The sequence below is a fragment of the Heterocephalus glaber genome, unplaced genomic scaffold, assembly GCF_053883595.1.
Source record: "Heterocephalus glaber isolate CG9 unplaced genomic scaffold, H.glaber_assembly_v1.0 deba00001509, whole genome shotgun sequence".
In the NCBI taxonomy this organism is placed as follows: Eukaryota; Metazoa; Chordata; class Mammalia; order Rodentia; family Bathyergidae; genus Heterocephalus; species Heterocephalus glaber.
In genome coordinates, this window is record NW_028258325.1 from 53909620 (window position 1) to 54053798 (window position 144179).

At 32.7% G+C, this 144179-nt stretch overlaps 1 protein-coding gene and 2 pseudogenes across 2 annotated transcripts; 1 reads left to right on the top strand and 2 right to left on the bottom strand.

The window, feature by feature from the left end:
- Window positions 1-13199: 13199 nt before the first annotated feature.
- Tecrl (trans-2,3-enoyl-CoA reductase like) lies at window positions 13200-119836 on the bottom strand. 2 transcript variants are annotated; one of them, XM_004849666.3, is made up of 12 exons: window positions 119502-119834; window positions 84640-84691; window positions 56540-56584; window positions 51658-51761; window positions 48942-49057; window positions 44411-44516; window positions 43149-43221; window positions 33441-33484; window positions 22134-22191; window positions 16374-16459; window positions 15832-15877; window positions 13223-14985 (listed from the first exon to the last, which is right to left on the bottom strand). In XM_004849666.3, exons 1-12 carry the CDS (start codon window positions 119733-119735, stop codon window positions 14858-14860), a joined length of 1092 nt encoding a protein of 363 aa, XP_004849723.1. In that variant the 5' UTR covers window positions 119736-119834; the 3' UTR covers window positions 13223-14857. The 2 variants fall into 2 exon arrangements, with proteins under 2 accessions (XP_004849724.1, XP_004849723.1); XM_004849667.4 differs by lacking the exon at window positions 22134-22191 and having other exon boundaries at window positions 13200-14985; window positions 119502-119836.
- LOC147825177 (large ribosomal subunit protein uL14 pseudogene) lies at window positions 22133-29972 on the bottom strand (annotated as a pseudogene).
- LOC106009794 (adenylate kinase isoenzyme 6 pseudogene) lies at window positions 85170-85760 on the top strand (annotated as a pseudogene).
- Window positions 119837-144179: the final 24343 nt, after the last annotated feature.

The window sequence follows — 144179 nt, forward strand, 5'->3', positions numbered from 1 at the left end:
TTACATTTATCATTGGGAGCTTGTACTTTTATATGATGTATTTTGGTTCTTATTTTTTCCCCATTCCCAGCCCTCACTTCACCCCCTCCACCCTTCCCTATTTACACAGACTTTATTTCCTTTTTTCCATTTATCATAATTTTTCCTTTCCCTTCTTTCCTTTCCCCTACCCCTCCCAAATCCCCTACCCCTTTGGACCTTTTCTTCCCATTATACACTATCAATTATTCATTTTAATCATTGGTACATTTTAGGTATACAATAAAATGACATTCATCATTGGAAATTTGCACCTTTACATAATCTCTCGGTTCTTATTTATCCCCCTTCCCTTGCCCTCCCTTCAACTCCTCCATCCCTCCCTATTTACAAAGACTTTGCTTCCATTTTTCCATTTTCTCATATTAATTCCATTCCCTTCTTTCTTTTCCCCTACCCTTCGACTTCCCCTTCCCCTTTGCACCTTTTCTTCCTATTTCACATTATCTATTATAACTTTTACTCCTTATTTACACTTTTAATTTCTCACATTAGAGAAACTATTCAGTATTTACACATGTGTGTCCTATTTATTTCCCTTAAGAGTATTGCCTAAATGTGCATCCATTTAGCTATAAATGTCTCTAATTTCTCATTTTTTATGGCTGAGTAGTACTCCATTTTATTAAAAAAAAACACATTTTCTTTATCCAGTCTCCAGTTGATGGGCATTTAGGCTGTTTCCAAGTTTTAGCTATTACAAATCGCGCTGCTATGAACATGGGTGCACATATATCACTGTGGTATGATTCTTTTAATTCTTTGGGGAAGATACCCAGCAGGGGAATAGCGGGGTCAAATGGGACTTCCAGTCCTAGTTCTTTGAGGTATCTCCATACTGATTTACACAGTTGTTGCACCAGTCTACACTTCCACCAGCAGTGGAGCATGGTTCCTCTTTCCCCACAGCCCCGCCACTGTTTGTTATTGGTTGATTTCATAATAGCAGCCATTCTTTCTATAGTGAGATGGAATCTCAGCATTGTTTTCATTTGCATCCCTCGAATGACCAGCGATGTTGAACATTTTTTCATATGTTTATTTGCTATTTCTAATTTTTTGTCTAAGAAATGTCTGTTCATTTCAGATGCCCATTTTTGAATTGCATCTTTCTGATCTTTTTAAGTTCTTTATAGATTCGAGATAGTAGGCCTTTGTCTGAGAACACCAGATGAAGATTTTTTCCTACATTTTGGGTTGTCTCTTCACATTGTTGTTGGTTTCTCTTGCTGTACAGAAACGTTTTAATAAGAAGAGATCCCACTTGTTGATTGTTTATGCTAGTTTACAGGCAACTGAGGTTTTGTTCATAAAATCTTTTCCTACACCAATGTCTTCAAGAGTTCTAACTAACCGCTGTTCCAACTGGTTCAGCATTTCTGTTTTAATATTGAGATCTTTAATCCATTTTTATTTTAGGTTACTGCACAGTGAAAGGTACAGGTCTAGTTTTAATCTTTGGAAAGTTGAAACCCAATTTCTCCAGCACCATTTATTAAGAGGCATCTTTCTTCCAGTGAGGATGGTTGGCTCCTTTGTCAAAGATGAGGTGGTTGAGTGTGTCTAGAGTTGCTTCTGCATCTTCTAATCTGTTCCACTGGTCTTCAGGTCTGTTTCTTTGCGAGTACCATGCTGTTTTTATCACAGTAGCTTCATAATATAGTTTCAAGTTGGGGATTGTAATACCCCCTGGCATGTCTCTGTTACTTAGAATTGCTTTTGCTATTCTGGGTCTCTTCTTGTTCCAAATGAATTTTTGGATTGTTTTCTCAAGGTCCATGAAGTATGCTGCTGGAATTTCAATTGGGAATGCCTTGAATCTATATAGCAGTTTTGGAAGTATGACCATTTTCACTATATTGATCCTTCCTACCCAGGAGCAAAGGATGTCTTTCCATTTTCTGATACCATCTTCAATCTCATTTTTCAGAGTGCTTCAGTTTTCAGGGAAAAGGTCTTTGATTTATTTCGTTAGGTTGATTTCAAGGTATTTCAGTTTTTTGGATTCTTTTGTGAAAGGAATTATTTGCCTTATTTCTCTCTCTGTGAGTCTGTTGTTTGTGTAGAGGAAAGCTATTGATTTTTCTGTGTTGATCTTGTGTCCAGCTACTCTACTGAATTTGGTTTTTAAGTCTAGAAGATTGTTGGTGGAGTTCTTAGGGTCTTCTATATAGGGTATCATGTCACCTGCAAATAATGACAATTTGACTTATTCATTTCCTATCTTTATTCCTTTTATTTCTTCCTCTTGTCTTATTGCTAATGTTTCCAAAACTATATTGAACAAGAGTGGTGATAGTGGGCATCCTTGTCTTTCTCCTGATTTTAGTGTGGAGGATTTCTGTTTTTGACAATTTAGTATGATATTGGCTGTTGGTTTTTAATAGATTTCTTTTATCAGATTGAGGTAGAGACCTTCTATTTCAATATTTTGTAGGGTTTTTATCATAAATTCATATTGGATTTTGTCAACATCTGCATCTATGGAGATAATCATATGGCTTTTGTCCTTGGCTCTATTGATATTATGTATTATATTGATTGATTTGTGTGTGGTGAACCATCCCTTTATCCCTGGGATGAATCCCACTTGGTGAGGGTGTATGATCTTCTTGATGATCTTCTGCATTCTATTTGCCAGTATCTTACTAAGGATTTTTTCACCTATGTTCATTAGGGAGATTGGCCTATAGTTCTCTTTTTCAGTTGCATCTTTCTCTGCTTTGGGGATCAAGGTGATGCTTGCTTCCAGGAATGAATTTGGGAGTATTGCTTCCCTTTCAATTTTACTGAAGTGTTTAAACAGTAGTGGCAGTAGTTCCTCTCTAAATGCCTTGTAGATTTCAGCTGTGAAGCCATCAGGGCCTGGGCTTTCTCAGTTGGAAAAATTTTAGTTACTTTTTCAAATTCACAGATTGATGTTGGTTTGTTTAGAATTTTTAGATCTTCTTCATTCAACTTTGATAATTCATACATATCTAGGAATCTTCATTTCTTCTGTGTTTTCCATCTGATTAGCCTTGAAGTAGGTATTGATGATCTTCTGGATTTCTGCTGAGTCTATTGTAATTTCACCCTTTCATTCCAAATTGCATGGATTTGGGTATTTTCTTTCCTTTTTTCTGATAAGTTTGGCTAAGGGTTTGTCAAATTTGTTTATTCTTTTAAAGAACCAATGCTTGGTTTCATTGATATTTTTGTATCATTCTCTTAGTCTCCTTTGCATTGATTTCTGCTCTGATCTTTATAATTTCTTCCCATGTATGAGCTTTGGATTTGTCCTGCTCTTGTTTTTCTAGAAGCTTGAGGTTCAGCATCAGATTGTTTAATTGACTCACTCTGTTTTCCTAATATGAGTATTCACTGCTATGAATTTCCCTCATAAGACTGCTTTCATTGTGTCCAATAGATTTTGATTTGTCATCTTGTCATTGTCATTTAATTGTAGGAACTGTCTGATTTCTTCTTTAATTTCCTCTGTGACCCATTGATTATTCAGAAGTATTTTGTTCATTTTCCGTGTTTTTATTAAATTCTTCCAGGTTTTTTTTGATATTGATCTCCATATTCATTGCACTATGGTCTGGTAATATACAGAGGATAACTTCAATTCATTTGCACTCATTTAATCATGTTCTATGAGTGAGTGGGCGGTCTATTTTGGAGAATGACTCTTGTGCAGCTTAAAAGAATGTGTATTCTCATTTTCTGGGGAGGGACACTTTGTAAACATCTGTTAAATTCATTTGTTCAGGAGTTTGATTGACTTCTAGTATTTCTTTGCTTATTTTTTGTCTAGTTGATCTATCTATTTGTGGCAGTGGGGTGTTGAGTTCCCCCAATACAATTGTATTAGTGCTTATTTCATTTTCCATGTCCATTCATATTTATTTTATTTAATTAGGTGCCCTAGTGTTTGGTGCATATACATTTATGATTGTCATCTCTTTTTCTTGGATTATTCCCTTTATAGATATGTAGTGTCCTTTCTTGTCTCTTAATCAGTGTTGGTTTGAAATCCACTTGAACTGCAAAGAGGATAGCTACTCCTGCTTTTTTGGGGGATTCTTGTTGCATTAAGTATTGTTTTCCACACTTTAAGTTACAGTCTATGAGATTCTTTTTGAATTAAGTGTTTCTTCTATGCAGCATATTGTTGGATCTTGCTTCTTGACCAATACTACCAGTCTATTTCTTTTGATTCATGAATTGAGACCATTAACATTGATGGTTATGACTCATATCTATTGACTTATCATTTAAGTGACTTTTTCTTTTTGTTGGATTCTCCCCTTTTGTGTTTAATTTCTTGTCATGGCTGGTGGATCCATTCTTTTGGACTTCTTGGGGTTGTCATCCTCATTGTCTTTTCCTAGGATATTGTTTAAAATTCTTTGGAGTGCTGGTTTGATAATCATGAAGTTCCTCAGGTGCTCTTTGTCATGAAAGTATCTTATTTCTCCATCAATTTTGAAAGATAGTTTTGCAGGGTACATCCATCTGCATTGGAGTCTGTTTTCCTTTAGGGGTTAAAATTCAACACTCCAAGCTCTTCTTGCCTTGAGAATTTGGATTGAGAAGTCTGCGATTCTGATGAGCTTTCCATTGTATGTGACTTTTTTTTTTCTCTAACTGCTTGTAGAATTTTGTTCTTCTGTTGGGTTTCTAGAATCTTAACTATTATATGCCTATGTGTAGATTTTTTTCGATCATGGGTAGTTAGAGTCCTGTATGCCTCACTTATCTGTATGTCAAGTTGTTTTCCCCTACTTAGGAAGTTTTGCACCATCACTTCTGTGAACAGTTTTTTTTTTTTTATGTCATCTGCACTCTCTCCTGTTTCTTCATTGACTCTGTATAGTCTTCTGTCATTCTTCTTTGCATCATCTAGCAGGTGCTGGATTGATTTCTCGTGGTTGCTTACTCTTTTTAAGAAATTTTTCTTTTCCTGGTCACCAATTAAAATCCTATGTTCTATATCTGAAATTTTATCCTCGTACTCGCTCATTCCGCTGTGCATTCTTTCAATGGAGATTTTAATCTCCTGGAAATCTGTTTGCATCTGTTTTATGGATTCCATTTGTTTCCTATGTTGGGATTCCATCATGTTCCTCAGCTCCTCTATTTTTTTTATCTGTGTCTACTCTAGATTTATTAATCTTGTCTTCCACTATGGGCACAATCTGTGTTGTTATCTGAGAAATTACTTCTGATTTCATTTTTTCTGGATCCTCTTTCACTTCCAGTTCAGGGAGTCCAGGTGGCTGAGTATCAAATTGTTCCATCTCATTTCCCTTTGGGGTGCCTTAGGTGATCTGGAAGTCTGGTTGTGAGACTTATTTAGGTGTCTTCTCATTTCAACAGATGCAGCCTGCTGTGCCTTTGTTGATGCAACATTTTTCTCACCCGATGGTCTTTAATTCTCAGCAATCCACAGAACAGCCTTTTTTCTGCTGCTCAGCAGTGTACCAATTTCTGGGTTCATGGTTGTTGCCTTCTCTGTCCCTGAGCTTACCTGTTTTCTGGCAGGTTTCTCCCTGGGGCCTGTGCACACTTGGGATGCTATCTAGGTATGCCTCTGTCTAGGGCCTGTCTCCCTGTGTAGCTGTTGTCTGGGAGGGTCTTTTGTCTGGGGGCTCTGCACCCCAGAACCTAGTATTTGATCAGGCTTCTGGTTAGCATCTCCATGCACTAGTCCACGCTGCTGCTTGCTATTATCTGAGTGGACTTACCAATGGTATGGCCCAGGCCTCTGACTGCTGCTTGTGCACTAGTGCAGCTCTTTTCTGGGCAGCCCTTTGGACTGGATTTGTGTGCCCAGGCCCCTTGGGTCATGGCAAGGCCCTGGCTGAGATCCTCCTACAGCTTCATGGCTTTGTTTCACACTGCTGGTCTCTGGGATCTCAATTCACAGATCTTTTTGATTTTATGAGCACAAACTTTATATCTGATGTAAATCAAAATCAAGAGTTAAAGTATAATGATTGTTAGTTATGAAAAATCAAACCGAAACATCTTGAAAAATTGTGTAATTATGGGAAGGTGATAGGTTAATATGCAAACATAGTTATGAATTTCATGACTGAATTTCACTTTTGTATTGAATATAGCATTTTTACAGAGAAATAAGTTTGAACATGTATATTTAAAAATGAAAATATATTCTTTGGAATATTCCATTTAAGAAGTGATGTTGGTTAAAATTTGTACATGTATGTGTGTGTATCTCTATACATGTCAAAGAATAACTTTTTTCCACAAAAAGTTTGCTAAAAACCAAAATTCCCAACAGGCCTACTTTTAAACAAACTTATGCAGAGATATTTTTTAAAATGTAAACAATCCAAATACATCTTAAACATAGAAGTTAGAGGTAGAAAGAATGAAAGGTGGACAGAGATGGAGTGTGCTGTGATCAAATGAGTCTATGTGGTAACTGATTCTTTTAATTTTTTCCATTCAATATTTTCCTCTCCTGCTATTTTGAAAATGTGTGAAAGATGAAGATGTGGTATTGGAAAAGCACTATTTCTTTGAAAATAGTTGTTTTAATAAAAGTATTATTCCAAACCATTATTCTAAAAGTTGCTATTAGAGGATTAGATTAAGTGATTATGCTATTTCTTTTAGTATTACATCTAATCAAATTCTAGTATTAGATATTTCTGATAGTCATTTATCAAATCTCTTAGATAATAGCATTAAATCTAAATATCACTTTTGGTAACATGGCTGTTTTGACAACATTGGTTCAGCCTATGCAAGAAGAGGGGGCCGGGGATTTAGCTCAGTGGTTCCATCACCTGCCTCTCAAATGCAAGGTCCTAAGTTTGATCCCCAGTACCAAAAAAAAAATAGAAGAAGAATAGGGGTTATATTTGCATTTTGTAATGCCCTGTCCAGTCTCTTTTTTTCCCTAGAGTTTTTTTTATTGTAGAGTTTTTTCACTTACTTGGCAGTTTAATTTCTAGGCATGTAATTTTTTGAACCTATTGTGAGTGAGAATAATTCCCTGATTTCTTCCTCTGTGGATTCATTTTTTGTGGGTTCACTATTTGATATTTGTGGGTTGATTTTGCATCCTGCCACTTTGCTGAATTCATTAGTTTTAAATATCTTCTCTTGAAGTGTTTTGCATTATTTATGTAAAGGATCATGTCACTTGCAAATAATGGTAATATAACTTCATTCTACATATTGAAATACCTTTTGTTTCTTTCTCTTACCTCATAGGCTAAAGTTTCAAGTACTGGATTGAACAGGAGTGGTTAGAATGGACACCCTTATGTTGCTCCCTATTTAGAGGGAATGTTTTCATTGTTTTCCATTTAGAAGAATGTTTGCAAGGGTTTTGTCATAAATGAATATATCATTATAAGGCAAGATCTCTTTATATCTATTTTTCTCAAGGCCTTTATCATGAATGTATGTTTAATTTTATCAAAGGCCTTTTCTGCATCCATTGAGATCATTTTAAATAATTATTTGTATTTATGTGCTAGAATACATTTATTGATTCACATATACTGAACCATCCTTATATCCCTGTGATGAAGCAAACTGTGTAATGATGTATGAACTTTATGTTTTGTTTTGCTTTTGCATTCTGTTCATATTTTGTTGAAGATATTTGCATCTAAATTCATTAAGAATGTTGAGCTGTAATCTGCTTTTTTGGTTCAGACCATGTCTGCTTTGGGTACCAAGCTAATGGTAGACTCAAGGAATGTGTTTCACAATCTTCCTTTAGAACTTCATGGAAGAGTTTGAGGGATATTGGCCTTAGACCTTCCCTGAAGGTCTGGTGAATGTTTTTAAGTCCCACCCAGACTTTCTTTGTGGGTAGGGATTTAATTTTGCATGGATTTTATTGCTTGTTATTGGTCTGTTCAGAGTCATTATGGTTTCATTCAGCTTTGATAATTTGAATGTGTCTAGGAATTTCACCATTTCTTCTAGATTCTCCAATTTACTGCAATATAAGTTTTCAAAGTGTTTCTTAACTCACTGGATTGTGGCAGTGCAGGTTGCAATTTCACTTTTTACATATCTAATTACATTGATGTATTTGGTATACTTTTTTGGAAAGTATGGCTAAGAATTTATTAATCTTGCTAATTCCTTCTAAGTACCAACTTTCTAATTCATCGATCCTTTGTATTACTTCTCTCAATTTCATTAATTTTTGCTCTGAACTTTAATATTTCTTTGCTTCTACATGTTTTGGATTTGGATTTTGATCATTTATTTTTCTAGACAGTTGAGATGCATCATTAGTTTATTTCTTTGGAATCATTCTATTTTTATAATGTTACCATTCAGAACTCTAAAACTTCCCTCTTAGAACTGCTTTCATTGTGTCTCATAGATTTTAGTGTATTTTATTTCCATTGTCATTTGAGTCTAAGAACTTTTTAATATTTTGGTGACATTGATTATTCAAAACTGTATTATTTAATATCCATGTGTTTGCTTAGATTCTGTGGGTTATTTTGCTGTTGATTTGGAGTTCATTCTTCTATAGTCTGTGTTCCAAAGATTAGTTTAATTATTTTGTATTTAAGCATGTTTCATGACCCAAGATACAGTCTATTTTGGAGAAAGTTTCATGTGCTACTGTGAAAAATGTGTATTGTGTGGTTGATGGAAGAAAACTTCTGTAGATATACCTGCTAAGGCTGTTTTGTGATCCTATTCAACTCTTGTATTTCTGTGTTTATTCTTTTCTGGTTGACCTGCCAATTTGTGATACTGGAGTACTGAAGTCCCCCATTATGATTGACTGTTTTTTTCCAGTACTGATTGTCTCATAAAATTGGATGCACCAGCATTTGATGTATATAGTATGTTTACAATTGTTATTTCTTTGAATTATTCTCTTTACTAGTATGTAATGTGGTACTTTTACTCTTCTGATCAGTTTTGACATAAAGGCTAATTTTTGTGAAAATAGAATGGGTACTCCTGAATGGCCTGATATGTCATTTTCTATCCTTTTTCTTTCATTTTATGTGATTTTTTAATGGGTGAGGTGTGTCTTTTTATGAAACATATGGTTGGTTTGTTGGGTTTTTTTTAACACAATCTGTCACTTTGTGTCTTTTGTTTGGGGGAGTTATAACCATTTACATTGAGAGTTATTATTGAAAGGTGTTTACTGAATCTTACCATTACATTATTTTTTCCACTGCTTATCCCCCCTCCTCTGTTAAAATACTCTCCCAGTTAGATCTATTCTTTCATTTGTGCTCTTTAATGATACTGGCCTAATTCTCTCTCTTTAGGTTGCCCTTGAGTATTTTCTGTAATGCGGCTTTGGTGATAATGAATATTTTTAGGTGTTCTTTGTTGTGTAAATCTATTGTTTCTTCAATTTTCAAAGATAATTGTGAAAGATGTATTAATCTAGATTGGCAGTTGTTTTCTTTTGGTGCTTATAAAACTTCACTCCAAGCTCTCTTTGCTTTTATGTTTTATGTTGAGAAATATGCTGTTATTCAGACACTTTTCTGTATAAGGTACTTAATGTTTTTTTCTAACAGGTTTTAGTATTTTTATTTTGTGCTGAATTTTTTTAAATTTTGAATATGACATGTCATGGAGAAGTTCTTTTCTAGTCATGGATGTTTTTGGTTCTATATACCTTATTTACTTGGAAGTTGAATTATTTCTCTTGATTTTGATTTTTTTTGGTATAACTTGGGGAATAAATTTTATATCTTTGTATCATGTAATTTTTCTTAAATTCTATAATTCCTAGGTTGATGTTTGTGAGACAGCCCAGCACTGATGATTCACCTTCAGTGGTATTTTATTATTTTTAAGGTATCAGTGAGTACTTGATCTATCTCATCCTTGTCTTCTGGGTGTGACACTATCTTCTCACATTTGTTATTTCTATCATCCATACAATTTTTACATTCCTTATTTGTTTGATTTATTTTTATAATCTCTAATTCTTTACTAAAATGGTCATTCCTACTTCAATTTTTTAATTCAGTTGTCTTTTTGTCTTCTTTAATGTCTTTGAACATTTTTAATTAAATCCTTTGTGTTTTACAACTTTTTTGAATTCATTGAAAGTCTTACAGATTTGTTTCTACTTTGACATTTTCTAACATTTTAGCCACTTGTTTTTTGAGTTATTTGTCTGTGACTACATGCAATTCACTACCATTAGATCAGCTTTTGGAGAGTTTGGACTCATACAAAAAATTGGAAAATTTGGAAGCTACAAAAAATTGGAATAGACAGTCTCTACCTCAATATGATAAAAGCCATCTATGAAAAACCAACAGCCAATATCATCCTAAATGATCAAAAACTGAAATCCTTGTGGTCTTGTGTTTCTAATGATTTTTTGTGATGAGGGTTGAGGACTAGTTAAGGTAGAAAAACACTGTTGCTATAATGGGGAATCACTAATTAGCATATGTTTCTGTGTGATGTGAATTTGGCTTTGGTTATATTTTGGTATTTATACACCTTTTAAAATTACGGGACATAATGGAGTCAGCACCTGTCACACTTGGTTGCAGTGAAAGAAACACTGCCATTTCTATGAACATCTACAGAACCAAATGCAGATCAATTACATAATGTAATGCTAGTTTTAACAATATCAGCATTTTTTCAACAACCCTGAAAGACCATGATATATAGAGTAGCATAGCTTTGGGAAGGATAAGGAAAGGAATAAAGACAAACAGGAAGAAAAATAGTTCAGAAGGAAAGAAAGAAGATCAAAGATAGCCATAAATAAAAGAAACAAAGGAGAGAATTGTTGATATTATTTCCATATCTCAAGTGGATGTTAGGTGGAGAGTAGATTGAGAGGATATTTTCTAAGACAGTAATAAAGAAAGGGGAGGGAAATATAATTGGAAATTATACTTTCAGTGAAAAGTATTATACTAGCTGTAAGAAGGTTAGAAACAATGTGCTGATAGAAAGTTTATGTTAGAATCCTCTACACATAATTTTTGGAGAGGGTTAACACCTGAGATTCCTATGAAAAATATGAAAAATGCTATCAAAACTGAGACACTAGTTCTTATTTTTTTCATATATACTATATATAGATATATATAGGAGAAACACACACATATGCACGTGCACACATATGTATGCACATATAAGAAGAGATCTGTCAGTCTTTTTTGTACCTCAGTCAGAATTTGACTTGTGTGCCATCCTCTGTACTCACAAGTAGATAATCATTGGCTTGTATCATTCATAGGGGATGAGCTCCAATTCTCTGTGTTTGAATACAGGAGATTGGCTGTGTCTACTGGTGCTTGAGATGGTTCTCCTCCTAAGATTTATTTTCTTGCTTGATAGTGAGTAAGGAGACTTGGAGATCCAAAGAGACTGCTGATCTTGCTTCTTATTCTCTCTGTAAGCAGTGCTCAGCTTGATGGTTTGTCAGATACCCTACATACACAAAGCTTTCCAGTGTTTGGGAATATGATAGGAGATTGACTACTCCCTGTTCTTTTCTCTCTCAATTGCCCAAACTTAATCACTGCCCTCCAAATGATTCTCTATCTTTCTGTTTCTTTAGTGCCCTGACGTGCAAGTATCTTGCTCACCAGTTTCTTCTCCTAGGGAGAAGGGTGTTAGATCTTGTGGGAACTGGACAGTATTTGCCAGGTTGGTCACCGAGAGCACCAGCTTGGCTACTGCTGCTGTACCCAGCTTCCTCAGGGGGTGATGCCATTTCCCAAGATGATGTGTTCACAAGATTTGGGGTACAAGTAGTACCAGGATGGAGAGACAGCCTTGTTGCTTTTTCCAATTACACCTGATACTGGAATTTATCTTACAGGCCTCTCTTTCAAGGTGCATTTGGTTCTCTACTTGCCTCCATTTCTGAGTACCTGAATTTCTTGGTGTTCATTTCTGTGTGTCTCTTGAAGACTATTGCCTGTCATCAGCCATGAAGACCATAATAAAAATTTCATTGTTGATTTATCTGATGAATATATACTTAAATTAACAACAATATTTTCTTTTCTTTCTATGAATAATATCAAGTTCTCATATATACCATTGAATAAATACATTTGGCTTTTACTTTATATATACTCAAATACTCAATTTTCTGAACTATGTCTAGTAATCACCTTCCTCCCTAAAATCAAACACACAGAGATGTAATCATAGTTGAGAAACCTATAACTAATCTATGTAGTATTGAATGCAGCTTCAGAAGTCATGAACTAAAGTTAATTTATCTAGGTATGTCTCAGTGGAAGATGTAAGTGAATATGTGAGCTCTTCATAAATATTTGCTTTGTATTAGAAGCAATATATAACTTGTTCACTTGCAATGCAAACATGTTATTCACATGATTCTTACAACATACTGTTAGAAAGTTTTAGTCAATTTTATTTTATATTTTAGAATAACTAAAGATACAGATTTATTAAGAAAGCATAAGCACATAAAAATCTACACACCGTCCTAGTTTTTAAACCATAACTACAGATGTGTATAAAATGCAGAATTCGAAGACAACTGGAGAAAAATGTTGGGTGATAATAACCTTGTTTAGAAAGAGCTTGATCAAGAGGAAATGTATAAGAAATAAAGCATCACAGGACTTATATATTCACATTAATATATCCATATGTGTGTATGTACCAAAATGTAGCAAATCTGGAAGTTAATGAAAACTAACTCTTAAACTCTGAAAAAATATATGTTTGGGGGCCGAGAACATACTTGTAACATTAATATCAATACAAAGATAATGTAACATAAGTCTATCAAGCTCTCCTTGTGTGATACCTATAGCTGTGACACCACCAGGAAATAAAAATGAAAAATAGACTTTTAAAAAATCCCTCCTAATTAAAATATTCATAAAATAATGTATATCTACCAATCTCAAGGAAATTATTATTATGGGACAAATATGAAAGAGAATTTGAAAAAATGTATATCTATCTATCATATACATGGATGACAGACATTTCCCACAGTTTCTTTGTCAGATCTCTTCATTGTAAATAATTATGCAAATTTCTCTGTTAATAGTTAGGATTCAGGTACAAAAACAAAATTAGTATTAGCGTTTCAATGAAATTTTATTTATGATAGTTGATTATATAGCTACATTATGTGTATATCTTATTATATATATAATCTGAGATTTAGAAAGGCTCTAAAAACTAGTCAATGTAAAGAATCACAAATTACAAATGAAGAAACAATTTATTTTAAATACTTTAACAAATATGTAGTTTAATTTTCAGAATATCAGTCATTTCTAATAAATATATATTCATGCTCACATATACTATTCACTCACACACAGACACAAATACACAAGTTTAAGAGAATACAGGCATAAACAACATAAAATTAAAACCAGAATCCTTCTATTCTCTATGTCCAAATATCACCAATGAAGTTTTTTTTTGCTATTCAATCCATTTGAATTATATATGTATATTTTAAAGATATGCATATTTATATAAATATATCTATAAAATATAAATGAACATTTTTAAATATGTGTTCCAAAATATATACTGAAAAAGATGAAAGAAATAATATTTTAGGTTTACACTGCTCTGACAATACACCTGAGGAAAACAACTTAAAGGAGAAAAGTTCATTTCACCTTATGGTTTCAGAGGTTTCAGTCCATGGTTTGTTGCCTCCCTTGTGTTTAGACTTCTGGGAGAGAGAAACATTGTGACCAAATGATACAGAAGAGGAAAGCTGCTTGCCTCATGGTAGCCAAAAAAAAAGTAACATTGTGAGAAAATCTGTACTGATGGGTTTCCTTTTTCTTTTTTGTTCGATTTGGGACCTACTCTGTGCTCCAGGGTGTCTCCACCTCAATTTGCTGTCCCTCATGCAGTCTCTCTGGAAACAAATTCACAGACACCTAGAATTCTGCTTTTCAAATTCCTAGGTGCTTCCCAATTCAATCATGTTTACAGCAAAGAATAGCCATCACAAATGTCTAAAAAATATTTTATTGTGATAAATTCAGAATAAAAGCATACACTTTATATATAAATAAATAAGATACCTGGATATTTATGAAAATTTTATTTTTTAGTAAAATTTTTACAAGAAATTGAGATAATATGATGTGACACAGTAACATATTAAACAATAAAAAGGTAAATTGCTATTGAAATAATTATAAAATTTAAATATTAAAAATGTTTATTTTATAATTTATATTTTAATTGCCCTATGAAAACTAATGTTCATGAAATATCGTTCATAAAATATTAATGAAATAAAAATGTTTCAACCATCAATCTCAGAAATATATTGTTACATTTCATTAATTATACAATCTGCTAAAACTGTATATATTTGGGGGCTGGAGATTTAGTTCAGTGGTTTCACCACCTGGCTGCGCAAGCGCAAGGACCAGAGTTTGATCCCCGGTACCAAAAAAGAAAAATGTAAATATTTGGAAAAGAAAACTTTATACAAATATTTTAATACTAAATTTACTGAAACATCATGAGGTTAATTCAAGTTACCCTTGGCCTCTACAATTACAAGAATTGCTTAAAGTGGTTTTCATTAGCTTCCAGACATTTATTAGTACAGCAAACTGCTGAAGTATGTATACATTTTTTTTGGCATACTCTCTATTTATCATTTTTACTTTTCATTGCTTAATTTTCATCACTGTAAATTTGGACAAATTCTGAAAGTTCATATTTTAATAATAAAAATATTATTGTTCATAAATTAATAGAGCATTAGTTAATTGTCCTTAAATAAGTTTGATGTATTGAATTTATATATTGCCTTTCTTGATATTGGAATACTTATTTTTTACAACAAAAATGGAATTATTGCTGATTTCCTATGCATACATGAGTTGAATTTCTTCAGATAATATTTATGTTTCTTGTTTGCCCATAAAGACATCTGGATACTCATCAGAAGTGTAAAAATCCCAACTAGAAAAAAAAGAAATAATTATCTTTTTTTATTCCTATGATGGATGCAAGATATATTAGAAGATGGCACACTCTATATCTAAACTTTAAAATATTTTTCAAGTGTTGTCTAAGTTCTCATCAGTTTTCCAATACTTATGGCCTAGCATATGTTCAATCAATATTTATTATATGGAAGAATAAATATAAAAACACTTAGTAATGTTCATTTTTCAAAAAATGTTACCATAAAATGCTTTCAAAAATGAATTTTTCACTCTTTTGAACTATTTCAATATTTTCCACATATATGTAATATCCCTTTATACTTATGAATGCATACATATATAAGCCACATTAATTATAATCCAAAATTGTTATACAATAGAACAACAAATAGATGAAATGAATATAACATGTATACCTCTTAATACGGAGAGCTCATGTAATTCAGCTTTCTATTATGCATTAAAAGGCCCAGTATTCAAGACTAAAAACTCAGGCTCCCCAGGTCTACTTTTGCAGGTTCTCCTGGATAATTAATAAAACATATACATATGCCTGCACACTTGTACAGGAGAGAGATTCATGTGAAATGCATAATTGCTACTACTTCCATTTAACAAAATCTTATTGCTTAATAATTGCATTTAAATTAAGTATCCTTGTTTGGATCAAGCAGAAATTATGTAGAGTTAAATAGAAATGATACTTCAATATTTTTAATACTGCTAAAAATCAGAATCAAAATAAAACCATAAAATCCTTGCGCCTTAGTAGTAGAGTAACTTATTCTCAGAAATCAGTCCCTCTGCTGTGCTTGGAGTTCTGCTCACTTTGAGTAAATGTCATAAACATAGGCCTTACCTGGCAGTGTTTGTGTCATGATCGTGAAACTAATCCATGATCCAATCTATTATATTGAAACAAAAATAAACAAATATTCCAGTAATTATTTCACTTGTGACATTAGATAGATATTAAAACATGAGAAAAGATATAAGTAGAAATAAACTTTCAAAAAATGATAATTTAATTTTTACATTCAACAGTCATTTAACTTCCATAAAATAATATGATATTCATAAGTGAACAGAGAATACCATTTTAAAGATTGAAAAATAAAATTTCTGAAAACTTTCAAAATGTTTTATATAATGATTGAAAAAAATCTTTCTTAAATATAAATGCGTTTATGCTCATGTATTTCTTTAGTTTCAAAGAAAATTGTGCTACTTTACTATCCCTGTAACTTGAATAGAATGTATAGCTCTGCACTTATATCTATCGATAATAAATAAATAGATATATTTTATCACATATACTATTTTATAATACAGGAAAACACATACAATGTATTTAGTATGTAATCAAGTACTTAAAACTATTTATATACATGAATAGCATACCTCATATGTGTAGTTTGGACATGAAACCAAGAAAAACATCCACGTGAAGGGGTTATAATTTGGACTTGGGAAGCAGGCATTATTTCCTTTTAGAAAGGAGAGTAAATTGTCAATGATGCTACACATTGCAAATGTGATCATATGCTTATTATATAATTCTAAATCCCAAGAACAGCTACACACCACACAAAATGTCATGCGATATTTTTAGCAATCTATTCAATAAATTGCTCAGAAGAACCCCATTTGAAATGTTATGACCTTTGACTCAAAGAATATTTGTCATTTCTGAACGTGTCTACAGTTCTGTTGCTGTAAAATTGCATAACGCATAAGGGAAATCATTTTCTTAAGATTTCAAATAGAATAATATATAAGATTTATTTCATATATCATCACAGCTTTAGCAGTATTACAGACTGACTTATAAATGTGCTTTGACAGCTGCATACCTCTTCACATTCTCCATCAGTGTGAGAGTCCATGTATTTGGTTGAGATTATTGAATGCCTCACAGCTTTCTTTGTATTAAAGTAGTGAAATCCAAAGTGAATTTCATAAGAACATCACTTATGTCAGAAGGCTGTGAAAATCTCACATAAGCTGATTAAACTGAATCATATAGCTAACATTCACTAATACCACATAAATTATTTCTGCTCAGCAATCAGGAATGTTATTCATAGCTCTCATTATATTTGGTGTATTATTACTTGATTTTTGTTATTTTTCTCCTTGTAAATTTTTTCAAGAAACATTTTAGAAAATAAATTTATAATGATTTCAGTTTGAACTTTGAGACATGACATTTGTAAAAATAAATATGAATTATAAAATTACATTTTATTCTCCTAGCAAGATTTAATCAGGTAACAAATCTACTAATCTCTTTAAGTTATAACTAAAGTCATAATGAAATGTCAGTATGTTATTTTCAAAATTATAACTCTGTTTGAAATATCAAGTAATGCATTAAGTACTGTGCAGATTTCATATACTGCTCATTTCAAGATAAGAATACATACACCACTTAATACTACTGATTCTTTTATGACATTATGAAAACACCTTTGTGTGATGTTCATATATGAATCAAAACAAAGATAACTGAGGGCCCTATTCATTTTATGTTTATTGAATTCCAGAGCTGGAAGATGAATATAGCAGAAGCCAGGCCTAAACATCTAGTTTATGAGTTTTCAGTCCCTGGAATGGGAACTATCAATTTCTTCCAGATGTAGTTGCATATTAAATAATGAATATGTCTTATGACAGAGAAATATTTGTAAGTGCATAATGTTCTTCAAGTGTGCATAGTTGCTGTTAATTGTAGTAATGTATAAATTTATGGATCATTATTTTAATATTTACCTTCTCCATGAAATATTTCCTCAGCCTACAAATATTATGGTAGAGTTTCTATTATGTGAAAGTTGAAATTTTTACAGTAAAATGCTGCACTGCCCAAATTCATCATTGGGTATAATTGGCTATTTCTTCTGTTTTATGGAGTGCTTCTGGCAGGAAACCTTCTGCTCCCAGCATGTCTTATAGGGATTTCATGGCTGAAGTCAGGAACCACAGTCAACACTTCCTTATTGGTTTAATCTTAATTCATTATTTCATCCATATGGGAAATTTATGACTTAATTTATGACTCAAAATTGACTATTCATCCTAGCTTTAGACTGTTCCATGTGTGCACTGTAGATGGTTATTTAGATGGTATTGCTGTCATTTTCTTATCTAAACATGATTATTTCTTCCTCTTCATAAAGTCACTCCTCTGTAAGCCTGTGAGCACCAGCCTCCACCTCAGCATCTGTTCTCAGAAAACCATGACCTCCAGCAGTCAGTACAATTGTGGCTCAAGAAGCAGCTGCTTGAATGACTTTTTGAGTTAAATGACATGCTAGAGACTCACAATTAGCAACTCATTTTTGCTGTAAAATTCAAAACAGTGAGTTGTGGGTACAGAGTGGCAGGGCAAGTGTGAAACCTTTTGCTAGTGGTATACTAATATATTCTACTGATCGAAGGGAAGGCTTTATTCAGTCCACTACAGAAAGTGGAATTAAACAGCACTTTCTTTCTATGAGTGTTCTTGACAATGGTAGCTAGCAATTAAGCAAAAAAGCCAAATATGACCACTAAATGATCTTTTTGGAAACACTTATTTGGTTTTTATTATTTTGTTTTGTTTGTGTTTTCCTTTTTGTTTTATTTTGCTTTTTGAGTCAGAGTCTCACTATGTAGTTCAGGTGGACCTTGAACTCGCTATCTAGCCCAGGCTGGCCTTCAACTTGCAGTGATCCTTCTGCTCCAGCCTCTCCAGTGCTGAGATTATAGCTATGTACCACCTCACCCAGCTATTCCTTGAAAGCACATAAAGAGGCTCTAGTTTTCTGCAATAAAAAGTCAGAAAAATGGAGACTGGGTCCAGTACCTAACTGCAAACATAATCAAACTCCAAAGAATAAATATGCAACTCCCTTTTTATGGCTGAGTGGTACTCCATTTTATAAAAAAAAACATTTTCTTTATCCAGTCTCCAGTTGATGGGCATTTGGGCTGTTTCCAAGTTTTAGCTATTACAAACTATGCTGCTATGAACATGGGTGCACATATGTTACTGTGGTATGATTCTTTTAATTCTTTGGGGAAGATATCCAGCAGAGGAATAGCGGGGTCAAATGGGACTTCCAGTCCTAGTTCTTTGAAGTGTCTCCATACTGATTTCCACAGTGGTTGCACCAGTCTACAATCCCACCACCGGTGGAGCAGGGCTCCTCTTTCCCCACAGACCTGCCAGCATTTGTTACTGGTTGATTTCTTGATAGCAGCCATTCTTTGTGGAGTGAGGTGGAATCTCAGTGTTGTTTTCATTTGCATCTCTCGAATGACCAGTGATGTTGAACATTTTTTCATGTATTTATTTGCTATTTCTACTTCTTTGTCTGAGAAATGTCTGTTCATTTCAGATGCCCGTTTTTGGATTGCGTCTTTAAATTTGGGAGGTCTGATCTTTTTAAGTTCTTTATAGATTTGAGATAGTAGGCCTTTGTCTCAGGAACACCAGGTGAAGATTTTTTCCCACATTGTGGGTTGTCTCTTCACATTGCTGTTGGTTTCTCTTGCTGTGCAGAAGCTTTTTAATAAGAAGAGATCCCACTTGTTGATTGTTTGTTCTAGTTCACAGGCAACTGAGGTTTTGTTCATAAAATCTTTTCCTACACCAATGTCTTCAAGAGTTCTACCAAACCTCTGTTCCAATTGGTTCAGCATTTCTATTAGAGACATTTATAGCTAAATGGATGCACATTGAGGCGATACTCTTAAGTGAAATAAACAGGGCACACGTGTAAATACCAAATAGTTTCTCTGGTGTAAGAAACTGAAAGTGTAAATAAGGACTAAATTTATAATAGGTAATGTGGAATTGGAAAAAAAGAGTCAAAGGGGAAGGAAGTGGGAGGGCTAGGGGAAAGGAAAGAAGGGAATGAGATTAATATGAGAAAATGGAAAAATAGGAACAAAATCTTTGTAAATAGGGAGGGATTGAGGGGTTGAAGGGAGGGCTGGGTAAGGGTGAAAAATAAGAACCAAGAGAGACTATGTAAAGGTGCAAATTTCCAATGATGAATGTCATTATATTGTATACCTAAAATGTACCTATGATTAGAATGAATAATAGATAATGCAAAAATAGGAAGAAAAGGTCTATAGGGGTAGGGGTAGTGGGAGGGGCAGGGGAAAGGAAAGAAGGGAAAGGAAAAATGATGAGAAATGGAAAAACTGGAAATAAAGTCTTTGTAAATAGGGAAGGGTGGAGGGGGTGAAGGGGGGTGTAGGAAAGGGGATAAAATAAGAACCAAGATGCATCATGTAAAGGTACAATTCCCAATGTGAAATGTAAATGTGTTGTATACCTAAATTGTACCAATAAAAGAATTTAAGAAAAAAATATATACAACTCCCATTCCAAGGCAAAGTCATTATCTGAAAATATCATAATATCTATCTAGGCCTTCATGAACTTCCCAATACTTATGGAAATCTTCTCCTTCCCGCCAATACAGAGGACATATTACTACAAGAATAGATTTTTTACATCTCCACTCATAGCTTTTAACAATATCCAGTTTTGTATTACTTTATAGGCTTCCTGAGGTGTTTTCCAAGTACAGCTAATAGAAAAAGCGATTATACCCCAAAGGAGATGCAAGACTTAGCCAGCATGATCCAACAATCAATAGCACATATACATTATTGGATTCAAAAGGTGATTGATAGGAGGAAAAAATACTAGAGTGGATAAAAGAAGGTTTATGGTTTTGAAGGACTCTCCTCATGAGTGAGATTAAATATTCTGGTGAAAACACAGTGCTAAAGTGCACCTTAAAAATTGTACAAAGAAATGACACATAGTAATGAAGAAAAAAATGCTAGAATTTCCATGGCAGGCAGGTAAAGAAGGAATTAAGAGATTAGAGAAATAGGAAATGGTTTCGAGAAATAGGTTTCCTAGAGTAGGTTATCATATAAGGCTGAAGACAAGAAGCCCCTTTCTATGCAAGTAAAGGTTTTCCTCATGTGCCTAATTCCCTGGTTCTTTCCCATGCTCCATGGGAGGGCCAAGAGGAGTCACTGTTTCTTAAAGCTTTCTGAAATGTTTTAGTGAAAAGGCTCCATCATCAATAAGATTAGTGCTATATCTGGCTGACTGTAGTGATATGTCATTTAGAACCAGTACTAGAGGTGATTGGGATTAGAGGATCTCTCCTCTTTGTCCAAAATGAAACCAGTTGGAGTAACAGCGCAGACAGCCCTATGCCACAATGAGAAAGTTTGGAAGGGGCTTGATCCACACAAAATTATGCCTGGCCATAGAATACAAAGTCTCTAAAGAGTACATAGTTAATAACCAGCAATGCATTGTGGAATTAAAACAAATAAAATAATTATAGATCAACAGTAAGGAAACTTGGAGAGACTCACACAATACAAAGCTAATTATCCCCTTCCCAGGTTTTAGAATTAAGTTAATCATAAGATTCCAAACCCACTGATGAAAAATAGTCTGGGATACTAGGAAAAAAGACATTACACACAAAAAGATGTGTATGTGTTATTTGCATAATCTTTCATTAAAGTACGCCACTAAATTGACTATAGTCATTTATTCAGGTCATTCATTTTCTATGTGATAGAGAATGCAAAGTAACTCTACATGTTGAAGACTTTTACAGAAATTAGTTCCAGTAGGTGCACAGTGGTCTTCTCCACAGACCATGATACACAGTTTGTAGCTTGCAAATGTTCCACATGGTCTTGGTTTCATGATCTTTGGAGCACTAGCTATGTCAATGAGAAAAGTCACTGGAAATCTCTGAACCAACACATGTTCTTCTGTAAGACAATATTACATCCCAGGAAAAGATTACTTGTCACACTCAAGATCACTCTCCTTGTAACGGGATCATACTCAGGACCTTGTGTTTGCCAGTCAGGCATTGTGCTGGCCAACTCTCCTTTAAGATGAAATACAAGGATGAAGTAGTTTGAGCTCAGTTCAGAGATTAATTGGCTGGTATGTGGATATAAAATAAAACCAAAATAAGGCACATAGTCCCTTTATAGACATATTTAGTTAAGTGTTTCTAACTATTGTTACCTTTTAAAAAATCTGATAAATAGGCTTTTAAAAATAATTATTATCAAAATTCACTCTAGGGTAGATAAAAAGAAAAGTAAACTAACCTGTGTGATTGGGATGAGCCAATATTACATTGATGAAATGATTCCCAGCTTCACAAATCTACAAAACATATTAAAACTTTCAGTATGATATAGTTGTGGCTGTTTTAAAAATGTATGATAGATATACATATAATCCTTGTAATATATTAATTCCAAATTGAGGAAATAAATTTTAATTTAAGAAGAGGAAAATTATAACAATGCAAGAAGTTGTTGAATCCAACATTGCTAGTCACAATTAGACTTTTTTCTCAATATTGGTGTTCAACCATAGGGATCACTGAGTAACATCCCTAGTCCTTTCGATTTTTTATGGGTCTCAATAATCTGCTCAAGTTGGCCTGGAACTTCACAATCTTGGCATGCCAAGTAGCAGGATCCCAAAGAGTGCTACCACCTTGGGCCACAGCACCTACTTGTTTCAAATTCCGATGATATTCTTAACCCATTTTGGTAACAGGCTCAAACTGGCTAAGTAGCGAGGTAATTCTGGTGATCAGCGTTGTACTTGTCCCTCTGCGTGGTTTTCTTACCATGAAGAGATGGTGAATGTTGCTGAGGCCAGAATTCATGCAAGTGTGTATCCTCAGGTTGCTAACACAGAAATATTTCCAGTCCAAGGTGCTTGTTTGATTCGGAGCTGGTTTCAAGCTTAGTTTGGAAGACCTCTTGTGAGCAGTGCTTGCCCATGGATGCACTTACTGCTTGTCTCACATCTGCTCTCTTTATTTGCTAATAAATAATATTCTGCTAATTATCCTATTCATAGGCCACTGTGACCTTCTAAGAAAATCAAAAGTTTGTCACAAGCTCCTAGAACTAATAATATTCCCAAATTATTGTATTTTATTTTATTCCCAAATTATTATAGTTATTATATTGTGTATTTTTTGAAGTTAAGATGTTTCCTTTGTCATATTTAGATAACCTGATACAATACAAATTATGTGTGAAAAAAGAAATACTTTTTAGGGGCTGGGGATTTAGCTCAGTGGTACCGAGCCTGCCTTGCAAGCATGAGGTTCTGAGTTTGATTCCCAGTACAAAAGAAAAAAAAAAGAAAAAAAAGTACTTTTTTATTCATAACAGATTATGTTATGTAAAATCTTTTTTTAGTCACTCAAATTTTATTTCCAATATATCCTGAAAGTTGAGTATAATTATAACTTAGTGTTTTTAATGTTTTATTCTCTTAAATATATTTAATATTCTTACTGTTCTTTTCAGCTGTTTCTTTACACATTTATTTCTTCACATATACTAACAGCTCCACGGACATTAATTTCTGTATAACACACACTGAATAACTGTCATATATTTCAGCAAAATCCAAATTTAGGAAAAAATAACTTGAAAAAGAAAACAAAAATCCATTTCTCATCATCATATACAAAAATGCAATTTGAACTAATCAGCTTCAATAGGTTAATTCTCTTGTTAGACACTGTTAAGAATGAGTGCAAATGCATTCAAACAATATTAGAAGATCAAGAACATAATCTAAGTACTGCTTTCACACAAAAATAATTGGACAAAATAGATTAAAAGACTTCTGGTTTCTCATGTTATTAGGAAGACAAAGCTAACTTTTTTATGTTCAGATAATAATTTGTATATATGTTTTTTACACATGATTGTGGGTTCAAGTGTGGGATTTTGATCTTATAGACCTTTAATTTCCTCCCACAACTCTTATGTACTTATTGTGACAGAGTGAGAAAGTATATTAGAAATTTGAAATTTTGTTTCTTCACCTAAATACAAATATTAATTCTTAACTCTATGAAATATTCTGATGATTAAATGAAGTCAAGTATCTGACACTATTTGGTTAATAAAATAAAGATAGTTTTAGTTAACAATGTAACAATAAAGATTTGACTTGTTTCACTTTAGTCTTCTTTGAATTACAGCAGGATACTAATTATTATTATTGTTTGATTGTTTGTTTGTTTGATACTGGGTATTGAACTCAGGACCTTGAGCCTGTGAGGCAGGCGGTGGCACCACTGAGCTAAATCCCTGGCCCAGGATACTAATTATTGAAGAGCTCATGCTTTTATCCTGGATAAATATGAACTATGAAATTGACAACCAATGTAATTGAAAAAATCATAACATTCTCACTTAAAAGTAATCTTTTTCTTAAATGCTTTCAATTAGGGCTGGGGATTTAGCTCAGCGGCACTGCAACTGCCTGGCAAGTGCAAGGCCCTGAGTTCAATTCTTAGTACAAAAGCAAAATGCTTTCAATTAGAAAAACACTTTAACTTCTTCTAGAATCCTCCTTTCTCAAAGTTCCGTAACATTTTGTTTTAATAACTAATACTAAATATTTAACACAAGACAAATAAGCTAGATGTCAGATTAACAAGTCCACATGAGACTTTGGTTAATATATTAGAAATAATGTATCATGCATCAGTGTGCCATAAAAATTTACCTGAATATATCTCCTATTTAATCTAATTTTACTCAGATTCAAAAATATGATTGTATCAGAACATATGAGGTTTCAGTAGTAAATATTCTCACTGTTTACTACTGCTATATTTTATTGGTCCGTAGCATACTTTCATTGCAGATTCCAATGACCAATGACCATTGACAAAACAGATATTGACGGAGACCAACTTGCAGTGATCTATTTTTATATTATTTCTAAAATATATATATTTTATATATTGTTCTTCCATAAAAGCTTCATCAGTTAAACTATTTCTTCTTTAAAGGTCTGGAAATGATTTCTCTATAGAACCAATTCCAAAGTCTAACCATTCTAATGAAGAATATGGACTCACTGAATACTCAGGCTTTGTCTTTTTGTTTCAGAAATATTCTTTAGGCTCCCACAATAAAAAAAAATTAGTCTTTATAGTGCAATCACATAATATTTTGTAAAAATGAAAATTATCTCTTTTATCATTCACTATTAATCATTCACTATTAATGTTATCACATTATAAATGAATTACTATTGTTATTACTGTTAATGCGACACATGCAATATTTAATTTATAATTTTATCATTAGAGCAATAAGTGGTATCTTATTGATTTAACTGAAATCTAGAATCTACAAATTTTTTCAACCATGCATCTTTAGTTTTTTAAAAAGTCTCATCTATTTTATTTTCTTTATAACCATGGTAATAATGATAACACCAATAGCATGTGTTATTTATTTTGGTCTCAACAACATTTCAAAACTAAGATAATATCTTGGTGAACATGGTTACAGAGCATTTCATCTGTGAAATTCATAAATATTTTGATGTGTGGAAAGCAGTTTCAATCTCAGTAAAAAATGCGTATTCATATAGGGTGAAATGCTATTTGACAACATATTACACTATTTCAATATTCACATATCTCCTATCTTATGATAATTTAGATTATTATGCACCTAAAATCATTAATTTCCCAATGCCCAATCTCTACACTTTTATTATAAAACCTCCTGTTATACTTCCAACTTTTTCATACAAACATCTTTCTGATAAGATACATGTGTTTCAGAAAGAAAAATTTCATAGGTTATTTATAGCTTTAACAGAAAATATGTGTGAAATGAAAGATTTTAATTTTGAAAATGAATAATGTTATGAATTTAAATGAGTTGAAATATTGTCTTATGTCAAATAATATAAGCACTGCATATTAATAACATTTTATCAATTCTTACATGAAAAATTATTGCATAAACTTTGCTATGAGCCTATATTTTCAATCAATAAATTATAACTGATGGCCTTTGATGTTGAAATTGATTCAACATTTAAGAATTTTTCTTCTTTACTTTTATGGTCCATCTCTTTACCAACATTTTGGTACTACCTAAATTAGTTTTTATTCCATAGATATTTCACGAAGTATTGTGTAATATGAGATAATAGATAAATAGTATAAGAATAGTACTATACATTAATTTTTTTAAGTATAGAGAAATTATTTACATACAGTGTCTCTGGAATAAATGCTCATTAAATCACCGTGGATTTTTTTCTCATTCTCTCAGGAATTTTTTTTAAAATTAGCTTTAATATTGTCTATTATGTCAGCTACAATTTTATAGCAAATAATAATTTTAATTGAAATAATATGGTTAGAGGTAAGTCAATTAAAAAGCAATAATTCTGGGAAATAAAAAGAATAAAATGTAAAAACTATTTGCATTAATTTTACATGATTAATTTTCCAACTCCAGTTTTAAAATAAAAGTTTTTTTTTATTAAATTCTTTTATTGGTACATTGTAGGTATACAACACAATTACATTTCTCATTGGGAATTGTACCTTTACATAATGCATCTTGGTTCTTATTTTTTCCCCATTCCTAGCCCTCCCTTCACGCCCTCCACCCTTCCCTATTTACAAAGACTTTATTTCCAGTTTTTCCATTTCTCATCATTTTTCCTTTCTCTTCTTTCCTTTCCCCTGCCCTTCCTGCTACCCCTACCCCTTTGGCCCTTTTCTTCCTATTTTACATTATCGATTATTCATTCTAATCATTGATACATTTTAGGTATACAATACAATGACATTCATCATTGGAAATTTGCACCTTCACATAGTCTCTCTTGGTTCTTATTTTTGACCCTTACCCAGCCCTCCCTTCAACCCCTCCATTGCTCCCTATTTACAAAGATTTTGTTCCTATTTTTCCATTTTCTCATATTAATCACATTCCCTTCTATCCTTTCCCCTAGTCCTCCCACTTCCTTCCCCTTTGCCCCTTTTCTTCCTATTTCACATTACCTATTATACATTTAGTCCTTATTTACACTTTCAGTTTCTCACACCAGAGAAACTATTCGGTATTTATTCATGTGTGTCCTATTTATTTCACTCAAGAGTATTGCCTCAATGTGCATCCACTTAGCTATAAATGTCTCTAATTTCTCTTTTTTATGGCTGAGTAGTACTCCATTTTATAAAAAAGCCACATTTTCTTTATCCAGTCTCCAGTTGATGGGCATTTGGGCTGTTTCCAAGTTTTAGCTATTACAAACTGTGCTTCTATGAACATGGGTGCACATATATCACTGTGGTATGATTCTTTTAATTCTTTGGGGAAGATACCCAGCAGGGGAATAGTGGGGTCAAATGAGACTTCCAGTCCTAGTTCTTTGAGGTATCTCCATACTGATTTCCACAGTGCTTGCACCAGTCTATACTCCCACCAGCAGTGGAGCAGGGTTCCTCTTTCCCCACAGCCCTGCCAGCATTTGTTATTGGTTGATTTCATGATAGCAGCCATTCTTTCTGGAGTGAAGTGGAATCTTGTTTTCATTTGCATTTCTTGAATGACCGGTGATGTTGAACATTTTTTCATGTATTTATTTGCTATTTCTACTTCTTTGTCTGAGAAATGTTTGTTCATTTCAGATGCCCATTTTTCGATTGGGTCTTTAAATTTGGGAGGTCTGATCTTTTTAAGTTCTTTATAGATTCAAGATAGTAGACCTTTGTCTGAGGAAGAGCAGGTAAAGATTTTTTCCCACATTGTGGGTTGTCTCTTCACACTGCTGGTGGTTTCTCTTGCTGTGCAGAAACCTTTTAAGAAGAAGAGATCCCATTTGTTGATTGTTTGTGCTAGTTCATGGGCAACTGAAGTTTTGTTCATAAAATCTTTTCCGACACCCATGTCTTCAAGGGTTCTACCTAACCTCTGTTCCAACTGGTTCAGAGTTTCTATTTTAATATTTAGATCTTTAATCCATTTTGATTTTAGTTTAGTGCATGGTGAGAGATACAGGTCTAGTTTTAATCTTTGGCAAGTTGAAGCCCAATTTTTCCAGCACCATTTACTAAAGAGTCTATCTTTCCTCCAGTCAGGGTGTTTGGCTCCTTTGTCGAAGATGAGATGGCTGAGTGTGTCTGGCGTTGTTTCTGCATCTTCTAAACTGTTCCATTGGTCCTCAAGTCTGTTTCTTTGCCAGTACCATGCTGTTTTTATCACAGTAGCTTTGTAGTAGAGTTGCAGGTTGGGGATTGTGATACCCCTGCCATGTCTCTGTTACCTGGAATTGTTTTTGCTATTCTGGGTCTCTTCCTGTTCCATATGAATTTTTGGATTCTTTTATCAAGGTCCATGAAGTATGCTGCTGGGATCTCAATTGGAGTTGCATTGAATCTATGTAGCAGTTTTGAAAGTATGACCATTTTCACTCTATTAATCCTTCCTACCCAGGAGCAGGGGATGTCTGTCCATTATCTGATATCATCTTCAATCTCTCTTTTCAGAGTGCCATAGTTTTCAGAGAAGAGGTCTTTGATTTCTTTCATTAGAATGATTCCTAGGTATTTCAGTTTTTTGGATGCTATTGTGAAAGGAATTATTTGCCCTATTTGTCTCTCAGTGAGTCTGTCATTGGTGTAGAGGAAAGCTATTGATTTTTTTGTGTTGCCCTTGTAACCAGCTACTTGACTGAATTTGGTTATTAAGTCTAGAAGATTTTTGGTGGAGTTCTTGAGGTCTTCTATATAGAGTATCATATCATCTGCAAATAATGACAATTTGACTTCTTCATTTCCTATCTTTATTCCTTTTATTTCTTTCTCTTGTCTAATTGCCTTGGCTAATATTTCCAGAACTATATTGAACAAGAGTGGTGATAGTGGACATCCTTGTCTTGTTCCTGATTTTAGTGTGAAGGATTTCAGTTTTTGACCATTTAGTATGATATTGGCTATTGGTTTTTCATAGATGGCTTCTACCAGTTTGAGGTAGAGACCATCTATTCCAATTTTTTGTAGGGTTTTTATCATAAATGCATGTTGGATTTTGTCAAATGCTTTTTCTGTGTCTATGGAGATAATCATATGGTTTTTGTCCTTGGCTCTATCGATATAGTGTATTACATTGATTGATTTGCGTATATTGAACCATTCCTGCATCCCTGGGATGAATCCCACTTGATCAGGGTGTATGATCTTCTTGATGATCTTCTGCATTCTGTTTGTCATTATCTTATTAAGGATTTTTGCATCTATGTTCATTAGTGAGATTGGCCTATAGTTTTCTTTTTCAGTTGGGTCTTTCTCTGCTTTGGGGATCAAGGTGATGCTTGCTTCCAGGAATGAATTTGGGAGTATTGCTTCCCTTTCAATTTCATTGAAGAGTTTAAACAGTAATGACAGCAGTTCCTCTCTAAATGTCTTGTAGAATTCAACAGTGAAGCCATCAGGGCCCGGGCTTTTCTTAGTTGATAAATTTTTAATAACTGAAACATATTGACTTGTCATTGCCATGACTTTTTCTTTTTGTTGGGTTCTCCCCCTTTACATTTAATTTCTTGTCATGCCAGATGGGTTCATTCTGCTTTGCTTCCTGGGGTTGTGATCCTCAATGTCTGTTCCTAGGATATTGTGTAAAATTCTTTGGTACAAATACATGCAGATCAGGCAATGCTGCCCACATTGGACGCGATCCTCGGCCACAGGTCAGCGCAGTCCTTTGCCACTGGCCCTGTGATGGCAGAACCCTTCATCTCACCTTTGTTGTTCACTATGACCCCCGCATTGTCTTCAAAATAAAGAAACACCCCATCTTTTCTCCGGTATGACTTCCGCTGTTGGATCACCACTGCAGGATGCACCTTCTTTCTGAGCTCGGGTTTTCCCTTCTTGACTGTGGCCATCACCATGTCACCTACACCAGCAGGGGGAAGTCTATTCAGTCATCCCTTGATCCCCTTCACAGAGATGATATACAGATTTTTGGCTCCGGTATTATCAGCACAGTTGACCACGGCTCCCACGGGAAGACCCAAGGAGATCCGGAACTTCGCCCCGGAGGACCCACCATGTCCTCTCTTCGACATATTGGATGCCAGAAAGAGATAGAAAAGCTAAAATAAAAGTTTTACTAAAAATGAGATGAACCATATGTAAGCACAATGGTTGGTTTCTACATTGATTATATTTGATGGTTCAAGAGAGCTAAGGAGAAACTAAATAAATGATGCTCATACATAGAGCCCTAGATTTTAGGTCTTCATAAGAAATAAATTCAAATCCTTGCAGTGATGTCTATCAACATTAAACAGAGGTCAGAAAATTTTGTCACAACCAAACCTGAGTTATTGCTGAGAATGAAAGGACTAAACTTGGGCACATTTTTGTCATTCATCCACCTCACCCATAAATTTTTCAAAGCAGTTCCTGGACTTTCTGTGGTTCTCACAGCAGGGCTTCCCTCTCTTCTGCCATCAGTGAAGGCTATGATATATCATTCCCTGCATTGTTTCCCCAAATCAAAAATTACCTGCTGTATCCCCAAGGGGCTTTCCAGCTAAATCCTACAGAAGGAGATATGCCTACTTGATTAGGACATAATCTTTACTTCTGCCATAAAATCTGCACTTTAATAATAATAAAAAATTATCAATGAGTGAATAACTAGTAGTGACATTGATGATACACACACACACACACGTAGGGAAGAGTTATTTTCAGGATTTTACAAACCATGTCTTATATGTTATTATGTATTTCATTCCTCCCATTTTATAATTATTGAAGACTGTATAAAAGAAAACATACATTATTTGATGAAATTCTCATTGTGCAAAGAACTGGCAAATCATAATTGCTTCTCGAGAGTAAAAAATGAAATGGAGGGGAAAAGAATATAAAGTAAATAGGATTGTTTACATATAATATTTGTTTTGCGATTTTGATTTAGGTGCTTCATTTGTTGTATTTTAAATGTAATAGGATTCCAAAAATGAAGACAGGATTTGGAAATATGAAGAAATTAAAAATAGACAGAATTAAGAATACTGACAGCAGAAAAAAAAGTGCACTCAAAAGTTTGGAAGACATTTATGCTTTATAAACTTGTCTACATTTGTTTATTCCTGTAGGTTTGTGATTCTTGAACACATTGAAGTGGTAAAAGTTACATTGAAAGTCAGAAAAAAAGTTTAAGCACAGGAAGTAATATTTCATTGAAGACAAAGTATCTAAAAGTGTATCTTAACAGTACAATTTTCTTAAATGTTTTATATGTTCTTTGGCTTATTAGTCAGGTTTTCAATCTGTATATATGGTAATTAGCTTTATAAGGTTTTGTAAGATAAATAAATGAATCTGATGTGGGAAAAATAAAAGGAAGGTAGAAGGGAAATAGAAGGAGGGGGAAAAAAGAAGGGAATTGAAATGTGTTTTGTATATGTACCAATACACTGGATGTAGACATTAGTACTGCCACATGTACTAATAAAAATTTGAAAAAATAAAAAATAAAAACCTGTGGTATAGATAGGATAAAACTCATCCAAATCAAATAATTTTCCATCAAAGATGATTTAGCTGACTTGGGGTATATTATGTACATATACTTTCCTTAACATTTCAGATAAATCAAAATATCAGTGGAATAAATCACAGAGAGCAGAAGAGTAAATTGTAATTGTTAATTGTTAGCCCAAAAATGGATTATTCCCTCATAAGTAGTCAAGATTTAACTATAGTCACGTTCAACATGGTTCTAATATATTATCTTATTATGAAGTGATAATCTGGTTCTACATAACAAGAAAAGCTAAGTCACTTTAAATAAATGTTTTTCTTATATTAAAAGATCATAGATCAATACATTAGAATAGCAAGTTGAGAAAATAACATTTTATTAGTGAAAATTTAACACGTGCAATTAAGATAGGTATTATTTGGTTGAATATATTAAGGAAAACGTTTTTAATTTATCCTTTGTTCATTCTATACAATCATTGATTTCAATATGTGCTGCTAGTTTTAATAGAAAATGGCTTAAAAAATATTCTGGACCTTAAATCAGGTTTCCTATTCTTCCCATATATTTTACATAAATAGTATTTGTGGTAAGTCTGAAATATTCATGCCTATATATATTCAGTTTTAAATGAAAAAAATAAACATCACAATATATTTTGATTATAATGTGTATTTCTCCTGAACTTGAATTATTATACACAAATTTGATCAACTCATTAGTAATTGTATCTTGCAATAGAATGGATTTCCTGAAATTTAAAGCTTAATACAAATATTTGCAAACTTTGAATACCTTGCTTACCTTGATCTTCATTTAGCAATGCTAGGGTTTGCAAGCATTTTTAAAATTGTGCACATATTTTATATTTGTAAGAGAGTAATAGAATTTCTTTTCGAATTTCTAAATTTCTATGAAATGTAATTACATTCAATATTTTCACCATTAAGTAAAATATACAGAAGTAAAATTTTCACATATTTTCAATACTATTTATAGTTAAAATCATAGTTTTTTTTCTCTTTTATTTTTTTTATTTTATTTTATTTTTTGTACCAGGGATCGAACTCAGGTCCTTGCGCTTGCGCAGCAGGCAGCAAAACTTTTTTTCTCTTTTATGTTAAATCAGTCTTTGAAAGTGTCTTCAAATGTCACAGAAATTTAAAAATTTCAAGAACCACACTGAAAAAAAGTGTAAGTGGACAATTCCTACAAAGTGTGTTGGGTAAAGCATTCCTGTGTTAAACAATAGAACATAAGTCCATAAAACTTCACTAGGAATATGAAGTTGGGCATGACTCACATGAGTTTTCCAATATATAAAGAAAAGTCATGGGGAACAACTTTAATGAAGGATGGGAGCATTAAGTTATACTGCAGATGAGAGCTTAGTAAAATTGTGTTGTTAGAAGAATGAGACTGAGGGCAATTTGGAAAGAGCCAAGACCCTGAGTTTGATCTCCAGCATGACAAAAATAAAGTAAAGAAATAAAGTAAAATAAAATAAAACAATCAAAGTTTGTCTTCCAATCAAATTTTCTAAATTAACAATTTTGCTAAATTGGTTTTAGGATTCTTATCTGTTACACATGTAAAATAATTTTTTCTCTCAAGTTTGTAAGTTGGAAAAATCATTGACTATATGTTTTCAAATATGTACTATAGTTCAAATGAATGTAAGTAACCATTCATAGATAACTATAACATTTTGATTAAAAGACTTGAAGGCCTAATGTGATTATAGAAAGTTATTTAATAACACTTTGATTAAAAATTTTAGAGAGTTAATAGCATGATATTAGGAAGTAATTTGATTTGCTTCAATTTATATTATTATATAGAAACTGTATATTCTATGTGGCAAATCCTTCAAATAAAATGTATTTTATATTCTCAATAACAAAATTATTGCCTCTGGGCCAAGGATTTAGCTCAGTGTTGCTGTGCCTGCCTTGGAAGTTCAAGGTCCTGAGTTCACTTCCTGGTACCCCAAACAAACAAAAAGACAAAATGAGTGCATGTGTAGCAAATAATACATATAATACATACCAGAAAATTGATAGCAGATATTGTGATTTGTCTGTTTCCATACACTAGAGAGTAAGAAAATAAAATGTGATGCAAATACTCATATTTTCAATTGTTACACTGTACACATTAATCAGAGAATGTTTATTGTACACAACAATGCTTTAATTAACAGTGATGTGCAGTATATAAATTACCTTTTGGAATGATACTTTTGTAATTTAAAGGGGAGAAAATATTTTTCCTCTGCACATGCATTTTTCTGGCAGTAAACTAATGATATTTAGAGTATAAAAGGAATATCTAATTAACTTGCATTAAAATCTTTGTAGTCACATTTTATCTCTTTCATTTCTTATTTTAAAAGTAAACATAGTATGTCCTAGTACATGAGAATACCCCATAATACTTCCTTTGAAATATTTACAGTAAAAAGAAATCCAAATAATTTATATTTCCCAATAATTTTAACAATTAAATTATTATTATTTAATATCTACACATTCATGAGGATATTTTTAAGCAGGTTTTAATTTAAGTGCTAATATATTTTATGGTGAAGACAAATTTATGAGGTAAGTACTATTTTTCTTAACTTAAAGAAAAATATAACTATTCAAGTTCCCAAGATAACATAAAGAGTAATGTATAAAGTAAAATTTAAAACAATATCCTCAAGAAACCTTGGCCATGATGGAAAAGTTAGAATACTCTATTATGTATATTATGAATGGAATAATATCATATAATCATCAATTTTATCTTCATGTGTGTGTTTACATGAAAATTATATTTCTCTAAAAACAAGTGTAAATAAAAGTTAACATCATTTGTCATTTTGAGACTTGCATTGTTTCCCTAAGAATATATTAAAGACTTTCTAAATACATTGAAACATTTATCATCATAACTATGATAGAACCTATACACAATGTGTGATTGTCTGGCTCTTAAAACATTAAATATCCATTTTCTATAGAATCAGTTGAGAAAAAAGTACATAAAACATTAAGTTTGTAAGGTCTGAGACTTGAAATGAACATTTAAAGATTGAAAATAATTTCATGTATAGTAAATAACAACACATTGAACATCTTGTCAATCAATCTTTCACTGAAGTTGTGTTCACTTGTATTAGAAATATGAAAGTCCCCTTGTCGCTTTGCTACCTTCAGTCCACCATGAATCGTTTTCCATTTGTCACATGCCACCCTGTCTTAGAGCCAGCAGATGATGGACTGAGTCCTCTACAAACTAATTATTATTTCTAAGAAATATCTTCTCTGCTTCCAGGCCACTGTAACTACAGACCCCAGTGCCGAGGAGGTGAGCCACATGGGCACCAGTAGCACACATCCATCTCCCTACCACCCTGTTGAAATGAGAAAACATTTAAACAAATCCCAAAACCATACTTCCAAATCATCTAAGGCAACCCCAAAGGGAAATGAAATCAGAAATAATTTCTCAGATAACAACAGAGATTTTGCCATAGTACAAGACATGATTAATAAATATAGAGCAGGCACAGATTGAAAAAATAGAGAAGCTGAGTGAGGAACATGATGGAATCCCAAAACAAATGGAATACATAAACAGATGCAAAAAGATTTCCAGGAGATTAAAAAATCCATCGAAAGTTTACAAAGCATTATGAACCAATGTGAGGACAGAACTTCAGATATAGAAGATAAGATTGCAATTAGTGACCAGGAAAACGAAAATTGCTTTAAAATTGTAAGGGACCATGAAAAATCAATCCAGCAGCTGCTAGAGGATATAAAGAAGAATAACATAAGACTGATGGGAGTCAATGAAGAAACAGGAGAGAGTGCAGATGACATAGAAAACTGTTCACAGAAGTGATGGCAGAACATTTCCCAAGGAGGGGAAAAGAACTTGACATACAGATAAATGAGGCATATAGGACTGCACCTAGCCTTGATCAAAAAAATCTACACATAGGCATATAATTGTTAAGATTCCAGAAACCCAAAAAAGAACAGAATTCTACAAGCAGTGAGAGAAAAGAAACAAATCACATACAAAGGAAAGCCCATCAGAATCACAGCAGACTTCTCAACGGAAACTCTCAAGGCAAGAAGAGCTTGGAGTGATGTATTTCAAGCCCTAAGAGAAAACAGCCTCTAACCCAGACTGATGTACCCTGCAAAACTATCTTTCAAAATTGATGGAGAAATAAGATACTTCCATAACAAAGAGCACCTTAGGAACTTCATGAATACCAAACCAGCACTCCAAAGAATTTTAAACAATATCCTAGGAAAAGACAATGAGGATGACAATCCCATGAGGGCCAGCAGAATAAATTCATCAGGTCCGACAAGAAATTAAATGCAAAGGGGGAGAATGCAACAAAAAGAAAAAGTCATGACAATGACAAGTCAATACATATCAGTTATAACCAACAAAGTTTTTGGTCTCAATTCACCAATCAAAAGAAATAGAATGGCAGAATGGGTCAAGAAGTAAGATCCAACAATATGCTGCATACAAGAAACACACTTAATTCAAAAAGAAACTCATAGACTGAAAGTTGAAGGGTGCAAAACAACACTCCATGCTATAGGAACCTGAATAAAAGCAGGAGTAGCTATCCTCTTTGAATATCAAGTGGATTTCAAACCCACACTTATTAAGAGATACAAAGAAAGACACTACATCCTTGTAAAGGGAACAATCCAAGAGGAAGAGATGACAATCATAAATATATATACGTGAAACACTAATGCCCCCAGCTATATAAAACAGATAATAATGGACATGAAAAATCAAATATTCACTAATACAATAGTAGTGGGGTACCTCAACACCACACTGTCACAAATAGATCAACTAGAAAAAATAAGCAACAAAATACTAGAACTCAATCAAACTCTTAAACAAATGAACTTACCAGATGTTTACAGAGTGTTCCACCCCAGAAAATCAGAATACACATTATTTATTTGGGTCATTCTCCAAAATAAACCACATACTCACTCATAGAACATGTTTAAGTAAGTGCAAAGGAATTGAAGTTATCCCCTGTATATTTTCAGACCATAGTGCAATGAAATTGAAGATCAATAGCAAAAGAAACCACAAGAATTTCATAAACATGTGGAAATTGAACAACACACTTCTGAATAACCAACCGGACAGAGGAAGTTAAAGAAGAAATCAGACAGCTCCTATAATTAAATGACAATGACAATACAACATAACAGACTCTATGGGACACAATGAAAGCAGTCTCATGAGGGAAATTCATAGCAGTGAATTCTCATATTAGGAAAACCTAGGGAGCCCAATTAAACAACCTGATGCTGAACCTCAAGCTTCTAGAAAAAGAAGATCAGGATGAACCCAAAGCTCATACGTGGGAAGAAATTATAAAGATCAGAGCAGAAATTAATGCAATGGAGATTAAGAGAATGATAAAAAAAATCAATGAAACCAAGAGTGGTTCTTTGAAAGAATAAACAAAATTGACAAACCCTTAGCCAACCTTATCAGTAAAAGGAAAGCAAAGGCCCAAATCCATGCAATTGGGAAGGAAAAGGGTGAAATTACAACAGACCCAGCAGAAATCTAGAGGATCATCAATACCCGCTTGGAGAACCTATAAGCCAATAAGATAGAAAACAGAAGAAATGGACAGATTCCTAGTTTCATATGTATTACCAAAGAAATATGAAAGTATATTTTAGTGAAAGGACTGCATAAAAATTTTGCATGGATATATATGTTATAAAATACATACCCCCAAAACACACATAGATTAGAAAGTTGATTTTATCGTGTACATAGATCACATTATAAAATAAAATAAAGTGATGGAGAACATTTTGGAAATTAAAAAATGTACAAAGAAAGTACAGTAAGTACAAAATCCCATCTGTCATAGATAACTAGTTAAAATTCTGATTCCTTTTAAGATATTCATTTCTTGTGTATTTTTACAATACTTGATAGAATAATTCCATAACTCCCTTACTCTTATACATATTTTCCTTCTAATTAAAAATTGATCTCTAGCTAAATTATAACATTTGGATAATATTTATTTTTATCTATCATTATTACTTTATTTATACCTACTCTTTGACAGAATTTCACTTACTTAAGAACATTTTAGAAATTCAAATGGCAAACACTGCACTATATGGTTTTGATGAATTAAATACAAAACCAAATACAATTCTTAGTGTGATAGACTTGGGATTGTGACGGGGAAGCAGATGCTAATCACAAGATAACAAATGGTAGTTTGTGATTGTGATAAGTGCTACCAAAAGGAGTTGTGTATCAGTGAACTGAAAGGCTGAAAAGAAGGACTTTTTATCAGAGAGATAAGAAAGATCTCCTTTAAACACATGATTGGGCTTTGATCTGTAAAAATGTTTAGGTATTACTGCAGACAAAAGAATGAATCAGAGCATTGTAAACAGTATACAGTGAATATTACTTTATTCTTATTTATTTAAAAATTTATGACTGAACATGGTGGAGCATGCTTGTAGCCACAGCACTCAGGAGGCTGAGGCATAAGGATCACCTGAAGTTCAAGGCTTGCCTGGGCTACATAGTGAGTTTGAGTCCAGCCTGAACTACATAGGGAGACACTGTCTCAAAAAAAAATTAAACAAATAAACAAAAACAAACCCCTAAAAATTTAATAAGAATACATAGTGTTGTGATGAAAACAGATATTGAGTGAAGATTAATCTTAAAAATATTTTTCATAGTTATTTTTAAAAACCAAAGTTATAGGTAGAATACATTGAAACAAACTTTGTAGAAAAACTTCATAGTTAATAGTTTTTACAATATTTTAATATTTAAAATAATTTACTAGTGTAGAAGCTATTCTAATAAACCTATTATATTTTAATAATTTGTATATTTCATGCTTTGGGGCTGCAGATGTAACTGTATTAAAGCACTTGCCTATCATATGTAAAACCCTAAGTTCGTTGTCCAGAAGTGAAAAAAAATTGCATTTAGATGATCAAAAATAACCTGTTAGGCAATTATTATTTGATTTTCTAGATTGGGAGTAATGGAATATTTCTACTGTTGATTAATTTTCAATAAAATGATTATTTACCTTGTAATATCATACATGCTATATAGAAAGTGATTTCTTTAATGGTATGTGCACTGGGAATGTATATCCATTATGTTTTCATTCAAAAACTTATGTATTAATATACAGCTGTTATTAATTTTATCCAGTTAAATTCATTGCAAAAAGGTCCTGATGAGGACTATGAAGATGTAAGGACTAGCATAGCACATACAGAAAGAAGAGTGCTAAAAAGAAATACAGTTGATATAGAGGCAAAGAACAGCCATGTAAACTATGACAATGTTTACAAAGATTTAAAAAAATAAAAATCATAACTGAAAGAAAAAGCTTGGATGAAATTCATGAGTATGTAAATGAAATAACAAATATAATATACAAGTATATGCTGGAAAAATTAACTCATATGGTAGAAACACTGTTTGCTCTTTTAAAGAAAATTTCTGACAGGAAGCATGCAAAATCTAGATCAATTGTTCGTTTTTCCAACTTCAATTACCTGAGCCTAATACAGAACATTACTGAAGTAAAATACATTAAAAAAGAAATTTCTTACCTGTTTAATTACAATGCTCTATAATATTATAACTATGTTGCTGAAAACAACTTTTATATGCACTGTTTCATCTCGTTACCTCATCATAGTTTGTTTTGTAATTAATATTATTGTTTTTTCTTTTTAACTCAGCAGTTATTTAGCAGTGTTTTTATCATTTCTAGATTTGATATTTGTAGGGTTAAAAAATTTTTTTTGTAGCTATGTTGCACTTTTAAGTTCTATTTTATATCTTTTAAAGATAATGTAGTTTTGACTCTATATGCTTTGGGTGTAGTATTGAATATTTATGATCTAAGATATGATCCGTTATTTCTGAAGTAAATATTTTATCCATTGTAATGAAAGAGTACAAAAAGACAAGGGCCATGTGTCAACAGTCTCAGGAAGAGGTAATAATTTCAAGGTAAGTTCATTTGCAACATATATACAAAAAGTGAAATTTCAAAGAAAAAATAAAATCTAATTCATGACATATTTGTGACAAATTAGAGAACTCTGTAATGTGGACAAATTTTACTAGTTTAAATTAGACACATAACACATAATTTAAGAAATGGATCAAAACTCAGGAACAAATTGATATACTTTACTGCTTTTGTTGTTGTTGCTGTTGTTTCATAATAATGTCTATTCTTCCTTAGGTTATTGCTTTCTTTGTCTAAACTGTAGATTCTATCCTAGTTATTTGCTGAGTAAACTTGGAAAAATCCACCTGCATTTGTAAATGTAGCTACAGCATCAAATGGAGAAAAAAGTAGTACATTATCTTAATCATGAAATGTGATAAAATATGTCAACTGTTTTGCAAAATGACAACAGCACAGGAAGTAATATAATAGTTAACTTATAGCTACTTTATTGGGTGAATGAAAGGAAAAAGTAATTTCTCCTGCCATGTGCTGTTGAAGCAGGTTCATTCTCCATGGTTTCCATCCACAGTTCCATCACGAAATGCCTGTACACTCAGAAATGTGCAGTTCAGTTGCCCTTAAATCTTTATGCAATATTGTAAACTGAAAGTTTATCCCTTTTACGGTTACAGAAAGATAAATCCCAACTGCACACAGGGTGTGGAACAAGATCACTATACTAAATGCAATGAAAGCATACAATTTATTCTGAGGAATTAACTAAAATCAAAATTCTGAATTTAAGGCTTGTAGTAGTTTTTTCTTCTACTAGGCACAACATAATCCCAGGATAGATGCTCTATAAATATTTCTTGATTGAAGGAATAGATGCTTTATTCAGCTCAGGTTGGATAACATTTTAATAATCCATTAAATCCTTGGAGAGGGGAAACTTGTTTACATCAGTAAGGTTTTCATGTGGGAAATTTTATCATAAAATAAAGATAAACAGAATAAAATTCTGTTTATTTGCATGTGATTATATTTTATGTATTATTTTAATGATAAAAAATTACATAATCATACCCCAACAAACATATCAAGCTAATGCTCGTTCAAATGCTATTGTAATGGCATAATGAGATACTTTTACACTGACGAACAGATGGAATGCTCACTTTTAACTATTTTTTTAAAAAAGAAATACAAAGACACTTTTGAAACTACGGGTAATCCTCTCTTTGGGTTGTTATATGAATCTTTAAAAATGGTCATGTGAACTAAAACTGTACAACGCGATTTTAGCATTCAATGAGGAAATTTTTTTTCCAATTTCAAAATCATTGTTATAATACCGAAACTCTCAGTATCAGTTATAAATTCATACAAAAAGAAAAATGTAATATTACTAACATTTATGTAGTTTAAGAATTAAAAAAATTAGAATTATTGAGGATCAAAATGTTTTATTTCCTTACAAAATAAAAACATTGAATATTTCAGAAGCACATGTCTTCTTGTCACGGAAGGGGTGGTTCACGGTGTGAATCATTTCAGTATCTCATTGAATCATGTGCACATTAGGCCTACAGTAACGGGACTTTTCTAGGGCTGGTTTAATGCCACATGTTTCTCCTTGTACTTTAAGTGTAAGAACTGCCTCCAAGGATCTCTTGAAAGTACATATTGTGCTGGGCTTTTGAGTGAAATATTTATATTTTTCATCACACTTTCTAATTTTACCTTTAGCATTATAACTTTTAAAATTTTTCCCCTATATTGGGAATTGAACCAGGGGCACTCTACCACTGAATATATTCCCACCCTTTTTTATTTTATTTTATTTTATTTTGAGACAGGGCTTGCTGAATTGCCTAGGCTGTCCTCAAACTTGTGATCCTCCTGCCTCCGCCTTCTGAGTGCCTGGGATTGCAGATTTATGCCACCAAACAAGGCTATCACCTCTTGTTTATTTGCTGCACATTCATCTTTGTTCCATTTCTCTTTCAATTATCCACTAAAAATATCATGTATGTTATTACAGGAGTATAAGAAAGCAAGATGTTTTACAGTTTGTAGATGAATTCAGTACCAGATATGCAGTTGCCAATTAAGGTCAGACATGATTAGCCATAGTGTGTGCATCTCTGTATTACACAGTGTCACATGCATTGTGGAAGTTGTGGTTTATACATTTACATTTCACACACTGTCGTAGCTAAAATATGAACCCCAGTGCTAAGAACTGGTATTATTTAACTGAACCATAATAACTGAAATCTATGTACATTCGAAACATGCAAAATACAGACTTCCTATACAAAATACTTTCCACTTGAAGGAAGTGTTGGAATTCAGTAGATATTTTCATAAAATTTGACTCCTTCACTTTATGCATTTAAGGTTATCGAGCACAGTGAAATTAATTTTTAAAGGCCTTTTGCCCCCATACTACACTACACTACAATGGGGAATATACATAATACTGGGTTTTCCAATTTTTAAAAGGGCCATTTTACAATTTCAGCAAAAATTATCTTTAATCAATGTTGTATGATATTAACAAAATCAATCTCTATTATTATTTGGTATGGGATGTATTATTTAGTACTTTTCACAGGGTCCTCTTACTAACATAGTATGGAGCAAAAGTATTTCTTCCAGAATTAACTGCATCTTGTCATAAAAGATTTAAAAGTCACTTATACGAGAGCAGGAATTTCCCTCTTCAATATTAATATTAAAGTTTAGGAGAGGGTTAACATTTTAATAATTGCAATTTGTTTTTTACTTCACAGATTTAGCTTAGTTTATTGAATATAATAAAGACCCTGAATAAGTCTCTTTTTTTTTCAGCAAAAAAATCATTAGACCAGATTATTTTCTAAAATTTAAAATAATGACTGAATACACCATTCATTGACATTTTTATCTTAAACTTTACAAATAAAACACAAAATAATTTTAAACATTTAATTCATGGGCTCTTTTTGTGTGCTTTTTGGACTACAGCAAAAGCCTAGAAAAGAAAACTGCACCTGAAATAAAGAAATGAAGCTCCTTGATTGGGATAGGACTACTTTTCTGAGGTTAGGAATTGAGGTTGGATTGGAGCCACTGCATTTTCCTCCACATTGCAATCCAAGTCAGGGGAAACCAAGATGTTCAATAAATTAAGTTATAGGACTGAACCAATATGTCACAGGGAAAATTACCAGTTTTTTCTCAGTGAATCATATTTAAAATAAAAAATATTTTTATTGAATTTCAAAACTACTCACAATAGGTTAATACCGGATAAATATGCAATTGTGTAGACTTTTATCTTAGTATTTACTGTTTTATTTTATTAAATTTCCTTTTGAAATTTTACATTCAACTAATAAATTTGCTAGATTTCCTACATAGATGAAAAATTCAAATATTATCGATCAAAATTTAGTGTTTTCTGTCTACATAAGAATGTAATGGAGGGCTGGGGATTTAGCTCAGTGGCTCCGTGGCCTGCTTCGCAAGTTCAAGGACCAGAGTTCGATCCCTGGTACCAAAAAAATATATAATAATAATAACAATAATGTAAAGGATAACACAGAAGTAGTTTAATACTGATTTTTTTTAATCAATTGTTACGTTAAGAACGCCATGTTGTTCATTTTTGTACGTGATTTAAAGCAGAGTTTTGAGGTTGTAATTTAGTATGGGCTTAGTTGTGAGAAAATTTTACATACATGGTGGTGTATAACGTGGATGATTAACGTAGTACGCAATCCAAGAAGTGAATCCCCAATATAATGCACAACCCTACAAATTAAACACAGCAAAATAAAAGTTATGAAAGATATAATTCATCACTACCATAAACATTGATATCACACACTGCAACCTTTTTTGAATGAAATATAGTATATTGACTAAGCTGGATAAATAAAATACTTTTGTCTCCAGTAAGATAGCATTTTAAAATTAGCTTTTTGGGATGAGTAGAGAAGTACTTTCCTATGCTCCACTCCTATTAATATTAATGGATATTTGTGACCTAGGCTGTATATACTCTTACATTTCAGATTTCAAGAATGGCTTTGTCAATCAAGTAGAAATATGAAGAAAGTAATAAAAATACTAATTGATATTTGTATGATATATTCTAACAGTAAATGACTTAAACAATGAGATATTTAATCATTAGAAATAACATATTTTGATTTATTAGAAAAGGAAATTACTTAGATTTAAGAGTATCAGGCAATAACATTCTCATCTTACTCAGATCTAAAAATTGTAACATTTTCTGTTGAAAGAGAAAATGGTCTAAATGATTTCTTAGGTACTAGCATTCTGGAGTTTATTTTATCAAAACAACAATAGAATGGCTGCTTTGTTGAAAAGTTTAAAAAAATAGATATTTACCAAAAAACCAGATAATTTTTGTAATGATACACATTTTTGTAAAATAAACTTTAAATTGAACATTATTTTAAACTTTAATTGAAAAATTGAAGTAAAATATACTATCTAAAGTACATTTTTAATTAATTTCTCATTTTTCATCGGCATTTTAATGCTGAAAACTGTTTTTTGGAAGAGAAAATACACCAACACCACACTGACAGATGACATAGAAATATGGAGTATAATATCATTATAATCACACAGATGTATATTTGTGGGTTATTCATATGTGAGGTTCATCCTTTTCAAGTGGCACAGAATGAGTCTGAACTAATTGCTAAGTACTCCCCAAATGAAGTATCTACCTTCTACCATAACGTCACAGCCAATCTTTCTAGGCAGTTTCTGCGGAGGGTAGCTCAAGTGAAATAGTTCACCCACACAACGGCATCTGAGAAGCGGAATGTTCAATATATCCTGACACATTTACACAGAAAAATCTAGTGTAGAGGGGTAAAAACATAATTTAATGTTTTGCAAATGATCTAATATATAAAATTTATCAATAAGAATTTAAAATATAAAATCCATTAATGCCCACCTTTATTAAATTTTTCAAAGGTGTATGTTCTGCAGAAACTTTGTGAACAAGTAAAGTTTCCAAAATATACCGGATGTAGTGTATGCAATGACAGAAGCAAGCCAAACTGGAAAAAAAGAAAATAAAATGTCAAATTTTAATTCCATCCAACTGCTGGCTTGCCTAATGGATGAAATATTTAAATATCTTATTAGGATAAAAAATTGTATTAGAGTATATTCTGATAATGAAGCACAACTACTTAATATTTTACTCTAGAAATTTAAAAAATTTATTTAATAATGTCATCTGTTATGAGACTGTAAGTTTACTTCTGATGGTACAGAAATAATTTATAATACCAATCATAAACTGTTATGCTCACACTCGTCCCAGGAGTAAGTGTAAATACACTAACTCCAGATGTGTTCATTTCAAAATGCCTCAAGATTAAAGCACACAATTTACAAGTTTTAAAATATCTAAAACCTACTTAGAATGCATTTGACATTTTATAATATACAGAATAACTTCTTAATTGCCTGGTTGGCCTTTATCAATTACTAAGATTGTAAAAGTCTGAGTTTCATTTTCTACGCACTCATAATGCAGCATTTAATTTTTATTAGTTTGTGCTTTGCCTTTATTCCATCTTGTACTTTTTTATTTTGGTATGGTTTTCGTTGTGCTCTAATCTACCACCATTTCTTGCCATTTTTTCATAATGACTCAAAAATAAATGTCAATTCTGATTTACAGTGATATAGTTTTCATTAAGATCTGAAGCTATTTTGTTATAAGGAAAAGATGAAAATCTCAAAAAACTTTTTCAATATTAAGATAATTAGTAAGATCTAAGACATACTTTAACAGGTTGAGCATAAAAGTCAGTGTGTAATTTACTCTGTAAAAATGGATATTGAGTTTATCAGACTGAGAGTTTATCAAAAATGAATTAATGATTTTTAGTAACAGTGACTTTTGTAAAAACAAAAATAAATAAACACTAACCTGGTAAATCAGCAATGAATCTATCATTTTTTCTTTCATAAAAATATAAGCATGTTCATATTACGTGAGATACATGTTTTATATGATGTGTATATTTACAACTAACATATTCTAAAAAGGTAAAGATAACAAGTGATATGGGTGTCAGGGAGTGTGGTTAGCATTCTAGGCAATAGGACAAGAAAAGCAAAGGTCCTGATATATACATTTGTCTTGTAAATTCCATGGATTGGTAAAGGAATTGATATCTCATACCTTCTTGATTTTTTGTGGAAGTAATTGTGAAAACCCCTGAGTAATACAAATTAACATTTTGTAAGAAAATAGTAAATTTAGGTTTAAGCTTAGCAATATAACCAAAGTTTGAGTAAGAAATTATGCTTTCGGGCCAGGGATTTAGCTCAGTGGTTCCGCCACCTGCCTTGCAAGCACAAGGACCCGAGTTCGATCCATGGTACCAAAAAAAAAATGCTTTCAAGCTAAAGTACCTCAAAATTAGATTGCTTGTTTTATATTATCCCACAAGGACATAGAGATCAGCGTAGCACATGCAGCTTGAGCTTTACAGCTGACAGGCTGAATGCCACAGGGCACATCACTAGTTGCTCACAAAGTTTCATTTCATTCTAAAATACTATTATTCCATTCAATTATGTGTGACTTTCTATAAAATACATTTATTTCTCTCTTCCCAGTGCTAAACTAACTGTAAATTCATAAGTATGACTTGGTTCAATTATTTTTTCCAATCACAATATTTGAAATTTTCGTATCTTTTATTGATTAAGGTTCAACACATAAAGGATTCTGAAATAAAGCACAGCTTCAATGTTACACAGCTGTAAGGAAAGTAGTGCACCAAGTTTCAGTTGAAGAAGAGTAAGGAAACGTTTACGTAATAAATTGATATTCAAAAATACTTTATGCACCTTAAGGTTCTGCGGTAGATAAGTCCTTAAAGAATCAAAGAAATCTGTGGTGCTAGAGTCCAATATAGAAATCAGATTTTTGTATGATTTTACCAAAAAACATACTTTTGAGCTTGGCATGGTGAAGCACACCTGTAATCCCAGCACTTGGGAAGCTGCAGTGGGAGGATCACAGTGAGTCCAAGGCCAGCTTTATAGTCAGTTCAAGGCCAGCCTGCACTACAAAGCAAAACCCATCTCAAAAAAAACTCTATCTATCTATCTATCTATCTATCTATCTACTATTTTGATTGTGATATGAGTAAGAATAACTTTGTAATCTTAACATTTGTGGCAATAGGTTTTAGCATTTGAAGCCTGATCTTTAACTTGAATGACGATATCCTGAAATTGGAGGTCCTTAGAAGCCTTGAAATTATTTCTATAAATCTTTGCTAAATTTCAAAGGTAGTTTGTGTATATATGTCTGAAATAATTTCATATAAAGATAACATATTTGCTCTTTTGGAAAAATCTGCACCGATACTTTTTACTAAGCATGCTAAGTTTGTGTTAGGAATAATAACCACTGTCAGGATGCTGCTAAAAAGAATTCCTTTTTCAGGCTGTGCCCCAAGTCTGGTACATGCTATATACTTTCTCTAAAAATAAAAAGGGTTCTATTACCTCCTCCTTCCAAACTCTAAACTTCAGGCTATTTCTAAATGAATTAAACAAAACTTTTCACTTAAGAAAAAGAAAGAAATTAATACTGTAGATGTTTGTTTATTGCCACAATCTCCTTGCTTCTCTTCCTGGCAACACTAAACCTTCTTTTTCCTTCTATAATTTACTAAACTACTCTGTACCACAGGTCAATTCCATATGAAAATTTCTCAAATTCAATAGTTGAAATTTGATTCAACCCTTGAGGACAAAGGAAAAGTTTTCATGTCACTTAGAAGTGCCATCTTGGAACATCATTTAGGTTAAGATTTCTCCTTTCACTCTTTCCGGATATCCAAGGTAAAATATATGTGTGTACTTAGTCTCTACTCATTCAAACATTATGTTGGGTATTTCCTGTAAATCAGGGAAGGTATTGAACAGTGAAAATAGACTGGGCATCTAAATACATCTATTATAAAACTTGAACCCGAATGAGGGAAATACAGAATATGATTCTGTGAACATACACTTTTCAAGTAATGAGTTCCTTAGAGGAAACTCCTATTAACAAGGTCTTTGTTTTGGAAGGAGTAGAAATGGTTATCTGAATAAGAAATATTGACCTTCTTCTATTTGAAGTTTGAATAATAGAAGAAAAATAGGCAATGAAAGTTTAGGCTGGGGATGGGCTGATTCGATGCCTCTGTGTGAGTAAGAAAGGCTTCAGTGGACTTCAGTCCATGATTAAGAGCTTGAGAGCACTTGATTCAGCTGAAAAAAATCCTGATCAATGAAGTTCTCCATTATCTAGTATCCATAAGACCTTAATATTTATACTTTGTTTCTTAATTAACCTGAAGTATTTTGTAATACATGGCATTTGATCAATTTCTGTTTTCTTTCAACAAATTTATATCCCAACAGCCTAATGTGACATTTTAAATAATCATATTTTCTGTTTAATTTGGCAGTTGCTTACATGTTATTCTTACAATACACTAAATAATCACAGTTGCACAGCCTTCTTTGATTACTGTTCTATTCTTATTTTTAATTATGGCATACTTCAAAGTGTTATTTGATTTTAGATTTTGACTTACTAAGGTAGCCTATAAAACTTTTCACTTCTACTTATTATGGAGGTCAATATTTTTTCTACTGGGACATTGCCAATATTTTTTTGTCTGTTTGAGACACTGGGGATTGAAACCAAGGCCATCACACTGAGCTACATCCTCACCCCTGTTTGATATAATTTCTTTTGAGACAGGCTCTCAGTAAGTTGTCCAGGCTGGGTTTGAACTTGCAATGCCCTTGCCTTACTATTCTGGGCGCTAGGACTACAGGTAGGTGCAGTCACACTGGGCTTTGCCAGGAATTTTTAAGGAAGTATTCATGTCTTGAGCCCAATATATGGTTTTCAGGCTTTTTAGATTTAGCCTTCTTTTGATGATATCTCTCAATTTCCCAATCTATTTTCTTTACCATGGTCATTATTACTTAAATCACCTCTATTGGAGGTATACCTAAGAGCCCCATGTTTATAAATTTGCAAGATTGTTGAATATGCTATTTATAGTTCCTAAGTTGAATGCTCCTGTATTTGAGCCTACTTAATAAGGTTTATAACCATCCTTTATTGATATAGAACCTGCTTATTGCAAATGATCTCTGATTTACAATGGTTGGATGCATAGTTTTTGATGTTACTATGATATGAATGTCTCCCTGTCACTACAGGTTTATGTCCAATTCTGAATTTCTGTCTTTTCCTAGGCTATGAATATGTAGTATGAAACTCTTCCAAATCTGAGAGGCAATAAAAAGGCACAGTTCTGAAAATCAGCTGAAATCGGATCCTCTGTAGTGTACTGTGTTGCTAAACTCCGATATCCCATACATTAGACATATTAAATTCATTTCATGTCTGATTTTTATGATATATGTATTAATATGTTACTTACTGTACCACTGGATGGCGTAATCTTCTAGCACTTTCTTTTATGTCGTATATATATGAAATCCTCAAGTAAAAAAGGAAATATATTAGCAGAGGTCCTGTGTATTCAGCCAGAAACACCTGAAAATAAGAAAGTTCTTTATATTAAACAATAATTTTTATAGAATATTTTGAAGGATAACTTGTATTCTTCAGCATTTATTTAGTGCAAGAATTGGGGACATGATCAGGTGATTAGTGATTGTTTTAAGGAAAGAAAATAGATGCTAATGCAAATAAATCATCCTTGGAAGAAACAGCTGTGTTAATGAGAATAGATAATATAAAATTTTTATTTAAAAATGAATTTTGGAACTTTTAAAATAAATAGTATAAATATAAAGGACACTTTATTTGATGAAACAAACTCTTTTAAATATATTTTTCATGTTTGCTTAGCCCACTATTCTTTCATTTGTATTTCCCTGTCACTGACTGGAATGGGCTAAAGCATGCACTTTTCTATTAGTTTTCCTTTTTCTTTACATTTATTTTCTTCCCATGACTCTACCATCTTTAACTCCATTGCTTTTGCCCTCATTCCCATTGAATTAATTCAACCTTCTTTTCCTGAAACCTTATGCTTTAACTCTAATGGGTCTGGCTGTGTAGATAAGAGGACCGATGTCTGAATGCAAGAGTCTGGAGGGATCATATGAGTACAGAGAGATGCTTGACCTACAGGGACAATAACAAAAAACAACAACAACAACAAAAAGAAAACAAAACAAAACTAGAAACAGATTGAATAGAGTTTAATTAGCTGACTAGCTTTCTGATAGTTTTTTGGAATCTGATAACTGCTTTGATTTTTGTTTGATCCCAGGTTAAAGACTCCCTGGAATATTTAGTCAGAGAATGAAAACTAATTTAATCCTAAAAAGCCAAAGAGAAGAGAAAAAAATAGAGACGTAACAAAAATAAGTTTGACTGTCATTACATACTTTCTTCTGTCTTCACTAATTTTCAGCATTTTCTCAGGAAAAAATTGAATCTTCACAATGTGATAAAATATGTATCTGTGCACACTGATAAGCAATCATTTAGAGGTCAGGTGAGAATTTCTACCAGCTATATTATTTGAATGTATAGCATATATGTGTATTTCTATATATTTGCACAGATATATAATAAAAGTATAAATGTAGTTTTACACAACGCAAATAACTACTTACATAAGCAATTTTCCTCAGTTCTAATTCTGTCTTTTAATAATATATATCTTAAGAAAAGAAAGATTTATGAGAGCAAAAGAAATACAATATCTCATCAATTTATGTAAAGGCAAACTAAATTATTAATGGCTTTTTAAACCCCCTTGTTTTGAATAAATAATAAAAAATTCTGAACTCTGGTCAACTCTGTCAATATCACCCATAGAATTATTTTAATCAATAAGCACTATTGGAATTTTTTTAGTGTTTTTTCTTTCGAGTTTTATCATTTCTGTATTATGAATAGTTGACAATGAAAAGACATCCTCTTTGTCTTTACATTTCATAACACAGACTTTTCCTCTCTGATGCACTGAGTTCTCCCTTTTTCAGTTTCTTCTTTTGCAGATAGTTTGGCATTCCTTCCTATTCTGTCTCAGTGCCCGAAATGCATTTTGTGTGTGTGTGTGTGTGTGTGTGTGTATTATAAAAGATTATCAATGAGTTCTGGAGAAGTATAAAGATTATATCTAATGTCCTTATGATATAAGTTTTTATAAATTGTAGGCAAAATTATAGGTAATTGTTCACAAATAAAATAAACAAAAATTAATAAAAGAAAATAACCAGAACTTATTATTAGATTTCTCTAGAAATAAATATCAAAGGTGAATATAATGTTCTAAATAAAGAAGTATGAAAAATTGATCAATATAAAATAAACAAACAGATGTAGGAATGTATGTCCAGAAAACAAAAACCAACTTTAAAAAAGTGCTATAAAAAGAATTTCCTCCTTGAAAAATTTTCATAAACAAAATAGGATGCTATATTCTTTGTATAGCACTCTCAAGATATTTTTCAGGTTAACTCTTTCACCACTTTTGTTACTAAAAGACCTATTTCCTCTTATGGCTAAAGCTTTTCCATTGTTTATTCCATTGCTAGAGAGTGAACCAGTATCAAGTATTTTCATGATTTTGAGCTATTTATATCCTTTAGTATAGTCCTTCTTCTAGTGCCTTTTCATTTGGCTCTGATCATTGAGAGCTCCTATTGTCTTCCCAAAGAGCAAAAATGCACCCCTTATACTGGAGGAAGGTCCATTTCTCCACTCTCACATTTCCAAAATGTCCTTCCTCTGCCTTAAAAATTTCTTCTTATTGAATATCCTTTTTCTTCCTCTATCCAATAGAGATCCCTTGCTACGCCCAGACTTTTAGAAGGAAAAGATGAAGAGATTATCATTCCACTGACAAGGTACAGAGGAACAAGAAAAGGAGCCTCAGTCATAAGCTAAATTCACATTTTAAAAAATTTTTATTTCCTTTATCCAACCATAGATTTTTATTGTTGTAATTCTTGAATGTTACTTTTGCCACTGATCATATTAAAAACATAAATTCAAAATACAATTCAGAATAATATTTTGTTTCATTGTGAATTTATTTACTGGAACTAGTCTGTCAATACATTACTTAAAACAAAATATTCAACATGTGCATTGCATTTCAAATCGCCACTTACTGTGGTCCAACTGACTTGTCGACCTAAGTCTGTAAAATAGAGCGTAATAATGGAGGAAGCGGCAACACTCTGAATAGTGATGCAGTCCTTCAAAAAGGGTCCACCTAAAATAAAAATAAAATATCTTAAAGTATAATTTCAAGGGAAAATGATAAGGAATTCCTTAACATGTAAACAGTTAATGCTAATAATTCATTGTATATAGAAATTACAGAGAACAATGACTCTTTAAATTAACATAAAATGTGAACAAATCCATTTTAGAAAATATCAATAGCAGTTTTCCAAATGGGGAAAAATTTCCTAATGCTATTTAACCAAAATACAGACTATTCTATTATTATGAGAAAATACTTTTTAGGTCTAACTCAATTAAGGAACAAGATTGTTTAAATAATATTATTTTAGAAGTCAGTAGACCTAAATCTCAACTCTCTCTAAGAAGTTTTATTATAGTTTAAATAATTTGAGGATAGATGAATTCCAGGGGTGACTCCAAAGCACGTGGGGAGTTTCATGAGTTATCTTCTAACAGATTGCTCTGGGTACTTATGAGAAAGGAGAAGATAAAGAATAGACTGCTGGAGAGAACCGGGAACAAGTGATCAAGCAGGAGATGGTGTTCATTTAGATTACAGTGTGACTGGGGGAAATGCCTGTAATTTACCAAACCCAGATATATTTTAAACATATATGGTTTCAACTTGCTGAAAAGTTGTTTGAGCAGAGAGGCTGCAGGGACATAAAACAGTTCCTGGATTTTTGGTCTGAGTGCTTAAATGTATTATGATTTCATTAACTGACATGAAGAAAGAAAAAAGAGCAGTGTCTGGGAGTGAAAATTTAGAGCTCTGTTAGGGTATGTTAAGTGTGTAATATCTATTAGTGATTCAAGGTAGGCCTGCCATGGAGCTCACTGGGCAGATGCATCTGTAGATATCTGAGAGCCATTAACATTCAAGACCCTGGGGCTTGACTGCTTGTTTAGGAATTCAGTTTGGAAGGAAGAGAATGGAAAATAGCTACTTCTACAGCAGGTCAATGGTCAGCAAGTGAGAAGATAGAGCAAGGTGACTGAGAAGGAGCCACTCACTTAGTAGGTGCCTGATGACAGGAATTGATGTTTTGGAAGACTTAACATCTTATTAGTAAAGACAAACAGAGGACATATCTGGACTGGGTACACCAGAAGATTCATAACAAAAATTACTTTGAGCATTATTTACAACAGCAAATATATTGCAAAAAGGTGAAATGATAATAACAGATAAATATATTTTGTTTTTTGAAACAAACATGTGCTATGCATAAAGAAACATAAGTACATAGAATAGAATTACACGTACCCAAACAAATTAATCTCACAGGTGTTGTTATTGTCATTATTTTTTTTCACTTATTTTGTTTTTTATGATAATTTCTGCTGTACAAAAGTTCATTTTCATGTACAGTAAAATTGTTATTATTTAACAATAATATGGTACTTGATTTGTGACTTATTTTCCTTGTCATGTAAAGGTGTCATTATATTTTCTAATTTCTGAAGAAAAAGAAAATGTTAATTTGTGTCTACTATTCCATGATTTTCAGAATATAAGAAACTATATTTATAATTGATGATATTTTAAAGTAAAATAAATAAGCATATATGTATAAATATGATCTACTAGATCTAAAGATGAAAATGTGATAAATCCACTTTTAATAGAAAATTTATATGAGCATAACAAGGTATGCAGTTCTGTAGGTACTTATTTTTTTTAACAGAATGTCCAAAGTAAGTCCTTATTAACAAGGCCTGTGCCACAGCACATGTGATCAGTATACAGCGGGAGCCCTCCTAGACTAAAGCCTGTGTCAGTGGGGGCAGGGCCAAAAATTTGCTGTGCATGCTGGGAAGGCAAATAAGGGACCCAGATCCCACCCTTCCTGATCTTAGCCACAGGGCAGGGAGCCCCTTAATGAAGACCATTTCGTAGTTTCCTTTCACACTCTCTCTTTTAAATGCATTGATATTTATGAAGCACACACATTTTCCTATAAAGATAATTTGATATTACCTTGAAAATATGAATGTAGCCCTGGGTTTGGCCAAGTAGATGAATGTGGTTGTGGATTTGTTATGAAGAACACCAAGATTCCTGCCCTCTGTACAATCCCTACAATTCTGGATTATCTAGGTGACCTGACCTGATCATATGAGTTTCTAAAATCTCTGAGTAAAGGCCAAAAACAGAAAAATCCAGAGACTGATTGCATTAAAAAAACTGTGCCTCTGCACTGTTCACTTGAAGATAGAGAAGGCCAAGTTTCAGGGCCGTAGGTGGCCTCACAGAACGGAACTGACATCTAGCAAGACAAAAGGACCTTGCCAAACAACTGCAAAAGGGAAACAAACAGAAATACAAACTTTTAAATAATGCAAGTTATTCCAAAAACATAAAAGGGTCTGCAAGTGAAGGGTCTGCAAATCAGAGCTCAATTCAGCCAACACCTTAATTCCAGTCTCCTCATATTGTGAGCAGTGAATTCAGCCATAATGCAAATTCAATCTAATAAATGGAATTGCTATAAATCTGTGAAAATTTGTTACACTGAAGCAGAAATATGGATCAAGAAAATAATGTAAATATTATATCCATATAATCCATAATACTATTATAATCACATGTAAGATAATGTTAGCCAAGACAGAAAATTTTGCTAGCTCTGTATAACTGGTCACTGAAAAAAACCTTTCCAACGCACATTTATTGGCACCTTTAGAGAGAGAATTACTTTTCACTCCTTTATCATCCTTGCTTACTTCAAAGAAGAGAGAACTAGCATTATTTTAAAAATGTGGTCCCTGCTCAATATGACAATTTGAAAGAAAAAAACACGACAAAATGCAGATGTATTACAAATCATATCACTCATAGGGAATCAGGAATCAGGACACTTGTCCACAACCTTTCAAGCATATGTGCTTCTCTAAATGGTGAGAAATATGTGAAACCAAGAGAAATACGTAACTAGAGCTTCTGGTTCTCTTTAGGTCATGGTTCAAGCAGTTGAGGTTCTCAAACTGCTTACCCAAATTAACTCAAGCTTCTCTTTGTGTATTTTTTCCAAAATTGGACCAGGCTGTACCCTGAATACCCCTAAACCTAAGGGTTTGTTAAAGCTGTTGTATGAAGAATGTGAGTGAACCTTTATGTATTATTTGGAACCAACAATGAGAAAAAAAGCCAATCATTATATACTTTATCACCATAATCTAATTTAAAATTTTAAAAAATTTAGATTCTTTACTAGCTCTACCTTACAAATGAAGACTGTATGTAGGTAAATAGAAGAATCAAATTTAAAATTCTGTGTTTACCTGAATAAACTTTTCTTTGTACCATATTCTACTTCCTTCATTAAATTAACTCTTTTACTAAATACGTCATCATACTCTTATCCAAGGATCTAGAAAACACTTGTTCCTTGCCCTGATCACATTCAGGTAACTTGAACAGGTAAATAAATGTAGGAAAAAGTAAAGTGTCATATTCAATAGAAAAATTGAAGCAACAAATTCTTCAGCCCCTTACAGTGTTTTCAGATTGGAGTCATATTTGACATTGACGCCAACTGCATTCTGGATGAGACTTCTTTGTACTGTGATAATCTCAGAAAGCTCACAACTATTTAATTTCATGCATGGAGGAAACAATAAGACAATGATTTTGCTCACTTAAATTTTCCTCAAGTGGAAAACTGACTTGAATATCTGAGGAAGAAAGATTTCGAAATGATCAAATGTGTGACTTCTAGCTAGGTGTTGTGGCTTAAGTCTGTAATCCCAGCACTCTGAGTGGCTGAGGCAGGAAGACTGTCAGTTCATACCTGGAAAACTTAGCAACTTAACAAGACCATGCCTCAAAAAGCTAGATAGATAGACAGATAGATAGGATGACACAAAGAAGGTCTAGGGATATATCTCAGTGCAAAGGCATTGGATTCAATCCTCATTAGCAAAAAAAAGTGACCTCTTTAAATGTTATGGATTCCTCTTTCAGTTTTCAGTATATGGGTCTCACTGAATGATTAAATGCTTAAGAAAACAATGAAAACAAACAGAATTTTCAAGAAATTTAGGAAAATCATTTTTTAAAGTTGCAACCATATATGAGAATAGACAACCTGAATATCAGCAAATACAATAAAATTCCATTCATGATTTAATGGAAAATTTGGAGATTGCATTTTTTAATGTGTCTCCTAGAGACTGGCTGTTGTTAAGGACTTAATTGTCAATGTCAGCCTGAAAAAAAAGGGAAAAAAAACGAAAGAAAGAACAAAAAATGCATTTTATCCAGAGTTTCCATTAAAATGAAAAATCCCAAATTTAAGGTAAAGCTGATGTAATGTCAATAATGGTGATTCTTAAAAGGGATTCATTTTTAAGGATATTTATTGATACATTTTCTAAAAGAATAGGATTTGAAATTTGGAGGAACCTAGGGTTTAGTAGTTGATATGATATTTCTCCAAGTTCATTAGTTTTTGTCCCTCCTCTTTTCACTTAATCTGTTTTATGACAGGAATATGACAGTAAAAGCAGTTAAAAAGACAAGTGTTATCCCTTACAACATATGAAAGACCAGAAGAATTACAATGGCTCAGCAATTAAAGATTTGGAGAAAGGTATTTGTTTAGATGCTGTCTGTGATACTCAGAGACAGCAAATTTGTGAAAGCCATCCCTTTGATACCAAAATTTATCAGCTATAAAAGTGAAGCACTAGCTTTTTGGGAGGAACAAATCAGTATGCAATAAATGATAAAACTCAGTTTTTCATGGTAGAAAAGGGATTTTAAAGTCAACATATGGTTCTTTGAAAATCGATTCTTACCACATTCTAGCTGCAGCCCAATTCGAGAAGGATACCAATTTGGACCTATACAATGAAACATACATAACATTTGATTATCAGCAACAGTATTAACATAGTTTAAAAATCTCACAGCTCCCAATGGAAAACACATTAGATCTTGGTATGAGAATAAAATAGTTATACAGTGTCAAAACTGAAACTGATGATTGTTTTTGGTGGAGCACTTACCTGCACAGGTGCGAAGTGACTGCAAAATTCACGAGGGAGACTTCAAGGTAGTGATTTTCTACATTTTGACTTTGCTACCTGTTACATAGGCATGTTCTGGTTTTGAACATGTACTGATCTGTGTCGTCTTTGACTTATGTACTCTGTGTAACTTATTCATTAGAAAACAAAATAACTGTACCTTCTTAAAACAAGGAATGTTTGATCTCATTTGAAATTTATCTAATTTTCCCACCTGAGAGTGGGTTATTTTCTCTACAGAAGTAAGGAACAGCATCAGAAGGACATATGAAGTACATACTTCTAATATTATGAATCTATTGATTAGAGCAGAAACATTGCTTTTGTGTGTTCCCCCTTGTACAACTATCAGGAATAAATAAAATCATGCTTCTGTACAGGAAAACATAAATATCTGTTATACACTTTCATAATGAAAAGTTGATTCAAAATTAATGGAATATAATCAGCTACTCAATATAAATTCCATACCATTTAATTTAAATCTTTATTGAAAATTTACTTAACTTTGAGATCCAATACTAAACAAATTTATCTGATATACAATAAATTGAAAACAAATGCATCTTCAAAGAAATGTTCTGCAAGTGCCTCCTTTATTTTCAAAATATCAAATTTTAACATGTCAACAAGAATGATAATATGGTATTACTAGACTTAGATTCTCACATCAATTTTTTCAGAATTAACTGCAAAAAGACAAAAGATGGAGGATCTCATTGAAAAATAGATCATAAGGATAATTACAAATTTAACATGTTTAGAATTATTTCTGAGCAAAATGTCACAATATTATGAAAAGTAATAATGCACAAAACTTTAAAACTTTACATGATACTTTATTTCTGTTTTTTAAATATTTACTAATACAAAAGTCTGCCAAAGAAGACATTCAAATTAGCACAAGAGAAAACACAGTTTTATTTTTGTTTTTGAGTTTGTAAGCAGTCTATGGATATTGAACAAAATTCAAACCTTGTGAGAATCCATTTATATTTGACAAATAATAATTGAATAGCTATGAAGGGTGTACAAAGCTGTCATATTTTGTACATTTTAATAATATTCATTTAAGACATATTTTTCATAACTATTTTGCTTTTTATGACATAAATATCAACATAAAACTACCATTCAAGGTGGATCAAACTGTCTAAGAAGTAGGTGAGTGAAAACTGGCATGTTCACATGAAGTGGATTAGACTGGAAGAAAAAGCAGAAAATCAAGAGTTTAGAAAACATAAAAGGACTCATAGCATGCCTGAATAAATTAGGTTATTTTTAATGCTGAATACATTAAGGTTGGACAACTGGCTCGCAGCTGCATTGGGACTACATGAACTAACTCCTAGCATACTGGCAGTGTCTCATATCACTGAAGATACTCAACTTAATTTGTGTGGTTGCTATCATATTCCAACCATGCCTTAGAATTCATTCCTTGATAATTGGAACTACTCATGTAACCATGTAATAAAACTATAAATAAGTAATATCTTGCTATAAATAAAAATACATTTTAATAAGGTTATCACTAGTGATCCATTTGTAAGTAATATCCCAAATTGACACCAAATAATTAAAAGTATAATTGAAACACAATTATGAGCCTGACAGTTATCAGATGAACTTCAAACAACACCTTATGTCAGAATAATCTTATAAGGTAACAAATAAACTAAGAGCACAACAAGAGTGAATTAAAGAAATTAGGTAACATTGAGCACCAGGTAAATGAATAGATTTTCTGAATAGTAAATGGTAAGGACCTTTTATGCTTAAATGTGAGTTCTGCACCAACTTGTAGACTCAACTATTTAAGGAACAGGCAATGAGCAAGAGACCACTGGTAGAAAATATCATACATGACACACAGCCATGGTGTGGCTTTTCACACAATGATTCTGAACATTGCTTGTTTTTTCTAAAGAAGAAAATGTTTAGGGCATTATGGAAGCTACTTTTAGAAGCCAAAACATTACTAAATGGAATAAAAATAGGGTTGCTCTGAAAGATAACCTTAAGATTAATTTTAGTGCAAAGTTGAGTTTTTTAAAGTAATAATTGGTTATCATACATATGCTTATAAATCCCTATATATGTATTCATATATGTGGCTATATTATGTATAGCTATAATACGTACCTACAGAGGTGGGAAGATGACATGAAAAAGTGACTTAAAAAATCTTAAGATATACATTGCTCTCTTTTTAAATTGCATTCCATGCAGTGGGGTGTGGTGACACATGCCTGTTATACCCAGACTCTGGAGGCTGAGGCAAGAGGATTTCTGTGAGTTCAAGGCCTGACCGAACTACACAGTCAGACCTTGTCTCAATTAAACCCCTACCCCCCAATTCCATCCTGTATTGTTTAAAAAATAATGCCAGGAAACTTTTCATTATCTCCTTTCAGTCAACTTAAAAATTGATTAAGGTTAATTTCAAACATGTTTATCATAATAAAAAAGATATCACAGAATATTCATGTAGAATACAAAATAGATAAGCTTAAAATCTTTCTACTATCATTGTATATTTTAACAATAACAAAGCGAATGTCATTGCAGCAGGGAAGCAGTTCAGGGGAACAGAGAGGAAGGGTGAGGGAATGGACACAGCCCTGCTTCTGTGACCCACAAAACACTCAGGAATTTGTCCCACCAATCCCCATGCAGATTCTAAAACCAACCAAGTCTACACTCCATCCTGACTGCCACCCTGATTCTGAAACAAAAAATAAGACAGTTAATGGGAGAAAATATTCTAGTCAAAAGAAAATGACTGGATGTGAAGCATGTAGTCTATAGAAAGGAAAGGAAAGAAATTCTGTTATGAACAAAATATGACCACACCCCTTGAGAATGATGGAATATATTTTGTTTGGAATACAGAGAACACACATTGCTACTACTCTTAGATAAAATGCAAAATTTACTAATAAAGATAATAAGCTAGAAGAGGAAATAACCAGCTTTCAATAATGTAGAAAATAAAAACTGAGTGTTATTTTTGGAGTTCATACCATTTCTTTAATTCCTATGCAACATGGTGAAATGGTATAAAGCCTTGTGAGCAGAGCACTAGAGGTGGTACTAATTCTCTCGACCGAATATATCTTTTTTAAAATACAAAATTGGGAATAAATTGCACCTTGGCACAGGTTAAAAAACACTCCTCTCCCCCTAATCATAGATAAAAAATTCATCTTCCTTGATAATTTGTAGCCACTAGGTTGTGCTATGATAGTGGAAGAGGACTGTAAGGACCAATGCTCTCCAAGAGGGCCTTCTCATACAGGTCATTCAAATATCAGAGCTCTGCACACTAAAGTAGCTGTACTTAGTCTACTTATGATTTCAATCCAAATTGAGTGACAGAACCCTTAGCTGATTGCAATGTTTGGTTTTGATGTTCAAGTGTATAATATTACTTTTATGCTTTAGGAATCCTTTAACTGAAATGCTAACAAAAGATTGTCTAAAGCTGTAATATTTCTGAGACACCTCATGCTAGAGAAAACCTGCATGTTTCATTCTTCCCAATGACAAAAAGTACAAAAATGAAACAAATATTTTATCAAATTCTCCACAGAGTGATTAAAATTTAGATTATTAAACCAAGATTAGGGAGGGAGGGGAATCCAAGAGTTCTAATTAGAAAACCTGGGGCAACTCTGTCCTGGGATCGCTGCTTTTACTCAACGAGGTCACTGAGAAACTGATGAGCTGGGGAGAGCATCGCACCAACTCACAGACCAATGGGACTAAGTCCTACTTTGTTTCCCATCAAGTGAGGACCCAGTAAAGACCCAGGTTTTCACTTAATACCTTAAAGTAAGTGTGAAGCGAAATACATTGTTTCTTCGAGGGAATGAAGCCCAATTTTGAGTCATCCTAATCCCTATTTGCATTAAAATGACCTCTAGTCTTCCAAGTTTAGTATTATTACCAGAAAACTGCTATGTTGAACACATACTTAAAATAGCTGTGATTAATATACATGGAGATTCCTCAAAAAGCAAGGATTAGAGGTCCAATTTCACCCAGCTATTCTCCTCTTGGGAATCTTCCCAAAAGAATTAAAAGCATCATATCACAGTGATATATGCACATCCATGTTTATAGCAGCACAGTTTAAAATAACTAAATCTTGGAAACAACCCAAATGCTCATCATCTGATGAATGGATAAAGAAAATGTGATTTTTTAATAAACTGAGTACTACTCTGCCATAAAGAAGGATAAAGTTGAGGCATTTTTAGGTACAGTATACCTTCGAGTTATGACTGCCCTAACATACTAACAACTTGGGTTACAACTGGAATTTCAGTTTTAACTTATGGCCAAAGTCTTGAGTTATGACCTAAATGCTGGTTTCTTGTGCTTCCAGATGGTCTCAGGTACAGATTTAACCCTTAAAGAGTTCTGGAAGAACCATTATAACCTCCTTTCCTGTGTGGGGTCAGTTGAGAAATCCTGGACCAATGTCTCTCTAAGGATGCTGAGATCTGCCTATATATTGGAGGGACACTTTGAAGACTGCATAGAAGAGCCCAAGCCTTCAATTAACCAACTTGAGTTGCAACCAGCCCTTGGAAAATAATTGAGTTTGTAAATCAAGGGTCCACTGTAAATGGATGCAATTTGAGAGGATACTCCTAAGTGAAATAAATCAGACACTTATATGTAAATATCACAATATCTCTCTGGTGTGAGAAACTGAAAGTATAAATAGGACCCAAAAGTTATGTTATTGTGAGTTAAGAAGAAAATATTCAAAATAATACTGAGTGTCTGATACTTTAAAATTAAAGTGTTTTCTACAAAAGAAGTATAGTTTTCTTAGGAGATGAGAGACAAATTCGCAATTGAAAATATATCCTTTTAAGATCATGATATACAGTATATTTATGATTGTTATTCTCTAATTACTTTGTTATGAAATTTTATTTTTCATAGAAGTGTTTTTATATCTTCTTTATTAATATCTACTTGTATTACATTAAAAGCAGAAAGAAAAAGAAGAAATGAGACAAAATTGGGAATTGTTTTTCAAGAAATCTAGGAACTACAGGAAGAAATGCAAACAAGTTCTGTAATTATAAATTAAAAAAGTGAAATTAAGAACTGTGCATAAGATTGAGAGGATAATTTTAATATTGAAAGAAAATTAGCAAACTGTAAATTTGAAAAAAATCTCAATAAAAATAGAGAGATAAGTCTATGAAAATATATAAAAGGCTATAGGCCATATATATAACATATTGAAAAAATTCTGATATATATAAAACTGAAATTCTATAACCAAAATGTGAAAAAAAATCAAAAGCTCTTTTGAAATATATAATTCCCAATAGTTTTCTAAAACATGTCAGGGTATATATATTATATATATATATATATATATATATATATATATATATATATATCTCCATATAAGCATGTACAGGTACATTTTCCAATAGTTTGAAACTAGAAAAAAACCAGAAAAATGTGTCATAACTAGTAACAAGAAATATTATCAAATATAAGGATGGTAGTTTTAGTAACAGAAGAGTTTTAAGTAGCTGCTATACACATATTTGACAATAAGCTTTCAAGTAAACTACTGTCAATTTAAAAAGGACAATGTTATAATGATGAGTCTTTTTGTCAATTAAGAATTTCTATCATTAAATGAAGCTCTAGAGGATCATCTTAAAAAAATTATTGTGAAAGGAAGGAATGAGAAACTAAATCATATTATGAAAACTGTCGTAAGTGTGAATAATCCTATATAAAATTACAGCATATCTGTCTAATTTGATTAAATGGTAATAGTGATAATAGTAAAAACACTTCTAAAAACACTACAAAATCATAGCATACAAAATGGGAAATATTCTTTGGATTAAGCCATTTTGAACACTTAAAATATTTAGTAGAAATGTAAAAATATTTTTCTTTTCCAATTGTGTTTTTTAAATATTTCACATTTTATCTGTTCATATTTTGTTTCTGAAACTAAAAATAAAATTTCATAAGAAAATAATGAGAAAAGAACAATAGTTTTGTACTATTTTTCATTATCTTCAAAATACTGACTACAATGATTCTGATAAAATGATTCTCTCTTACAAATAAGAAACAGATATTAGCATGAAACTTTCTTTGCATTGAACTAAGAGAAACAGTAGTATAAATGAAACATATTAGCATGTATTTTTAAATGTTTTAATATTTAATATATATCTAATATATTTTATTGTATTAAATGTTTAAAATACATGCTTGTTTCATTCATACTAGTAAAATATTGATTAAGCTTATATTTTAATAAAAATATTTACCATTTTAAGTGAACAGTTTTACAATAAAATTTCATATTTTACCAAGTTAACACTTTTCTTAAAAATTTTTTTGATACCTTCTTCAGTTTTCTTTTTTTCTTGCTCAAAATTGTGTATACTTGTTTGTATGAGAAATGTCTATTCATTTCAGATGCCCATTTTTGAATCAGGTCTTTATATTTGGGGGGTCTGGTTACTGTTGCTGCCTTGTGTGCACCATGTTGTTTCTGTTCTGAGATGTTTGTTTGCCATCCCACCCTCAGAGCCAACTGATTGTGGACTGAAACCTCTACAGACTGTCTACCACCAAGATTACTGGTTGGAGGAGGCTTCCAGGTAGGAGTGCCACAGCTTGCAGCCCAGAGAAGACCTCCAGATCAGTGCACCACAGCTCTCAGGCAGGAGGAGCCTTCCAGGTAGGTATGCCACAGCTCCCAGCACAGAGGAGGTAAGCCACAAGGGTGCCAGGCACACCCCCAAACCTCCCATGTCCTAATGAGAAGACAGGTAAACAAGCCACAGAAGCAGACTTCCAGATCAGCTACAGCAACTCCCAAGGGAAACGAGATGGAACACTCTGATACTCAACCACCTGGACTACCTGAACTAGCAATGAAAGAGGATCTGGAAAAAATGAAATCAGAAATAGTTTCTCAGATAACAGCAAAGATTGTGCCCATAGTGCAAGGCATGATTAATAAATCTAGAGAGGATACAGATAAAAAAAAATAGAGGATCTGAGGAACATGATGGAATACCAACACAGGAAACAAATTGAATCCATAAAAAAGATGCAAACAGATTTCCAGGAGATTAAAAAATCCATTGAAAGTCTATGCAGCAGAATGAGCCAATATGAACACATAATTTCAGATATAGAAGATAAGATTGCAATTAGTGACCAGGAAAAGAAAAAATTCTTTAAAATTTTAAGGGACCATGCGAAATTGATCCAGCAGCTGCTAGATGATGCAAAGAGGAATAATACAAGACTGACTGGAGTCAATGAAGAAACAGGAGAGAGTGCAGATGACATAAAAAACTCTTCACAGAAGTAATGGCAGAAAACTTCCCAAGCAGGGGAAAAGAACTTGACATACAGATAAGCAAGGAATATAGGACTCCAGTTAGTCTTCATCAAAAAAAATCTACACATAGGCATATAATTGTTAAGATTCCAGAAATCCAACAGAAGAACAAAATTCTACAAGTAGTTAGAGAAAAGAAACAAATCTTATACAAAGGAAAGCCCATCACATTCACAGCAGACTTCTTAGTGCAAACGCTCACGGCAAGGCGGGAAGAGCTTGGAGTGATGTGTTTCAAGCCCTAAAGGAAAACAACCTCCAACACAGATTGATGTACCTTGCAAAACTATCTTTCCAAATTGATGGTGAAATAAGATACTTTCATGACAAAGACCATCTTAGGAACATCATGAATACAAAACCAGCAATCCAAAAATTTTAGACAAAATCCTAGGAAAAGACAAAGAGGATCACAACCCCAGGAAGCCCAGCAGAATGAATCCACTGGGCACAAGAAGAAATTAAAAGCAAAGGGGGAGGATCAAACAAAAAGAAAAAGTCATGACAATGATAACTCAATATGTATCAGTTATCACTATCAATGTTAATGGTCTCAACCTACCAATCAAAAGAAATAGCCTGGCAGAATGGGTCAAGAAGCAAGATCCAACAATATGCTTCATACAAGAAACACACATAATCCAAAAGGAAATGCATAGACTAAAAGTTAAAGGATGGAAAATAATACTCTATGTAGCAGGAACCTGAAAAAAAGCAGAAGTAGCTATCCCCTTTGCATATCAAGTGGATTTCAAACCCACACTGATTAAGAAAGACAAAGAAGGACACTATATCCTTGAAAAGGGAACAATCCAAGAGGAAGAGATGACAATCATAAATATCTATGCACCAAACACTAGTGCACTCAACTATATAAAACAAATACTAATGGACATGAAAAAATCATATGAACACTAATACAATAGTAGTGGGGGACCTCAATACCCCGTTGCCACAAATAGATAGATCAACTAGACAAAAAACAAGCAATGAAATACTAGAACTCAATCAAACTCTTGAACATATGAACCTAACAGATGTTTACACAGTGTTCCACCACACAAAATCAGAATACACATTCTTTTCGGTTGTACATGGGTCATTCTGCAAAATAGACCACATACTCACTCATAGAACATATTTAGGTAAGTGCAAAGGAATTGAAGTTATCCCTTGTATATTATCAGACATAGTGTGATGAAATTGGAGGTCAACAGCAAAAGAAACTTCAAAAACTTCATAAACACATGGAAATTGAACAACACACTTCTGAATAACTAATGGATCACAGAGGAAGATGCAGGGATGGTTCAACATACACAAATCAATCAATGTAATACACTATATCAATAGAGCCAGGAACAAAAATCATATGATCATCTCAATAGATGCAGAAAAAGCATTCGACAAAATCCAACAAGCATTTATGATAAAAACCCTACAAAAAATTGCAATAGACAGTCTCTACCTCAATCTGATAAAAAAACCATCTATGAAAAACCAAAAGCCAATATCATGCTAAATGGTCAAAAACTGAAATCCTTCACACTAAAATCAGGAACAAGACAAGGATGTTTACTATCACCTCTCCCATTCAATACAGTTTTGTAAACATTAGCCACAGCAGTTAGACAATAGAAAGAAATAAAAGGAATAAAGATAGGAAATGAAGAAGTGAAACTGTCATTATTTGCAGATGACATGATACTCTGCATAGAAGAACCCAAGAACTCCACCAAAAGTCTTCTAGACTTAATAACCAAATTCAGACAAGTAGCTGGATACAAGTTCAACACACAAAAATCAACAGCTTTCCTTTACATGAACAAGAGAGTCACTGAGAGAGAAATAAGGCAAACAATTCCTTTCCCAATAGCATCCAAAAAACTGAAATACTTAGGAATCAACCTAACAAAAGAAATCAAAGACCTCTTCTCTGAAAACTATAGCAATTGGAAAAAAGATATTGAAGGGGATAACAGAAAATGGTAAGACATCCCTTGCTCCTGGGTAGGAAGGATTAACATGGTGAAAATGGCTATACTTCCAAAATTGCTATATAGATTTCATGCAATCCCAATTGAAATCCCAGCAGCATACTTCATAAACCTTGAGAAAATAATTCAAAAATTCATTTGGAACAAGAAGAGACCCAGAATAGCAAAAGCAATTCTGGGCAACAGAGACATGGCTGGGGGTATCACAATCCCCAATTTGAAACTATACTGCAAAGCTACTGGGATAAAAACAGCATGGTACTGGCAAAGAAACAGACTTGAGGACCAGTGGAACAGATTAGAAGATGCAGAAACAACGCCAGACACACTCAGCCATCTCATCTTCGACAAAGGAACCAAACACCCTCACTGGAGGAAAGATAGCCTCTTTAGTAAATGGTGCTGGAAAAATTGAGCTTCAACTTGCCAAAGATTAAAACTAGACCTGTATCTCTCACCATGCACTAAACTAAAATCAAAATGGATTAAAGATCTAAATATTAAAATAGAAACTCTGAACCAGTTGGAACAGAGGTTAGGTAGAACCCTTGAAGACATTGGTGTAGGAAAAGATTTTATGAACAAAACTTCAGTTGCCCGTGAACTAACAAAAACAGTCAACAAATGGGATCTCTTCTTATTAAAAGGCTTGTGTACAGCAAGAGAAACCACCAGCAGTATGAAGAGACAACCCACAATGTGGGAAAAAAAAATCTTCACCTGCTTTTCCTCAGGCAAAGGTCTACTATCTCGAATCTATAAAGAACTTAAAAAGATTAGACCTCCCAAATTTAAAGACCCAATCCAAAAATGGGCATCTGAAATGAACAGACATTTCTCACACAAAGAAGTAGAAATGGCAAATAAACATATGAAAAAATGTTCAACATCATTGGTCATTTGAGAGATGCAAATGAAAACAGTGCTGAGATTTCACCTCACTCCAGAAAGAATGGCTGCTATCATGAAATCAACCAATAACAAATGATAACGGGGCTGTGGGGAAAGAGGAACCCTGCTCCCCTTCTGATGGGAGTGTAGACTGGTGCAAGCACTGTGGAAATCAGTATGGAGATACCTCAAAGAACTAGGACTGGAAGTCCCATTTGACCCTGCTATTCCCCTGCTGGGTATCTTGCCGAAAGAATTAAAAGAATCATACCACAGTGATATATGTGCACCCATGTTCATAGCAGCACTGTTTGTAATTAGCTAAAACTTGGAAACAGCCCAAATGCCCATCAACTGGAGACTGGATCAAGAAAATGTGTTTTTTAAAAAAATAAAATGGAATACTATTCAGCCATCAAAAATGACAAATTAGTGACATTTATTGCTAAATGGATACACATTGAGGCGATACTCTTAAGTGAAATAAACAGGACACATATGTAAATACTGAATAGTTTCTCTAGTGTGAGAAACTGAAAGTGTAAATAAGGTCTAAAAGGTATAATAGATAATGTGAAGTAGGAAGAAAAGGGGCAAAGGGGCAAAGGGGAAGGGAAAGTGGGAGGGGTAGGGGAAAGGAAAGAAGGGAATGGAATTAATATGAAAAAATGAAAAAATGGAAACAGTTTTTGTAAATAGAGAGGGATGGAGGGGTTGAAGGGTGGGCAGGGGAAGGGGGAAAAAATAAGAACCAAGAGAGTATGTAAAGGTGCATATCTCCAATGATGAATGTCATTATATTGTACACCTAAAATGTACCAATAACAGGATTAAATTTGGGGGGGGTCTTTTTTTTGAGTTCTTTATATATTCTAGATAGTAGACCTTTGTCTGAGGAACAGCTGGTAAATTTTTTTCCCCACATTGTAGCTTGTCTCAGCCATAAAGAATGAGTATTTAGATGCATTTATAGCTAAATGGATGCACATTGAGGCCATACTCTTAAGTGAAATAAATAGGACACACATGTGTAAATGCCGAATGGTTTCTCTGGTATGAAAAACTAAAAGTTTAAATAAAGTTCAAATGGTTTAACTGATAATGTGAAATAGGAAGTAAAGGCCTAAAAGAGTAGAGGAAGTGGAAAGGGTAGGGGAAAGGAAAGAAGGGAAAAGAAAAAATATGAGAAAAGGAAAAAATGGAAACAAAGTTTCTGTAAATAGTAAAGGGTGGACACGGTGATGAGAGGGCAGAGAAATGAGGAATAAATAAGAACTAAGATATACCATGTAAAGGTACAAAATCCCAACAAGGAATGTAACTATATTTTATACCTAAAATGTACCAATAAACTTAATGAAATTATTTTTTTTAAACTGTGCATAACTCTCCTTTTCTGCCTCATAAAAACCCCATTCCAATGGAAAGTTCATACTGGTACAAAATGTAGTAAGTGGTAGGAGAAGTTACCAAAAGATTGGGATGCTGTGTAGAAAGTCCAGTGGCATGACAGACAGTCTTGTGTATTCAGCCTTGTCAATTTCAATATATGGTTTTATTAGTAATTATACCTCTTATAAGCAGTGGGCTCCTAAGGTCAAGCAAAAGAACATGAATTCTTGTCATTTTTCCTAATTAATAAAATATGACCTAAACTCTTTTTTGATATGTAAAAATACTTTTTGTTGATAAAATATTGGTGAGTTATTTTGCTAGAAATAACTCATTCAATATAGTACTTTACTAGAACTAAACCAACCTTTTATTCCCTGTAAGCAAACTGTTTCTTTGCAGTCTTGTAAATGCCACACACATAATTATCAACTTCTCAAAAAAAGGATACCAATAAGACATTTACTGTTTTACTATGAGATGTGTGATAGTGTATATGTATCCTAAAAAAAAATCAGAAAAATTTATTTTCCACACTCATAAACAACTTAAAAAGTTTAATGCAGAGGAGCATGAATAAAATGTATAATTTTGTTGACCTTGAGAAGAAAATGCATCTGCCAAAAAGTGTGCTGTTGCAAAGTGCTCACATCAGAGAGGCAGGGTGCTATAACACTGTATAATCAGCAATCGCAGAACAAGGTTTCTGTGAGAAAATGAAGATATATCTCTAAAAAAAATTTCAAAGCTGTATAAACAAAACCTCAAAATTATGAAGAAGATGAAATGAAGAGATACAAAACAACAAAACCACAGTATGGTGATATGCAAAGGCACAAAATAAGAATTGTGTGGGAGAGAAAAAATATGCAGAGCGTAAGCAGATGATCTTTAGTAGTTAAAATCAAAACTGTTCCATTCAACCTATTACTCCCCAGTGTCTAAGGAAGCACCAGCACCGACCAACATGCCTGCATCCCATTTACAGTAGACATGACTACCTAAATGGTCCCTGAGCATTCATTGGCGCAATGGCACTTTCCCAATTTACTTTTTAAAACCACTAATCAAATCTCACTGTCCACTTCTCCAGGGCTTCTTTGACCTTTCCAGATACTCATGGTTTGCCATTTGCATGTCATACTAAATCATCAAATTTGACTTTAAAAGTATCTTCGTTTTCTTTACTTTCTTTTCATCAACTTCAACTCATTTTTATCTGTCATCAGAAACCAATTCAACTGTGTGCCATACAGTGCATCAGGAGCCCTCATTGCTCTGAAATACTGCTCCAAAATGTTTGTTCTCCTTTTTCCCTGGAAAATGCCTATCAGAGAAATTTACTAATATTAACTTGTCTTCTTGCCATCTCTTATGCTCTTGCCTTTTCACCTTAATCCCTGATGATTTTATCTCAGGACATCTTTGCTTTTAAACTTCCATATCAGTGTTTAAGACTTAATGTCATTTAAACTTTTTGTCCTTTAGAGTCTAGATCCACTCAAGTCTGGTCCCTGCTCTGTCCCTCTTTCCCAGCGCCTTATACTAGCCAACAATTATACCACCTCCAAATAGAAGCTTCAATATCTTCCTTCTCATAAACGCTACCTTTCCTTTGTTTCTGTATGCTAATGCTTCCTCTCAAATATTTTAATTAAAATGTCACAATAAAAACAATTTTCTATGTAATGAATATGTGCTAAAAATTAAAAAGAAAGGACATATTCTTCAGATTGACAAGGGTTTCTCAAAAATTATCCTACTATATTTACTATGATAAATTCATCATTTTTCCTAATTCTCCATTATATAGGCTGAATTCTAGGATCCCTCCCTGAAATCAAACATTGACAATTAGGATTGCTTTCCTTATCCTCCCTCCATCTTACTGATTGGCAAAGAGACACTATGACATTAAATAAGGCAAAACATATAATTGTCAAAAAATATTGTCATTAGAGATAGCATGTTTATCTTTAAAACAACAATAAAAAATTTATATGGCTACTCTTATTCCTACTAATACATGATGTGTGTGCTTCTCTGAATTATATTTCTTTAAAAAATTATGATCTGAAAATGAAAGTATAGAGATGAAAGAAAATTATTTGAGAACTTTTTGCTTCTACATTATAATCACTAAGAAAAAAGTAATAATCATATTTAATACCAATGGAGTTAAAAGCATTTCCAAGAGATAAACACTATATAAAATGTAAATAGAGCTATGTATTAGTGATAAAAATTCTGAGGAAGATAGGTATGAAAAGATCTTATCTCAATCTGATAAAAGCCATTTATGACAAACTAATGGCCCCAAACATTAAATGGTAGAGGCTGAAAGCTTTCCTTCTAAAATCAGGAACAAGACAAGGATGTATCTTTATTTTATTAACTTAAAAATTATATTAATTATTCCAACATCAGAGCAATGTGAGAGAGTTCTTGATTGGGCAACTTGGAGCCTGGGCAAATTCATGATGAATTAAGTTAGATTCACATTGTCCATGGCTTTCTGGGTAGCAAGCAGACCCCTCTTGAAGAGGACAGTAGTGTCCATGCTGTAACAGTCAGAGCAAAGGAAATAAGACCCAACATGATCCCAGGCTGCTGCTGAATCCCTGCAGTGAAACAAAAATCTTCTTCCCAACATCTTGGGGTGGCAGATGACAACTTCTGGCTCATATTAGTTTCTGTTGAAGGATGCCCAACTGGTTCCTAAAACATTATTTCTGGGTGTGGTGTCTGTAGAGATGTTGCTGGAAGACATTAGCATTTGAATCAGCCTACTGAGTAAAGAAGGTATCACTTACCAGTATGGATAAGCATTACCTGATATATTAAGGCTCTACACAAAATAAAGGTCAGGAAGGGGAAATTTCACTCTGCTTGAATGAAGCCATCCATCTTCTCCAGCTTCTGAAGGAGGTACCTCAAATTCTTGGACATGTAGACTTGGTGTATGACTTATACACCTGGCTTTGCTGGTTCTAAGACCTGTGGTCGGGGATTGCTGGGTGTCCAATTTGCTGAATGAAGAGTACACATTTTGAGACTTCTCAAGTTACAGAATGAGATGAGATTATCAATGAAGACAAATCTTCTGTATTCATTTATCTTTATAGATCCTATTAGTGCTATTTCTCTGGAAAAATCATAATTAATGCACATGCTCTGTAAGTCTGTGAGCTGTGTGTGTGGGGGAACTGAGATGACTTTTTCTATTAGGACAGGTAATGGTGTAATCCTACCAAGGCCCTGAGAGGATGAGAAAGGGGAAGTTGCTCACAAGCCCAGCACTGCTTAGTGCAGATACATTTCAGCTTCTTCTGATGGCTTTCTCTCTCATTTGAGCCATTATGTCGAATGAGAAGACAGTACATTCCTGCCTGTCTAATAGTTTTATCCTGTGTGAATTTCTAGTGCTCTATGAGACTAGAAACACAACACAAGTATCTTTAGCATTGGTTGTACATTTCTGCATTGTGGAGTCACAAGTGCAGAACAACTGTGTGTTTGCAGCAGTTAAATTTGTATTTTATCCATGTTCACTATGCCTGCAACAACTTTGGCCACTGCAAAAGGCCTCTGTACACTGGATATTTCTGGGTGGCTTTTCTCATCCCGAGTGGCTTGGTATTGAAGCATTGGTCTATAAGTTCCTCACTGTCCCAAGCAGAAAGGAAAGACTTGAGATTTCATTATATCATTCAGAATGTCATACAATTTAAAGTGTATGAGTTGTTCATTTCTGGAGTTTTCTATAATATTTACTGAAGGGAGATAACAAACCACAGAGAGTGAAATCACAAGCACAGTAGGGGAAACCATCATAGGTCTTAAGGGACGTCTCACACTGCCTTGAGGTGCACGGAGGAAGTCTGAATTGATTTACAAGAGTGGGCCCTATAGGCAGAATGCTAACGTTTCTGACAGTGCCATGACGAAAATAAACCCCTCTAATGAAGATATGCGGAGATGAGTAGTGACATTTACAAGTGGAGAATAGCAGTGCAGTCAAGAGGAAAACAACTAATTCCTAAATTAAGCACCTGGAGATTCAATTCTGAAAATAATGCTATCCTTTTCTTTCAGTTATGATTTCTCAGAAAACGAAGGCACTGTTAATGAGAAACTATACAATTTTTAGCATTGCCTAATCTTTCATTCTAAAGGATATGGAGTGTGTCGTTTTGCATTTTGATATAATGAATTAAGAAGCATGTAATTTAGAAACAAGATTTCAATTGAGTTATTAAATATCACTTATGTTTCACAAAATTATACATTAATAAAGGGACAAATTAGATCAGAACATAAGCTTTGTTTTACTTTACTGTATAAAATATTACTATAATTTTATTTCCTCGATAAAAAGAATAATTGACAGAAATGTAGTGTTGTTATATTTGATTTAGCTTACCATCTCATCCTTCATTGTAATACTTTCAGGAATCTTACTTTTCTGAATGAGGTGTATAGAATAAGCAATCTTATTTGCTTTAATATGACCTCAATTTAGGTAAGTGAGGTGAACGCGAGGTTTCTTTTATGTGTCAGCTTGTCTGGATTGCATGGCCAGCTGCTTGGTTCAATATTGCTTTGGATGTATCTGTGAAGATATTTTTAGATGAGGCCAACGTATAAATGCATGGATGTTGAGTCAGGAATATGGGCCTCTAAAATGTGAGTGTACTTTATCTGATTAACTGATGGTCTTTACTGATAAAGTCAGATGGCCTCTTAGAAAGAAGGAATTTTCCCATGAGGCTGCCTTCTTTGTACCAAATCAATGCATTTTCCTGAGTTCTCTGGTCTATTCCATCTTAATCTGACTTTGCTAAGTCTCCACAATCACATGAACCAATCTCTGTCTCTTTACACACACACACACACACACACACACACACACATTTGGTTCTCTTTCTCTTGAGAACCCTAACAACTGTGGTATGTGTAGTCAAGTTGTTTGCAAAAACTCCTAGGAATTGTGACTTTTAAAATCAGTTTTAATTTTTAATAATTGTTAGCTAATAGCTCATTTAATTATTACCAAATAACTAAATAACTACCGGAGATTTTACAACACTGTTTAGTGAAAAGGGTAAGAATCTGAATATATAATAAATGTTCTTTTTATTTTGTGGAAGATATCTGTAACTACTTTACAAGTTATTTGAATGCAGAACTTTATTCTAGGGAAAAGTATTATATGAAACATCACTCCACTGAATACACTCAATTTTATTAATCTACATAAGGCTTTGATATCATATCCTGTTTAAAATGAAGATTTGTGCAAAGTGGCGGAATCAAATTGCAATGTGACCTGAAAAGGTAAATTAAACCAACATTAGTGACATGATTATTATTTTTTAATTCTTAAATTAAGACTCTTTTTGTTCTAGGTTTAATATATATATAGATATTATATTCAATATATACATATATAAATACCACATATACATATATAATGAATGGCTATTATAAGCCATATAATGAATGGCTATTATGAGGTGATGCCTAGAATATGAAGTGGAACACAGTACATTACTTCAAGATGCTCACAATCTACCAACAAAGATATCAACAATTCAAATATTGAGCCAGTGCATTGATAAAATCTGCTAAAAAGGAGTTCAAGCACACCAAATAATGGCTACTGGACAAGTCAAGAGAAGGATCTATTCTCAAAAAGTCTTGAATCATCATCCAAAACTAACTATAGATTGCAAATTCTGTACCACCAGAGGGAGAGATGTATAGACAGACAAAAATAGTATCCAAATTTTACATGATTCCTGTAGCTGTGATAACACACCCTTCTCCAATGAAGATGGTTTTCCAGCCATCAAGACAAAAAACATTAAAAGACAAGAAATTTCACTGTTACTGAATGTTTTGTGTAAATTGAAATAAATCTCTCTGTTCACTAAACAGCTATATTTGACAAAACAAATCTTCTCACAATAAAATTAAAGCTGCTTAGAAAATATTGTACATAGTTACTTCTTATTTCCCACAAGGAATATAATCATTATGTACTGCACTATGTACTGTATTAATAAAAAATAAAAACTGAAAATAAGTTGTGCAATTTTGTTTTAAAATAGCAATGAAAAAATGTAAAATGTTATTTATTTTGCATTTGATATTAAATGCACAGTGGATTCTAGTTGACTCTAAAGACAAAAGAGTGAATTTTCATACTATTGTGCTGTCTTCCAAAAACTGATATAGACATGTAGAAATATGATAGTGTGCTTAACTGAATGATTGTTTATTAAAAAGAGACAAATTATGTATCTATAGTAAAAAGAATAATGGCCCTTGTAAGGTGTCCACTTTCCAGATCAGATTAATAATTATGGCATATTACATGGTAAAAGTATTTTGAAAATAAAATTCAAACATAGACGATTCTGCCTTATCTATGTAGACACAAGAGATGTACAGAAGTTAGATTCAAAGTGTAAGAAAGACTGGATGCAAGGTCATTCATTTGAAGATGGGGAAAGCCCGACAAAGACAGCAACACCTCAACACTAGCTGTGAGCATTTTCCAGAAAAGTGCGGAATGAGAGATTGAAAGCATTTTTTTCTTTAGAACCTAGACAAAAATAGCAGCTCATTTTAATCTTTCAGAGTCTAATGCATGAGTGACTAATATCATTTTTAAGTTAATAAAACAAAAAAGGATCCTTAGAAATGCCATTGGTATGCTGACAAAGGAAAAACTATCACGATTTCTCTTATATGAAAAACTAAGTATGAAGTGAGAGAGAGAGAGAGAGAGAGAGAGAGAGAGAGAGAGTATTGTAATCCAGAGCAGGTAATGTAGCTAAAAAGGTATGTTGACAGAGTACAATTTTCTTATACATTTTATACATTTTTTGCCTGGTTTTCAATCTGTATATATGATAATTAACTTTATAAGGTTTTATGAGATAAATAAATCTGATAACTAGAAAAATAAACGTGAGTGAGGAGATAAAATAATTGCAATTGTTACATACATGTACCTATTTACTATAATGAATGCCATCATTATGTACTGAAAACATGTACTAATATAAGTAAAAAAATAAATGAGTAATAAATGAATAGAGGAAGAAATAATGTTATTAATAAAAGTGGGTTTTAAGTGTGAAAATTCTTGAGAGTTAAAAAAAGAAGCATTTGAAGATATAGAAAAATTTAGACTTGAAGTAGATCTTCTAAGGATGTGGAGAAAAGCATATCCATAGCACAAATACTTTAATCATGTGCAGAAGGAAGTGTGTATCTTAGTTTAGGAGAAACAAAGATTAATAAGTCATAGAGTGAAGGTAATTAATTTTCTAAATGAAATAAAAATAATTCTATTTCTTAAAATGAATAGGAGAAATAATTTAAATAAAATGATGAATTGTTAGAAGAAATGTCCTAAATAAGACAGGCAGATGATCACTAAAGATACAATGAGGAGCTATACATATTAGAGCAAAGCATGAGCATATTCATTATGGGGAAATAATTATTTGTGATTACTCAGTAGTAAGGGAGTTTTTATGATGCAGAATTAGAATGAAGGTTGATGATTGCATGGCAGAGCTGAGTTTGATTTCGATCAAGTAGTGAAAGAACAGTTGATAAAGCATAAAATCAACAAGTTAAATAATAAAGCAGAAAGAAGTAGCAGTTGGAAAGCATGCCTATCTCTATGAGTTTCAGAAACTGTAAGATCCAAAGTCACAGTGAGTCATTTAGAATGAGAGATGGTCAAGTAGTTCTCATTTGAGTTTCAAATAATGAAATTCAGTTGTAACTAATGATAAGATTCATAGTTTGAATAAGTTAGTGGGTACTGTATTAGAGAGGAAATGAAAATTCCAGAAAAATAAGTAGTTTTGAGATTAGCATATTGGATAGACTATCAGCTTAGAAGCAATTCTTCAATGTAATTTTGAGTCTTAGAATGATGGAAAAATCTTTAAGCTAGCACAAAACAAAGAAAAATGATAAAACAAAGAGAATAGTATGAGTCTAACAGTAAATTGAGTTTATATGAAAGTAAAAGTTAATGACAAATTTTAAAACAAAATTGAAAAATAAAAAAATGGTGAAATGTCAGAAAATACATAGATTTCATTTGAAAAGCATTGTTAACTTCAAGAAGTCACAATAAAAATTTACAACTAAAATTGATTTTATATTAAATCTGCTCTCCAACTTGTTTTAAAATATTATTTACTTTGTAAATGGGTGACTTACAATTTTAAACTCAAAATATATTCTAAGAGAGAATTTAAAAGTTCCACAATTATAAATATGTTAGAAAATATTAATCATAACATATTTGTAAGATATATACGTTTGTTAAGTATTTAAATAAGGTTTTATTTTAGAATACCTTTTACTTTATACAAAAGTTGCTAGAATATTTTAGTTGCTGTACTATATATCCTGTACCAAACTTTTCATATTGTTAAGTCATTGATATATTTGTCACACCTCATGAATAAATATTGATATATTATCAAGAATTAAAATCTATACACAGCATATTCAGAGCTCCTTTGTTTTTATCTTCCTTTTTTTCTATCCAATAATTGGATTCAAGTTACAACAATACATGTAATAATCATGCCTTTCAGCCTCTTCCAGACTCATAGTTTTCTAGGTTTTCCTTGCCTTTTATGAACTTCATACATCTGAGAAAAATTATTCTTAGTCAAATGAAATAAATTCCTTCATTTTTACAGCTTTACATCATTTCATTTGGACATTTCTTAATTTACATACATAAATTCACTTCATTCATGTAAATAGATCATCTCTATACTTCCTGTGTAAGAAACTGTATTTTAATTACATATTCATTTTATAGACTGCTGGATGATTACATACACACACAAACACATCTATCTTACATCTATGTAATGTACATAGTGCATATATAATACCAGATAATATAAACCTGTTAGGAGTTTGGTAATTCTATGATTAAAAGCTTCAGCAGTTTGAATATATTCCACAAACAACTTGTTTGTAAAAATGAGTCATCACTTTGTTTCTAAGGGGTCTTTATTCATAGTTTCAAACTAACTACATGTCAAAAACATTAAATGCAAACTGTGTCTGTAGTGAAATTTTACATAATTTTTACTGTCATTATTACCTTAAAGAATACTACATGATTCCTTTGTACATTGTAATAAAAATAGTGCCATTTTATACACAGAATATCTTAGTTACGTTTCTCATTGCAGAGGCAAAATACCCAACACCTAAAGTTAAAAGAGGAAAAGTTTATTTTGGCTCACAGTTTCTAGAGTTTTCAGTTCATAGTTGGCTGACTCAAAGACAGAGTGGCATTGCAGAGGGAAAACACAGAGGAGAAACTAGTTCATGGAGGGCAGAAGCAGGAGACAGCAAAGCAGCAAACTAGTGAGGAACCAGTAGCAGCAACATCCTGCTTTTTTCCTTTTATCCCTTCCAGGCTCCCTGCCCTTTGAGTGGTCCCACTCACATCCAAGGTGGGGCTTCCACACCAAGAACTGTGTCAAGCCAATCAGCGGACTAATTTAGTAAACTTACACCCTTAATCCCAGAGTCACACACCCTAGATCTAGCCATCTCTGGAAAGCTCCACCTGTGACTATGAGGCTATAGTGGGACATGTAGACACAAGCTATAACATGGGATTTAACAATCCTTTGATTTTTTGTTAATTATGGGGCACCCAAGATTAAATCCATGTGGATACTAAGGGACAACTGTACAACTGTTATACATAAATATTTTCATTAAAGTATTTGTAAAAACATTATATTTCTGAAAATTTTTGGTCCTCAAGTTTATGAACCCTTAAAAATAAATGAAAACATGTCAGGAAGTTAAATGATCAAAACTAAATTAGCAGCTAAAGAATGGAGAAATCATATCACAGAACAAATGGCTATGGAAAGATTTTTAAAGTAGAATGAGCTTCTTAAAAGTTACATATTTAACAAAATAATATAAATACATCTGAAAGTTATAATATTTATTATGATACAATAAAATTAAAGTTAAAATTATAAATAATAGTTAAATTCCTAAGAATCACTTCTTGCATCAATGTAAATTCCACATATTTAAAACTTTATGGAGAAAATAGAATAACAAGTTACATTTGAGAAAAACATAAATCAACCATTTTAAAGTTTAGAGGATGAGAAAAATACTTGATCAATTTAAATCTATAAAATTCACATTTTCAGAGAAAAAACGAGGGAAAAACTCTGTGACCTATGCACTAGTTTATAAAGGATATATATATAAGAAATAAAAGAGAATCAAAATAGACAAAATGTGGGTGAAGACCTTAAACAGAAAATTTCAATTAAAAAATTGAATAATAAATTAAAAAATGAAGAACAACTTAGTAATGATACAATTTTTAATGCTAAATTAAATAATGAATATGCATTTTAATCACCAATTATGTTTTAAAATATTGATTTTATTAATATTCGGCATTATTAGGAAAATGGGAAAAGATATTCTGAACCTGCTTTGTATCCGTAAATTAGAAGAGAAAATTAGGCAACCTATGCTAAGATTTCAGATAAACTTATATTCTTTATAACAGAATTTTTTGCGTGACTTTTCAAATACAATTAATTAAAATAGTTCACAAAGATGAATTAGGCTGGTGAAAACTTTGTGTGGAATGGTTGATGTTCCATGAATATTACTCAGAGTTCAACAAATGTCATTCAATAAGTAAATGAATTATTGTTGTTTTATTATAAAAACAAAGTGTGGTTTACAGGATGTGTATAACACATCCAGGTAAAATTGTATTTCCAATAATATTTACCATTTACAGAAATGTGTATTTTATAGAAATGTATGTAGGGAATATCTTAATAGGAAAGTTATTGAAATACAGTATGTAAAATATAAAATGTTTTGCATTAGAATAAAAATTACCTGTATCACATTAATGAAAAGATTAATAGCAGGTGTAAAATACTTTTTTCTTCATGTTCTTTTTTTTTTAAGTATGTCTTCTATGTCCATCATTGCATTGTAGGAAAAATTGAAGCTATTATTATCTTGCAAAAATAATGTTATTGCCTTTCATCTGATGCTTTGCCAATCGTACTGTATACAAATTGTATTAAATTAAATCCTCCATGAAAATGAGATATTGACACACTGCCACTTTTCAGATAATAGAAAATGCTATGGTACAGATTAGCACATCTCAATTTAGTAGTGAGATTAGTGATATTTTAAAGAAGTTTAAAACATTAGAACCTACTTAACTTTGATGATGACTAGATTTAGGAAATGTGAGAACTGAGCGATGGTCTTAATTTGTATAAAAATAACAAATTATGAAATTTTTTATAACAATGAAGTATCATTAAGGAATTATTTCAAGAGCATATAAACATTATATTTAGATTATTTACATGGAAATCTGTAGTACATTCCATGTCATTTTGAAATTTTTCTCAAGGAGAGAAATATTGAGGAAAAGAAGGGCAGATTTCTGCTGTTTCAAGGAATGCTTCTGTACTTCCTTACTTTTATAATATTACTCATTACACATTATATATGTGATCTTGCTACTGAATGTAATTAAATGGGAAAAAGCTGTAGCCAAAAAAACAAATAATTTTATTAAAACTTGAAGCACTGCTTTTGATTTTTGTACCAACAATTTTAGTGCTCCATATGTTTGTGAATTCTTATTAGTGAAAAGATTTTTACTGAGAATACGATTACCAAGTTTTCTCCTTACCAAGATATCTATCCCCCTTAAATTTAAGTGCCATTATTTTGTCTCATACTTTTGTTACATAAAACAAATAAAAAGTAAATGACTTTGGTATAGACTATCTTTTGATATTTGATGCATCTGTAATGCCAATACATACTCAATTTCAAATATTGCTAACTCAACCATCCAGAGTCTTGGAGATTATAAAACATGACTCCATAATATCAGGCTTAGGAGACATTAAGATGTTATAAAAGGTGACTCAAAATGAGTCTGACATTGTACAGCAACTCGCAGTTTTAATGCTGTGCCATAAGAGAAAGAAAATCATTTATAGACAGGACCACACTTCAAGAAGTCCAAGAATTATTATCACTTATGACAGTTTTATTACATGAAACTTGACAGAGAAAATGGCCATCTCTTCTAAACCATTTCTTCTCTTAACATTCTGCAAATAATCATATCTCATGCAGGTAAATACAATTCTCAACACTTATATGAGCATCCAATGATATTAAGTATATGGCAATATAAACTTTACCAGTATTTTAAAATAGCAGCAGTGAGAAGAGATTATTTTCAATGCCATATGTAGCCAGGAACAGTAATATGTGCCACTGGTTTATATCATAGTTCATATTTAAGGTACAAAGAAAATGCAGGTTTATACTTGCAAGTACTCTACCATAAAAAAGGAAAAACTTGAGTCATTGGTAGCTAAATGGATACACTTTGAAACCATAATATTAAGTGAAATAAATAAGACACACAATCTTAAATATTGTATGATTTTTATATAAGAATTAAAAAATAAAAATAAAACAAAACTAATTATGCACACTAGGAAGGAGGGAGATCTTTTCAAAATAGGAAAGAGATCAAGAAATAGAAGAACCGTGGAGGGAGAGGAGAGGTGGAAGATGTAAAAAGAATTAAGATGTGTTATGTACATGTACCAACTCCCCATACTAAAAGTAATAATTATGTACTTCTAACATGTACTAATAAATACAAATATTAAAAAATGAGTGTAAGAGATACACTTGTAGAAAGAACCTTTAAATGAAAGTCAAGAATATTTCGACAACATCATTAGAACTATACTGGATGTCATTAACTGATTGCATTTTTGTTTGTTTGACTTTTATACTGTGGATTGAACCCAAAGCCTTTCACTGAGCTACACCCAATGCCTTTTTCTCTTCCAAGTTTTGAGACAATGACTTGCTAAACTGCTAAATTTCCCAGGCTAGATTTGAACATGCAATTCTCCCAAAGTACTGATATTACAGGCCTGTTCCAACACTCCCAGTTTATTAGCTCTTCTGAAAATAGAAAATCTTAGTGAAGTATCCTAAAAAACATATTTGATCAATATATTATTATGATTCCTGATTAGCAAGCTACATTACATAGCAAAGTCAAATGGATTTGAAATGTAATATCTTCTCAAATCATTATTTTTTTCAAAACATTATTATCTCTCTCAATATGTTTTGTAGCATTTTAGGTAATGCTGGTGGATGATGCAAACTTTAGGGTTTTTTTATCTCAACTTGACACTTTGGGAGTAAACAGAGCATTAATTTTCTTGAAATTTGTAGATTATGAAAACTTTTCCTCCAGAATTTCTTGTTTAGTATTCTAAAATTCTACCCAATAACTTATGTCAATTGTTGAACTATTTTGGGGCTTCCTTGTTTTAGAAGGTGATGCTTTAATTGTAGTTCCATACTCTTTTTATTTCTAATTGCTGTTTTGTCACGAGGATAATTAAAAAGATGGCTTTTACAACAAAACAGAACTAAAAAATGTTGTCAACCTTGGAAGACTATTAACATGATCATTGTAAATAACTACAAAAATCATAGCAAAGTAGGTACAACATGGAAACTAAGAGAAATATAAAGCTAATATAAGTCAAAGAAAAGGTAGAGAGACAAAATATCGAAACCATTTAGAAGGGCCAGTAATTTAGCTCAGTGGTTCCGCCGCCTGCTCTGACAAGCTCAAGGTCCCTAGTTTCATCCCAGGTACAAAAAAAAAAAAAAAAAAATTAGAAAACATAGGAGAACAAAGGTTGGAGATAAAAGACATGTAAGGAGAATTCTGCCTTTAGGAAACACAGTTTTCTGCTGAATGATTTATTTATATACCTACTTCTAAAATTAACAGTGTCTATTCTAACTCTAGAGCCTGAAAAAAATGTTAGAATTGTCAAATTAAAAGTCAGTCGACCTCAGAAAATAAGTAACTTTATAAAACCTGACTGTGGTGGTTTTATATGTATATGATTATTCTCTTTATTTATTGGAAAAAGAATTCAATGTTATCCACTTTAAAATATGTTATGTTAAAGTTAAGATCTTATGCTAACCAACACCTGGCTTTAAAAAATTCCCATCATCCAAATGATCACAGATTCCCACTGCTTGCAATATGTCTTTTACATTAAATAAATTAAACATGTGTACAACTGAATTAACTTTTTAATATATTCTATAATGTAGGATAGCCAGAAATGTTTTCGTGTTTCTTGAACTTATAAACCTAAGACAAATAAGATTTTGAAACATTTATACATATGCAGGAATATTATTTCTACCTTTCTAGCAGTTGATAAAGTGTTGAAGTAGAAGTAATTTTTAAGGAGTTTAAAAAGTCAGTCACAGTTGAAGCTTTTTAAAGGTTAACACTGTGCTTATAAAAGAGAATAAAATAACAGTGGTAAATAAATCCTCAAATCTTAATATAGCTATTAAAATTAACTGTATTATTGTCCAATTTTAAATTATCTGGTTATGCAACTTAATATTTCTATAATTTCTACATGTCACTAAACTGTACTTTCATAATTACTAGAATAGATTCTGGATCACATAAATATCAAAAGGTGGCTCTAAAATTTTAAGAATTTATATAACTGTTCTGTGTGAAAACCATTGTAAAAATTGTCATAATTTTCTTACAAGATGACACATTTTTTGCACACAGGTTACACTTTGATTCATCATTTTCAGACAGAAATAATATATTTATTCTAGAGTATTATCTTTAAAGTGCAAATATTTTGTTACATTTTATTCTATAATAAAAAAGTAATTTTCAATTCCCTTCTCACTTATTATTTCCCTTTTTTTCCTCTCTTTCTCTTTTTCCCTTAGTATGATACTTTGCTTGCTCTTTTCTTTTTTTACCGTATTCAAATTCTACCTATCTTTAATATAAAATATCTGAACTGACCTTTCTCAAAAATTTTGGTCTGGGTAATAATAATTTTAACAATACTGTTCTCTTCTGTATATGTTTTTGTTATAATTATTAATCCTAAATAGATTTCCCCCAAATGGGTAAAAATGTTATTTTGCTAATTATTTGAAATTTCTTTTCTTTTCTTGTATGTATATCAATTTTTTGAATTTATTTTTATATTCATTAATAACATTTTGATTCCTTATATTACATCTACATTTACTGAATTATTTATTATATATTACATACTATTGTATATAGAAAATATTCAATGAACATTGAGTATTTTTCCAAAAACAAAATAATGGAATTAGTCTACCTATTTTACTTTCAAGTATAATTAAAATACTTAATGAATTAAGTTGTAGGTTCACAAAAGAAATAGTGTTCAAATAAATCCAAACTTGTTAAAAATGCTGCCTAGAGAAATTCACAGAGGGTCAACAGGAAGAATGAACTCCAGTGGTTTGGGTCTTTATGATGTGATGGTGTAGTTATATCCATTCATCAAACATGCCACTGGTGAGGAATGTGTTCAATAGAAAATCGACCTATGTCTTGGGCCCTGAGTACATGGGGAATATCCATATTGTCCAATATTTTTGCTATGTTCAACTATCGCTATATACTTCCTGGAAGAGTGTAAAAAATAAGTAAATCATACTAGATATAAACACTTTCAAATAAATCGTAAGAGCTCTGTTCACGAGGTAAACTTAACTATTTATAAAATTAAACAATACAATTTTTATTTGTTGTTTGAATTTCTACATTTAGTAAATCTAACCACTATAAATAAATGCAATACAATTTTTGTTTAATATGCTTAAATTTAAAGAAACACCTTGTATTAATTAATACTTTTGATACATAAGAAATTTTCTCTTACAATAAAAGAAAATTGAAATATGAATTGGAAGCAATTTTATAAAAATGTAAAACATTAAAGGGTAAAGCAACAATTAGTTTAGACAATAGAATCTTTACAGTGAAGAAGAATTAGGTATAAAACCATTTATGAGGTTCCTGAAAAGGTGTTTTCTATGCATTGTATTTTCCAATCATATTTAATATATTTCCCATCATATTCTTATAGATATATTTGAACTAATGAAAAAAGATAGAGATAAAACTCTAAATTATATATAAAACTTACATGCTTTGTGAAATTTTTGTTTAACATCATGAATGGTAGATGTTTGTCTCACCTGAAAAAAGATAAGAAAAATAGAAGGAACTATAAGTAAAATGTTAATAATTCTATTTTGTTAATGAATAAAACATTATAATATATATATAAAGCATATAAATATTACCAAATAGGCATAATTGTTTTGTTAGCTTTTAGTTAATACTGTTTTCATGAATTTGACATGTATAATTATTAAAACAAAATTTAAAGATATATATTTTATAGATAACAAAAACAATGCTATTATTTAAGTTCAAATTTTTAATTTTAAAACATATACTGGATTTTTTCAGTCCAAATATTCAGCTTCATTTATCAAAATTCATTAGACAATTAATTAAAAATATGACTCAATGCACAGCAAAGTAAAAAGATGTATGCCAAAGTGCCTGAGGGTGAAAAATTGATCTCTACAGGTATTGCAAGGAAATGCTTCAAAATATCCTGATATGGCCCTGCAGTGTGCTAGGAGAGTGAGCTGACACACGGGCCCGCCGGGTCGAGGGTATGGTCCTTCCGAACATCCTGATCACTGGTACACCAGGAGTTGGAAAAACCACACTAGGCAAAGAACTTGCATCCAGATCAGGACTAAAGTACATTAATGTGGGTGATGTAGCTCGAGAAAGGGCATTATATAATGGCCATGATGAAGAGTATGAGTGCCCCACTTTAGATGAAGAAAAAGTGGTTGATGAGTTAGAGAACCGAATGGCAGAAGGTGGAGTTATTGCTGACTACCATGGTTGTGATTTCTTTCCTGAACGATGGTTTCATGCAGTTATTGTGCTGAGAACAGATAACAGTATATTGTACCAAAGACTTGAAACAAGGGGTTATACTGAGAAGAACCTAGGAGACAATATCGAATGTGAGATTTTTCAAGTTCTTTTGAAGAGGCTATGTTATCATATAAGGAAGATATTGTGCACCAACTGCACAGCAATACGCCTGAAAAGCTAGAGGACAACATAAACCAGATTTTGAGATGGACTGAGAAGTGGGTCAAAGGTCACAACCCGTGCCTGGTCACCTGGTGGTGCCTCTTGGGCCACCTTGTAGACGTGGCCTCCAAGTATCTGTAAAAGCCAAAACTATGTGGAAGGCCCAGCAGGTATTTTTATGCCTAGGTTTCTCTTTCTCCATGAGAAAGTTAAACAATCACAAATATAATGAATACAATTATTATTAAGCATTTAAAATACGCATCAGTTGCTAAATAATAAATCTGATCAAATGGGAAAAAAAGAATGTCACGATATTAAAATCACTTACACAAACCACACAGCTATGTTATTAATACACCATCTAAATATTCTAAAGTTCCATTAAATTACATATAAAATGTATTATTTATTGTATTCTTTATGTACACATGAAATTTTTTCCAAACTTGGTTCTCAGCTGCTAAAACTGCTGCTTCTAAATTAGATTAAAATAGTTAAAAGAATGTTAATGATATACATTATAAAATTATTGAGGATGATGGTTCCAAGAAATCACCCTAAACCTTTGTAATACTTTTTGACTTTTCACAAAATTTGCAAATTGAAAATTTTCTTCACTTCTGATCCCTCTCCTTTGCTTATGAAAAACCCAGCCAATAACAAGCAGTTAAGAAAATAAATTTCCTTTCACTGAATATGCATAGATTATTGGTGAAATATATGATGAACATATATGTATATGTTTTATTGATCTATAATTTTGTTAAACAAAAATCTTCATATGACTACTTTAGAAGGAAAAGTTGAAAAAAAAATGCTTAGCACATAATAACTGTCCAGGAAGTTATTTTCAAAATATCATATTATATCCAATGTTTTATATATCCTAAAAATCTAAAAATGAATAAATTTATAGTCTCTTTAATGAGACTATAAATAATAGTGAATTTACATATTATATGTTTATTTATCATATGTTATGATTATTCATGTGAAAATTGTAAGATGTAAGCCTTGGAAAATGATATTCATTCTTGTTTGTGTTATGCTATAAGTAAATAATTTGACTTTAAATCATTATGTGAGTATGAAAAGTTTAAATCTTTGAAATATTTATAAATTTTGGGTAAATTAGATGTTAGTTAATATTTGAAAAAGCAATTTGTAGAGAAGGTGATGTATGTTTAAACTTGCACATATTATATTTCATTTGAATTTTGATTATTGACCTTGGACACATATCCATTACCGAAGTGTGATTTGTTTCAATGTTGTCCATTGTTTTATCTCAATATTATGTATTCATTTAGCCCTTTTATATGTTGCTTTCTGCTTCCTCTGACAGGGTAGCCAAACATCCACTATTTGTTTTCTATGGTAACAAATATTTGTCGATCAGTCATTTCAAGGGACACGTAGTTTGAACATAAATAATTTACATGATCAATAATCTTTCAATTACAGTTTGATTTATGTCCACCTAGCACATTATGAAACCACATTCTCTGGTGTTTAGATATTGTTAACTCAATCTATAAGGGCCTTGAAGACAATGACCTATTGCAATGGTTGATTCTGTTTCAACAGGTAATATAGTGCATACGTATAAGAAAATATTAAATAACTTTTGTGGAAGTCCAACATATAGCTGTGTGTATAGTAAGTTTAAGAGTACAAGATTGAAATTCTTTAATAAGATAGGTCAACTCTCACAAACACTTCACTATGGAAAAGCTATGGGCTTTTCCTTAAAGCACAATAATTTTAATCACAATCTAACATATGTATTTTTTCTCAAATTTGTATAGCTTTAATATTAAGATATTTTCCTGAAATTTATACATTGATAGGATTGTACTACAAACTCATAATAAAGAAATTTTAAAATTCCATTTGACTGTCACATTAGAAAAATGATGATTTGAAGAAATCTTTGACAACTGTCCCTTCAATGGCTTTTTCAGATAAAAAAAATTAACCACAGTGATACAAACATTTGCTCAGTTAGCCACAAAACTGTGCTTATCTGTTCATTCAGTGCTTTGGCTGTGCTCAAAGCATACAGAGTGGAAAATGTGGTAATTAACAGAGTATATACTACTTTCTGGTTGCTAAATTGAGGTCATACTGGGTTCTTCAGGAAGTTTATTTAGAATAAATTCTACTTTTTTGCCACTTTTTCAGCATTTTAATAAAGACAAACTATGCACAAGCACAAGGATCTGAGTTCGATCCCCGGTACCAAAAAAAAAAAAAAAAAAAAAAAAAGACAAACTATCATCAGAGTAATTTATTCATTTTCATAATCACAATTAATTTTTAGAAGTGGGAGAAATGAGTATTTCTATTTTGTGGAAACCACAAAATTCTCTTCATTATTGTTTATTTTTCATCAGAGGAAATTGATTTTGAAATAGTAAGTAGGCAAGGTAAATGACATTTTTTAGCTGAAGTAAAATTTTATCTCTATATTTTAACATGCAGTTAAGGTTAAATACATTATGCTTGTCCTTATGAGGTCTGTTTTATATAAAACTTATTTTTATACCATCACTGCTTTGCAGAAGTATATCTTAGGCATTTCTTTGGAAATCCTGACTGAAAAAGTACTTGCACTTTTTAAGGATACAACAAGCACTAACCTAGGAAATAATGCTTTAAAGTCGATTAGTGAGAAAAGTGGAAAAATTACATTTGAGAAATTCCATTGAAAGGTTTTATGTTAGCCAACAAGATATAAAGTTGAAATTTCTTTTAGACTGCACAGGAGTTTCCTGAGTAAGCAAATCATATTTCAGTACTAGGAAATCTTTCTAATTGTAACTAAAATATTAAAAAAGCAACCTATGTGAAATGATTTTTATAAATTTAGAACATGTTTGGGTATATGATAGAATAGCAAGAATTTTTATTATGAATAAAATTGACCCCTACAGATTAATGTTTTAAAAGGTTTAATTTTAAAGTTTGACTGTATTTTCTTATTCAAGAAATTACAAATTTTTGTATTATATTAATTTTATTTCTTTATATATTAAAATGACTCATTTAGAGATTTTAAGGTTAAAATAATATATCTACATAACGGTACATGTTTTTATAATACAACATTTATTGGTACATTTTAGGCATACATAAATCATAACACTCATCATAAGGAATTTGCATCTGTACATGGTACATCCCGCCCCTTTTTTCCCCATTCTCCCCCTCCCCTCAAATCCCCTCTCTCCCCTAGGGACTAAAGCTTTGTTTCCATTTTTTCCTTCTATTTTCACATTTTTAATCTCCCTTCCTTCCTTTCTCCCTCTCTCTTCCCTTGTTCTTCTTCCCATTTGAACATTTTCTTCCCATTTCCCGGTAGCTATAATACATTTTAGTCCTTATTTCGACTTCTGGTTTCTCACACCAGAGGGAAAAAAGGTAATATTTAAACATGTGTGTCCTATTTATTTCACTTAAGAGTATGGTCTCATGGTCCATCCATTTAACTATAAATGTCTGAAACTCGTTCTTCTTAATGCAGAGTAGTATTCCATCATATATTGAAAAAAAAAAAAAAAACACATCTTCTTTAGCCACTCATCAGTTGATGTACATTTGAGCTGTTTCCAAGATTTAGCTATTACAAACTGTGGTGCTATACACATGGGTGTCCATATATCTTTGTGATATGATACTTTTAATTCTTTTGTGAAGATATAAAGAAGAGGTATAGCTGGGTGAAATGGAATCTCTAGTTTCAGTTTTTGGAGAAACCTCCACACGGATTTCCACATTGGTTGCACCAGTCTACATTCTCACCAACAGTGGAAAAGGGTTCCGTTTTCCTCACACCCCAGGCAACATTTGTTATTGGTTGATTTTTTGATAGCAGCCATTCTTTCTAGAGTGAGATGGAATCTCCGCGTTGTTTTAATTTGCATTTCCTGAATTACCAGTGATGTTGAACATTTTTTCATGTATTTATTTACTGTTCCTATTTCTTTATCTGAGAAATGTCTTTTCATTTCAGATGCCCATGTTTGGATTGGATCTTTAAATTTGAGGGGTCTGATTTTTAAAATTTCTTTGTATATTCTAGATTTTCATCTTTTATGTGATGAGTAACTGGTAAAATCTTTTTCTCACATTGTTGGTTGACTTTTCACTAGTGTGGTGGCTTCTCTTGCTGTGCAAAAGCTTTTTAATAAGATGAGGACTGAGTTGTTGATTCTTTGTAGTATCTCTTATGTAGTCTGGATTTTGTTCATGAAGTCTTTGCATGCTCCTATGTCCTCAAGTGTTCTTTCTATTCTCTCTTCCAGCACATTTAGTGTTTCTTTTTTAATATTTAGATATTTGATTCATTTAGATTTTAGGTTAGTGACGATGAAAGATATGTGTCTAGTTTCAATCTTCAGCATGTGGAAAGCCAATTTTTCCAGCACCATTTATTAAAGAGGCTATCTTTCTTCCAGTGAAGGTGTTGGGGTTTTTTGTCAAAGATGATGTGGCTGAGAATGTCTGGAGTTGTTTCTGTATCTTCCAGTCTGTTCCATTGATCCTCAGGTCCATTCTTTTGCCAGTATCATGCTGTTTTTCTCACAGTAGCTTTGTAGTATAATTTCAGATCAGGGACTGTGATACTCCCTGCCTTGCCTTTATTGCCCAGAATTGCCTTTGCTATTATAGCTCTCTGGTTCCAAATGAATTTTAGGATTGTTTTTTTCTACTTCTGTGAGATATGCTGTTGCAATTTTGATGAGGATTGTATTAAATCTGTATAACAATTTTGAAAGTATGGCCATTTCTACTATATTGGTTCTTTCTTTTCATTTTCTGTTGTCTTCTACAATCTCCTTTTTCAGAGTACTGTAGTTTCAATGTAGAGTTATTTTACTTTCTTCATTAGATTGATTCTTAGGTATTTCATTGTTTGGATGCTGTTGTGAGAGGGGTTGTTTCTCTAATTTCTCTCTCAGTGAAGTTTGTTATTCTGTACAGAGAGGCTATTGATTTTTGAGTGTTGACTTTGTATCCAGCTACACTACTGAATTTGATTACCAAAATATGAATTCCAACATTCAAAATGCTTACCAATAAATACAAATATTATTATCAGTAAATTATCTTAAAATTTTATGTAGAATAACAGCCCACACATTAGTAAATAAACAAAAGAGCACACACATGGATGTATAATATATCCATGTAAAAGGGGATAGAGGTAATAAATATGTAATTTTGCCTTTTGTAATTTCTCTTTTGGTTTTTTGAGAAGCAGTGTATTTCTGTCAGATGTTAATACTTATGCTGATTTCAAAATTTGTATTAAATTGAGTATTATCATTGTTAGTCAACGGGTAAGTAGAGTCTATGGATCAGACATAAATGATTGAAATGCTTTTGTATAGTTTGGCTTTAGTTTTTAATATACTTTATTTTCTAGGGAAGTTTTAATTTCACAGCAACATTGAACAGAAGGTACAAAAATTTCTTCTGTGCCTCCACCCCAGCACATATGTAGCCTTTTCCATGATAAACATCCCATACCAGAACATTGGAATTTTTATACTTGATGAACCACACTGACATACAGTAGTCATACCGAGTCCATAGTTTACATAAGGGTTCATTCTTGGTATTGTGAATCTTATGTATTTAGACAAATTTATAAAATGTATCTAACAGTGTAGTATTATGGGATGTATTTCTGCTGTCCTCAGATTCCTCTGTGTTTTACCCAATTATCATGTTCTCCCACACACACCTTTTAGCAACCACTAATCAACCAGCTCAGCTAGTGTTGCTTCTTCAAGAATGTCACATCATAGAATCTTAAGGTATATAGCTTTTTATATTGGATTTTCTATTTAGTATTGTGAATTTAAGTTTTTTCATTTTTATGGATTAATAATATTCATTTTAGAGCTGGATACTATTCCATTATCCAGTTACACTACCCTTTATTTATCCCCCATTTACTAACTGGCATCTTGGTTATTTGCAAGTTTTGACAGTTGTGAATAGAGCCACTATATACATCTTTGTGGAGGTGTTTGTGTGGAAATAGTTTTAAATTTCTCTGAGAAAATACAAAAGAGCATGATTTATAGATTCATGGCAAGATTTTATTTAGTTTTGTAAAAAACTTCCAAATTGTCTCCCAGTGGCTGTAACATTTTGCATTTCCATCAAGCAAGTAACTAGAATCAACATCCTTCCTGCATCTGGTGTTGTCAATACTGTGAATTTGAGGGTATTTTAGTAGGTGTACAGTGTTATCTCATTGTTATTTTTAATTCACATTTCCACAATAACATGGGATGTGAAACATCGTTTCATATTTATTGGCCATCTGTGTTTCACCTTTACTAGAGTTTCTTTCAGGATGTTTGACTCATTTTCTGATCTAGTTATTTGCTTACTCATTGTTAACTTTTAAGATTTCTTGGTTTATTTCTCCCATATATCTTCTATCAGATTTATCTCTTACAAATATTTTCTTTCTGCCTGTGGCTTTCCTTTTCATTCTCTTGAGAATATATTTTAAAGGCAGATATTTTTAACCTTAAAAAAACTACCTTAGAGGTTCTTTTTTTTTTTGGTACCAGGGATCAAACTCAGGTTCTTGTGCTTGAGCAGCAGGTGGTGAAACTACTGAGCTAAATCCCCGGCCCCTCTCTGTCTTAAATTATATTTTTAGCGCTGTATATAAAACTCCATCAACAAATTTAAATTCATCTAGATTTTACATGTCATATTCTTCTGTGTTTCACATTTAAGTTTAGGATGCACTTTGATTTAATTTTTATAAAGAAAGTTATTATAATTTGATCTAAAATATCCTGCAAAAGGGTCATGTATTCAGATGTGATGCTTTTGGACTGTAATTGGATAACCAGGGCTCTGCGTTCACCAGTGAATTAATTCATTGATCGATTCACATTTAATGTGCTATTAGGAGGTAGGGACTGGTTGGAAGAGGGGAGTTGCTGGGGGTATGATTTAGAAGTTCGAATTCTTGTGTTCATTGCCCTCCTTTTTACAGGCTCTTTCTCTACTTTTTTTTCTGGTTAGGGAGCTTTTATTCTATTCTTTTCCCCCCAAATTACAAGAATTTTCTTAAATATATACACTCAGTCATAATCACATGTACATTGTTGTGTGTAGGAAAAAAACAGGAGAATGTGTACTAAAAACTAATGACAGCTTTTTCTGTGCATATATGGACTATAGAAATTTCAAATATTCTATCTTAAAATTTTTCTGTAATTTGCATAATATTAAAAACATTTTATTTATAAAATTATATAAGAATTATGGAATGTATACACAGAATAATTTTAATAACATTCTATTTATTTAATCACACAAGAATTATGGAATGTATACACAGACATAAAAATTCAAACCATGCTAATAAGCGGACAGTTTATTTAGTCAAAACTTATGACCTTGTCTTGTGCTCCTAGGTAATTATCAGTTAGTCATGAATCTTTCCAGATCCTTGAAAGGCACTTATAAACATATGGAAACTCTTTTTTACATTTAACACTATTCTGAATTTTCTTTTATTCCATAATTTTTCATAAGCTTTCCCATTTCACTGTATACAGAATTTCATTTTAATGTAATGATTCTTTCATTCCATAAATGCTTATTAAGTACCTTGATGGTACTTTCCAGAAGTTTCTAGTAGGTGCTTCTCTATCTTGTTTGTAATTTCTCTGTTTCCTTTCTGCCATGGTTTGAGCACATTTCCTCTACCATGCCCTTCCAGTAGGATGCATCTGCCTTGAAGCCAGCCTGCCAAGAACAGAACCTGTGAGCTGAACTAAATCTGCTTTCCCTTAAGTTTTGTATGTCAGATATTTTTCCAAGAAATGTACAGATGTTGAATACAAGGGTAAATTGTCCCTAGATTTTGTTTCTTGTACATGAAAGTATAGTTGTTCAGCAACATTTATTGAAGACTGTTCCATCTGCATTCTATAGCCTTTGTGCCCTTGCACAAGATAGGTTAAATATATTCCTATGAATCTATTTCTGGTCTTTAATCTACTCTATTGATCTATTTGTCTACCTTTTTGTTATTGTCACATAATCTTGATTATTATATTTTATAGTAAGTAGAATTCGTTCTCAATTTCTGAGTCTTTTGCCTTTATGTATGTAGAGAAAATAACTTGCTGAGATTTTGAGATTGAGTTGAATTTCTTTATCTACATGGTGTTGAGTTTTCTTATCCACAATTATATCTCTACTTAGTTTTTAAATTGTATCAGTGCTTTTCACTTTTCTTCTGATAGATATTATAAATATTTTGTTAGATTTCTAACATTGTACTTTAAGAGTTAATGTAGATAATATTTACTGTTTTCATTTCAAATTACAATTATACATTACTGTTGCAAGGATGTATGATTGACAAATGCATATGAACTTAATATCCCAAATCCTTGCCTTTTTGTTTCACTTGGTTTGGTCAAATTTTTAGTATTCTAAAGTGACAAACGTGTCCTCTGAAAATAAATACAGTTCTTTTTCTTCTTTCTGTTTGAATCTATATACTTTTTTTTTTGTTTTCTTGCATCAAGATTTCCAGCAAGATTTTGAATTGCTGTGGTGGGAGTGGACTACTTTATTTGTTCTTCATTTTAAACAGTAACATTTGAATTTTTCACCTTTAACTAGGATGTTGCCTACAGATTCCTTTGTTTTGTTCTATTACCAGACATTCCTGCCATGCTACTCAGGTTGTTCTCAAAATCCTGGGCTCAAGCTATGAATACAATCATGCACTACCATGCCCAGGAGCTGTGGATGTTTTTGTACATTTCATGTCTCAACTTGAGGAAGTTCCCCCTCTATTCCTACTTTACTGAGAGTTATTATCATAAATGGGTACTGGATTCTGCCAAATAATTGTTTTTATATTAGTTGATATAATAATATAATTTATCTTCATTAGCCTGTTACTGTGTTGCACCAAATCATTTAAATTTCAAAATGATGAACAGTTTCGTATACCTGATATAATCCTAAATGGTTACAATATATAATTCTTGTTTTACAGTGTTGAAATTCACATGCTAACATTTTAAGTTTCTACAACTATATTTAGGAACAATATTGGTTTGTTGCTTTTCTTGCAATGTCTCTATTTTTGATAATAAGGTAATGCTGTCTTCATAAAATAAGTGAAGAAGTATTCTTTAAGTTACTATACTCTGAAAGAGACTGTAGAGATTTTATATACCTTCTTTCTTAAATGACCAAAATAATTGATCAATAAACTCCTCTGAATCTGGTGCTAATGTTTCAACACATTGTTAGTTATGGTTCAATTTGTTTAACACCTATGGGCCCACTCGGGTCATATAATTGTGTGTGGGATGTGTGTGAGTGAGTGTGTCTGTGTGTCTGTGTGTGTGTGTGTGTGTGTGTGTGTTGGCAAGTTATATTCTTCCAGGGGTTGTTCTGTTCCACCTAGGTTATCAAATTAATGGGCATAAAGTTCATGGCATTTCTTTCTCATTCTTTAAATATCTATGATATCTGTAATTATGTTTTTTCTTTCATTTCTGGTATTAGAAATTTGTGTCCTCTCATTTTTTCTTCTCCCTGGTTATTGGCTTATCAATTTTATTGATCTTTTTAAAAATCAACCCCTGATTTTTTAATTTATTCCTTATTTTAATTTCATTGATGTGTAGTCCTAATTTTACTGTTTTCTTCTCCTTATTTTATAATCAAATTGCTCTTCTTTTTCTCATTTTCTCAGGTAGAAACTTAGATGAATTATTTTAGATCTTTCTTCTAAACATAGTTAATGTACAAAATTTTTCTCTGCTTTATTTTGTTCCATCCCACATATTTTGAGAGGTTATATTTTCATTTTCATTTAGTTCGAACATTTTTAACTTCTCTTGGTTTATGTGTTATTTAGAAGTACGTGACTTATTCCACAAATATTTTTTGATTTTTAATTCTCTATTAATTACTACTTTAAACATATCAGTCTAAGAAAAGATATTTATGATTTCTATTTCTTTATGTGTGTTAGGATATATTTTATGATCCACATGATGCTTACTTTTAAAATTTTACATTGTGTTTATGAATAAGTTGGAAAGTTAATTCTGTGGTATAATTAATGTATTTACCCTTTTTACTGATAAAATATAAGGATAATGTGGATTGACTTTTAAAAATACATTGTTTTAAACTTTGTATACAAAAATAAAATTTTATGTTATCACTGTGAAAAAGTCCTGCATTTGTAATATGTCTGAAATTATTTTTGTCTCATATGGATATTTAATGTTTAAGATGCTATTTGCTTTTAAGAGATAAACAGTGCAGCTAAACTACATTAAAGCAAAAGAGCAAACACAACACATTACATATATTTAAACGTGTATTTTTGTATCTATACATATACATTTTTATGCATTATATATCTAAAACATAGGCTTTACCTAGTTGACTAAGAATTAAATGTTTTCAATCCATCTTTTTTAACTACTCTTTTTAAAATATACTGTATTTCTTGTCTTGAAGCATGAAGATAATTTAAATTGTTCTTGAAAATTGAATATTTGTGGAAAATTAGTATATTCTAGCAAGCACTTGCTGTAAACCCCATCATCACTTCTATGGAGGTGATGCTGGACATACTGGAATTGACATTTTGACTTACACTGGACAGTAGGATGGGAACAGGAGAGACAGGGTCTCCCTTTCAAGCGTAGGCCTTGAAAGACTGACCCTTTAACAGTGGACCCATTTGGGAGCTGCTAGCTTACCCAGATGAGCACATGTTCTCAAAGCCTCTGGTTCTTATTCTTTGCAGAAGACATGTCAGAACTTGCCTGTCCAACCCTAACTTGTCTTTCTGGCTTAGAAACCAGGCAGATAAGTTTGTTAAATCTAATCAAATAAACTAGTAAAAATTGGATTAGGAATTGGAGTTCCTTATGTGGTTAAAAGGCATGATATTTAGCACATGAATGGTGAAGTAAATATTTTGTTTTCAAACTGTCTTTGCTTATTCTCATAGCTTTATAATACTCCTAATATTTATTGTCCCTGCTTGGGCATGCCTCCCAGAGGGAACACTTTGGAATTTCACTGTATTGAGTTCAGGCATAATCATGTGACTTCTAGTTTTTGGAAATGTCACAAGAATTTATCCACATCATCAAAGCAGAAATGTGTAGAGGCAGCATGTGGTTTACCACCTCTCTGTTCATTCAACTTGAAAACTGACAGTGATAAAGCAAGAACTTAGTCAATATGGTTCCTAAATATTGTCCTCAGGGTAAATCATACTTCATTCACATTAAACTTTTGCTGTAGAACATTATTGACTCTTTGGACTCATTACATAGTATAAGCTGAAATATACTCATATTTATTGTATAAATGGTATAGTAAAACTGCTAGTATTTTTTAGGTAACTGGACTAAATATCAATGTAAAGGAACGTCATAGCCAATAATCTCACTCTAATCTTACAAATTTTGAAGTGATATTTACACATTTTTTTACCTACTTTTAGATTTATGGTCTGACGTTGTAGCATATACCTGTAGCACCAGGTTTGGAAGGCTGAAGCAGGAGCTTTGCCTAAGCTCAGGAACTGGAGGCTAGCCTGGGTAATATAGGAAGCCCTTGTCTCAAAACATAAAAAAATAAAGATTAATGTTGCAGCTTTCAAGAGGAATTTCAAGTAAATATAGTAGAGAGGAAAAGAAACTTTAAAAGTTCATGTTATTAATGGATGTTTAACATCATGTCTCATATAAAAGACACAATGATTTTTGCATCATTGGCTGGATGCTCTCAGCAATGTTTCATATCACCAGCCACTGAAAGTGACTGCGTTATTTTCCATATTCAACTGTACCTGTTCACAAAATAACTCATTGTCAACTATTAAACATAAGTGGGGTGTTTTTTTATTTATATATTAATTGGTACATTTTAGGTATAAAATACATTTACATTTATCATTGGGTGTTTGTACCTGAACATGATGTATCTTAGTTCTTATTTTTTTCCCCATTACCTGTGCGCCCTTCACCCCCACCACCCTTCCCTATTTACATAGACTTTGTTTCCTTTTTTTTTTTTTCTTTCACATAATTTTTCCTTTCCTTTCTTCCCTTTTCCCTTCCCCTCCCACCCCCGCCCCCTCCCCACCACCACCACCTTTGGACCTTTTCCTATTTCAAATTATCAATTATTCGTTTCAATCATTTTCATCCTTATTTACACTTTCAGTTTCTCACAATATAAATTTTTAGCAGCTGTACCTCTGACAAAGGTCTACTATCTAGAATATATAAAGAACTGAAAAAAATCAGATCCCTCAAATTCAAAGACCCAATTCAAAAATGGGCATCCCAAATGAACAGACATTTCTCAGAAAAAGAAGTAAAAACAGCAAATAAATATATGAAAAAATGTTCAACATCACTGGTCATTCGAGAGATGCAGATAAAAACAACACTGAGATTCCACCTCACCCCACAAAGAATGGCTGCTATCAAGAAATCAACCAATAACAAATGCTGGCAGGGGTGTGGAGAGAAAGGAACCCTTCTCCATTGTTGGTGGGAGGGCAGACTGGTGCAACCACTGTGGAAATCAGTGTGGAGATACCTCAAAGAACTAGGACTACAGGTCCCATTTGACCCAGCTACTCCTCTACTGAGTATCTTCCCCAAAGAATTAAAAGAATCATACCACAGCGATGTATGTGCACCTATGTTTATAGCGGCACAGTTTGTAATAGCTAAGATTTGGAAGTGGGATATTTTTTATGTTGAAGAATAATGAAAATTTTATCATTGAACATGCTTCAAATTTTGAAAACTATATGATGATGAAATGGACTATGAAATTTCAACTCATTCCTTACACGATTTGGGTGATCCTGAAGAATAAATTATTCTTTACTTAGAAATCTGATCATATTCATCCGTGACTTTGAAAGCCACACATTTCCAAACTTCTAAATGTATATCTCAATGTAATTGGCATAGCTACTAACTTATATGTACAATCACATTTAAAATGTCTTCTTGGATGCCTCCACAGTATTCTCAAATTTAAATAGTCAGAATTAAATGTTTTCTATATTAAACCAATGACAACTTCTACTCCAAGAAGGACATGAATTCAAAAATATTTTCAATCCAGAATCTTTATACAAGCCATTTTAATCCAACTTCATTATCTGAAGGATCTCATAGTTCCACTGATCCAATCTCCTGTATTTAGAATCCATCCATTTCTGCTGCCTTTTATATCCCTAGTATATATTAGGCATTCACTATATATTAGTTGCTGAGACTAAGATATGATAGATAGACTGAGTAATTAATGGCAGTTGCCTCATGTGAATAAAATATTTATATATGTACCTTATAAATTTTTTTTATTTGGTACCAGAGATCGAACTCAGGTCCTTGTGCTTGCGAGACAAGCGACGGAACCACTGAGCTAAATCCCTGGCCCTATACCTTACAAATTTAAGCAAAAGAATTATGGCATTGATATTTGTACAAATATTTAAGAAGTGACATTTGAACTAACTTGATGTAGAAAATATCTCTCCATCTCTTTCTCTTTGTTATAGACTTTTCTGTAAGAGATATTTAATAATGAACTGACAAAAATAAGGAAGTCTTTAATGCAAATCTAATTGAATATACCTGTTAGAGTAAGTCTAGAATGTCCTTTAAAACTCACCAGTTTAAAACAACTTCTGTCTACTCCACACTGGCTGGTGGACTTATTCTACATTTTTCTCACTCTATAAAAGGAGATACTTTTTGCAGCATTGCCTACCTCCAGGAACGATGTTAAAAAAAACAAAGTAGTGAGATTATTTTACCCTAAAACTTCTAGTTATTGCCCATCTTTCACATTGCACAATTCACAGCACAGAATAGTTACTTCAGGAGGGAGGCAAGATTAATCCTACCATGTTCTTTTGTGACAACCAGTTTAAATATCTTGCTAGTATTTACAATGTCTAACAAGCTGATCATGGAATTTTTTAATAACAGTTTTATACAGGTTTAATATATACACCATATAATCATAACCATATAATTCACCCATTTTAAGTGTAGAGTTCAACAAATTTTAGTAAATTTAATAGTGTTGTAAAAAACACTTCTAACAACCACAAAATTTCCTCATTGATATGTGTATTAAACAATCCATGCCCTCATCTTTGGCCCTGAGCAGATGCAAATCTTCTATTATTTTTGTTATTTAATTACTTATTACAACATTGTTGAGGTTCATCTATGTTGTTATATGTATCAGTGGGTTGTTCATTTTGATTGCTGCATAGTATTTGATTTTATGAATATACTAAATTTTGTTTATATATTCAAGAGTTGATGGACATGTCAATCATTTCCAATTTAAGACTATTACTTAAATTTCACTATTTTATTATTTTTATTCCATTAAACTTATTGGTACATTTTAGGTATACATTATGATCGCAGTCATCATTGGGAATTTGAAGCTGTATATGAAATATCTAAGTTCTTGTTTTTTCCCCATTCTCCTCCCTTTCCTTCCACTCTTTCACCCCTTCCTATTTACAAAATCTTTGTTTCTGTTTTTTTTCCTTCTCTTTTCATATTTTTTCTTTCCTTTCTTCTTTTCCCCCACCCCTCTCCCTAGTTTCCTTTCCCCTTTGGTCCTTTTCTTCCTATTTCACATTCTCTATTATGCATTTTGGTCCTCATTTACTCGTGCAGTTTCTCACACCAGAGAAACTATTTGGTACTTACACGTGTGTCCTATTTATTTCACTTAAGAGTATGGCCTCAATGTGCATCCATTTAATTATAAATGCCTCTCATTTATCATTCTTTATAGATGAGTAGTACTCCATTTTATAGAAAAACCACATTTTCTTAATCCAGTCTCCAGTTGATGGGCATTTGGGCTGTTTCCAAGATTTAGCTATTACAAACTGTGCTGCTATGAACATGGGTGCACATATATCACTGTGGTATCATGCTTTTAAATCTTTTGGGAAGATACACAGCAGGGAAATAGCTGGGTCAAATGGGACCTCTAATCATAGTTGTTTGAGGAGTCTCCACACTGAGTCCCATAATGGTTGTACCAGTCTATTCTCCCACCTGTAGAGAAGTGTTCCTTTCTTCCCACAGCCCTGCCAGCATTTGTTATTGGTTAATTAATAAATGGTGCTGAAAAACTGAGTCTCATCTTGCCAAAGATTAAAATTAGTGACATTTTTTCCCACATTGTAGGCTGTCTTTTTATTGTTTGTAGTATCTATTCATATGTTGATGAACATATAGGCTGGTATCAAGATTTAGCTATTATAAATTGTGTTGGTATGAACATGTATGCGTGTGTGTGTGTGTGTGTGTGTGTGTGTGTGTGTAATATGATGTCTTTAAATCCTTTGGGAAGATACTTAGGGGGGAAATGATGGCTGGGTCAAATAGAATTTCTATTTTTAGGTCTATGAAGAATCTCTATACTGATTTCCAAAGCAGTTGTACAGTCTGTACTCCCACTAACAATGAAGAAATATTCTGTAATCCTTGCAGACTTGCCAGAATTTGTTATTATTTGATTTTTTTATGATAGCCATTCTTTCTGGAGTGAAATAGAATTTTAGTGTTGTTTTTATTTGCATTTCTTTAATGGCCAGTGATATTGAATATTTTGTCAAGTATTTCTCAGTTATCTGTACTTTTTCATCTGAGACAGTATTCATTTCAGATGGCCATTTCTATTGGATTTTTAAATTTGGGAGTTCTACTATTTTGAGTTATTTATATCTTCTAGATATGAGTCCTTTGAAGCACAGCTGGAAATATATATGTATAATGTATATATATTATATATCCATTCTATTAGTTGTCTCTTCACTCTGTTGATAATTTCCTTTGCTAGGAAGAAAGTTTTTCATTTGTTGTGACTCTGTTTGTTCATTCTTGGTATTATGTCTTGTGCAACTGGGATTCTGTTCAGAAAGTCTTTGCCTATGCTTGTCTCTTCAAGAGTTTTATCTAGTTTGTCTTAAAGTAGATCAACTATTTTGGTTTTAATATTTAGAGCTTTGGTCCATTTTTATTTTAGTTTAGTGCATGTTCAATCTTCAACATGTGGATAACCAGGTTTACCAGGAACATTTATTAAAGAGGCAAAAATGTTTGATTCCTTTGTCAAAGACAAGGTGTGCCTGTAGTTTTTTTTGCATCCTTGATTTTGTTCCATTGATACACATTTATGTATTTTTGCTAATACCATTCTGTTTTTAATCACTGCAGCTTGATGCCGCCTGCTTTGCCCTTATTTCTCACAATTGCTTCTGCTATACTAGGTCTCTTCTGGATTTTATGGTTGTTTTTTCTAGTTCTGTTAGGAAGGTATTGGTATTTTTATTGGGATAAATAAATCTGTATAATAGCTTGGAAAATATGGCTATTTTGACTATATTGGTTCTGGCTCTCCCAGAACAAGGAATATCTTTCCATTTTTGTTATATTCTGTTTGATTTCTTTTTCAGAGTACAGCAGTTTTCATTAGGTAGGTCTTTCATTTACTTGGTTAGGTTAATTCCTTAGTACAGTGGACCCTCAAGTTAAGACCTGTCTAAGGGCTAATTTAAGGAAGAGCAGTTGTAAATGCATATTATATACACCTACAATCAGGTACTTGTAAGATTCCCATGTTAAAATTTAGAGAACTAATTATTTATAAATTATTTATGAATATATATATATTAATTTAATAAAATAAAATTAGGGATGACTAGTAATTTTAATTGGTATAGTTAATACTAATTAATACTTATATTTGAGCAGTCATTATTCACATTCAAGCAACTAACTAAAACTGGTCCATTTATAGATTTTTTTACTAATTTCATTGATAAAAAGATTGATAAAAACTATTAGATCTGTTTGTTCCATCAGTGGTTTACTCTCCTTGGTGGGTTCATTGTATTAATCAAAGTGACTTTCAGCAGTGGCTTATCAACTGGCTGTTCAACCCTTCTGCTTATGTTCCCTCTTTCCAGAGAAAGTGCCATCTGAATCTTTTACAGATATCTGTCCTGTCAATGCCTAGATCGCAAAGACCCTAGAACTGAGAAAAAAATTTCTATTGTCTATAAAATATCCAACCAATTATATTCTATTATTTGGCTAAATCTACAAGATCTGTGGATAAAGTCATGAAGGTCTTCTGGGAAGTATTTGCAAACTTATCTCATTCTTAAGGAGAATTTCAATATATTACTTCAGTAAGAAAATGTCATGTCTCAATAATTTTTGTCATAAGGAAAGAAGAGACTAGGAAAACTATATATGTCAAAACATATATATATATATATATATATATACACACATGTTTATGTATAGAGCTATAGTGGATTATTTAGATTCCTTTTGAAAAGGAGGATAAAATATTGAATATAATTCAGTTTCTCAACCTTCAATAAATAGAAACATTGCATCCTTGACCAAAATAGGGTTTTTTTGGACAAAAAAAGAGGAAAAAGTGGTCAACTCATCTGCTGTTTAAAATCCACAATTAATCTGCAAATTATAATTTACTTTCACTCTTAAAATGACCATAGATAATTTTCATAAAATTATTATTGCTATTATACATTTTGTCTTCATTTACACTTTTGGTTTCTCACACCAGAGAAACTATTTGGTATTTACACATGTGTGTCCTATAGGGTCCAAAGGAGACGAGGAAGTGGGAGGTGTAGGGGAAATGAAAGAAGGGAAAGGAATAAATATGAGAAAAGAAACAAATGGAAACAAAGTTTTTGTCAATAGGGAGGGGTGGAGGGTTTGACAGTAGGGCAGGGGAATGGAAAAAAAATAAGAATCGAGATATATCATGTAAAGGTACAAATTCTCAATGATAAATGTCGTGATATTGTATAGCTAAAATGTACCAATAAACTTAATGAATAAAAAAATTACTATTGCTAATAATAATAAAAATTCCTCTCCAGTATGTCTGGAAACACCCTCTGATCTTCATAAAAGAAATAGCAACTATCATGATAACAAAAATTTTATCATTGATCTTTTTTTTTGCTTTGATAACTTTTAAGAATCTATTTTGAAAATAACAAAATTAGCTTTCAGAATTTGTGTAGTACATGGCCTTCAATAGTGCATTCCTTCCACAGGGTTAAACACAAAAAAGGTATCTTTAGAATTTATAATTCAAACAAAGACAATGGTAAATACAAAAGAAGTTATATGAATAAATATGCCAGGAAATGAGAATAAAAAGAACTATCCTAAGTAGTAATTTGCTTCTGCTCCCCTGAACATAAAGTTTCCTAATAGAACAACTATAGACTTTTAATCAATCCTATAACTTAGGTCCATTTTAATGCTTGCTTTATAATATATGCTCTTTGCTACTATCTCAATAGATTTGAATTTTTATCTACAGAAGTAGATAAAAAGTACAGAAGTAGCTGGGTATTTTTGTTTTAATTAATTTTTTTTTATTTTGTTCCATTTAAAAAAATTACTTTGTGATAGAGAAATAACAATGGAGAAAATAAATAACAGTACTTTCTGTAATAACTCACATTAAGGAATTAATGAATCCAGTAGGTTACTCAGAACTTTACCTTTAATAAATAATGAACGGACTATCTCAGTATTTTAAGATACATTATTTTTCCATTTTATGGATGAGAAAACTGACTCAAAATGGTTGAATAATGTATAAAGGTAGCACAGCTATGAAAATACAAAAATTGACACAAATAGCTGTTTTGGAATCTGGGTTTTCACCCCTACATTACCTTGTGGGGGGAGAAAAATGGAATAAAAGGTATATGAAAATTAAATGGTCATTTAAATGGTATTATTTTAGACTGGACACAGACACTTTAGAAACAATTTTGTAAAGCATGTGACACTGAAAAGTCTTTAAAGATATGAGGACATGAAATATCTACCTAAATTTAGGCAGTTGATTTACTATGGATTAAAATCATGCATGCAGACTTATTCAATCATTCTTGCCATTCTGAAGCAGTTCTGGAAGTCCATTTTAGTGCATGTCATTAGGAGCTGTGATCAAAACTCTATGAATGCTGCTGCTGAGACCCATCTGACAGAAAGGGTGGCTCAGAAAAATATGGTGCACCTCACCCAACTTATTCACAGGATCGGGCACCATGCAGTTCTGGGTCTTCTACAAAGTCAAAATGACAATGAAAGGTGAACACTTTGAATCAATTTACTTTGAGAATTTATCATATTTTAAATTATACCTTGTAATTACATGTTTAAGCTATCACACATGGGACATTGACTTAATTTAAAGCAATGTTTTTATCATAATGGTTTTAAGAAGAGATTATGTTTATACAATGCAAGAAATATTCACTGAAACATAAAAGAAAATATTTATCTTTATTGTTTATATTTTTTTAAATTATTGTTTCTTTTTACTTTGATATGAAGTACATTTTATTTTATAATCAACAACTAAGACTTTTGATGTTCTCATAGTTTATATCCTTAACATCTGAAGATTTTAAAAAATTCTACATAAAATAGCTCTTATGATAAAGATACTAAGAAAAATATTGGAGTGAGAGATTTTTGAAATCTTCCCATCTACAGCAAAGGAGAAGTAGCATATTACCTGAATGATTACCATGGGATTCTGTCAAATCCTTGATTAAATTAAATTCTGATTATAACCATTACTTATTAAATGAAGTTTATGAGAAGGAAATAATAAATGTGCATTCAACAGTAAATAGACCAATATTGACAAATAATAGACTCATTTAGACAGCCAGCAATTCAACTGTTTTTATAAAGTAAATTATTAATTACATTACTTTATGATTTTTAAACTGAAATAACCAATAATTTCCAAGTCCAAACATGAAGCAATATTAAATGTTTATTCGAGGAGCTTTAAAATATATACAATGGGATAAATTAGAAAGCAACAAGAAAAAAGTACAGGTAGTAATTAATTCATTTTTTTCCAAAATGATACTGAAATGATAAGTTTGTAAGTAGACAGAAGAAAAGGACTCATTCAAAATTAATATCAATTCTCAATATCATATCTGTTATCTAGATAAAGTAGAAAGTTCAAAATGTATCTGTCTAAACAACCACTAACTTCTGATTAGGAAATAAGTGAGTATGACTTTCATAAGCTTTATGTGGCAAGAGACTGTGATCCCATATTACTCACTTGAATTCCAGTAGATCAACAGGGACTAAAAATTACTGGATGACTGACATTTTAAAAGTCCACTAATAAAATATAATATACTAATGTTATGGAGGCTGGGAGGATCACAGGTTTGAAACTCTTAAAATGAGTAAGGAATTCAACTTGACATTAATTTCTAAACTTTGCAAAGGTGTCCTTGTAGAATTTTGCCTTCTGCAAAAGCCCAAAAGGCCAAGGAGGTAAGGCACTTAGGGAAGATAATTTCTACTTTAGGAGATTGCCCTTTACTGTTAGTGATGACCCTATGATAATTCTACTGTATTGGAACTATTTATAACTGGAAGAGATTTTTAAAGATACTCTCAAAATCTTCAGTAGAAAAGAAAACTATTAGGTGGACTCAGTCGGCACATTGATTAGATTTCTCCTTTAGATTCTGTTACACAATGTATATTTGACTATTTATATGTGATTATTCATTAAAAGGATATAAATATCTAAAGAGCAGGAAAGATCTTTGATTTGGTTTGGTTTTCGTGCTGGTGTTGCCAGTGTCTCTTATAATGCTAAGCAGCTGTAAATCTTTACTGTAGTCTTCCTTTGGTATCTATGAGTCCTTGATTCTAGCCCCCCCCCACACACAAACACACACTCCCACTCACAACAAAATCAGAATTCCTTATATAAATGGCTTAGTATTTGCGCATACTCTTAACATATGCCCATCTTGGTCTACACTTTAACATCTCTAGAATGCTTGTATATAATCAATGTGAATGCTGTATAAATAGTTGTTACAGCATTGTATTTAAGGAATAGTGACGAGAATAAAGTGTCTATGGATGTTCTGTACAGATAACATTTAAAAATAATTTTAAATCAGTGATCCAGTAAACCTGTGGATGCAGAATGCAGACAGTATAAATATGATGGAGGAAAGAAAGGAAGGGGAAGAGGGAGGAAAAAGGAAAGGAAGAAACAAGGAAGGAAATATTCTAGAATTATGATAATAATCCTTGATAATAATATTTGGACATATGTTAGGGGTGATAGGATCTTCAGTCAATGCTTTCCCTCCTAACCTTTGAGCACTTATCATGAAACTATGAAAATAGCATAATTTCCACAACAAAAAAGATGCTACATAAATACATGTAAATTTGAGATTACTCCCTATTTTGTATAATTTAAGACTACACAGAGTTTAGATGATTTCATTGCATGATTTCCAGCAAAATGATTAAATTAATTAATTACATATCTTTATGCTTCTAATAATAATAATGTAAGACTTCAGAAAGCACAGACTTTGGTCCAGAATCCTGTTGTGAGAGAATTTAGAGTCATAATGTACTGTAAATATCAGTGTCCACTTGTTGCATGTTTACAGTTTCAGACCTCTCAAAGGCTTTAGATAATTTAAAATATGAAGTAATGGAATATTTACTTCCTGATGTTGATTAAATCTCTGCTAATTTTCTAAAATCTCAGTTTATGAAGAGTAGGTAGAGGAAAAGAATGTTTCACGACGTTGAGCAAAAAAGTTAGTAAAAAGAAAGATTTTTTTTAATTACACAGATTAATAGAGGTCACATGAATTACATTAGCTCCCTATACAAGTGTGGACAGAATTCGTCAGCCTCTTCTTTGTGAGCACATGAGGAAAGGGCTATCCATTCATATAAGGAGTGACAGAGTCGCGACTTTGTTAAGGACCACTGTAGGGATGGTAAACAGGCAGAATCCTGAGCCTTTATGTGCTACTCATTGAGAGCATGATTTGCATATTCTTTTGGAACAGTGGGGATTTATAAGCCATTTTTCTTATGAACCAGGACTCTTACATGGGTCTCTAGGTGCTCAATAATTAACTAAAAGTAAAACACAGCTTAATCTTCATTTTGCATCCTTTGTTACTATAAATCTTGGGTCAGATCCCTTCTCAGTTCTGTGAAATGATATGTTGATCATTTAGAGGGTATCTGTCTAGGAGCTATTTGGACAGGGTTGTTCAGCCCTGAGTTTACAGGATCTCATTCCCCTTCAGGTTTAAGGACAGGAAAATAAGAGACATATAGGGACACAGAGCTCTACCCAGAAGTCTCCAGCCATTATCCTAAACCTGTGATCCCCTAGATTCCAGGAAAGGCAGAGCTCCAAATGGGCAGACCACACAATAAGAGACAATGCTTTGCTGGAAAGGAAACCACCGCTCACTCATGAGGATTCCAGAGCTACACTAGTTCTGAGATAGTGACCAACCTGACTGCCGGGAAGCAGCACAGTTTTCGGTGAAAATTGGCCCTCTAGCTTTGCACTCTAGCCAACCTGGATCCCTGCGCATGGCCCTTTCAGCAACCTAAGCTGGAGACCTTTCTTCACTCAGACTTTCCAATGGAAGCCCTTATATCTGTAAATTTGTATTTCAATTTTAATTTTCTTTTCTAATAAAGCAATGACCCACCTTAGTTTACAACAGAAGCAGGGCATTCACCCAACTTTGAAGCTGAATCAGCTGGTGTCTTGATCTTGGACTTCCCACCATCCAGTGCTGTAAGAAATACATTTCTGTTTTCTTAAAAAGCTATTCTGTCTGCGGTAATTTTATTATAGAAACCTGAACTGACTAAAGTAACACATGGTTGGTAGACAGTAAATATTGAATTAGAAAAAATCTTGTGCATGTGAATATGTGTGTATGTATGTGTGTATATGTAATTATTGTGTGTGTGTGTGTGTGTATATATATATATATATATATTTCTTAAGTATTAAGGGCATCCTAAGGATGTGCTCAAAGATTTATATTTACTTTGAACTGCTCTATATTTATTATCAAACACAGATTATACATATACTCAGAAAAAAATTGATCTTTAGTGCTTTCATTATAATGTGAAAATTCTATCAAAAATTCCATTAAAGTTATAGTTGTCTAATATATTAAATAGCTTTGAGAACTTTGCATTATTTAATTTGTAAATTTCAATTTGTTAGCTATATTCTAACTTACTCAAGGCTCTGTGACATAGGTGGTATTTTGGTTTTCCTTCAGTATGATAATTTACATCCTTTTGCCTGATGCCAAAGCTAGTTAAGTGTGAGAAGTCCTGAGTACTCACAATGCCTAAGCAGGTCCCATAGTATCATGTTCCCTCCCAAATGTGGCAATTCTGAACAGGCTTCCAGAGGTTTACCTCTCAACTGTACTGAGTTGTCTTCAGACTTGCTCTTACCTATTCTATCTTCCTTGTGGTTGTCAAATTTAATTTTGTGAAAGGCAGAGCTGAGAAATTATTCTGATGATCTACAAGAAAAGACTCTGAGTGCCTCAACAGTGCATCAGGACTCTCCCTCATCAGCCCAGGCATGCGATTGTATTCTGTGTGCACCATTCCACAACACAACACCACAGTTGATTCCCTCAGGCCAGAAGCCTTGTTATGACTTTCCCACATCTTTGCCTTTAATATGCTACTTCTTTCTGACTTGGTCTTTCTACACCACCCAATCTACTGTATTGCACTATATGTTTTTATGATTTTTAAGTGTCTCTTATAGCTGAATGATTTTTTAATTCTCATCATCATATTGAAATTTTATTAGACAAACTATTTCCTGTTTCCTTAGTATGAATTAATTTAAACTTGTTATATATCATAATAACAATTTTTTAAAATTTATAATCTTTCTTTCCAAGTAGATTCATGCATTTTATGGTAAGGAAATATATTTGATTTTTAATGGCATGTGACCTAATATATAGTAGCTAGTCATAGAGCAGTTGCTTATCCAAATTGAATAACAGAATAAGAATAACACTCACATCTTTATATCTATCTTGGATATACTTACTACTTCACCTCTAGCTTTGCCACACAGAAATGTGACCTAAACCTTATGAACTTAAATCACGTATTTTCAACAATTGACTGTCTTCATTCAATCTTGATTTAACTTTCCTTTAATTGCATAATATGCTTATCCTAATTTTATTTATGAAAGGTTTACATTTATGTTTTCATACCATGTTTCTTGGTTTACTTTATTTGAGTAGAATGTTTTTTAAAAAGCAAGTTACTTTTCATTTTTCACTGGTCCAAAATTCAATTTGTTTTTAGCTATAAGATGTTTTCTACATTTAAAACACAAATCATTCAGTTATTAGCTTACCTTGCCTATCAAGGGTATAGGATCTTTGGAAGAAGATGAAAGAGAATCCTGGATATGACATGTTTTAATGTTACATCCAAGATATATTTATTGTGCAACTTTAAATTCACTTAATCTGTTGCAATAATGATAATGTGAAAAAGTCATTTCTGCATCATCTATTTCAGTGTTTAACAAATTATATGGGAAAAAGTAGAATTTTTATTTCAGTTTTCTCATAGACTGATATATTTTTAAAGAAAATGAAAAAAATTGAAAGCTAATTACTGATATTAAATACAAGCCTCGTTTTACTATTAGCATTATGAGATTGAACAAACACAAATTTGTTATTTCAAATTTCTATAATAGTTTACAAATAAGCCTTACCAACAACTAGAGTATGATACAATGGATACTTGAAACAATCATTCCTAAGATGACGAACACATCTGTTTATGAGATTACAAGTAGAACACAAAGAACTTGTCACCTCAGTTGTGCCATATGGAATGAATGAGAATTGAACAAACTATAACAGAAGACACTAGATAAAGCGATGAAATTTGACCCAAACTCACAGAATGGAAATTACAAAATGTGTTCCTGGAATGGTACATACTACAGCATATTGAACACGTGGGTCCAACAGATGATGACGGGTTTTCCCTTCTTGACTAACTCACAAAGATCTCCAACTTAAAAGTAACACAGTGCTTCCTACTGGCATTTCTACTTGTCTGCATGAGAAAATAAGAAATGAAATACTATAAAATGGACAGTAAATTATACCAGTCTAAGGGGCTGCAGTTACTCAAGACAACAATTCATCATCATACATGCATCTTTCCCGACCTCGCCCTTGACAACCAAACATATCTTTTCTTTCTAGCTCTGAAGTATCTATCATGTCCCCCTATTCTATTCATTCAGTCACTGCCCAGGACGAGCATAAACATCACTTCTCTAAGGTGTTTTTTTCTGTTCCATAGACTAAATTATCTCCCTTTCTTTACCATTCAAATTACCTTTCTTCTCCCCAAATATTTAGGTATCTTTGAACCTGAAATTACTTTATAGTATTTGTCTTTCTCAAAAAAGGATAAAATATATGAGAATAGAAATTATTTCTGAGGCATAATTTCAAAAACTTAATAGAGCTCTTGAACAGATATCTTCACTAATAAATTTGTAATTAATAAATCATTGATTATAACATTCTAAAGTGTCAATATAGAAATTTGGAAAATCATAGAATCTGGGATATTTCAACTGTACCCCTAAATGTATTGTCTAAAACTTATTTATCTATAAGCTACTTCTAAATAGAGAATTAATTCAACTTGTATATCAGGAAACAGTAATAATATGTTCTTTACAGCTTAACCATAAACAGTGTGCTTACATGATAGATAAATATAAATTGTAGCTATCATTTCAGGGAATACACATAATGGTCTATATTTATTTTGTAATGTTGTTGATGTGTGGTTTTCTAGACCATACCATTTTATGTCTACTATTCAATTGATGTGTAATGTTTATATCACCATATGCACAGCATGTCATTGTATATGCAACAGGGGCATGTGTTTTTGAATTTGAGAGCTGGATTTGAAATGCAAGAACTAATGCTACACACATGGTCCCTGTGAGGTAGCCATGGATGAAGATAAAGGAGACATTAGTGAATGAGTACAAAATTACAATTAGATAATAGTAAAGAAGAACAATTCTGGTGTTCTGTCATACAGGAAGATGACTATAGCTAATAATGGATATTGTATATTTGAAAATAGTTAGAACAGAAAACTTGAAAAGTTTTCACTATAAAAAGATAAATATTTGTACTGATATATGTGCTAAATAGCCTAATTTGATAACTCTACAATCTACATGTCTATCACAACATAATATTATACCTAGAAATATGTACAATTATTGTCAATAATAAAACAAAACTCAAAACTATTTTAAACCCTTTAAAGGTAATCTCTTTGAAAAAAATGCTAACAGCTCTTTTGATCATTTCAGATAATAACTGGTGTCATACAAAATTTAAATTTTGAAAGACATAATAAAAATGTATTACTTGTTTTCTACCTCAATATAATAAACCTTTCCAGATTAATACTTCTAAAATATTACCATGATCTAAAATATAACTTTCATTTACAGGAAACTAATCATAAAACAAACATGGTCCTACTTTTCATATACAATGTAATGTTTAAATAATCTTGGTTAAAGGAAAACCAAGAATCAGATTGCTAAGTAACACATTAAGATGATAAAACAAAAATTTGTAAAGCTTAAATGCAAACACAAATGCATCTTACTTGTAGGCATAAAGCATTGCCTCACTCTGTCTCTCACTACATTATAAATTGTTGCAATATAATAAATCTGCCCTTTTTTAGGAGAAATATAATTCAAAGTAGATAATATTAATCCACACACATTGAATCTTTGGGAACTAGAACTGTATGCTATGCTGTAGAATTCACAAGTACGTTTGAAAAGTTGTGGTGGGGAATGGGTCTCCTCTACACTGCCAGAAAATAATTATGTTCATTCCGTTTCTCAGGAGATAAGACTAATTTCAATTTCTTGTAATTTTTTATAAAATAAAATTATGGTTCTGTATTTTGTCCTTAATTTAATATTAAAAAAAATTTAAACACATGTTTAATTCCTGTTTAACTGAACATGCATGATATATTTTTACTTCTTATATCTAAAAGATAGAATACAGTACTTAAGAGCCCATCTTTGTGTCTATTGGAAATGCTAATACATATCTTTTGTTTGATTTTTTTTATATCAGGGATCCAACTCAGGACCTTGCTCTTGTGAGGCAGGCACAGTACAACTAAATCCCCAGCCCCTAATAGATATCTTTTGAAATTACTACTTTATCCTTAAAAACTCTACGTAAATCAGAACTCAGAGCAGTCAGTGATGAAATTAGACAGAACCTGAGAATTTGGGCTACTGGAAATCACTAAGATCTCTCATGTGTGTTAGAAGCACTTGCTAAAAAAATAAAAATTACTGAATCAAAAGAGCTAAGCATATATTATATGTTGCCTGAGTTCGAAGCTTGGATCTGCCACACACTTATTTCCTCCTTTTTTTTTTTTTTTTTTGTATTACATTCTTTTATTGGTACATTGTAGGTATACAACACAATTACATTTCTCATTGGGAATTGTACCTTTACATAATGCATCTTGGTTCTGATTTTTTCCCCATTCCTAGCCCTCCCTTCACGCCCTCCACCCTTCCCTATCTACAAACACTTTATTTCCATTTTTTCCATTTCTCATCATTTTTTTCTTTCCCTTCTTTCCTTTCCTCTGCCCCTCCCACTACCCTACCCCTTTGGACCTTTTCTTCCTATTTTACATTATTAAAAATTCTGAACAACCCAATATCAACCAATGAAATTGAAAATGTAATTAAAAACTTATCAACTAAGAAAAGCCCAGGCCCTGATGGCTTCACTGCTGAATTCTACAAGACATTTAGAGAGGAACTGCTGCCACTGCTGTTTAAACTCTTCAATGAAATTGAAAGGGAAGCAATACTCCCAAATTCATTCCTGGAAGCAAGCATCACAATGATCCCCAAAGCAGAGAAAGACCCAACTGAAAAAGAAAACTATAGGCCAATCTCACTAATGAACATAGATGCAAAAATCCTTAATAAGATATTGGCAAACAGAATGCAGATCATCAAGAAGATCATACACCCTGATCAAGTGGGATTCATCCCAGGGATGCAGGGATGGTTCAATATACGAAACTCAATTAATGTAATACACTATATCAATAGAGCCAAGGACAAAAACCATATGATTATCTCCATAGACACAGAAAAAGCATTTGACAAAATCCAACATGCATTTATGATAAAAACCCTACAAAAAATTGAAATAGATGGTCTCTACCTCAAACTGATAGAAGCCATCTATGAAAAACCAATAGCCAATATCATACTAAATGGTCAAAAACTGAAATCCTTCACACTAAAATCAGGAACAAGACAAGGATGTCCACTATCAGCACTCTTGTTCAATATAGTTTTGGAAACATTAGCCACGGCAATTAGACAAGAGAAGGAAGTAAAAGGAATAAAGATAGGTAATGAAGAAGTCAAATTGTCATTATTTGCAGATGACATGATACTGTATATAGAAGACCCCAAGAACTCCACCAAAAGTCTTCTAGACTTAATAACCAAATTCAATCAAGTAGCTGGTTACAAGGTCAACACACAAAAATCAATAGCTTTCCTCTACACGAATGACAGACTCACTGAGAGAGAAATAGGGCAAATAATTCCTTTCACAATAGAATCCAAAAAACTGAAATACCTAGGAATCAGTCTATGAAAAGAAATCAAAGACCTCTTCTCTGAAAACTATGGCACTCTGAAAAGAGAGATTGAAGATGATATCAGAAAATGGACAGACATCCCCTGCTCCTGGGTAGGAAGGATTAATATAGTGAAAATGGCCATACTTCCAAAACTGCTATATAGATTTAATGCCACACACTTATTTCATTTCAATTCTCTGTGCCACAGTTTCTTCATCTATAAGAGGAGGTATCCTAACTTCTTTGCAGGAAAGTATCCTAAAGGCCAGACATATTGTAGTATGCCCAGGGAGAAAGACAACATACACTTTGATTTATATTAAAATCGAAGTCTATCTGAACACAAATCTCAGAATTCATTGTTATGCTACCTCATAAGAAGTAAGAAGAAGAGGATCAAGGAGGAGGGCAGAAAGGGACAAGAATGGGAGGGAAAAGATTGCAGGGAGGAAAAGTAGAAGAAAGAAGAGGAAAGAGAGGAAACATTAGTCATTCGCATACACATGGTTTCTGAACATTGTCAGAGGTCAAAGGCAAATTCCTTTTCAACTTTGCAGGTGAAGAAATTAAGGAATGAATATGATAAGTGCCATGTGACACATGAAACATAAAAGGAATCATGTCAAAAGTTAAGTATTCTCAAAATTTCTAAGTAAAATATTAAAGGTAAAATTTGTATGCAGTCTTATTATTCCATAATTTTCTCTATTATTCTCTGCTGATGACTGGTGTCTTTACAACTATCAAGACTGAGAATTATTGAATACTTTTATTTGTATGAACTCTTTAGTAAAGTTTTTGAGTTGTGATATAGAGAAAACAAAACACTAGAATTAAGAGGGCTCTTGAGGTTAGTTTCCTGGAAAAAAAGATCAAGGAAAAGAGAATAGGAAGACGCTGGAAACATTTATCAGTCCTGTTTTTAATGGCATGGTCATGCTCTTGAATCAGGGACTTATCAGCAGATAAACTTCTGACATTTTCCAAAATAACAGTGAGACAAGGAATGACAACAAATGGAAATAATTCATTGATAAATGTTTAAAGTTTTTTCTTGGAGTTTCCAATGTATTATCTTTGATTACTTGCTTTAATCATGCATGGAAATAACTGAATTAGTTAAATAAATATCCTCTATATGCTTGATAAAAAGCGTGTTACCTTTAATCATCAGAACATAATTATCTGCTAATAAATTATATACAAGTGCAAAGTTAAATTATGTGCATCCATGTTCAAAACAAGCTAGAGTGCATTTGCTGTAAGGTGGAATGGTTTGTGGAAATATTTCTTCTATAAACATACCTACATTTATCCTAATAATAATTTAGAATATAAAATGTATTTTAAAATATTACAGCCCTATACCTTAAAGCCATCTCTATTAAAAATGAATGCAATGTAAGTTCTACTCATTACTTAAGCAAGTGTCCTTTTATTTGATGTACACTGGTTAAGCCTTTTCTACTAAGGACTATTTTAAATGCAGAAGATAATGGAGTGAAAAACAAAGAAAAATACTTGTTAGATGGTAATAAGTTTCATAGAGGATTTGAAAAGAAGAGATAATACAGAAACTTGGCAGGTTTTGCAGTTTTACATAGTTAGGAAAAGCTTCCAGGAAAATGTAACAGTCATCATGTAGAGGCAGGTACAGGCTAGTTTTGACAAGTGAATGTTATTATCTGACATGCTCTAACAAGCTAATGTCGGCTGCTACGTGGAGAACATACTGAAGATGCCAAGGACAAAAGCAAGATGAAGTGTTGGGAGTGCTGGCAGGAGAGGTCATGGGAATTTGTCATATTGGAGACATTTGAAGGTATTATCAAGGAGATGGATTACATATCGGGTGTGAGATTAGGTGATGAACTTTGCCTCCCCCGTCTTTGGCCTGAGCAATTTTAAGGATGTAGTCAATTGTCACTTATTTACTTGGAGATTTCTGTGTAAAATTACTGGAGGAGGACTTAAGTGCTCAGTTTTAGATGTGTGGACTTTGAGATATTTAGGAAAGATCTGATAAATGACAGATGATAATGGATAGATAGATAGATAGGTGAAAGATAGGCAGATAGGGACAGTACTTTCAGAGTTCAGGGAAAAAATAATAGGCTGCAGTCGGATGTTTATAAGTCATCAATAAGTAGATGATATTTACAACTCTGATTCAATATGGCAAAGTACTACAGAAGGAAAAAATCTGAAGTTAAAATTGACAGTCTCTAGTAAATAAAATGATGAAGAATCACTAGAGAAGAAAGTGAAAAGCTAATGAAGTTCTCTGTAGGTTAAAAATATACACTCAAGCACACATATTCATAGGTATGTACACACATATATATGAGCTACATAGATATATTGTTCTGAATTTCAAATGAGTTTTAGACAGGAAGATTTGATGAAAATGAGAATGGACCTTCGGATTTAGCCATATTTGACCTCTGCTTTACTTGGACTCCAGTGAGTTCCAGCTCAGAGCAGTGATGGAGAATGGGATCTGGATGGAATGAAAAGACAGGATGAAGGCAGACAGCAGGAACATCTAGGAAAGTAGTGGTACAAACAGGGGGAAGTGGGAGGTGATAGCATAGGATTTTCATTGTTTGTTTTGATGTGTATTTTGTATGTATGAGTATGTGTTTCATTAACAGAATGTGATCTATGTATTTTCTTTAATCTCAGGAATTATCACAATAGTTTTAGAAATATTTTGAGTCTTTGTCCTTTGGACACAAAGGACACATACTGCATCAGCATATTTAACTAAATACATATAGTCTATTCAAGATATTTGAAAATATTATACCTAAATTAAATATTATAATAAATCATACCAATTGATAATCAATTATCAAGTAATAAAATTTAAAGTCTATGCCTCTATATAAGACTCATCACTTATTTTTTCTTAGGTTTTTATATATATACTAACAGCATCTTTTCAAATGGTTATCAAATATTACAAAAATATTATTCCAGTTATGATCAGGCATTATTCTGAGCTTTTCTCATTATTATTGCTGCTCTTTGTTGTAAGATTTTAAAAGAACAAGTTTTTATTAACATATATACTAAATTAATATATGTTAAAGTGCAGGGATAAGCAATTGAGTGTCTTTCCTAAGGGTTGATGCATAGGAGCGACTCAGCAGGGATTAGGTCCAAGTGTGCTTATTTCCAAAGTTCATCATATTTATTTAACATATGCTACTTCATAACACAAAAAGTACTGAAAGACTGGGACTAAGTTTTAAGCAACATTTTCTGTATACTGGGTTCATCCAAGTGCAAAAAATGCATTTTACCCGACATTTTTACCTATTAAGCTGTTTTTAAAAAATTAAAATTTCTTATGTTTATACATCAAACCACTACAAATCTTGAAGCAAAAATGTGTAAATTGATCCATTTTTTCTTAACTGTGCCATTATACATGAAACATATACCAAAATATAAAATAATATGACAAAAGAACTTGGTCTAAGTGAATGCAGTGACTTGGACGCCATGTAGGTGGCTGTGCAAGGGGAGGAATCCAGTTAATCCCTTGTTTAGCCTGTTGAGCTTCTGTCAGGTTTTGCTGTTGAGTTGCAGATACAAAGGCTCATGTTCAAATGTGAGATTCCCGAGAAAAATTCTCAGCTCTAAGGAATGATAGCTTTCTGAATGCATAATTTTTGCAACTCAATCAATACCAGACTTGTAAATTTCCTGTCTTATCTTCAAAAAAATTCTCAAAAGCAGAAAAATTTACATGTAGATGAGAAATCATTAAAAGCTGATTAGTATTTTATTACTCTCAAGTGAAAATCTGTGACATTTTCTTTCCATTCAATCCATTATGTTTTTCTCCTGATTTAATTATGCTCCTCTCCTCTAAGTTTTGCGATCTGATAGTAAGATGCTTTAAACATCAGCAATTTCTGGATGAGAATTTAGTTTTTAGATTTAAATAATCTTTGAATACTTTTTAAAAATCCAAATGATGTACTGACATAATAAACAAATAAATTATATTATGAATAAAATTCATAGATCAAAATTCTATTTTACATTTGGCCCCAGTAGAATTATAGAAAAAGTGTACTCTATAATTATATATGAGGAAGTGCTTTTGAATCTCATAAAATATACTTATGATACACATAAACTTATAAGATGTCTTAAACTTCATTTTCTATCTGAAAATAAAATTATACAATTGTCAATTTTGTTATAATTAATAAAGATAAAACTATATATAATCTTCTTTTCAAATAAAAGCAGTGAATAATTTCTTTACATCTTCTCTAGAAGCTCAGCTAGAGAATGGCTACATGGAATAAATGATTAAATTTTACATTTAAGATAACAGCAAAGATATCTTTAATATTTCCATATGTTAAAACAATTTATTCTTTTAAATTAAAAATATTAATCTTTCTCATAAGTTAAACTACTAATTTCTTTTCATATTTGTAAGAAAGAATGTTTGGAATATTGCCCATGCATGCATATATATATATATATATATATATATATATACACACACACACTACTCATGTTCACACTTCAATTTTCTAACTTAAAATGTGTAAATTTTTTATTCCTTAGTGGCATATTTGTTAATATGACTATAGATGGGTAGCATATAATTGGACAACCCAAAAATATGACTAGATTTTATGATATATACTACATAATGCTATTTAGTGATTTCGGTGACTTTTGCTTCCACTTTTCTATAAACACTATTAAAACCCTATGATAATATTCAGATTTATTGAAGTGCTTTAAGAGAAGATCTAAAGATAATTTTTATATAGACTAAGAGATTGATCAATAGAAATCTCATTTCTGGATAATAGTCAACAAGTTCAAGAAAACCAGAAACTGGCTATTAATTATCATGTAATTAATTTAAATTGAGCATAAAAGTTGTAGTGAATACTTTCTCCCAAAACTATGAATAAAGTATCTCTCCTGTTCATCCTGAAATTAAGATTAAAAACCAAGAATTTATTTTAGTACCGTGCTGTCAGCATTTAGTCAAGTGATCAACAATCTTGGAGTCAAGAAAACTTTACATAAATAAATAAACAAAACTCACCTTATCCACAATACATATCTGTTTTCTGGTTTGAGCATCAAGTATTTCAATCTCAAAGTAAGCAGTTTTTGAATGTTTGAGGGCTGGAGCTGATTTTAGAGGGCCTGCTGAGAGTACAAAATGCGACAAAGTGTGGAAACTTCTCAGATCATTCCTCACTGTGGACCTTGAAACTCCTTTAAAGACTAATTCTTTTTTACGTTCTGAGGCAAGGGATTTGTGGCTTTTGAACATTGTGTAAACTAGCTGGAGAATCCGTCATGTAAACAGCAGACTTGCTGGTGTGTGCCCTGTGCACCAGTTAAATACTGCTGGGGAAAGCTGAGAGGTCAAGTGGCATGCCATTCCACTGTCCAGTTTTATTTAGCAGGCTTGAAAACAATGGCTGATCTTATTTCTATATATAGCACACTGTTGAGAATTCTGTGGTGTGGTGTATTATTTTACCAGCACCTGAATTATTTCTTGCTTTCTCCTTTTATCTCTGCTTCTTAATATAACCACTCTTATTTGAAATTCCAAAACAAGAATATAATAGATGTTCTTGATATCTCTAAATTCTGGATGCATGAATCTTCAAATATAAGCATACTATTACATGCACATTCACATTTAAATGTTTTTAACTTTATCAGAGTATATACTTCACATTATAAAAATAAGTGCAAATTAAAAATAAATGGAATGTATTATTCATACATATTTGTTATACATAAACATCTAATTAAAGCTTCAGAATAAGAAATTGTTTTATTCAGTACTAATTGTACATTTAAAATAGTTTAATAAGGCAGCTTACACAACACGAAATAATAAGTTCTTCATACAAAGATGGCAAACTGTGATATTATCATATGCACAGAACAATGCTACAACTAAGAAAATGGGAAATAGTATATTAACATTTATACACATTTATGTCTTTGTAAAATCATTGAATTGATACACAGTATAAAATCAGTACGAGGGGCCGGGGATTTAGATCAGTGGTTCGCCTCCTGCTGCTCAAGCTCAAGGATCCGAGTTCGATCCCCGGTACCAAAAAAAAAAAAAAATCAGTACGAAACATCTTATTTGTCATAACACTAAATTATGGCAAATACAAATAGTCTCTGAATGAAAATGAAATATAAAACAATTTGGAAATGGAGATTTTAGAAGAGATCGGATGTAATCTCAGGTATGTATATCTGCAGAATAAACAATTGAAAAATATATTGCTGTAATTTGGAAAGATATTAATGAAAATATTCTAGTATATTACTATAAAGTGTTGATAGAAAAAGCTAAATTCAGGGAGGTAGACTTTCTGTTATTTGTGTGAGGCTAGTCTTTTATAAATAAATATACTGTAGTTTTTATTTTTATTACACATTAATCACCAGAGACACATGTTATTCCATTATCATTTCATGCTCTACACCCAATATTAAGCATATTCAAAACAAAAAAGAGATATGTGTGCTTCAGTGTGTGTCAATTTAAAACCATACATGTACTTAATATAGAGGATGAGATCAGAGAGGTAATGGTACAGGATGACATAAAGCCTGGCAGATCTTTGGGAAGAACTTTGTGGAAAATAAGAAACCTCTGTAGTCTGCTGAACAGATTATTAAACTGTCTTCCTGAATACAGAGCAATACCACTGAAGTTACTGCATTTCAAATACACTAAAGACAGGCTAATCTTGAAGTAGGAAGACCAGTTTTCAGTGGTAATAAAGGTGAGATTGATGCTTAAATGGTAGCTACTTGGCTGGTGCATGGGTTGCATCTGGATTTCTGATGACTGAAATATGAGATGTATGTTAATGTGACCCCAGGCTTGAAGTCCTGAACACCTGAGTGATAAGATTATGTAAAAGATATTTCTTTATAAATGAAGGGAAAAGTTTTTCTTATGTAATAATTCCAAGTAATATATGAACATAATCTCAAGAGTAGGTTCATTTAGTCACAGGTTTACAATAAATAATAAATGGGAAGTAATTAAAGAGAAAAAATTCCATATGGGAGAAAAATAGCAGACTGACAGTATCTTACCTATGTGACTAAGCCTAATGTCATCATGAGAAAACATTTTACTATACTTTACCCATTATATCAGAGAGATAAGAAAGTTGCCTCACCCCTCGGTCATCCATAAAACTTATTTTCTAGATCAGCCATGGTAAAACATGAGGGATAAATTGAGGGACATACCGCAAAGGACCTGAAGAGTATTCTTCAAAAGTGCCAAGAATATGAAAGTTAAAGAATAACTGGGAGACTGAGCCAAATCAGAAAACCCCATATAAATGTATAACAGAAAAACATAATGTGTTTTCTAAGTTGGTTCCTAGAACAACAACAACAACAACAACAACAATAACAACAAAAGAATATGACAGGAAACCTGGTGAAATAGATACCATCTATGGTTAATTCAACAGCACTTTATCACTAATAATTATGAGTTTTAGTACTTGGATTCAGTTAACGGAAGTTGACTAAAAAGAAAAAACACCCACATAAAGTCATTTTACTTTCATTTCAAAATTTTTTGTAAAATAATTCTAAAATTAAAAAAATATAAAATAAACACTCATCCACTAAAATAATAATAGGAAAATGATTGTAGAAAGAGAAAATGGAGGAAAAAGGCACAATTCAAAGGAATAAAATCATGTATACATGTCTATGTTAATCACTGAAAAAAATCAGAAAGAAGAAATTATGTTCTTATTGTTTCTCTGTGTAGATATGCAGTAATTTTAAAAATGAAATGCTATCTATTTGGCAAAGTGTTATATAACATATAATGAATCATAATGAAATATGATAATGAAATAAATCATAATGAAAACACTCTGAATTAATTTTTGAATAATTCCAGATGATACTGAACAATTTGTAAACTATACAAAAATTTAAAACATGATTTAAAAGAATAAAATATCATATAAAAAGATTTAGTGAAAAGCTGGAATTTTAATTTTAATTGCATTAATTATTTTAAATTGTGACTAAATAGAAAAGGTTTGGATATTGTACTCTTATCTTCATAGCTTTCTTTTTTTTAACCAAAACATTTCATTTCAACTTATTGTCTATTTGAGGTGCTTTCAGTCCATTTTAAAAATTAAGACACTTTAAAGCTGGTTTGAATTTACACAAAACATAAATATAAAAATTGTTTTCATATGTCCCTTTACTTCATTCCAATGCACAATTCCTCCTAGTAACAACTTACATAGTGTAATACTTTTATTCACAACTGAAGAATGAATATTGAGAGGATATTATTAAGACATCCATGAATTGTCTTATCATGCAGACTTTGTGTTTTCCACTTCTACGCATTTTTACAAACAGATAAAATTATATGTCCACTATGACAATATGAAAACAGAATAGTTGTACTCACCTTAAAATGTACTGTGTTCTATCTGTTCATCACTTCTCATCACCTTCACCCTTGAAGATGTCTAGTCATTTTCATAGCTGTACTTTTTCCAGCATGTCATTAGTTGGAATAAATTTAGTATTTTTAGACTGGCTTCTTTCACTTCAGTATGCATTTAAGTCTTCTCCATGATTTTTTCAAATATTGAGAGTTCATTATTTTTTTTAATTGTTGAATAATACCCTGTCACATGAGGGAACCTTATTTTACTTGTATGGTCACTTATTGAAGTGTAGTTTAGCTGCTGCTATAACAATCCATACACAAGTCTTTGTGTGGATATAATTTTAAATTTATTTGGGTAAATGCCTAGTAATATGATTCCAGGTTGAATTGTAGACTTCTGTTTAGCTTTGTAAGAATCTGCAAAGTATCTTCCAAATTGGCTGTACCATTTTGTATTCCCACTAACAATGTAGGGAAGTTCCTGTCATTCCAAATCCTCACCAGCTTTTGGTGTTGTCTGTGCTTTGGATTTTAGGCATTGTACTGGAAGTGTCATAGCATGTTATCTCATCGTTTTAATATGTGACTCATTAATGTCATATGATGTTAAATAATTTTCTTATTCTTGCTTCCAGTTTGCATGTATTCCTTGGTATAGTGTATCTTCAGGGCTTTTGTCTATTTCACAATTGTTTGTTTTCTACATTTGAGTTTTAAGAGACTTTATAGTTTGGATATATTTTGTGTATCTTTTCCAGAAATATGTCTTATAAATATATTCTTTCAGATTTATGGTTCATTTTTTTACAATATTTTAGCAGGTTATTTTGTATTTTAATGGTTTATAATATAAACTAAAATATAAAATGTGCATATAATATAATATATGTGTATTGTGTTTTTGATGCTATATCTAAAATGTAATTATCAAATATATAATTATGTAGATTTTCCTATACTGTATTGTAAAAATCATATGGTTTTATATTTACATTTATGCCTATAATTGGTGCTGTGTTATTTTTGTGAAAGATATAAGATCATCCAGTCATTCTAGTGTCGTTTTTTGAAAACACTATCATTTCTACATTGAATTGGCTGCAATCCTTTGTCAAGGATCAGCTGATAATGTTTATGTGAGCTTATTTCTAACTGTATCACCCATTACTTTTTACACACACGGCACTGGCTTTATTACTACAGCTTGATAGTAAGTCTTAGTATTGGTTAGTGTCTATTACCGACTGAAAACAGACTTGTAACATTATATGGACTATTCTGATTTTTTGGCTTATTAATTTAGATTCTATCACAGGTAGTGCCTTTGTTATCCTGTCTCTACTTTTGGGCTAAGGTCAAGTGTACATATTACATTTATTTCTATAATTACATTATACATTTTTAATTCATAGTGTCTCAAGTTTGAATATCTGTATGTATTTATATATCTTTCCTGAACTGGTTATTAGTTCTCTCTAGAGATAATAATTCAATTCTCTAGATTAGTTATCCTTAACAGCTGGTCAACAGTCTTGTCAAATAATGGATTTTGTAAACCCAACTATTGCACCTGGGAGGTGAGGCAGGAGGACTGGCATGAATATAAGGACAGCCTGCAGTATAAAGAGAGACCCTGTCTCAAAAAAAACAGAATAAATAAATAAAGGATTTTATGATTGTCCATAAGTGTTTGTAATATTTAGACAATGACCAAATCACCCACTAGACCATATGATCTATGCTAATTTTTTCCATCACTTTGTCTTCAAGCTATAGAAAAATTCATGGCTTATAATAACTACTCAGCATTATTTGTTCCATGAATATACCATCACACAGATACATTTTCTTCTCTAATGAAATATATCTATTGTTGGTATCACAAATAGATAACTACTGAACCTTAAGAGCATTTTTAGTAGTGGAAAGGACTTCATAATAAAAACTACCCTTTTAATCTGTGTTTAACATTACCCAAATAAATGTGGAAAGACACTGAACCTAGGGATGGGTAGATGAAAGAGAAAAAACTGTGACTTTTAAAATAAATCACTTGCATATTTATTGTCTCAATGATCTTGAGAAAATTACACTAGTTTTTAAAAATGGAGTTTAGAAGGCAAGACATGAGTAGAACATCAGAACATTTATCAAACTATGTTTCTCTTGAATTGGGGTAATATGTATATAAGCAATATCCATCTAGAAAATAGCACTGTTCTGTGAAAATTACATAGGTTCAAAAATTTCTTATTCTAATTTATAGGTAATCTCACACTTTCCATTATCTGTCACACTTGTATAATATGAATTTCATAAATTTTTATGAAATGTAATATGGTAATTCATAAAAAGTAAACAGAAATTTCAGAAAATAGGGCATTCAATACTACAATGTGATTGTTCAGAGTTGGCCAAAACTTCAGATCTATGTCTTTATTTACTTCATTATCTTATTCAAATTATTACTGTTCTCTACCTTTACACACTTAAATGAATTAATAATAGTTCAAAAAATTGAACTTTACTCATAATAAGCACATGAACAGGAAAAGAGGACACTAGTCCAGATCCATCGATTTCCCCAAATACCTGCAAATATATTATTTTCTTACATCATAAAGTTTATATAGCCTTATTTTTCTGCAATTCTCCCATTTGTGGCAATACCAGTGAACTGTGAAATGGGTTCTGAGTCATCAGGTTAAATGCAGAAAGGGCTTTAAATACAAAAATAAATCATTTTCTCAATCTCAAAAGGATATGCTTATTCCTGAAGGAATATTTTATATCTTCATCTGTTCTATAAGTTCCTGAAATTATTAATTTTTCAACCAGTAAATTTTAAACTAGTAATATTTCAGCTAATAGGTAATAATTGGAAAATGTTTTGGTTATATAAAGTATATCACATAAAACAGCTGGAAAAAGAAAGAAATGAATAGTCATTGTTAATATAAAAAATGTCAGTTTTATACTTTTGAAGATTAGAATTGATAGTCTAGAATTATTACTAAGAAATAATGATCAGTAAATGAGTTCAGATAGTAGAAAAATGATATTTGCCTTATTAGAAAAGTCAGTGTCACTCTTATACAGAGAGAAATGCTCTGAAATCCAAAGTGAGAGGTGGAGACATAGTTCCAACTCTGGTACTGTGTGCTGTGTGATATTAGATGAGCTAGTAATTACTCTCACCATGAAATGAGGTTATTATTAGCATTATCTCCAGTTTTTCTTCTGTGTTTTGCAAAAAATATTTCAATGTTTGTACTGTCTTAAAAATCAATAATAATGAAAAAGTAAAAATGAAATCTGTATATCCATTCGCGGAGGTGGTTATTATATAGTTAAAGTATATAAAAATGTACTATGAAATCCTATGAATTTATTATTAATTGGTAAATCAGACTGCAGAAGAAGATACAATTTCACCAACCTTACCATAAATTAAATAGTTCCCCAAAGAGCAAATAAATTGGATGGAGATTTAGTCTTTTATAAAAAAATGGGGGGGCTAATTTCTTATGTGTAGGATTTGAATTTCTTGTGAAATTAAAATATTTAGGAAAGAGAAGAGGCAAAGAATTTGGGGACAGAATTTAGTTCCTAGTCACTTTGACCCCACCATTCATATACGCTTATCTCAATTATCCTTTAATATTTTATAATTCTATTTAGTAAAATTTTTTTCTTAAACAATTTTTACTAACTCAGTACAAACCTTTCAATCTCAGGCTTTGACTCAGTACTGTCTGCAACATTTTCATCAGCTACCAGTGGTTTTTTTCTGAGGGTAGTGATTTCCCCTCTCCTGTTCTCAGCCCCATCCCAGAGGTTTCTCTGGCACTCAGGTTTACCCTTCCCTGGAGTCTCTGTTTTCTTCTTGCACATGCTGCCTTTGATTTGAGGAACTGAGCCAGGTCTGTGTCTTCTCCTTTCAGGATTTTCTTGCCATGATTGATGTAGACTCTGTAACTCCTTCATCAACACTAAAAGAACCGGGAAAAAAAAATCAACACTCATGCCTACATATTTAGAAACAAAATTAAATACTTCCTTTGCAACTTTATTTCTAAATAATTTGCTAAATTGTGCAAGAATCATGATCAAATAAAAAGGAAATGTTTAACTTGAAAACCAAGAACTCAGTTTAGTTTTTATTATATTCATCTCCTTTGTTCACTGGGGTGTGGAGATTAAGGCTAGTAAATAGATCTTCATAAAAATTTAAAATGCATCAAAAAGATAAATATAGTACACAGTAAGGAAATTAATTGTCTATCCTCATAATTTAAAAATTGGTGAGGTGATGGGAAAATAAGTAGAGTGAAGATATGTCTCAATGTATGTGGACATTATATGTCATAAACATGCACTAAAATTAATAATATCAACAGGAATGAAAAGTGAGAAAAGGTAATTAGCCGAGGAGGAAATGAAGAGGGAAGGAGGAGATAAAAAAAGAAACAACCTGTATTGTGCACATGTACCAACTCCCCAGGATAATTGTAAAATGCGTGTACTGCCAACATCTACTAATAAATAAACAGAAAATGAATATCAGAGATAAAAATCAGCAATGGTATTTTAATATATATATTAGATATATAATATCTAATATATAATACACAATATATAATGCACAATTCAAATATTTTAAGTTTTATGATCTGAGATATGTGAAGGATATTTTTTTCAGGAAGCTGAGAAACTTACTATCATTGTATTGAAAATCGTCTTGTTTTATTATTCCCTAGGATTATCCTGTTGTTTTCATTCAGACAAAGATACTTATGACCCAAGATTTGCATGAGTTAGCATACTTTAAAAAAAAATTATACCTGTATTAAAATACTTCTCATTGGCATAATAATAGCCAATGCTCATATGAGGCTTATCATAGACTGGTAATGTACTTAAGGCTTAACTACTTACTAACTCTGAGACAGCTATTTTTATAAATGCAAAAAGTGAGTCATTCAGAATTCAAATAACACAACGAAATTGATACAAACATAAAATGCCATAACTAGTCATACACCAATCTAAAGATGTAATCACATCACAAATCATGTTTATAGCCTCACACATACACATAAAGAGATAAATATATATGTAGGTGTCTATAATTTATCACTAAAGTTAAATCATTCAGCACAGAATTATGCTTATACTTTTAAGATGTAATTTGAACTGCAATATGGCAAATAAAACTATATATAATTTAAATGGCAACTTTTGAAACAGAATAATTTCAAACTGAATAATTATTCCATGGAATAATATCAATTTTTGAGTTTGTGTGTGTGTGTACCAAAATTTAGAGACTTAAAGCTACTAACAATCATTTTGAGGAGTTTGCTGTCACACAATAAAATGTAACCTTCCTTGACAGGCACCTAGGTCTTGCTTCTTGGCTCTCATTCACTCTAAATGGGTACTAAGAGTCATTTTTTCTGCCATTTCTACTTCCCACTCATTCAAAGATTTAAATGGGCTACAGTTAATAGCTCTACCCAGACATATACAATTTTCTTAAAGAATGAAGTAGGACCCCAGGGTCATTATATTTACTGTACAAGAAAGTTATAATGCACTTTGCTGAATAATAGTTTTCTGTAGCACTTTGTCTTGTTGATGCTTAGCATACTGTACAGTTACTGTAAAATAATTTTTAAATATCAGGATTTATCTTAGTGAATCTATTTTTAAGAAAACACAGTAACTAGTGCATAGTACAGTAGGCATTCAATACAATTTAATGAATATATAACAATACAAAATTAATCTTAAAATGATGCAACAAAAAGACATGGATAAAAGGAAGTTTTATATTAGTAAAAACAATCCACATCAGAGTGTCATTACAGGATATGTGGGAATGAGATAGGGAGATTGGCATGGTTTAGGCTGAGAAGCGAGGCGTGATCACAGTCAGATACCAGGGCATACACCAAGTAATCCCCAGGGCCCCACATATGGACTTTTGTCAGGCTCCTCCAATGCGTGGATGGAACAAAAGGACACAGATGCTATGAAGCGCTCACTACTGTGGCTGTCCTCATGGTAGCCTGCCCTGTGTTCCCCAAGGTGTACTTTTCTTTCAATTTTTTTCCTTCTTTTATTCAGACCAAGTTCACACAGCAGAGCCAGTTTATTCATTACCCTTTACTTTTACTTCTTCAAGTAAACATTATCACCATTTTTCCTTGCTTTGTTCAATTCTTTGTTCAAGATGGAAAAGAACCTGGAAACCAACTCAGGGAGGGTAGGCAAGCACTCCCACACCCAGTATCATTATTTGGCATAACTAGCCAGGAGACTCAAGTACCAGGAGGGTAACACCCTCTGACCACAATTTTGTTGTTTTTTCTCACCACAAGGTATTTTTCCTCTTTGCTTTCTCAAGCAGGACACAAATTCAAGGGCACTTCTCAAGGCCTACAGAGAATTGTTTGCTGTTCTTCCTATCAGGTGGGGGACAGGAGAAGAGCACATATGGCTTTTGTTTTTCTTCCACCCGCAATAGATGTTTTTTGTTTTTCAGGTTTTTTTTTTTTTCTCTTGCTCACTCCCTAGGTACAAGTTAAGTAGCCAGAAAGCTTGCAGCACTGTGTGTACGACCTAGAATTTGGTATGCCTTCTTATCTACATGACTGTTTGTTGTGCTTTGTTAGTCTTTTTGGAAATTACCCTACTCTCTGATTACTCCAGTTTATTGATGGTGTTTCTTTCTCTCAGATTTGTCTTCTTTGGTCTGAAGCATTGCCACATTACCTTGTCATTTTGCCAGGGCCCCTCATGTCTACTCACACAGCTAGACATGGGCTTGTGCCAACTGCTGCCATGTTTTTCTGTTTTTCTTTTATTTCCTACTAACTGCCTTATGAAACCTCACCCTTGCAGATACAAACTAAGTTTATGATTTTGGAGAACAAGAAAGAGCAAACTCTTTTCTTCTGAATTATTTTAACCTGCACTGTCTTTCCACAGGGAAAATAAAAAAACGTGTCTGCCTTAAACTCTCATGCTTTTGCAAGGGTGAGACTTTTGCTGGGGGGGGGGTGCATGACCATCTTACAGATGTGTGCACCCCACTTTCCCTTGTTCTCCTTGGCCTAAGTGACCATGGGGTGATGGGCACACAAAATGCCTGGACTGGAAGCACAGTCACAGTGCTGATACATGCACACTCAGAGGCCTAAGGCGAGGATAGCTGAGGCACCCACATGAGAATGATCTGTGTCAGTGCCACACCCCACCCCATGCAGATCCCAGGGGAGCCCCTGTTCACAGCAGACTAACATCAGCCATGGGAGCCCACATCAGCCAAGCCGATTTTAGCTGACTCGACTCCCTCAGAGTTTTAAAGCCCTCCTAAACCTACAACACATGTCCGACAATCTGTGCAGAACAAATGAACAGCATTTGAAGCTTGGCTAAGATAATTGTGAGTGTACAAAAGCAGGGCCATCCCCGTACTTAGGAAAAAAATGGCTTCCATTTATTTTGCTTTAAACAAAGTACTAAATTCTGTTTACTATCAGAATAAATGCACTAGATAAATTTCCCAGTTTGCCTCATTCTGCTTCAGTACAGCCATCAAGTGGCTCAAGTGGCTAAGGAAGTCCCAGTGGGAAGGGACATCATCCTTATCTCACAAGAATCAAGAACTAGGTAAGGCCAAGAAATGACTTTACCTTCTTCTCCCTAAGGAGTTAATGAACCCCAATATGGAGGCAAAAGCCCTCAGTGGATTTTCTTCTGTGCCTCTGTGAACAACACCAAAATCACTCTAAGGTTCAGACAGAGAAGCCTATCTAGGCAGCCAGTGTTAGGGTCTCATAAGGGACTCTATGGGGCCCTCAGGTCTCCTTTTTCTGCATGGGATGCATGTTAAAGAGCTAAGACCTAGTTGTCTCCTTCTCTATAAGCCCCAAGATGAGCCAGTGGGAAACCTATTGGACTTCACCACCACACAGATTTCACTGACTTCACCACTAGGCCATACCCTTGATGGGTGGGAAAGGTTTGATCCTGACAATTTAAAACAGAAACAGCCATCTACTATTGCGATGTGATTTGAATTCAGTATGAACTGGGAAATGGTGAAAAATTCATATAGGATGGTACTTTAAATTATGAGACTATTCTCCAGTAATGGCATTTCTGCTTAAAACATAAAGAGATGATGTGGAGTGCCTTATGTTCAGGTTTTTGTGACTCTTTATAAAAGGGAATGATCAGAATTTATGGTGTTTAAAGTGGCCCCTGAAGAGGGGACAGCTATCCTGGAAGACTCAATCCTGAGAGCTTCATTTGTCTCTCAGGGGGATGTGGGTCTCTCTGACCTATTTGATGATACTTTGAGCTCTCCTCAACCTACCCCTTATATTCCCCAGGCTAATGAATCAGGTCCACCCCCTCCAAATGACTCTGGACCTCCATTAGAGACTAGTGCCCAAGAGAAACCCGGTGTTCCTCAGCTGAACCCAAAGTGGTCCTTCTTACTATTCTAATTCACAATTTATCCTGCACTTAAGGGAGGTCCCACAGGTGGAAATGAGTACTCCAGTGCAAGTCCCTTTTTCAGTTACAGATGTCCACGAGTGCAAAGAATGACTAGGCCAACTGTCAGAGGACCTTAGTAAGTTTTCAGGTGAGTTTCAAAATTTACCCTTGATTTTGATTTATCATGGTGTGATGTTCAATTCATCTTGGCCACTTGCTGTAGGCCCAGTGAGAGACAAAGTATTCTACAAGGGGCTAGAAACTATGCAGATGAGCAAAATGCTTTTTAAAGGGAAGAAAACCAACCTGGAGATACTATTCTCCCTTCCACAGAACCAAATTGGTGCTATAATACTAGTCATAGACTAGAAATGATAACTAAAATGCTAGCTGCTCTTACCATGGGAATAAAAAATGTGCATCAAAAAGTCTGTTAATTATAATAAATTGAGTCAGATCATACAGGATGCAGAGGAAAATCCAGCTGTTTTCCATAACCAATTAGTAGAAGTCTTTAATAAATAAAATAATGTAGAACCATCTTCCTGGGAGAGAGAAGCACTACTGGGCCATCATTTCATCTGTCAGTCAGCCCTAGATATTCAACATAACTACAAAAACTACAAGTGGGGCCAAAAACAACTCTGGTTCAATTGCGGGACATATCCTTTTCTTTGTTCAACAATTAGGATCCAGACGAAAGACAAAATAGAAAGGCTAAGATTATAGCTACTGCAACTGGCAGTGATTTAAATCCTCCCAGTACATCTAAGGAAAATCTCAGGGACAACCTGGGAAACAGTTCCTATTTCAAATGCAAGAGGACTGGACACTGGGCCTGAGATTGCCCACTGCCTGGGCCCTTCAAATGTGGGGCAGCTAAAGTGCCTGACTAGTTGCATTGGAGGTCTAACTGTTCCCACTCCCAGAGAGGGGCTAGGCTGGCCAGAACCTCCATTTTCTTCTCCAATAACTGAAAAAAATCACAGGGAAACCTGCAATGTCTCTGACCATGGACATCGCTGTCTCCTCTGAGGAACCTTGGAAAGTCTTAAATGTCATAAGTGAGTCAATTCAATTCCTTATTGATACAGAGGTGGCTCATGCTGTTTTGATTTCCTTCTCTGGAAAACTTTCCAGTAAGTCTATACCTATATTTCCATCAAGTGGTCCCCTAATTGGAGACTAAATAAAACAAGGTCTTACTTATCCTCTGTTGCTACATGCCCAAGCAGCAATCTGAAAAGAAAAGAGGCTTACTAAAGACAAATCATCTGTAAAGCACCACAGGAAATTATACAACTTCTAGAGACAGGTCATCTTCCCAAGCAGTTTGAACTTATGCACTGTAAAGGGTACCAAAGAGACATGTCTGAAGTCTCCTTGAGAAATCAAAAGGCTGATAGGGAAGCAAAAAGAAAAATCCTATAGCCTCTTAAGTGTCTATCATTATTCTCAGTTCCAGAGGAACCATTAAAACCCATCTATACTCCCCAGGAAGATAAATGGGGCTCAGCATGAGGGGAAATTACAAAGAAACTCTGGAGCTATTTAGAAAATAAACTGGTCCTCCTTCAAGGAACACAGTGGAAGGCTATACAAACACTTCATGATTCTTTCCATATAGGAGGAGATGTTACAATGCAGATGATGACTGAAGGTTTCACAGGACCAAGACAAGTGGCAACCACCTGACAGGTCTGCAAAACTTGCCACTCTGTGCCTACAATAACTAGGCAAACCCAAACCACCTCCTTTATTCTCCTGTACAGAGGAGAAGGACATACCCTGAGGAGGACCAGCAATTAGACTTTACCCACGTGCCACCATGTAGGGGATTTAAACAGGTATTAGTTCTAATTGACCCCTTTATAGACTAGATTGAAGCCTTTCCCACCTGTTCAGAAAAGTCTATGGAAGTAGTAAAGGTTCTTCTTAAAGTAATCATCCCCAGATTTGAACTACCCTAGCCTCTCCAGAGTAACAATGGGCCTTCTTTTCCCTCCCAAATAATTCAGGTGGTGGCAAAGGCACCTGGCAGCCTCAATCTTCTGGAAAGGTACAGAGAACCAACCAGACCCTAAAGTGCACTCTGATAAAACTTTTCCAATAAATGTCTTATCACAGTCTGGGTTTTAGGGCCCCCAAGGCTGAAATAAGGAATTTATCCAACCCTTTTAAACTAAGTATGCAGGTTGACTGACTCCCACCACTAAAAAAGAATTTTCACAGTGCACCAGTAAAGAGGTATGAGGATTTATTAGAGGTAGATATAGGCTGCACTCAGAGTGGAGTGTAGGTCCTCAAAGAAATGAAGCACAAGACATTTAGGAATTAGTGTTCTTTTATGTATTTTGGGAGATCAAAATCTGTAGAATTCAATAATCCATAGTCTTAATCTTAGTGGGTGGGAGAGGATGGCCCACTCCTAATGTGATAATGGTTTATTCCTAGGGGAAATGCCAGAAGGGTGGTACTTTCCTTAGTGAAAGAGGACCATTTGTAAATAAAAGTGAATGGGCAGATCCCTTTGCAGCTGAAAGGGAGTTGCTCAGGTTTGCTCTTTTGGGAAAAGGAAAAACAAAACAAAACAAAACAAAACACCAGGCTCTTATTCTGAAGCTGCAGCTTTTCTTTAAAATTCAATTTTTAAAATTTCAGACATCTTGGCAAATGGTAGAGTGGTGAACAGCAGAAAATCAATCTCTTCAAGATTTGGAGTCCAGACATTGGAATATAGCAACATAGAGAAGAGAAGAAAGAGGGAAGTGGGTCCCCAAGACCCAGCACAGATTTGAGGTAAGAATTGGAGCCAATGGGGAGAGTGAGGAGAGAGAAGAGAGGGACCTCAACACATAAGAGGAGGTGCCAAATGTCACTTTCACCATAAACACAGATTGTGGCAGGTGAGAGGTGTCTTAAATCAACAGAGGCACGGTGACTATGGGTGACTTCGGATGCTTCCACAGAGAAGTACATCAGTGGAATGGAGCAATGAATGCTGTGGGCTGCAATGGCTGGTGAGTGATTTCAATTCAAATGTCAACAGGAAAGGCCAATTGGCTAGTCATCATTTTGGAAAGAGACCAACTGAACTCAGGACTGAGAGCAGCTGTGTGTTGGCTTTATCTTGGGACTCCCAGTGTTAAGGTGAAGCACAGCTGCAGGAGACACCCTGGGTCAGGGAGCTGAATTCAAGCTAAAGCATTTGATAGAGTTCAACACCTACACATAATAAAAATACCACAGTATAATTGGAACAGATAGTCTTTATCTCAATTTGATAAAAGCCATCTATGACAAATAAAAAGATAAAATCTTACTAAATGGTTAAAAACTGAAACCTTTCTCTCTAAAATCAGGAACAAGGCAAGGATGTCCACTATCACCACTCCTATTCAATATAGTTCTGGAAACATTAGCCAGAGCAATGAGAGAAGAAGAAAATATAAAAGAAATAAGGATATAAAAGGGAGAAGTTAAATTATCATTATTGAGGATGACATGAGACTCTACATGGAAGATCTCAAAAACTTTACCAAAAGACATTTAGAATTAATAATCAAATTCAGGAACATAATTAGATACAAAGTCAACATTAAAAAATCAATAACATCCCTGTACACAAATAACAAACTTGCTAGGAGAGAAATTAGGAAAACCACCCCTTTCACAGTAGCATTAGACAAAATGAAATAAGTAGAAATCAGTCTAACAAAAAACATAAAATACCTTTACATTGAAAACCACAGTAATCTGAAAAAGAAGATAGAAGAGGATATCAGAAAATGAAAAGATATGCCTTGTTCTTAGGTATGCAGAACCACTATAGTGAAAATGGTCATACATCTAAAGTTGTTATGCATGTTTAATGTAATTCCAATCAAAATACCAATAGCATACCTCACAGAAGTGAAAAAATAACCCTAAAATTTATTTGGAGCCAGAAGAGACCTAGAATAGCCAAGGCAATAGAATAACAAAGGCAAGGCAGAGAACATCACAATTCCTGACTTAAAATTGTACTATAAATCTACCATGTTATAAACAGCATGGTACTGGCAAAAGAATAGACCAGTGGATCAGTGGAACAGATTATTAGATGCAGAAAAAACTCCAAACACACTCAGCCACTTCATCTTTGACAAAGGGGCTAAACATCTTCACTGGAAGAAAGATACTCTGTTTTATAAATGCTGCTGAAAAAACTGACTTTCTACATGTCGAAGTTTAAAACTAGACCCATGTCTCTCACCATGCACTAAACTAAAATTTAAATGGATCAAGCATCTAAATATTAAAACAGAAATGTTAAAGCTGCTGGAAGAGAGAATAGGATTCTTAAAGATACAGGTATAGGCAAAGACTATGAATAAAAGCAGATTGTACAGGAAATATAACAAAGAATCAATAACTGGTATCTCATCTTATTAATAAACTTTTGCACAGCAAAATAAACCACCAGCAGAGTGAAGAGGCAACCCACAGAGTGAAAAATATTTTACCTGCTGTTCCTCAGACAAAGAACTAATATCTAGAATATATAAAGAATTCAAATATTAGACACCCCAAATTTAAACACCCAATCCCCACATGGGCACCTGAAATGAAATTACACTTCTCAGATAAAGAAGTACAAATGGCAAATAAATATATTAAAAAATGTTCAACATCACTGGTCATTTGAGAGATGCAAATTCCAACAACACTAAGATTGGATCTCACTCCAGAAAGAATGGCTGTTATCAAGGAATTAACCAATAACAAAGACTGGCTGGGCTATGAAATAAAATGAACCCTTCTCCACTGTTGATGTGAATGTAGACAATTACTGTGAAAACTGATATGGAGATTACTCAAAAAACTAAAAGTGAGGTTCCAGTTGACCCAGCTATTCCACTGCTTGGTATCTTCCTGAAAGAATTAGAAGTATCATAGCACAGAAATATATACACATTCATGTTTATGGGAGCAGAATTTGTAATAGCTAAGTCCCTAAAACAGAACAAATGTCTATTAACTGATGAATAGATATAGAAAATGTGGATTTCTTTATACAATGGAGTATGACTCTGCCATAAGGAAGGATAAACAAGACATTTCTAGGAATATGGATCCACCTTGAGATCATACTCTTAAGCGACAGAAATCAGACACACATGTTTAAATATTCCATTGTTTTTCTGATGTGATAAACTGAAAGGGTAAATGAGGACCAAAAGGTGTAATAGTTATTGGGAAATAAAAAACATTCAAAAGTGAAGGGGAACAAGGGAGGGAGAAGGGAGAAAGGAGGAAAGAAAAAAGAGAATAGAAGAGAAAAAGTGGAAATAAAGCTTTTATAAATAAGGAGAAGAAGAAGGTTTGAAAGGAGAGGAGAGGATTGGAGAAAAAAACAATAAAATTATGTACAGGTACAAATTCTCTATGATAAATATGATTATTGTATATATCTAAAATGCATCAATAATATTAATTAAAAAATAAAAATATGATTTCCTTTTCTCTATTTTACCTAACTTTATTTCTTCTATCCTACTTCAGTCTGAGTTCTGGCTCCAATTCCTGCCAATAGTGCTCATAAGAGTTCATAACATGCCCCAAAGTGGGCCAAATTTGAGCCCATTTGACCTGTTCTATGGGAGGCCATTTCTATCTGCTGATATGATAGCACACCAAGAAACTACAAAACTCTTACAATAGCTCATTAATCTGGGCCAAGTACAGCAGGCTATCCAAATGTTTGGAAACAGAGTTCTGCTAGCTCCTGGCTCAGGGAGACCACCTACTGTGTAAACTAGAGACCAAGTACTCATAAAAACTCAGAGAGAGGGGATACCTACTGACCAATTAAAGCCAAAGTGGAAGGGCCCCTTATCAGTGATCCTTCCACAACCACTGTAGTAAAGTTGGCATAAATAGACAATTAGATTCATCCTTCTAGAGCAGAGCTGGTCCCACCTGAACTGTCTGAATGAAAAGATCACGCAAAAGAAAAAAGCTACTCCTGTGAACCTCTGAAAAACTTGAGATTTCTCTTCAAAAAGGAAGATTCCCATGCTGCTACAGATAAGTAAACAAGATGTTGCTAAGGCCATTGCTTTCAGACTCTTAATAATTTCTCTAACAGGAAGTGTGGAAATCTTTCCTGCTCCTCACATTTGGGTGATAGTGAAGTGTGTTCCACCTGCCAAATAGGCAGCTCGATCATCATTAACTTTTTTCTCACTGTCTTCTGACAGTTTTTTCTTTCTTTGATCCAGCTAGTGAGCCACAGCATCCCAAGGAATTTGAAGAACACATAATCACAACCAGGTAGTGTCTACAGCCCCTTCCAGCTTGAAGAAACTATGGAAGACAGAGACCTCCACTCCCTTAGCGCACATAAAGAATTATGGGAATTTGTGTCTCTCAGAGGGAAATGATATAAGGAGATAGGTTTGGCTTAGACTGCCTAAGAAGGGAAACATGATCAGATCCCAGAACATGCACTAAATTGTTCCCAAGGCCCTGTATACGAGCTCCCAGGTTCTCACAATGTGTGGATGGAATAAAAGAACCCAGATACAATGAAGTGTCTACTGCTATGGCTTTTCTCATGGTATCCCATGCTGGGTTCTGCAGGATCTACCTTTACTTTGATTTTTCCCCCTTTTATTTGGCTCAAGTTCACTCTGAACAGACAGTTTCTACTTTCCCCTTCAGTTTTACCTTTTGAAATAAACTTTGTCACTGGTTTTGCTTGTCTTGTTCAATTCTTTATATGAGATGGAAAAGAATCTAGAAACTAACTCCAGAAAGATAAGTAAATACTCCCAAACTCAGTAGCAGGAGCAGAATAGTCCTTGGTTTTTATCAGAAAATAAAGATCCACTTAGGAGTCCTGCCCAGAATCTGCCATGTCTGCCTCTTGTCAAAAAGGCCTGATAAATTCATCAACAAGAATAGGTCAATCATTTTTCTCATTGCAGCTACCAAGGTTGGCATGACTGTTCTTTTATTATAGCATACTCATGAAGAGTGAACACTGTTAATGTTACTGGTCACTCTGACTCACATAACTCACACATTCATTTGCTCACCACTGATCCAGTCAAAAGAAGCCATTTATTTGGTAAAAGAAAAAAAGTATCCAAAGTTAGGTCCCAGGTGATGGATAGGCCCATTTACCTCCACTCACCATGTCACTGTGTGCTGTTATGCTAGGGTTTTTTATAGAAATGAACAATGAAAGAGGGAAAACATTGAAACAATAGACTTATTGAGGCTTGTTCCATCCTGTCCTGGATGGGGGTCTTTCTCCTTCTTCCTAAAAGAATGTAGTTGGATTTGTGTCCTGGCATGAGCATCTGCATATATTCTGTGCATTCCTATGGGCTGAGGAGAGGCGGAGCTATTTATGCCCTAGGTTGTAGGAAGTTCAGAAGCCACTTGTCTCTAAAAGAAAAACTCCAATTTTTAAAGTTCCATTTTGCAGTGCCAAGTACAACTCAATGCTTACTTTAGTTCAGCCCTCACTCTTGAGGGCCTTAAGGTGCTGTATTATCTATCTGGCTGTTTCATGTTAGATTGGAGTATAGATTTCCTAAAAGGTAGCTAGAGTACAAGCAAAGGTAAATCAGATGCTTGAGACTAGAAAGATTATAATTAAAGACTGTGAGGTAAAATGCAAAAGAAAACAAAAGTCTCAGGAGTTGCCTAACAGCTATACCTGTTAGAAGAACATTTTTCTCTTAGGGAATCATGCATAAAGACTCTCTTTTAAAACCTCATATCATAAAAACAGAATCTTTTTTTCTTGTAACTCCACAGCATCACCATTTGGGAGATTGCACATAATTTACTAATGCCAAGACCAAGAATTAGTTTACTAACAACTTTAGGATTTCTTAGGTACATTCTTAAACAACTCTAAAAATTTTGAACAGTGTGCCAGAGTTAACATCTATTTTACCAATTAAGAATATACAATTTTTACTAAACCTGTCAGTAACTGACAAAGACAGACATGGATTTGCCAGTTATATGACTGTAAGCAATACACAAATAATTTGTCAAAATATTTTAGTTATTTTTATAGTATAATAACAATCATGTCTAACTGCTGTATGCCAGGAAAATTATATTTTTTAAATTTTGATATAATAAGCAGATATTAATAAAGAAAATATAAAAGTTGTTCTATGAACAATATTTATGAATCTATGAATATCTATGAATAATTTTTCATGACAAAAATCATTAGAGAATAAAAATAGGAAATACACTATGCATCATGATCTAAAACAATATATTTTCATTTTCTAATCTCTCAGCTCATTTCCTAATAATACTATCTTGTTTTGCTTAAAGCATTTTAAGTATTTGCAAAGTATCTCACATTCTGTATAATTTTGAACATTTTTTTCCTATTTCACTGCATTTATTATTCCTTTTGGTATTTATTTTTTATTATCAGTTTCTCATGGCAGAGAGATAATGAGATATTTACACGAGTGTGTTCAATTTATTTCACTTAAAAGTATGTTCTCAAGGTATATCTATTTATCAATAAATGTCTCAAAATTATTCTTCTTTATGGCTGAGTAGTACTCCATTATATAAAAATATTTGCATCTCTCAAATTACCAGCGATGTTGAACATTTTTTCATGTATTTATTTACTCTTTCTACTTCTTGATTTGAGAAAAATGTATTTAACTCAGATGTCAATTTTTGAATTGGGCCTTTAAATTTGGGTGGACTGATTTTTTTCAATTCCTTATATATTCTAGATATTAGTCTTTTGTCTGAGGAATTGCTAGCTAAATCTTTTCCCACTCAATGGGTAGCCTCTTCACTCTGTAATTTCTTTTGTTGTGTCAAATTTTTTTTAATAAGATGAGTTCCCAGTTATTTATTCTTTGTAATTTTTCCTGTGTGGTCTGGGTTTTGTTCATGAAGTCTTTGTCTACTTATTTGTTTGCAAGTGTTCTATCTATTCTCTCTTCCAGTAGATTTAGTGTTTCTGTTTTAATATTTATATCTTTGATCCACTTTGAGCTCAGCTTAGTGCATGGTGAGATACATGGGTTTAATTTTAGTATTCTGTATGTAGAAAGCCAGTTTTTCCAACACCATTTATTAAAGAGGCTATCTTTCTTCCAGTGAACATGTTTAGCCCCTTTGTAAAAGACAAGGTGACTGAGTGTGTTTGAGGTTTTTTTCTGCATCTTTTAGTCTGTTCTATTGAATTTCAGGTCTTTTTTTTTTTTTTTAACCAGTACCATGTTGTTTCTTTACAGAAGCTCTGTAGAATAATTTTAAAACAGGGATTGTGATGCTTCCTTGCCTAGCCTTTGTTGCCCACAATTATTTTTGCTATTCTAGGTTTATTCTTATTTTAAATGAATTTTAGGAATAATTTCTCTAGTTCTGTGAGGTATGCAAATGGTATTGCAATTGGGATTGCTTTAAATCTGTGTAACAATTTGGGGAGTATGGTGATCTTCACTATGTTGGGTCTTCCTATCCATGAGCAAGGGATGTCTTTCCATTTTCTGATATCCTCTTTGATCTCCTTTTACAGAGTACTGTAGTTTTCATTGTAAACATCTTTTACTTCCTCTGTGAGATTCATTCCTAAGTGTTTCTTTTCTTTTCTTTTCTTTTTTATGCTGTTGTGAAGGTATTATTTCACTAATTTTTCTCTCGGTGAGTTTGTTATTTGCATACAGGAATGCTATTGCTTTTTGTTATTGACTTTGTATTTAGCTAACTTACTGAATTTGATCATTAAATCTAGGAGTCTTTTGGTGAAATTTTTAGTATCTTGTATGTAATGTATCATGTCATATGTAAATAATAGTTCAACTTCTTCCTTTCCTGTCTTTATTCATTTTAATTCTTTCTCTTGTCTGATTGCTGTAGCTAATATTTCCAGAACTATGTTAAATAGGAGTTGTGACAGTAGACTTCTTGTCTCATTCCCAATTTAAGGAGTAAAGCTTTCAGTTTTTTACCATTTAGTATGATGTTGGCTGTTGGTTTCTCATAGATGGCTTTTATCAGAATGAAGTAAAGATCATCTGTTCCAATTTTCTGTAGAGTTTTTAATCATGAATGGATGTTGGACTATGTCAAGTGCTTTTTACACCTCTATTGAGATGATCATGTGATTTTTGTTTTTGGTTCTGTTGACATGGAGTATTACATTTATTGACTTGTGTATGTTGAACAATCTGTGCATCCCTGGGATGAATTCTGCTTGGTCATGTTGTATAATCTTGATGATTTGCTGCATTCTGTTTGCCAATATCTTATTGAAAATTTTGACATCTATGTTCATTGGCGAGATTGACCTGTAGTTCTCTTTTTTGATTGGATCTTTTTCTATTTTGTTTTTCTTGTTTTTCCCCTCTGTTTTTGATATCAGGGTAATAATTGCTTCCAGGAATGATTTTGAGAGTATTGCATCCCTTTCTATTTCATTGAAGCATTTGAAGAGCAATGGCATTAGATCTTGTCAACATTTCTTGTAGAATTCAGCAATGAATCTGTCAGGACCTGGGATTTTCTTTTTTGCTATGTTTTAATTACATTTTCAATTTCATTGAGTAATACTGGATTGGTTAGAATTTTTATATCTTCATGATTCAGCTTTGGTAATTCATATGTATTGTTGTTGATGACTAAGTTTGAACAACAGAAATGCTGCACACTCTGTGCCAGATTCAAGCCCATTTATTGCAGCCAGTGGCCAAGGGGGCCTAGCATAAAGAAAGTTTCCTCACCAATGGGAAATAGTTTGATTTCTCCTTTTAAACCATGCTTTCAGTTGGGGAGGGCTCAGGGGAGAATCAGTGGAATCTCACAGAAGCAGAATCATGCCAGGTTAGTGGGGGGTACAAGGAAGTTTCACACACAGTAGGTGAGCTACAAAACATCCTGCAACTGCAGTGAGTTTACTACCAAGCAGGATGTGGGGGTTTTGGGTGCTTTGTTCATGTCAAGCACTTTGTTCAAGTACAGGTACAAAATGGCATTGAGGGACAAGATGGAGTCAGGTTGGCCATCACAGCATCTAGAATCTGTCCATTTCTTCTGTGTTTTCCATCTTATTAGACTACAACTTCTCAAAGTAAATGTTAATGATCTTCTGAATTTCTATAGAATGCAGTATGATTTCACTCTTTTCATTCCTAATCGCCTTAATTTGAGTCTTGTCTTTCATTTTTTTATAAGATTGGCTAAGGGTTTATCAATTTTATTTAATCTTTCAAAAAGCCAACTCTTCAATTCATTGATTCTTTATATCATTTTCATAGTTTCAATTGTATTAATTTCTACTCTGATCTTTACAATTTCCTCTCTTGTAAGATATTTGGGCAATTCGCTGCCTGCTGCGCAAGCGCAAGTACCTGAGTTCGATCCCCGGTACCAAAAAAAAAAAAAGATATTTGGGCTCAACTTGTTCTTCTTTTTCTAGACATTTGAGGTTCAGCATTGGGTTGTTTATTTGAGCTCTTTCTGTTTTCCTGCTGTGAGAATTTATTGCTTTCCTATTAGCACTGTCTTCTTTACATCCCAGAGGTTTGGGTATGTTGTACTGGCATTATCATTTGACTGTATATACTATTTAATTTCTTCTTTAATTTCATCTGTGGCCCATTGGTTGTTCAGGAGGGTGTTATTTAATTTTCATGTGTTTATGCAGTTTTTATTGTTTCTTATGCCACTGATTTCCAATTTCACTGCCCTATGATCTGATAATATGCATGAGATAATTTCAATCTCTCTGCATTTACATAAGCATGTTCTATGGGCTAGTATGTGGTCTATTTTGGAGAATGTGCCATGTGCAGCCGAGAAGAATGTGTATTCCAATGGTGTGGGTTGGAAAACGCTGCAAATACCTACTAACTCCATTCATTCACAGGTTTGGTTCAGTTCCAATATTTTTTGTTGATTTTTTGTCTAATTGATCTGTCTATTTTTGATAATGGGGTATTGAGGGTTCCCCATTACAATCGTATTAGTGCTTATTTGATTTTTCATGTCCATTAATATTTGTTTTACATATTTTGGTACACTTGTATTTGGTGCATATATATTTATGATTGTTATCTCTTCCTCTTGCATTGTTTGTTCCCTTTACAAGAGTGTAGTGATCTTCTTTGTCTCTCTTAATCAGTCTTGGCTTGATACTCACTTTGTCTGCAAATAGTTATCACTACCCCTGTTTTTTCTGGCTTCTTGTCACATGGAGTATTGTTTTCTATCTTTTAACTTTTAATCTATGAATTTATTTTGAGTTAATTTTTTTGTCCGAAAGATCTTGTTTCTTGATCCATTCTTCCAGTCTCTTTCTTTTGATTTGTGAAATGAGCTCATTTACATTGATGGTAATAACTGAAACATATTGGCTTATTCTTGCAATGTTATTGTCCTGATGTTGGTTTCTTATCTTCCCCCTCTTTTTAATTAATTGCCATGCCTGGTGAATTTTTTCTGTTGATGTCCTTGGAGTTGTGGTCTTCATTGTCTCTTCCTTAAATATCCTTCAGGGCAATTTGTAGAGCTAGTTTAGTGGTCATGAATTTCTTCAGTTGTTCTTTGTCATAGAAGTATCTTATTTCTCCATTGAAAGATAGTTTTGCAGGGCACATCTATCTGGGCTGGAAGTTATTTTCTTTCAGAACCTGGAATAATTCACTCCATATTTTCCTTGACTTAAGGGTTTATGTTGAGAAGTCTGATGTAACTATGTTGGGCTTTCCTTTGTAGGTGATT

What these genes read in the sequence shown, in the direction of transcription:
- Tecrl (XM_004849666.3), bottom strand. Translation starts at nt 119,735, where the DNA reads ATGTTCAAAAGCCACAAATCCCTTGCCTCAGAACGTAAAAAAGAATTA. An exon ending in CTTTGAAAAATTTAATAAAG is followed by an intron (nt 43,222 to 44,410) that starts GTGGGCATTAAT and finishes TTTAATTTGTAG; the next exon opens with GGTTGTGCATTATATTGGGG. An exon ending in GGCTCATCCCAATCACACAG is followed by an intron (nt 16,460 to 22,133) that starts GTTAGTTTACTT and finishes CCTTTCTAAAAG; the next exon opens with GAAATAATGCCTGCTTCCCA.